This window comes from Medicago sativa, chromosome 3, assembly GCF_051527215.1.
Source record: "Medicago sativa cultivar Bolivia chromosome 3, Bolivia_mono, whole genome shotgun sequence".
Lineage (NCBI taxonomy): Eukaryota > Viridiplantae > Streptophyta > Magnoliopsida > Fabales > Fabaceae > Medicago > Medicago sativa.
Window position 1 is genome coordinate 73,202,164 of NC_140751.1, and position 144,179 is coordinate 73,346,342.

Consider the following 144,179-nt stretch of genomic DNA (forward strand, 5'->3'; position numbering starts at 1 on the left):
TATCAGAAGATATCTCTCCATCGACTTATTTTAGGGGTCGAGCAATCCAAGGTAGGGGTGTGCATTGGTCTGATCCAAACCAAACTGGATCCAAATTTATGGTTTGGTTTGGTTCACAAAACCACTTTCTATAAAAAAAAAAAAAACCATTAATTCGGTTCAGTGTGGTTAATAACTGGTTCAGAATCGGTTATTTCTATAGGAACCGGTTTGATTTTCACCCAAATTAGTGTAAAAAGTTGAATTGAATCATAATTCATTTTCTCCCGTTTTCAAGTTTTCCACCCGAAGTAGGTCCGAGGAGATATCTGAGGCGGTCTCTGAGACGTATTCCTTCGAGACATATCTGCACAACATTTCCAACAATTGAACAACAACAACACTTTTTTTTTTTTGAACAAACAACAACACTTATAATCAACAACAACAATTCAATCTGTAAACTACAATTCAACCCGTAAACTAACTAACTATAATCAACATTAACAAACATATTTCTAACTAATTTCATCATTAACAAATCAAAAAACAAAAAAAAAATATCATTGAGACATTTTATCAAACACATACAATGCAATTTTCAAACAACTAAGAAATCTAACAATTTCTAAACCATAAACTACAACATTGTACCCTAAACAACATCTGAAATACAATTCCTAACTTAATTCATCACTAACAATCATCAAAACTAACATGCAATCCCAATTTCTAAAAACCTAAAAATGTTATTTTTCTTCAAAAAAATCTTAAATTTCAACAAAAAAATACAATAAGGTAGGATAAGCAACACTTACTTAATATTGTGGGAGAATTTGAGTTTGAATGGTGCAAGAATGAAGAAAATCACACTTGGAGGGGAAAAATTCGTATTTTGAGAAGTTGGAAAAATGAAGGTTTGAGTTTGTGTTGTTGTTAAATGACTTAAGTAACGCTGTGTGAGTTAACTCACGCCGCGCTACTTAAGTCATGCATAAATTACAAGGTGCGTTAGTTAAGTCACACAGTGTGACTTAACTAACGCATTGGCATTAGTGTCTTATCAGTTGGGTGGGAGCGAAATGTGCAGGGGGAAGAGCAGAAATCTTTCGACATTCTTGCTTGGACGTGATGTTTTCTAGTTAAGCTTATTCAACTAGGCAGTTTAAATAACATATACAGTAATTTTGCTAGTTTGGTTTGTCCAACTTGGCAGTGTTAAGTTAATGAGTAGCAGATTTGTATGCTAAAACAACCCTCCCAACAAAGAGGAAAACCTTAGGTGTCAGTTAAAATGTAGGAAAGCAAGTGGAGCGCCATATGTGGGTGGGGGATGATGCATTTTCGTGTTGAAGAGTTTGAGTGTGAAGATAAATTTTGGATTTTTATTTTTGGGTTGAAGTGTTTGAAGTTTAGGTTTAAGAATTATGTAAATGATGAAAAGGAGAAGGTTTATGAGTTTTTAATTTTAAAATAATATGAGTAACAGTGATGTATATTCTTTAATCTAACTCATGAATACCTTGTTAGCCACGTATCATTGTCACACACTACTATAATATGAGTTTTTTTTTTTTTCTCATTTTACTCTGATTCGGACTTTATAATCTGAAGTTTGTTTTGATGTTTCAAATTATAGAATCTGAAATCTATGAGAACACGAAAGATCAAGAATTTGCGAATCACATTTTACATCAATAATAACAACAACATAATTCAACCACATCAATTTCAATAACATAATTAACATAAATTCACCAACATAATACAACAACGTACAACAACAAAAATAATTGTGGCAACGTAATTAAACACAAACAAATTTCTTCATTTAGTTTATCCATGCATATCCTAATTTATTCATATGTCTTGGGGCAAATCAAACTTGCTCGAATAGTATAAACATATCACACCAAGGTAGATCGATCCCTTCGAACGATATTGACTAAATATAGAAATTACATGACTCTACATCGTCGTCGTTCTAGAGTTTCATTCTGGTGAACCGAACACATCTAGTTAATCAACACTTACAATCCTAGAGTTTCATTCTGGTGAACCGAACGCATCTAGTTTCATTCTGAGTCAATCGTCGAACAACGATAGTCAAAACTTACCATCTTTCTTGTGTCATTATGGTAGAGACAACCTTCAATTTGGTTTAGTCGATCATTTAAGTAAGACATTTTAACATCAACATTAACCCTAAATAGATTGGGTTTTACTTTTGTTTTGTTGTAGTAAACTACTATAGTAAATAGAGTTCAGAGATGGCCCTACCCTAGTAATAATACCCTACTTCAGACAATGTAACACCCTACTTCTCTGCAATATAATAAACTTTCGCAGCTTGTGGCAGCTTGGAAACAATGAAACAAGTAAACAATTTTACATACACTTGCTGAGATTTTGCAACCAGATAGCAGTTCTGCACCACCATCTGTCGAACATCCTCAAAACCAAAAAAAACGAAGAAGAATAAGAGGAATAACGACGACAGCCCATCCCACCACATGCATACACGTCTAGGTTGTGGCAGGGGTGGGCATAGATAACAATTTGACATCGTAAATATATCTTAAAAGACAATTGTAATATTTTTTATGTAATTTTCAAATTATTATAAATATTATATTAGTTTAATTTTAAACATTAAAACACTTAAAAAAAAGGAGAGAAAAATGGCTTCACAAGCTTGTCATATTATGGCATGGTCCTAAAGACATGTCAAAAGAAAGAGTAATTTGATATATATTTTTTTTTTGTGGTCGGGGTTTGAACACCGGACCTTACATATATTATGTTATGTTTTGTCCCTACCAACTGAGTTAAGCTCTCGAGGACTTCATATTCCTTTTTTAATGTAGAACACTTTGGTGTTATTTTTTCATAGCTAGGTTATTTAAAAAAATTATACCTAAGAAAAAAATTAAAAAATTAATTTATTAAAATATTATTCCGTAAAAAAGTTAATTATTAAATTATTAATAATAAATATGTACAAAAAAAATTAATAATAAAAATGTTTCATTATTACTTTAAAAGTTCATCACTCAAAGTTGGATCCAAGTCTGAAAACATGACCCTATCCTTTTTCAATATTCCCATTTCTATTACGTGCAAGCCAACCTTGTAATAATTTTGTAAAAGTAAATGAACCCTCTTAGGTCGGTACACTATAATGTTTCTTCCTCCTTGTGAACTTCCTTTTACTAGGAAAAGTCAATGGCCCATAACGTGATTTTTATCGGTTTCCAACTGTTCAGTCCATGCTTTTAGGCAAATTAACACTATGCATGCACCATATATGTAATTCGTTTGAGTAAACAACCATCATACCTTATATTCCAAACTTTTGAAGGCCAGCATATGTATATGTTCCTTTTCAAGCAGAATATAGCTTTCTTACCAACAGAAATTGCGAAATATGCAATATCTGAAAACCTTGCACGTTAGCCAATTGGACTCACCATTCTATCTTAAATAAGTTTATTTATTCATTCTTATCTAGATTCTAATTAGATCATCTCACAAACAAAATTTGAAACCTAATTAATAACATTTGACAAAAAATTCTTTGAAAGAGATTAGTTGCTCTTGAACACGCTATATAGCTTAAATTTGGTGGCGTAAACATTAGATTAAACTGATTTAATTGGTTTATGCAGCTGTTTTCAGTATATATGTCTAGCTAGCATCACTACCATTTATCCAAAAAAAAAAAACTAGCATCACTATAGGTAGAAATTGAAGGTTAGTTTGGAACGTCTGTTAGATATTAAAAACTATTTTATCTCTCGATTATTCAGCATTCTATTTTTGATATAAAGGCGTATGGTTTATGGAATATTAACGAGCATTTGAAGGAGTATTAAAAACTGCAATTTTCTCTTTTAACTATTTACGTAAACTTGCATCATTCAACTTAAAAAATAAAAATGGTTGAATCATTACATCATCGCTATCTAGATATATTTTTGATATAAAGGCGTATGGTTTATGGAATATTAACGAGCATTTGAAGGAGTATTAAAAACTGCAATTTTCTCTTTTAACTATTTACGTAAACTTGCATCATTCAACTTAAAAAATAAAAATGGTTGAATCATTACATCATCGCTATCTAGATATTAGTGATCCATTTGTCAAAAAAAAAAAAAAAGATATTAGTGATCCAGTAGTTATTTTCCTAATTAAAGATTCAAAATTGGGTGTGTAAACTTTGGTTCGTCACTCTCAATTTGGGATGTCAACGAGTACATACTAACATGAATTGCACTCATCGGCTAACGGATAAAATGATATTCATTCCCTATGCATATCTCTATCGCGGATGTTGAGTGGATATTTCAGTATTTATCGGTATTCGGAGATATCCATAAATATCATAAATATTTATGAAAAAATGTATTTGTGCAAGAAAAATATTAAAATCATGTAGAACGTCTTCTTCACGTGTAACAGACTATTTTATTTGTGAAGCACACTACTATACAGACCAGCATCCATAGAAACAAGAGTTTGGTTCCAAATATTGACCTTATACCAAAGTCCAAACAAGTATATCTATCCATATATAATGTCTATTCACTCAAAGCGTTCCTCCACTTTCCCATAAGTTTTTTTTTTTTGGTACAAATTAAAATTTCTCATCAATTTCTTTTGGGTAGAATGACAAAAGAAAAAGAAGAATAAAAACCCTAAGAGTAAACTAGTTTTTTATTTTCATATATATTTATTCGCTACATTATAAGAGACTAGCACATTCCGCTAGCTCTTGTTGATAAAATACTTTAGTTTTATATCCAATTTTTGTAAAATAAAATCTTGTATTTATAAATACATATCTAGTTAATAACATTATTTCATTTTGGTCCCTGTGAGCATAACTTAGTTGACAGGGACATGCATTGTTATATGCAAGGGTCAGGGTTCGAACCCCGGACACCCCACTTATTCACTTTGAAAAGGGTGAATTCTAGCCACTAGGCTACCTAACTAAAAAAAACATTATTTCATTTTGTGAAAAACTGTCTAAAGATTACTATTAGTATTAAGGGAATTTCTTACACTCCTATATCGATTATAGAAAATAGAAATACATATCTACTATACAGAATATATTTTTTTTTATCTTCGCAGATGATAAATGTCACATATTTAATACACACTTCCGTACAAACTTCCTTTACCTTTTTCCAAATTAGTAAAATTCAATAATGGTGGAAAAAGATTCTTAAACACATATACAAGTTTAATAAGGAAAAATTGCATCATGCATGAACATTTTGCATGTAATCATACGTGTACTAGTAGTTATTTTCTTGTCCAATCAACTTTCTAGCTTGCTTCTTCCAGTTTCTAATAGCATTAGCATCCTAATCATTTTCTCAAAACAATTTAAACACTTATCACACTATACTAATCATATATATATATATATATATATATATATATATATATATATATATATATATACATATATTCATACTAATCATGTGTGAAGCCTCAACCAAGTGCACCTACAAACAGAGTTAAACTAAGTTGAATTAATTGAAGTAATTTCTTCCAATTAATCCAATGGCGCCTTTCAGTTTTCCTGATGTATTTTGTTGGATTCAAAATCTTCCACCAACCTCAGAATGGGAAACAAATTCCATCTCCTTAAACATATGTTCTTCAACAACATCTCAACCATTTCTCAATCTCACCATATCCAAAATCCATCAATCCTCAAAACTATCTTTTATCATTGTTGCTGAATTCAATAATATTGACCCTATTCATCTTTGGACTTCAAAACCATTTAAGCCAAGCTCAAAAACCACAAATTTATTAGACAAAGAAACAATTTCAAATCTCTTTGTTAATTTCATTCAAGACATTCTTCATTATGGTTCAAACAAAAACAGCCCTTTAATAAGGTTTCCAAAACTTGACTCTGGTCCAAACCTACCAAACATTTTTAACCTCACTTTCTTCACTCTTTTTGTCCTTGTTTGCATATATGAAGCACCTAAAAATATTAGTGATGCATGTATTGGTTTTTTAAAAGATCATTTGACAAGTACTCAATCAAGACAAGCTACAAATTCATTAATGAAACTTTTGGGCTCGAATTTGCAAGAACAATGGATGCGTTCTGTGAACCTTGGAATTACTAATTGGGTTGGTGAGATTGAAGAACAGCATCAAAACATGTTTAGAACGCCATGTTCTTTGTTTTCTTATGCATTTTCAACAAGTGGGTTGTGGAAAGTGCAACTTTATTGTCCTGCTACATGCATGGATGTAGAGAAATCGGAAAGTAATCCACCTGAGAAACTTGAATTTTCTCTCAAGTATCACCAAGTTGAAAGTGTTCTTCAGTTCAATTACAAAGTTGTTGTCAAAGAGGCGTGGGTTGAAATCATGGTCAATGTTGATAACATAAGGTAATCACAATTATTATTTTCATTTAATCAAGAGTAATGATATTTTGATATCTATTTGATGACAACTTTGTTGACAACCTTGTTTTTCTCACTTCTTATTGGTCAAAAACAATGGAGAGAGAAAAAGGAAGAGAGATGATAACAACATCATGTGAGTATGAGAGAGAAAGTTGTCCAAAAGTTGTCAAAAAGTGGTTGTCAAAATATCATTTCTCTTTAATTAATAAGATAAAATATATTGATATAATATGGCCAATAATAAGCATATTAGTTAGCAAAACAAAATAAATAAACTATCTCATGTTCTATTTAGAAATATAGGAAAGCTAGAAAAGCCTCATCAATTGATGGTGAGTTCGACGAAATCACCATAGCATGGCGTGGTTTAGCTAAATTCATCGTCAATCTAAACATGCACTGATTAGTTGCAATCAGTAAAGGACGATCTTTTTGTTATCTTTCTATTTTTTGTTGTTTAAATCTTTTTGTTGAGAGGAATTTCGATTTAATGCACTTAACAAATTCATGCGGTCACCACGTTGTTAGCCTTGAATTAAAATCAAGCATTTCAAATTTTAATTTTTTTAAAAACGGAAATATCAAACTTAAAATATGGATCATCTTATCTCGATCTAATGGTTATTATAAGGTGATGATTGTATGTGTTTCTTGCGGAATGCAGAAAATCTAAATCTCTATTGAGAGCCATTGATTTTGTGAGAGAGAGATAGAGAGTCTCTAAACTCATATTGATTGTGAGAGAGATAGAGAGAGAATCTCTAAACTCAATTTCTAATAAATTAATTATTTTTTATTCAAATTCCACATACTTGAAGTTCTCTTAAATTGTATATTTTAAAAAATACATATATAACATCATCCACTTTTTGGTAAATAACAACATCCCTTTTTTTAGACAATTGCATTATCTAAATAACAAGAATTTGCATGTAATTCAATATATTGGAGTAATTTTTTATTTTATTTTTCAAGTCTAAAAGTTGATTTCTTTTGGCTATATAGGTGTGATGTTACCAAATTGGTAAATGATTCTCTAGTGAAGGAAAGAGGGGCAGGTGCAACTGAAAAACATTTTCCATCAAGAATATCATTACAACTAACACCAACTATTCAAACCCAAGTTATGAGTCTATCAGTTGGAAAATCAACGGAGAATCCAAAAAAAGAAATTGGTATTGACAAAGGTATAGAAGCTTCAATTGAGCCACAAAATCCCTTAGGACTCAAAGTATCAGCTGGAGAATCAACAACCGTTAGTTTAAAGCCATGGAAATTTGAACAATCTGTTTATGGCTATAGTGCAAATTTGAATTGGTTTCTTCATGATAGTATGGATGGCAAAGAAGTTTTTTCATCCAAGCCTTCTAAATGTGCATTGCTTAATCCAAAGTCATGGTTTAAAAATCGTTACTCTAGTGCTTATAGACCTTTTAATAGACAAGGTGGGGTTATTTTTGCGGGTGATGAATATGGTGAAAAAGTGTGGTGGAAAGTGGATAAAGGAGCTATTGGAAAAACAATGGAGTGGGAGATAAGAGGTTGGATATGGTTAACCTACTGGCCTAACAAACGAGTAACGTTGTACAATGAAACTAGGAGGTTGGAGTTTCGTGAAATTGTCTATCTTGATGTTGCTTAATTACCTTAGGTGTGATGCATGATGTTATTTCATCAATTGTATGATAGAAATTAATGAAGCTATATATTGATCTTGTGTTTTAATCAATTATGACATTTTGGTTTGATGTTGGAGGGAACAAAGTATTACTATTATTGTGTTCTCAAAGGGGACTATAGTTTCGCTTTAGTCTTCCATTTTCTTAATAAATATTGTATCTGCTAAAGCCTTTGAAATATATTCATTTTATTATAAGGATCAATTGTGACGTCCAAGACCCCAAAATATAGTTTGAAACCCTTTTTGGAAAATGATTTACTAATCTTCCTTGCGAAAATAGATTTTTCATAACATAAACATGTAGGTTAAGGATATCACTAGTAACATAGACGTATCGCAATTAATCTCACAAGAAATTCTTAAAATTGTTTTTATAAAAAATCCAAATAATTTGATTCCCTCAAATACGTGGAATGGTTTTGAAAAATACTTTAAAATAAGTAAGTAGAAGAATGTAGTAAAACAGAACGTAATAGAAAAACTCCTCTGAATCACTAATATCACAATCATAGTAAGTATATACAATTCTCAATTAAATGTAATTATTTACCACTCAGTCAATAAACAAGTCTTTTGACCATAAAACTTCGAAAATTGATGTTGACACATTCCATATGGCTGGGACACACATGTAAAATACCCTTTTACCCCCTCGGCAGTTAACTGCCGAGGAATTTCAAATCCGGCTGCAGTTAACTGCCGAGGATTTCCTCGGTAGTTAACTGCCGAGTATTATGTTTCGTCAGATGAAACAGGAAACCTGCTCCCCTACACACTATTTTCATCAACTTCCATATCAAACTCATCCATTCCCCCCAAATCCAATAATTTTTTTCTATCAAATCTTCCCCCAAATGATTCAAACATCAAGCCTAGGATCATTCAACGCACTTTTGACGTAAAAAAATAGGTATTGTGCATTTTATTCGGTTTATTTTTTGTATATGTTACACTGTCATGCTGGTTTACAACGTCAGTCACGTAAGACTGTCATGGGGAATCTCGGTAGCTTACTGCCGAGGAAAACCTCGGTAGCTTACTGCCGAGGGAAACCTCGGTAGTTAAGTACCGAGGAACACTTAGGAAAATTTTGAAGGACGAAAAAATGGCAGCTACTGCCATTTTTTCAAAAAAAAAATTTCTTTGTTTTTTTTTTTTTGTTTTTTTTGTTTTAGTTCATTATGGCATTGATGTTTATGCATTAGTTAGTTGTTAATTCATATTTATGTGTTGTTTAATTATAGTAATGACCGAGAACGCGGAAGATGTTTCGGTAGAGACAAAACGTAATTTTGTCCAAATTTACGGAGATGTCAAGCCGCCTAAGGTTGAAGTCAAACCAAACATTGAACAAGCTTCTAAATATGTTAGCCCCGGTGTCGTCCCACTTCAAGCCCATGAAGTGGACACGGCTAGGTTTTTTTCTGACGACATTAAGTTTCAAGATAGAGAAGAATTGCTTGGGTGGGTACGTTGTCAAGCAAATAAGGCGGTATTTACAATTGTTACACAAAGATCAAGCTTGATCCATCCAATATTGCGCCTAGTGTGTGAAAGGAGTGGAGCTCACAAAGTGCCTAAAAAAAAACCAAAGCATGCGACAACGGGCTCAAGAAAATGCGGGTGCTTGTTCATGATTAGTGGATATCAAAGTACGCAAACAAAGGAATGGGGATTGAACATTCTTAATGGAGTTCACAACCATGCGATGGAGCCGGCTTTAGAAGGACACATTCTTGCCGGTAGATTAAAGGAGGATGACAAGAAGATTGTACATGACTTGACCAAGAGCAAGATGCTTCCAAGAAATATTTTGATACACTTGAAGAACAAAAGACCATATTGCATGACAAATGTGAAGCAAGTGTACAATGAACGTCAAAAAATATGGAAGGCAAATAGAGGTGACAAGAAGCCGTTGCAATATCTAATCTCGAAGTTGGAGGAGCACAACTATACTTATTACTCAAGAACACATGGTGAAAGTAATACAATCGAAGATATCTTTTGGGCTCATCCAACATCCGTTAAGTTGTTTAACAATTTTCCAACGGTTTTGGTTATGGACTCCACCTACAAAACTAACTTGTATAAGATGCCAATGTTTGAGGTAGTTGGGGTAACTTCGACCGATTTGACATATTCGGTTGGGTTTGGATTCTTGATGCATGAGAAAGAGGAAAACTTTGTTTGGGTTTTAAAAATGTTGCGTAAACTTCTTACTTCAAAGATGAATATGCCTAAGGTGATTGTTACCGACAGAGATGGGTCTTTGATGGAAGCGGTTGGAATTGTTTTCCCGGAAAGTTATGGTATGAATTGTTACTTTCATGTGCAAGCAAATGTTAAACAAAGGTGCGTCTTAGATTGTAAATATCCTATGGGAAAAAAGGATGGGAAAGAGGTGAGTAATCGCGATGTTGTCAAGAAGATCATGAGGGCATGGAAAGATATGGTTGAATCGTCCACTCAAGAGTTATATGAAAATGCATTAGTGGAGTTCCAAGATGCTTGTAGTGATTTCCCACCTTTCCTAGCCTATGCCATGACCACCTTGAATGAAGTGAAGGAGAAAATAGTGAGGGTATGGACAGACCGTGTGTTGCATCTTGGTTGTAGATCCACCAATAGGGTAGAATCGGCTCATGCTTTGGTGAAGAAATATTTGGACAATAGTGTGTGTTTTATCTTGGTTTTCGGGTGTCAAACATTGATTACGTTTAAACCTTTTAAACCGGTGATATCTTGTTTTTTCTTGGGAAGGGAAAAAGTAAGCAAAACCCTTGAGAATCGAGGTCCGGGAGTTGTTTTCGCTACGGGAAGGTGTTAGGCACCCATAACGACTATAGTATCCTATAGGAACCGTCTTTAATTTCTACGCGCGCGCTTTATTTTTAAATGCTATTTTGAAAGTGTTTATTAAACCTAAGAGTTTCTAAGTGAAGAATTGGAGGGAGAAGAATGTTTTTGGATTTTAGTTTTAGTTGAATTGAAGGAATTTTGTTCCTTGCCTACGTACCCGTTTAAGGGATCAAATCCATCGTAGTTCTCTCTCAAAAAATATTTTTGTTTTTGTTGGTTGATTTTAAATTTGAAAATGGAGTTTTGAAGAATAGAAAGAGGCCTCAAGGGCATGAGATTTAGAAAAGAGTGGGGTTTGATTAGTTATTTGCAAAAAACAAGTCAAAGTATGATTAAAATTTATTGAGATTTGATTAAGAAAACGAAAAGGAAAATCAATGGGGTTTTGACCCCAAAGTTTATTGTGAAAAAGATTTGAGTGAAGTTTGTTCATATTTTTTTGGAAAATTGGTTTTTTCTAAGTCTAAAGCCTAAACATACATCTAAACATACAATCCTAAACATACATCTAAACATGCATATTCTAACTATATAGTGATGTGTGTGCATGTGTCGGTGCTTGTGTCGGTGTACATCATTAGAGTCCATTGTCCTTTACATCACATCCTAGATACATTCTATGGCCTCTTTGCCAAGAAATTAAAAGTGCATAAAGGAAAATATTACAAAAATCTCCTAAATGTTTACATTCTAACTTTGGTACAAACTAAATTGCAAGAAAGAAATAGAGATGAATATGGGATGAAGTGGAGATGCTTATGAAATGATGAAACATGAAATGGAAGGAGTTAGTGGCACATGACAATGTCAAAGGAAATAAAGCAAGAGAAACACTAGAACATAAAGGATAGAAAATGAGTGCAAACATGGCTAAAATTTGTTCATAGAATGCAAGAACCATATGACCTATAATTCTCACATTCCAATACATTTTTAAAAGTTTAGAATCAGGTCTTGGAATGGGAATTAAGGCAACATGATCTACTTGGCATTTTAAAACAAACTTCAAGCATATTTGCATTATTTATCTACACAAGTAACTTGTAAACTAAGTAACCTATCAAGATTCATTCTCATGTGTTAATATCAAACACAAACAGTAGCAATAAACCCACAAAATCATATAACATGTATCACAAGCAATTATCCAGAATTTGAAATAGAATTAGACAAAATTTTCATGAACTTCCACAAAAAAATCAAGGAAATAAAGCAGGAAAAATGCAATAATATTTTTCATCAAGATTTTCAGTAAACAAAATGCATAAAAACATCACAAAAATTAACAAGAACATGTACAAAAATTTATAGAATTTTTCAAGTAATTTTGATCATAAACAGAGGTGTAAAAAGCAAAACAGTGTTAGGAAATAGCAAAGATGCATGAGAAAAAACGAAATCTGCAGAAACGCAAGCCCAGGCCCAAAGTTTTGATGGATATGGACTATCCGAACGCATCAGGAGCGTTGGATTGATCCAGATCCATCAAAACCCTAGATCTGAGGGTCCAGGACAAGCAGCGCATGATAAGGCAAAGCAGGCACACCATAACACTCAATCTAGACCGTACACGTCATCATGAAGCAGATCGAACGGTGAGGATGAAAGAAGAGATGGTTCAGGGAGTGAACCAGACTGGTTCAGGTGAACCGGTCCGGTTCGCTCCCTTATAAAAAACAATAGGCCGGTTTTCTCTTCATTTCACCAGGTTCTTTCTCTTTCTTCTCCTCATTTTCTTCTCGTTCTCTCTTCCTCTCATCCTAACCCTAACGGCGCCGTTCATCTTCTTCGATGGTTCAGGCAACATGATACTCTAAGTTAACCCTAAATCCTCACATAATCCATGAATATGAACCCTAAATTCGAAACAAACGGTGAAACGTGATGGATCTATGCACTGATTGTTTTCGGTTTCGAAGTTTTTTAAGTTTTTTGAAAGAACAGAGTTCGAAACTCTTCGATCTAACTCGTTTCACCGTTCGTTTTAACCATGGATTCTTCGATGATGCAAAAATGAGTAGGATCTGTGTGTTTACCTGGTTTCGAACGAAGATCTGAGCAAGAAGATGATGAAACCTTCTTCGAATTCTCCCTGAGATTTCTGGTAAGTGCTTCAACGTTGTTTATCTTCTTCCTCTTCGATTCACTTCGAATTCGATCCCTCTTCTACTCTTCTTCGGTCTTCTTTCTGTGATCACCCTAGGGTTTGAATTGCAGGGAGAAGACGACGATTCAATGATGAAAATCTTCGTCGAAGATACTCTGAGAATCGAAATAGGCCACAATTCGTTGGAAAATTGAAACTGTTTTGTTGCTTTTTTGTGGAATCTACGTGCTGGATGATAAATTTCTTTGCTTGAATTGGTGTTGAATTGTGTTTCTGCTGGTGAATTTGGAACGAAATTGGTGTTGAATTGTGTTTGTTACGGTGGTTTCAATGGCTGAAAGAGTTTGTTAGGGTTCTGTTATGGTGGCGCGTAGCGCGCGTGAAAATGAGTTGGTGATTCTGTTTTTGATGAGTTGGCGATGATTCTGTGGTGTGGCAATGATTGAGGGCCTTTTATAGGCTGCCAAGTGTATTGCTGGACCAATTGGAACTGGACACCTGGATTTTGGCCTTGAAATGGCTCGGCCTTGGCTTATTTTGGACTTTGGGCTCTTTTGCAATTTTGAAACTTTGGAGGACTGATCTGTAAATTTAAAGAAGGACTAATCTGCAATACTTTGGACAAAAGGACCTTAAAAAAAACTTAAGAGGACTAAAAAAACTTAAAGTTTCGAAAATAATAGAAAAAAAAAGACTTAAAAAAAACTTGGAGGACTTGAATGCAAATTTTGGAAATTTTGGACTTAAAAAATGGAAAAATAATAAAATTGACTTAAAAAACGTAATTTGAAATAAACGTAAAGCGAAACGACTAAAATTTGACAAAACGGACTAAAACGAACCAATGGCCTAAATGAGGTACTTTAAAGTAACCTCTCTCTGCCGAAATTTCGTGTGAAATGACCAAAATGCCCCTGGGGCTGAAACGACTAAAAATGACTCAGATGCAAATTTTAAATGGATTTTCAACAAGGAATTAGAGCAAGACCGAACAAAATCATCTCATGATTCGTACACATCTTATTCAAGAATTGAAAGATCATAGAGATGATTATGTTGAAGTATTTGCGGGTGAGGATCGTTATAACTACATTTTAAATGGCTTACATCCTCCTGCAAATACAAAAAGTTGTGCACATCTTGTTGATAAGTGGTTGACTTTTCCGGACATGGGGCACATTGTTGCTAATTATTACAAAAGGTGTGTGGTTGTGTTGACAAATCTTGAAGTTGGTAACTCGGAATCTTTTTTCCCACTAAGAGGGCCACCACCGCCGGGTAAGCAAAAAACTCCCATCATGTGCCTTGGGGTAATTCCTAATCACTTTGTGCTTATTTACTTGAGGAATGGTTGTCCACTACCTCCATCATCTACGGAGTGGCACAATCACAAGAAACAAGATGCGGTGACTTGGGAAGATGAGTATTTGGATCAACATGAGTTGTTCCGAAAGCTCATGGCTATTGAAAGTGGAAACAAACCGCCAAAACCACAAAAGGAATCAAACAAAGCGGCGCCTATTTTGTTGGACACTCCCGAAAAACCAAAGCAACAATTTGAAGTTATTGCGGAAGATGAGGAAGATTTTATGTCACTTGATCTTCTCCAATCACTTGGCCTTTAACAAGGGATTTTTTTGTCGGTGTTAGTCCTTTTTTTTTGTAGAAATTACACCGACGTATATTTTGGGGTCAAAATTGTAATGCCAATTTTTTGTGGCCAATATATAAGTAACATTATGTAATTGATATTGATATATATGATAATATGACTTTTATTTACTTGAAACTAGTGCAATACTTATTTATAGCTTATTAATGTTTACGCATTTGATCTATTCGTTATTACATTCCATTTAATTTTGTTCTAATCTATGATTATTTTGTTAAAGCTTTTGTCAAGTGAAACATGTCAGAGGTTGCAAGAATTGAAGGTCGTGTTAGGTATTGCTCGTTTAAAAAGACGGTTAAGGTTATGATAACACCGACGGACTCTATTGATGATTTGAAGACACAACTTAACGCTTATTTTGAGCATCTTGGTGAAAATCAATATACACGTCACTTGTCTGCTCTAATGCCAATGATAGACCTAGGAGAAGATAGAGATGAATTCGCATGGAAAACGGCAAGCTATATGCCTTGGATTATTAAAGACGATAGCGACGTCGGATTTATGTTTAGGAATATGGTGGAAAATAATGTATTATATATATATATGTTCGTTCCATATGCAATTGTAATGAATGTAAGTAGGGATTTAATTTAATGATGTGTAATATGTTGTTTTACAGTTGTAATATGTTGTAATGTGTTGTTTGATTATGGACACTATGTTCCGTTTTGATGAATTTCAAACTTTTGTGTGGTTTGAACCAAATGTCGGTTTGATTTAATTATGGACAAATGTAAAAGATATTGTATTTTTCTTGTTTATGACCGAGTTTCATTGTTGTATAATTTGAATTGCCTATGGAAATGCTCTGGTGAAATTACAGGTCAAAACTGGCCTAAAAACGGCTTGGTAAGGGTTAGCATTAATGCAGGACCTACTGTCTGCATAAATGCTTTCCTCGGCAGTTAACTACCGAGGAATTCCTCGGCAGTTAACTGCAGCCGGATTTCAAATTCCTCGGCAGTTAACTGCCGAGGGGGCAAAAGCGTATTTTACATGTGTGTCCCAGCCTTCTCTAATGTGTGAACATCAATTTTCTAAAACTTCAGTCGAACATCAAAAGAAAACAATTAAACAAAGTGATACAAACAAGCAATTCGCATAGGTATGTATAGTACAATTCACATTACTCATATGAAATAAGATTAATTTAAACATTATTGCACAACACCTTGATGGAGAGATAAAAACAAACACATGTCACTTCTAATTCAGTTCGATACCATTCTAATTCCTAACACATGTCTAGGAACATGATAAATGCTCACTCAGGGGATGAACACATTCAAGTCTTCATCTACTCGCTCAACTTAACTGCAATTCGAATAAGTGAATCGCCAAAGCACACAAGGGTTACATGAAAGCTCCCGACACTTGATAATTATCAATTACGGCTGAACATTGACATAAACATTCAGCTATATGGAGAGGTGGGCTCCTAATATATGAGGCCTAAAATATTTTGTTATATGGGTAGAGCCAAACGAAACACTCACTTATTATCGGATAAAAAAGAGTAAATGGACAAGATGGATTCAATTCAACCTATACACATCCACCAACAAAAAATAAAAATATCAATAAATCCACCCAATATGCGTTTTTTTTTTTTAAGAAACTATACTAACCGACTAAAATTATTACCGGAGAGAATCGAACATGAGAGCTTGAGGATGAGTACACTTCAAGGACCTAAACCAACATAATAAATATATGTGTTAATTACCAAATTAGAATCCTCTCTATTTTCACTTTTCATTAATATAGTTTTTAAGTGATTTGGGATATAAAAAAGATTTATGGTGCATTTAATTTGTTAAAAGATAAATATTGAACGTAACAACTAAACACAAGGTAGAACAACACAACAATTTTATATGGTGTTGAACAAATTTTTGTCTTATGCGATGTTTGGTTGACAAAAGACTATGTTTGTCTTTTAGACAACTTGTACTTTAAACAAAAAGTTATGTTGTGGTTTAATTGATGACAAAAAATTCAATTTTTATCGTGTATCTTGTCTCACCTTTTGTCTAACACTTGTAGCATCAATCACAAAGTTGTCATGTTTAATCTTTTAGTTTTTAAACAAGGGTTTTCTATCATATGCAAACTTATATTTGTTAAGAAGTTTAAAATAGTAAATTTGTATTGAAACTTGTGTATTTCATATTAAATACTTAATTTTTTATAAAATGATTTTTGTTTTTCAATAAAAGATACTACTTTTAGTTCTTTTAACATATTGCAATATTGCATCTATAAATTTTAATAATTTTACATTTATATTTCCAAAACTACACTATGAAAGTAAAAAAAAAATTAGAAAAGTAAGAAAGTAAATTAAAACAAGATAAATGATATTTGAACAATCATTTTTGATAATTTTTTCTCGCATACTCGTATTATCTTTTTACATTCTTTCTATATTGCTTCAATTTTTGTGACAATATCATTTTATTGTAAAATTTTGATTATCTAAAAATTATGATATAAATGGATGTTGAAATAACATAACTTTTAAAACAATATAAAATGGAGACCTAATAAAGATCCACGCCGTAAAATGAGATTCCACGTAAGAAAAAGTAAACACAAATTACAATCCAGCGCACATTAGCAAGTAGTAAAACCTTTCAATACGGTAACGGAGAACTTGATGAGAGTGGCGGAAATCCCAATGAAGCACTTCAATTAATTTATCTTCTCTTCTCTTCTCTTTCGTTCACCCAACCGTCTTTCATTCTTCCAACTAATCTCTTCTATTCTCTTCCATTTCCATTCTCTCTCTCTCTCTCCCATGGATTCCTCCCCTGCCATTCGATCCTTTCACTGTAATTCTCTCTTCCTCTCTCTCTCTTTGTATCTACATTTTCGTTATGATTTATTTTTTTAGCTGAATGCGATCTGCGTTTTTTTATTTCTGATCTTACTGTTTAATTTACTTTAGTTTCTGTCGTATGTATGTGAGGGAAAATTAAATAAAATTGATTCAGAGTATCTCTATTATATATATTTGCCTTAATTTTTTTTGAAAAGTACACTTGGCACTCTTCTATATTAAACTTCATTTAATGTATTACACACCTAAGCATCACTAATACACATGTGCACCTCATCATCTAATTGTAGCTTGATTATTGGCTATTGATAAATTATTTTTACATATTAACACATGTTTGACCTTGCCATTTATTACAATTGATACCGATATGAATGCCAATACAAAAGTGGCATCCTATAAGAATGTGCTCTCTATTGAACCTACAACCATTTCATTTTGTATGTGTATTTCCACTAATCAAACAATCACCCTTTAATGTCCATAAATGTCTTATAATTACGTGTGAAAAAAGTTCTAATTTAAGATCTGCATCAACAATTGTATTGCTCAATTTTTCTCTATAAATATTGGTTCAACTTTCACCATTTCATATTCATTCATAGAATTCAGAATTCTTTCCAAATATCGTAACGAAAGTTGTATATGATGGTGGTTCGGGTAAAAAGGTGTTTTCATTTATACTATTTTCTTTTAGTTTTCTCTCATTGTATTGTTTTTATTTGATAGTATTATCTATCATTTTTTTTAATTCACTTATAAATTCTAGACTTCTTTATCAAAGTCCAGGGATTATGGATCTGATATGTAACGTGGAGGCTAGACCTGGCAATTAGACATCTAAATTTTGAACTCACACCTTTCAAGCGATCATTTGATATCATGATCAACACATAGCAGCAGTACAATTTCGTCCAAGAATTTTTGAAGAATATTAAGATTGAGAAGGATTGATAAGGATCTATGAAACATGGAGATTTTTTTTTCTTCTATGAAACATGGATATAAACACGTACTAATGTTCTTTTTAGTGTTTACTGGCATTATCATCAAATTGTTTGTTGATAATTTATTTTTTTTGGCTGAAATATATAATTTAGTTTTTTTTTTGAAGGAATAATTTAGTTGTTTCTCCTTAAAAAAAATAATTTGGTCGTTTCAAATTATAATTTTGCTACGTTAATGTTGTTGGTTTTTTTTTTTTTTGAAGGAATGTTGTTGGTTGGTCTTTTATTGTCTTTGTTTATTTTTTCATATTTTTTAATTATATTTTAAAACAAAGCAATTTGATTAGATGCACCAATAAAACAAAGTGATTTGATATATCAATAAAAAAAATTGTTGGTATACACAAGTTAACTCATTCACTATATACGAAATTATGAATCCATATTATTATAAAGATAAATAAAAAATAGTACACGTGACATTTTAATTTGCTTACAAGACTTAATTGCTCTTAATTCTTCATTTGTAAATTTTCTACAATAAACACGTTACTTTTTTTTTGTTATTATTACTTACTCATATTAATTTAGTAGTTTTTATGAACATTCAAAGTTATTATTACTTACTCATGTTAATTTAGTAATTTCTATGAACATTCATAATCAAATCAAGAAAGAGAAGATTTTCACGTGCCAAAGCAATTGTCCTTTTTTATGGTGAAAATTTTATAATTTTTTGTCAATCATTTCTATACATGCTAACAATTCAGTTAATAATCTTAAACAAAATAAAAAAAATATCTACTTCGAATCTCTATAATAAACAAAAGGCATGCACATCAAATATAAATCAAAATAGGCGTATAATTATTGATTTAAATTGTACTAAAAAAAACTGATTATGATTTTATTATACAGTTTCAACTCTATTTTATTACTCAATTATACCTTAATCGTTGTATTTTCTTCATGATTTTTTTAATCTATGAAAATAATATCCTAAGTAAATAGAAAATCATTTTTACGTATTAATTTTTCTACGAAAAATTTAATAAAATAATTTTCTAAATATTTGTTTTAATTTTTGGAAAAATAAATCAAGGTAGGCAAATTTTCCAATCAAACTTATTAGGCCATATTTTGTTAAAAAATTGAACAAGCAAGAATTTTGGTTAAGAAATGTCCATTTAATCATACATTATCAATGCAAGAATTTTGTTTTGAATGAAAATTATATGCATTGATTTTAGTTGATTACGTAATATGCATGGTCAAAGATAATTAATAACATTTACCTTCAATTCTTTAATGGTGATCATCATTTACCTTCAATTCCTTTTTCCTCTAAAAAATAATTTGTTCAATTCCTTCAACATGATAAATGGATGATTTACGTTTTTAATCATATGTTTAATGTTCAATAATCTGCTAGCCTTTTCCCTATATATAGTCGATCCATCTTACATCATTTTCACTTGCTTATTCATTTCATACGATCTTATTACCTTTAAAAAATTTGCAATGGTACCATACACATGTTCCATTTCCGTTGTTTCTAAATATGAATCAACCATTAACGTTAGAAAAAAATTAATCAAACAACGTGTTTTACTTCTCTTGCTTGAAACAGAAATTTTATAACATCAAATAAAATGTATAATTAAATTAAATGAAGGATTAAATGACAATGAAAATTCATGAATGAGTTTGAATGAAAAATAACCGTTAAAATAAAGCTTATAAAATAAAGCTTAATTCTCTCTCAAAAAAAAAAATAAAGCTTAATGAAATTTTTTATTTAAAATAAAGCTTATAAAAATATCCAAATAAGTACAATTACATTGGACAAATCTTTCTGCTTAGTATTTTAATCTCAACAAGAGTGCACTAAAGATCCTATGTAAATCTTCTTTCATTTTTAATTTCACTAAGATAATAAATAAAACGATGTTAACCCTTTACCGCCGATTAAGGATCCATTTCCTAAAAAGAAACACCCATTCATTACCTAAAAAAAAATTGTTAAGAAAAAAATATTTATGAGTTGATTATTGTTTGTATAATATTACGAAGTTTACTCCGCTAATTTTTTTTTTACCAAAAATGGTAACAATCACATTTGGATTGAATCCGTGTGAGACGCAACAAAATTAAAGTTTTTTTTAATTGTTTTTCTTAAAAAAAATTGGTATATGCAAATTTCACTATTGTAAACAAATAAAAAATAGCTTCAGTTTTTTTTCCAATGAAAAACTAATTGAATTTTTTATCACTTATTAATCATGTATCAAAGGCAACCATCAAATTATCATCATTGTTTGATTTCTCAACCAATCAAATGGAGTCATGTACTCTTTGCCTTAACTTTCTACCAATTACAGTAACTAAATCATCATAGATTTCAATCATACACGTGTTTGTTAACAAGTAAATCAAATATATATATATATATATATATATATGTACAACAAATATAACTTTCTAACATGCAAAATCTTAAATGTTTTTCTGCTCAACTTTCAACTAGCATGGTGACGTGACATTTATTTTCTTGGGCTTTCATTTTCATTTTTTTTTCCTGTTTCTCAAATATGAAACGTATCATTGATGTCATTACAAGAACCATTGAATTGCTTCTAAAATGCAAGGACCATTGAGTACGAGTATATGATATAACATAATGAGTATGTGTAACATTCCAATTTGAGTATTAAGAATTTAAAACTTTTTCAACTCAAATAGAGTTTTACTTTAAGATTTCAACTTAAAACTTCATATAAATGACTTTGAATAACTTTATTTAGAAGAAAGATTTACAAAATATTTACATTTACATAAAAGACACCTTTAAAAATACAACGAATAATGAGACCCTAAACTAGACTCTACTGTGATCCGGCCTCTGATGATACTTTGAAAATTACTTATACCTGAAAAATAGAAATAAACGTGGGGTGAGAGTATGAGTGTATGTCATTGCAAGGACCTTTGAATTGCTTCTAAAATTGAATTAATTCAAATTATTTCTGGTCAATTTGTTTTGATAAAAAAAAAACAAGGATCCTAAAAATATGTCAGATTATATAGTTGATTTAATTATAATGCTATGAAGAGTATCATTTTATTTTTCTATGAAAGATGCAAAATCATCTTAGCATTTAATGAAATATCAATTGTCTAATTGAATGTATTTATTGGTTTTCTTTGATTGTGTTTTTCAGATGATGTTAGAGGTTCTTGGTACAAACTCAGGTGAAGAAGAAAAAAATTAATTTTGTTTTGAGAAAGAAAGAAAAATTAATCTAACAACTAATTATTAAAATTTGCCATTAAAAAGCCTTTGTTTAATAGGATATATTTTTTCTTAATTAAATACATTAAATATATAACTTTTAACCTATGTTGATCAATAAAATCTTATGTCTTTCATTTTAAATAGTATTCTAGACATTTTTTAAACTAAAAATAGAAAATAATTGATATTTTAAGGATCTTTTCTAATAAGTTTTCTTAAGAAAAAAAATTTATGGAAAAAAAACTAGGAGACGTAAACCTAATCTGATAAAAATTTAGGGACATAAATCGAATCCAAGAAAAGAGCTAACATGAACTAAGTTGTATAATCACATTAGGTTAAGAACAAGCACATTAATTAACACTGCATCTTTGTCAAAATTCTTAAGACATTAGATATATGGATCATCTCATTTATATGTTTCTCCTCATCTACTGATGCATTCAATGTGAAACTTTAACTCACATATGACACATTAGCACCACTTAGTGTGATTTAATGGATGAAGGTTTATGCTCATTTCTTTCATGAGAAAAGAGAAAGTAAATTAGCAAATGAAAGATGATAAAAAAAAATTGAACATGAGAGAAATGATAATGAATATCTCCGCAATCAATACATCATAGAGTTTAGAGTTATGAGGAAGCCTAGAATGAGTTGGATCATTACATTTGTCTAAGAGAAACCCCACAAATGAGATTGACCTCACATCTTCATTCTAAACCTTAAGACATTAGGTATATTGGACATCTCATTTATATGTTTCACAATATTTACTCTTGCATCAAATGTAAAGGGTTAACTCACACATGTCACATTAAATTCTTCTCTTTAAGGGTGATAATCTTGGTGTCTATGATTTAACGAAATATCCAACTAAGATTGGAGACACAACCTGTAAAAAAGATGGGTTGGTGGCACTTTTATAGAGGGCGTTTTTACCCATTTATTTCATGAGAAGAGCGTAAATGAAATAGAAAAAGAAAGAAGATGAAAACGAAATTTAAACATGAGAGAAATGGTAAGGGAAAATAACGATTTTTTGATAATTTATGAGTTTGTTGATGAAGTTATAAATTATTGGGTAATTATTCTACCTAATATTAGAATCATTAAAAAAATGTCACATAAATTTAAAATGTCTAATAAATGTGTATTTTGTCAACTCATCATAACACATCTACATTTTTCCTTTTTCAGATCCTCCAAAGACCAAAAGTGAAGGAATTTTAAATATTGCTTTCACCAAAAAATAATTCCATCAAAGTGAATGACATCAAAAGTTTAAAATGTAAAATAATAAAATTAACACAAATGACACCTAAAAATTAAAAAAAACAAATCATTGTAATGATGGGACTTCCTATGAAGCTTACATTGAATTATATTCAACATCAGACTAAAAGAAATCACACAAATGAGATTGACACCACATTTTTATCCAAAATCTTTAGATACATGTATATGAGTCATTTCACTTATATGTTATTCATCATCTACTCTTCCATCTATTGTAAAATTTTAACTCATATCAAACACATTAACATCTCTCTCTCTCTCTCTCTCTCTCTCTCTCTCTCTCTCTCCCTCCCTCTCTCCCTCCCTCTCTCCCCCCCCTCTCTCCCCCCAATGTGCGACTCTGTGTCCTTAATTATGTGACATACTACATAGTCAAATAAGGTCAAATTGAGGCACAACATGGTCAAAAAGGTGGATTGATGTAATTTAATGGATTGGGGTTTATGTTCCTATCTTTCATGAGAATAGAGATAAAAAAATTAGAAAAAGAAAGAAGATCATGAAAAATAAATTTGAGAATAAGAGATGTGATAGTGGTAAAAAAAAATAAGAATTGTGTGTTTTGTCCATGATGTTATAACAAATAGAGTGATTTTATAGTAATTTTATCGGTCTATTGAAGGAGTTTGAGATATTTGGGTAATCAATTTACCAAAAAATTAAACTCAGTTAAAAATACGCCACAACATTTAAAAATGTTCAATAAACATGTATTTTGTCAACTCAACATAACACATCAACGTTTTTCTATCGTGAAATCCCAACGAAGACCGAAACTGAAGGAAGTTAAAATAATAGTGATTGATATTATAAAATATTGCATGAAAGCGAACAACATCAAAAAACTTCAATTTAATATAAAAATTATACAAACAACGTTGAAAAAACTAACAAAATAATTCATCAAAATGTTTAGAGTTTTATGGCCATCTACAATGAGGTAGATCATCACAAAGCACACAACTGAGATTGACACCACATCATCGCCCAAAACCTTAAAATATTATGTATATTGGTCATCTTACTTATATGTTTTTAAAGATCTACTTGCATATATTGTGGAATTTTAAGTCACAATTGGCACTTTATCATATCTCCCATAAGTGTGAGACTCTTTCACATGAGGTCTGGTGACATAGCCAAATAAGGTCAACCAGAGGCACAACATGGTAAAAAATATGGGTTGATAGTGTTTTGATGAAAATAGGTTTATGATCATCTTTCATAAAAAAGAGAAAGAAAATTAGAAAAAGAAAGAATATAAAAAATATATTTAAAGATAATAGAAATGATAAAGGAAAAAAGTAGTGTGTGTTTTATTCATTGAAGTGTTAGGAATATAGCGGGTTATTGGTAATTTTATGATATAGTTGAAGATTTATTAGTAATTATTTCACCCAAAAAGATAATTAATTAAAAAAATATTACATCATTTTTAAATGTCTGATAAGCATATGATTTTTTTTTTTTTTTAGGGAGATAAGTATGTGATTTGTTAACTTAACATAACACGTCTACATTTTTCTATTACTAGATCCCACCAAAGACCAAAAGAGAAGGTATTTAAAATAGTAGAGATTGGATATTTTTTTTTCTTTCATGAGAGTGGACATCTAAAAACTTATATTTAATATAAGAAAATTAAACTAATGACATCCAAAAACTAAAAAAAATAGTTCATCATAGTGTTTGGAGTTTTGAGCGAGCTTATAATGGATTGATCATCACATTTGACTAAGAGAAACCCCAAAAATGAGATTGACACCACATCTTCACACAAAACCTGAAAGACATTATGTATATTGGTCATCTCACATTCATGTTTCTCAATATATATTTTTGCTTCCAAGGTAGAAGTTTAACTCACACATGACACATAAACATATCTCTATTATGTGTGAGACAGTCCGTATTTCTGATCTGGTGAGAGAGCCAAATAAGATCAGAGGCATAACATGTTAAAAAATATGGGTTGGTAGTGGTTTTATAGAGAAATGTTTTTGTTCCTTTCTTTCATGAGAAAGGAGAAAGTATATTAGAAAAATAAAGAAGACGAAAAATGAATTTGAACATGAGAGAAATGAAAAGAGAAACAAGTAAGGAGTGATTGTTTTTCTCTAAGATAATAAAGTATATAATGAGTTATTGGTAATATTATACATTTATTGAAGGAGATAAGAATTAATATGTAATTATCTTACCAAAATATTAGACTCATTAAAAAAATGCCACAACAATTTAAAATTTCTAATAAACATGTATGTATTTTTTATCTCAACAAAATACATCTACATTTTACTATTGTCAGATCTTACCAAAGATCAAAAGTGAATGAATCAGATATAACAGAGGTTGAATAATTTTTTGACATTTAAGATAAAAAAATTAAACAAAACGACATTCAAAAACCAACAAATAAAAATATCACACCGTTGGAACTTCTGTGAGAGTCAAAATTGAGTTGTATGATCACATTAGGTTAAGTGCAATCACACGAGTGAGCTTAACATCACACCTTCATCCAATGTCTCAAGGCATTACAACATGGATCATATTATTTATTTGTTGATCACATCTACTCTTGCATACAATGTGAAATTTTAACTTACACTTAACACATTAACATCTCTCCATTAAGTGTCAGACTCTCCGTGTTCGTGATCCACCACCTAGAACACTCCTGCTCCCCTACAACGTTGAACCATGATATCATACCACAGTTGGACTTTCTGGAGAAGCCAACAATAATGTGGATCAACTCATCGGAGAAAGGGCAACCACACCGTGAAAATGAGACTACATTTTCATCCAAAAATTTAAGGCTTAAGTATGAGTTTTTCACTCTTTTGATGTTCAACCTGTACTCTTTCATCTAATGTTGAACTTTAACTGACTTTTGCTACATCGCAATATTATCTCTTAAGTTTGACGGAATTCTAGTCCGTGCTTGGCACGGGTTTCCATGCTAGTTTCATAAATTTCTGCTGATTAGATGTATCAAATCAGGGTTTAAGACTTTTAATTGCTGATGAGGTTATGTGCTTGTTTGAATTTTGAAATCTCATTTTGAATTAAATGCTGAATTTAAGATGATGCTTCTTCCGGTTCTGCTGGTTTTTGTTTATCATATAAGAAATAAATACAAGCTAAATTCCAAAGTTTGTGGATGCTGTCGTAAGGTCTAGCTCAGCTGACAATGATGAGATTGTTAGGCTGGACATTTTCGTATTTACCTAACTTCGAACCCGAGGCCTCTCCTTTGTGTGTATGACAGTTTTCAGGTGGTTCTTGCCAAAAGTTTGTAGATGCTTTTCATGGATTTGCACTAAAAAATTTGAAATTTTTCGCCCCAAAGTAACTGCTTTTTTATGTAAAGCTTTACTCAGAGTGGCATTTCTAACACCTCAAGTTTGCTGGCAATGTTTATTTAAATTCTTGTTTTTTAAATTTTATTTAAACGGTCAATTATCTTTTTCATTATTTTTTTAATATTTCATGGTTTGTTCCACAAAGATGTTTGTTTCTCCCCTTTTTCATCTCTTAGCTAGCCACCTAATCATTTTTCTTGTTAACTGGCTTGGCTACAGAAGATTGTTTTGCCTTGAGACGCACTCTTCTAAACAATTTGACAAATTTAGTTGCAACCCCAACACAATGATTGTGTTATCAAATACTGGATATTTTAAAAGGTTTTAGCTTATTGTGTCAGATTTTATGAATTTAAATTTTTTACTTGTGCTAGTATCATTTGTGGGGATTTACCTCTGTACCATAACTTATATTATAAACATATATGCATGTATGTATATTTGATCACATGTGAATTATCGTTGTCATCATATCATATACCTATATTAAGTCCCTATTGCTAATTGCATGGACGTTCATTGTAAAAAAGTAAAACATTGCAATCTGACCCTTAATCGTTATTGTTGGATTCCAGATCCCATAGGCACTATATCCCATGTGCGATCCTCCATTGAGAGGGCAGCTGTAGTTCCCTGCCATAAAATCAGATGGAACTCTAATAGAGGGAAGAAGACATTGGTTTCGTGTGCAAAAGCAGTTGAAGCTATCAACACAGCCAAGTCTGATGGTGGGTTTTATTGATTATAAAATGAATTATGTACTTTGCTTCCTTTTTGTTGCTATTTGAATGAGATAACTCTCATGTGGTTGTTTGGTTTCCATTCTTAAGACTAAAAGACACATTAATCAGTTGCAAAAAATTTGATCAGTAGGTTTCTATTTTTTTTGTGTTAACCCTCCAGTTCCTTGGGGAAAGGGGCCCTAGTAATCCGAAGTTCGGCCGGGAGGTAAGTAAAGCCTGGCCAAGAATTGTTCCCACCAGGAATCAAACTCGGGTTTCTCCTGAACGATTCGTCCTAAGGGAAACTCATTAACCACTTGAGTCCAATCACTTGGTTAGTAGGTTTCTATTTTTAAAGGATAGTTTTTTTTTTTTTTTTTTATAGAAAATAATGTTATATTAACAGACCCCTGATTAGGAAATTATATAAAAGGAGAAATAAAGATGAGGCATTGTAAAATGGTCAAAGATATAATTGATATAGTAATTAGGAGACAATAATTTTGGACCAGATTTATTAGAAGTATATATCATTAAATATAGTAGTTAGGAAATAATCACTTTGTAATAGAATCTTTGGAAGTAGGATTATTAGGAACAAGACAGAATAGGAGATTTAGGAAAAAACAGTATGTTATTGATAAAAGAAGAGAAGGGAGGGAAATTGTCTTTGTGCTTGTGAGAGAAGGGCCTTAGGAAAAGGGCAACGGATGGGTAGACCCTGGGAGAACTGCAGAGCTGTATATTCCCTTGTCTTTTCAACAAAATGCCAAGTTCCTATGACATTCTTATTGCTTGACCTAACAATTATTTATGATGTTGCAGCTTCTTTGGACAGCACTCAACAAGACAAATTAGAGAAAAAGCCATTGCAAACTGCTACTTTTCCTAATGGATTTGAGGTTTATAGCTATTCTTTCCTTTTATTTATCTGTACAATCATATTTCGTATTGTTGAAAAATGATACATTGGTGTGAATTAGAATTAGTATGTGCTCAAATCAAAATACTTTATGTTGGCTATTAGATGAAACAAACACAAGATTTTCTTTTGAATTATGCCTAAGATTTCACAGTTGCATTTATCAACGGCCATATTTTAGTGTCAAACTGATAAACGCCTACTTATGTCTGGTTTGCTTATGATCAGGCTTTGATATTAGATGTCTGTGACGAGACTGAAATCGCTGAACTGAAATTAAAGGTGATCTTCTCCTCTCTTTGGTATTATTAGTGTTTTGGAAAATTTAATGTATAGTAATAAAATTATGGGTTAAATATATTTTTAGTCCTTACAAAATCATGAGTTTTCAAGTTTAGTCCCTATAAAATTTTAATGATAATTTTAGTCCTCCAAAATATTGTAGCTTTCAAGAATAGTCCCTGTTTTGAAAACCTTTTACAAAAAATGAATACCTTTTACAAAAAATGAATACTTTTAGTCCTCGAAAATAGTACCTATAAAAAGCAAATAGGGACTAAAAGTGAATAAATCTTTTGAAGGGATTAACCTTGAAAACTTGTAATTTTATAGGGACTAAAAACATATTTAACCCTAAAATTATAACAAGGATAAATCTTAGGTAATTAGCTTATCAAAAACCTCTATAAGCTATAAGCTACTTGAATTAGCTTATCAAAAACCTCTATAAGCTAGTAAAATAAGCTATAAGCTTGTGAGAAAGTGACGGATACCAAACGGGTCTTTTTTAATTTTTTGTAAAACGAGCTTATAAGACATAAGCTATAATCTACAAGCTCAAAAACATGTCTTACCAAACAGACCTTTTGTAATTCAAGTTTGTTCACAACCAATTGTGTCAGTTCATTTTTTCATATTACACCGTACTCAGTAACTTTATCTAATGGCAAAACTGTAATTTATATTGGTTCATCAAAAGGGGAACACTTTAAATGGATGACACTGTATATGGCCTTGTTTTATTTATATTTTGACAGGTTGGTGAGTTTGAGATGCATCTTAAGCGTAACATTGGAGCAACAAAAGCTCCATTGTCTAACATTTCACCAACTACACCACCACCTATTCCAAGCAAACCTATGGATGAATCAGCGCGGGATACCGCACAGCCATTGCCACCAACATCATCTTCAGAAAAAACCAACCCATTTGCAAATGTTTCCTCACAAAAGTCATCAAAGTTAATAGCATTGGAGGCTTCTGGTACCAATACATACGCGTTAGTATCTTCTCCTACGGTATGCCATCTATTTATGTATGCTATAATCTCTGATTTTACTAATTACCTCCGATTTCGCTAACTCTCTCTCTCTCTCTCTCTCTCTCTCTCTCTCTCTCTCTCACTCTCTAGGTTGGCTCATTCCGAAGAGGTAGAACAGTTAAAGGGAAGAAGCATCCTCCCATCTGTAAAGAGGTAATTGATGTGCTAGTCATTGCCTATCCTCCAGTGTTTTTAAGTCATCTGCTTGTTATGACGTAGATCACATGATTCACTGAATGCTCCCTCCATCTGGCTTGTCCTCATGAACTCCGCCATTGGATTTAGCTGCACATGTGCATGTAGCAAACTAAAATTCTCCAGTGCACAAAGTAAATATTTGTTGTTTAGGGTTCAACAAGTAGCGTATGAGTTGTGTCATGCAATAGTGCAAACGTGATAGGTGAAAGTGCAACCTATGTGCTGGCATTCTTGCTTGTCCGCTTAGTCTCCTGATAGGACCTTGTTAACATGCATGTGTTAACTTGAATATATTTAGCTAACCAAACTGAATAATGGTACAGAAAAAAGAAAAAGAAAAAACAGGAAAGCCTGAACTTATACTGTATGAACAAATCATTTTATCACCACGTTACTTTTTCTTTATTTTTCATTTAATAAGTTGGATTACAATTTGATATAAACAGATCAATATTCTCACTGTTACATTTATAAAATGTGAATAAATATACTATGACCACAGAAAGCATGGCCAACTTTCTCTTCAGTTGAACATAAAATATAATTTTTTCAGTTCTGTGCTGTATCCATTTCATCAATTTTTGGTTCTACTTCAGTAACTAAAGCTATTGATTGTAATCTTAATTTATGAATGTTTGCAAACAATTGGTACATGCTATCTCTACATTCTAATTTCTAACAGATATCAACATTTTTTAGATGCAAATTATATATTCTTTGGCAGTATAATGTAGTTTGGTCAATATCACTGTCTGTACTGTGGTAATGGTAATTATTGGCATATTTTCTATCACAGGTTTATTCAGCTAAGCTGTTTGAAAACCCCACTTTCTCTGAAATGACTATAATTGTTATTTGATGTCTTCATTTCCTAAGCTAATTCCAGCCTTATTGCATATATACACTCAAATAACTCAATTGCATGTTTTCAATTTCAACATAGGGTGATGTAATCAGAGAAGGGCAGGTGATAGGGTATTTGGATCAGTTTGGGGTTGGGGCCGGAATTCCCGTTAAGGTGATTTGGTGTCTGTTTATTTAATTGTGGTTCGTAAAGAAATATATACATCTCCTGACTGGTTTTATTTTGGAAATTTTGCAGTCAGATGTGGCTGGAGAAGTGTTAAAGCTACTTGTTGAGGAGGGAGGTATAGTGTCTGTGACCTATTGCTAAAATATGCCTGGATTTATTGATGTGTTACTCAAGTAATTCATGGTTTTCTGGGGAAAATAAGGGTATAATAGTATTGTTCGGCCAAATTTTGAAATAGTGAAAGTAGTTGTGTGGCTCGACGCTCGAGTATTAAAAATATAGCAAAAGTGATATAGAAGTTCCTCAAGTAATCTCTATTTTAACGATTGCAAACCCTAATTACATGGAAAAAGCAAAGCAGATGACTTCATGCAACGCAGGTGTTAAAATTGAGAAATAATTCCTGTAGTATCAAATACAGTACATCCATGACCTTTTTTTAACGGCAAATATGCCGGGTCGTTTAGTCCTCCAGCATTTGCCCAGACGTGTGTATGATATTCTAGTATCTTGGCTCCATAATTTTTCATGTTTAGTATGCTGTTCATATATTAAAACATTGGCATGCTAGACATGTAAGAATCTAGGATCCGTGCGCTCATTCCGTGCACTGTAAGAAATATTGTTATTTGTCATACCAAACAAAGAGGATATCACACCCCCTCACATCGAAGATAATCTTTCATTTCCGTACCAGTGAAAATGTACCTTGCATGCTTTTTTGTGTGCATTTTCCAAATGATGGAAAATCATGGGACATTCATGATAAAATAATTTAGTTCATTTTATTTAATATATGGCAAGTAGAAAAACTAACAATATATTTTAGTTCACATGGGTTTTCTAACTATTGTTCACGTGGCTTTGAAAAACTTATTTAAGTTTGACTTATGACATCAACACACATATAAATGCTTAGAAAAGTTAATGTCAATAGCTTATTATATGACCATAAGTGGTCTTTAGCTTATTTTCATAAGCTTACTGTTTTGTGTTGTATATGGTTTTCAGATCCTGTTGGTTTTGGAGATCCCATTCTTGCCGTCTTGCCATCATTCCATGACATTAAGTAATCCAGCATTAAGATATAATCATGAGGCATTTCCTTATCCGGTGGCTATTAGCTATTAGCATATTTTGGTATGTTTTAAATAGATTGAGAAATAATTATTTGTGCTTTCATATTGGGAAAAGGGGTTCTTTTGTAGAAGATCGTACTTCATAATTGTATACCAGTTGCTCAGATTGTATTCAATTAGCTAATTCCAGCATCACCTTATTATGTATCTAATGTACGCAAAACAAAGGCTTTGCACACTATGAACCGGTCCTAATACCTGGAGTTTGACTGCTTGATTGCTTTATTTATATTTCTCTAAAAAAGGTGTAGAACATATTTTGAGATACTTGGAACAGAATAAACACACTCTGCATTGCTATAATATATACAAATGTTGTCTTTAAATTAATCTCTGATATCTTCATGACCAGAATAGCAACACAATCTGCCAGTCATATTTCAAAATGCAGAGGGCAGATTATGAGAGTTAATAATGTTTTAAGGCTGAACCACGAGGAAGTGAAAAACTCATTATCATCTACATTGAAAGATATTGTGGAATCTTTGTGTACTGTTGTACTGTTGGCATCTTATAAATTAATACACATGTGTAACACTTTGTGTGAAAGAGATGCGGAAAAATTAATCCACCCCAGATCCAACAATTTATCTCCCGTCATCCCTCCTTTACCTCTATTAAGCAACCCATCAAGTTAGCATTGTTATTTGTTAGTCATGGTCCATTTTTTTGTAGGTCTCATTCCCACATGAATTCATGTTCATATCAATCAAGGGTTGCAATGGAATCCGTTTCAATAAGGATTTGAGGGTAGCCAAAAGACTTGGCCAATATTATACTAGAGTTGCATAAAACTCAGCTAAGAAGTTAGATGTGGTACTAATAAAACCCGAGAAACCAAGCAACAACTACTCTAATCCCTCCAAAATTTGACAGTCCATGATTATTGAAGGAGCTACCATCAACTTTAATTTTGATGATGTTATGCAAAGGGGAAGTCAACATAACTTCTCTAGTAATACATGTTATAGTAAACCACTTCACTCACATCAATATATACTTTATCTATATTAAAAAAATACACAAATTTGATATTTTGAAAATACTCTCTGAGACAAATCCAACATCTTTATATTCTAACATTTATATTTATATATTAGTTAAAAAAATATAGTCAAAGTAAATTATGTAAATAGTACATATTGTAAAATTACGATATGTATTTAGAAACAAAAGGAATAGTAAACGAACCAAGTATCATAATAGAAGATCACGTCATTTCTAGATTCCCCTTGCATTGTAAATAAACCAAATAGAAAAAATCATGAATGCTGAATAAAAAATCATTAGATGGATAATGCAATGCCACCCAAACCTAGCTAGACTTAGAATAGTCGATAAATAAAATCAATGGTTGATATTACTATACATATTAACATTGATTTTCTCACTTTATAAGAACCAAATCCTTCAAATGCTTGAAGGATAGAAGTTGAACCCACCAAATTTTCTTAGTTCTTAGATAAATGAAACACAACTAATCTAATCTAACACAACCAATCCACCATGGATGCTACTCCAAATATGTTTGTAGTCAACAATTTTCTCCATTCACAATCACTAAAACCTGTAACCATTGCATTGTGGTTGGATAATTCAGGTTTTAATATGGATTTTGATTTTTAAAAAATAGAAAATATCAATATTAAAATATGGACCGTCCGATTACAATCTAACGGACACAAATGTTGTGATTACATGCGTATACTGTTCAAGCTCCACACACTAATACGACCGTGTCATCAAACTCACCGAGGCACATCTGACTCAGATCATATTTATCTCGTAACATATTCCAAAACAATGGAATATACGGCAAATGGCTAATTCCCACTTGGCACCCCCACGGCCCACCCATATTCAACATGATCCACAATTACAATTCCAAATATGTGGCTTTCTCAAGTTTACGTGACAAAGGTACTAAATCATCTACGTCATCTCAATTCACTGTGGCCATGAAAAACATAAACATGGGATGCACTTTTTATCATAAAAAAATAAAATGAAGAAAGGAGATAATAACAAAGTTTCATGACAAAGCCCCCCGTTGAAGAGAAAAAATGAAGCCCAATGCCCAGGCTTCTTTCGCCACAGGCCCGCCGCACGTGACTTACTTTCACCGCGTAACTGTCTCACGTGCCGTACCTTCCCAGACTCATCTTCCACCTCCGAACCAAAAACTCCGACAATTTCGCACCGCAAAACGCCGCCGTGTCAACCTCTCCATCACCGCAGCTAACAATACCGAACACCACGACGGAAACAACGGCGTCGAGCGAATAGAATGTTCTCCAGTACGAAGCAACCGGCGAGGAGTGTTGATGGCGCCGTTTTTAGCCGCTGGAGCTTCCTTTCTTCTTTCTGCGGCGACGACAAGGGCGGCGGAGGAGGAGAAGATAAAGGAGAATACGGTGTCGGTTGAAGCAACGGTTGTTAAACCGGAGGAGGTGAAGAAGATAGAGGAGGAAGTGATAACGTCGAGGATATATGATGCAACGGCGATAGGTGAACCGTTGGCGATAGGGAAAGAGAGAGGAAAAGTGTGGGAGAAGTTGATGAATGCTAGAGTTGTGTATTTGGGGGAAGCTGAACAAGTTCCGGTTCGAGATGATAAGGAATTGGAGCTTGAGATTGTAAAGAATTTGCATAAGCGGTGTGTTGATGTTGATAAGCGATTATCTTTAGCTATTGAAGCTTTTCCTGCTGATCTTCAGGAGCCACTTAATCAGTATATGGATAAAAAGTATGCATTTTAATTTATTTATCTTATGAACAGTTGAATACAGCTTATAGCTTATACCAAAACAATTTAATTATCATGATAAGCGGTAAATGAACTGTTTATCCAACAAGAGCCTTAATTAAGTGCTTATTAAGTAAACGTTTATATGATAAGCCATAAGTTTTTTTCATGAACAATCTTGAAGAGCTTATTGAAATACACTGGAAAGAGCTTATGTACACGTCATACTTGACAGTGCATAAGTTCAAATAAGTTGTTCATAAATCAATCCAAATGCACCCTATGTCACTTGCGCCATGATAATTTCCGATTTTTGTTATGCTCTTATTTTATTTTTATACTATTTTGCAGAAAGTCTTGTTATCAAAATAAGAATTCAATTATCAATTTATGTTTCTTTTACCTTGGTTGCTATTTATCTATTGGCTCCTGTATTTTTGTCATTGCTAGATTGTTTCTCACAATTCTTTGTTACTTATAAGATAAACTTGACTGTCATGGCAGGATGGATGGAGAAACCTTGAAGTCTTATACAATGCATTGGCCGCCTGAACGATGGCAGGAGTATGAACCTATTCTTAGTTACTGTCGTGAAAATGGAATCCGTCTTGTTGCTTGTGGTACTCCACTGAAGGTATGTTCAAATTTTCATTCAAACTGATGTAGATTATTAACATGTTCATTATCTTCTGAAATTTTCTGGTGGTGGTTAATTAGGAGTAATAATTTAACAATATTACTGCACTAGACACTCAATGCTATGCAAAATGACTTACCCTAGATTAAAATGGTAAGCACTTGGCACCATAAAGATTAAATAATAGACCACAAGGATTTTAAAATTTTAATTGCATTATGACACTAACATGAAAAACCTAATCTATGAATTAGGTTTTTCATAATATTTGAGGTTCCCGAATTTAACAAAAGGGTGAACATAATTTTGGAAACTTGCCTTATGCAGTATGGTAAATATCATGATATGAGAAGATCAGATAATACGTTGAAAGGGTGAATGATGGCAAGAGAATTAGGAGCACTAAATAGACCTTGCGTTCAATGTTTTAAATTTGTTGGGTTTTAGACAGAGTTGTATGGTTTCAGTAGATTCATGTAAGTTGTAACCAACTTCACGCTGATGAGGATCAAGCTTGATTCTTGTATACCTAGATCAAGTCATACAAAGATGATATTTAAAAATTGACAATTTTCTCATCAACAGATCTTAAGGACTGTCCAAGCAGAAGGAATTAGTGGGCTAACAAAGGCTGAACGTAAATTATATGCACCTCCAGCCGGTTCAGGCTTCATATCAGGCTTTTCTTCTATGTCACGTAGATATTCAGCTGACAGTACTCCAAATCTGTCGTTTCCTTTTGGTCCAAGCTCATATCTATCTGCACAGGCTAGAGTGGTTGACGAGTATACTATGTCCCAGACCATCTTACAAAATATGCTTGATGGAGGGGCCACCGGTATGTTGATAGTTGTGACTGGTGCAAGCCATGTCACATATGGAGCTAGAGGAACTGGGGTGCCTGCAAGAATATCAAGAAAATTACAAAAGAAAAATCAAGTAGTTATATTACTTGACCCAGAAAGACAGTTCATTCGCCGTGAGGGAGAAGTTCCTGTTGCTGATTTTTTGTGGTATTCTGCCGCCAGACCCTGTAGCAGAAATTGCTTTGACCGGGTTGAGATTGCTCGGGTTATGAATGCTGCTGGGCAGAGACGGGATGCCCTCCCACAGGTTAGTTGGCCATTTCGTTCACTTATTAGCTTGACTGTTATTTTTCTTGCTCTGTTGATTCCCCCTTCCAAATTTAAGCCCTTTATGTGCTCTCATTGCCCATTTTGGTGATACAAAATTGAGAAATTTTACATGTTACCATGTATCTTGTATCAGTGCCTTTTATGAATTATTTTTTCTGTAGGCAATATAACTTTGGTGTTTCATCATCATTTATCCTTTTACTTGATGTTTCTGTTTGGTGAAATGTTAATTGACGTGGATAATGCATCCCAACCTGCTGTCGTGAAGATTTGTACTCGAATATTGATCGTCTCATAGTACTTTTTTCTTTTCCTTAAATGTTGGAAGTGAGATTTTTTGCACAACAATATATGATCTAAGGACTTGGACTTTAAACTTTTGGGATGGGTAACTTGTGATAATGAAATATCATTTTTTGAAAAATTTCTCTAAAATTAAAGTAACTCTATTCTATAATTTAGTTTACATACATTGATTCCAAGTATTTAGGGGGTATAATTGAGCCATCGGCAGTGGTAACTAGTTTAAATTGGTTGCAAAATCTGATGATTAGGTAGTTGGGTGTTTTTAGATTTTTTTTTTTTTCTTTTCATATGCAGCTACTTACCCTTTAATGTAATCATCCTTTAGACAGGATGGTGTCTGCTATTATTGGTTGTGAACATGATTATATTTCCTTTTGGCTTCAGGATCTTCAAAAGGGAATTGATCTTGGTTTAGTATCACCGGAGGTATTGCAGAACTTCTTTGATCTAGAGAAATATCCTCTGCTTTCAGAACTCACTCACCGTTTCCAGGTAAATTTGTACTTTTTGAAAATAAAACTCTTAACTTATAATCATGAGATTATTTCATCACTCTCGGTCTGGTTCTTCTTGATACAGGGTTTCAGGGAAAGATTGTTGGCAGATCCCAAGTTCTTGCAAAGACTAGCAATAGAAGAAGGAATATCAGTAACAACTACATTATTAGCACAGTATCAGAAGCGGAAAGAAAACTTCTTTCAAGAGCTTGACTATGTTATTACGGACACTGTCAGAGGATCAGTTGTTGATTTCTTCACAGTGTGGCTTCCTGCACCAACTTTATCATTCCTTTCCTATGCTGATGAGTCAATTGCGCCTGATAACATTAGTTCTCTAATAGGACTTCTTGGCTCCATCCCTGACAATGCATTTCAAAAGAACCCAGTGGGGACAAATTGGAATCTCAATCATCGAATTGCATCAGTTGTATTTGGTGGTCTAAAACTCGCTGGCGTTGGATTTATTTCAAGTATTGGAGCTGTTGCTTCATCAAATTCTCTGTTTGCAGTTCGTAAGTTTCTTAATCCCGCAATTATCACTAACAAACAGATTGCAAGGTCACCGATACTCAAAACAGCAGTTGTTTATGCACTTTTTCTTGGAATATCTGCAAATCTCCGTTATCAGGTATTTAGAGAACTTCTTTCTTGCACTGAATTTTTTAGTTGTAATAAAAAGACGTAAAAGAAGATTGGACCCAGTATATGATTATTGACACAGGACAAATTTTGCAATTTGGAAATTTGAGTATGTTGACATTTGAAAGCAGGACTTGATTACCTGTATCTTTAAAAACTAGTTGTGGTGTGATTTTATGACTCACCAATAATTTAAAGGAAAAATGCTAGTAACACTCTCTCTAACACACTCTTTTTAACATACACTATTATTGCTGAATTTAATGTGGGTCTCACTAAATTATGCGGGCTTTATTCCTTATTTGTGAGACTCATTTACAAAGTGGTGAGACTAAAATGAATTTCACCCAATAATAAAAAGTGTCTTAGAAAGAAAGTTGTAGAGAATGTGTTGCTACTTGTTAGTATTTCTACAACTAGAAATATTGTACTGTAATATAATTTGCTTTACTATCACCTTGCAACTTACAATCCTTCAGGACTCACTGGATACGGTTAAAAAAGCATTGTGAAAAAATATCTTGTTTAATTTTCTTCTCCTTTCTATTTCTTCATCTGCACTCTGTCTGCTGTGTAGTTATTTGAGGATATTTTCTTTCTGGAAATTGCATATGTTGTATAGCTGTACTGTTAGTGATGTGATAATCTTGTACTGTAAATTTGCAACCAAAAATTCCAATTTAGGTCTGCAACTGGCCTTCTGTATTAATACTGAAGTTACAATATTTTTGATATGCAGATAATTGCTGGGGTTGTGGAGCATCGGATTTCTGATCAGTTTGCTTCCCAAACATTTCTTGTAAATATGCTATCTTTTGTATCACGGACAATCAATTCTTACTGGGGAACGCAGGTAAGATACACTTTCTTATTCTATCTTGTATATCCTTTTGATCATTTTCAAAATTCTGAGTGTTCATCACCTCATCTTAAGTAAGCCGATTGTGTTTGAACCCTATAATTTTCGGATATCAAGTATATTTTTTTTCTTTCCTATTGTTAGCGAAGCTTCCAATTTCACAATCAAGCGTTCATATGAAAATGTGTATGGTGGAGTGGTAATTGTGTCTGAATGTGTATTTTTGCAAGAAAATGAATCATATAAGTTTAGTTTTGTGATAGAAAGAGGGGAAATTCACTTCTGGTTGTCTTGTAGTATGTGAACTTAATATTGGAAGGGCCTTGTCTAAGAGCGTCCTAAGAGATCTTGTTATGGAATAAACAATTAAAAAGTATCCAATGTAAAGTACAACAAATTATACATTGGGGAGTGAAGATTATTTTTTCACTTGGTATTTCCATTTTTGAATCCTTCTTTAACAATTGCCTTAATGGCCAGGTTGGCATTTATCTTCGGTTTCAACATAGGTTATTTAAATTTAATACATGGACTATGTTATTCAATATTCACAATTTCAAAGAAATGTTATTTAATGTAATTTAAAATTTTGAATCCTTAAAAAGTGATTTAGAGGTACACAGTCAAATTTGTCAGATCACAGTACATTCTGCTTACTATTAATTTTTCAAGGTTTTGTAAAAAGCTTAAGAAGTCATTAAATATTCCCAACTTCAGGGAAATATGGACTCTTACTCCCGTATTTCACCAACACTATCTCCTTTCATATACAAATTTCTCATTAAAGGCCATGTTAAATTTTAACTTAGATCATCTATTCCTTTTAACTTAGAGCATCTATTCCCCTTCAATTAAAGGAAAGTCAATTACGACGATAAAGTTGAAGGGAAAAGTAACTAATGTCCTGTATGTTTGATAAGTAATTTGAACAAACTAAATCCTCAAAAGAGAGAATTGTTTTGAAACCAAGATAAGCATAATTTGGATTGATGTTAATCATTCATCTGCATATAGATTCTAAATTTGACCAAGATTTTTCAAATCTAATTTTTTGGTAAATTGCTGCAGCAATGGATTGACCTCGCACGCTCTACTGGACTGCAAGTTAGAAAGACCGAGTCACCTGAGCCACCTACATCAGATTCTCCAAATCAAGCTGCTATCTTATGCAACTCTACCGGACTGCAAGTTACAAAGACCGAGTCACCTGAGCCACCTTCATCAGATTCTCCAAATCAAGCTGCAATCTTATGCAACGAAGCAGAAGAAGCCAGCATCGATGAGATTAAAAGTGAATGAGGTGAAATACCCCTTGCGACATTTTTGTTGTAATTTGTATTTTTTTTTTTCTTGAAGAGCTGGTAAATAGGCACAAAGGAATAGGTTTTTTTCTTCATGACAATTTAATTCCTTCCATAGCTTAGTTGTATACTTATACTTTTTTATATATATTCCCACATCCCAAATTCATCAATGTAATATAACGAGTATTTATTTTCAACCTAATAAATATTTTTTATATTAATACTTTATACTTTTGTTTCTGTAACTAATGGACCCTTGGTTACAAATGGAAACCAGAATAAGTCAATAATCATTCTCAGTTTAAGGGTTATCTCTTGGGACGCCTTTTTTAAACTGGGATGAAAAAAATTCAGAAGCACTTGTATTGGACTTCCTGATATGGAATTTCTCGTTTGCACATCTTTACATGGGATTATTATGAAAATCTTGATAATGGGAAATGGGTATCTATAATTTCGTATGATCTTGTTGCATTGAATTTTTTTGTTTATTATTCTCTTGGGTCATATCAAAACTAGTGAATATTAATTAGAAAGAGATAGACATAAAGTTTCCACATGACATTATCATGTAAAGTCTGGCATGACAGGATCCATTCTAAGGGTAACACGGGTAGTGTTCTGGTCTATTATTGGTAATGAATGAAGTAGTTGAGATTTGGCTTGAAATCATGAATCCAGTTAAGTGAAACCATTTTGAGTTTAATTGTTTTACTTATAGGCATTTTTTTTTTTTTTTTGCTTTCTGAAATTACTCTGTATATGCAATGAAAGAGAATGTCACATAATCTTTATTGCATGTAATTGAACATATGGCAGGGGTTACAAGAGGAAATTTGAAATAAATAGTTCCTTCATATGTCTTCCACATAAAACGTTGTGTATCACTATCAACTCTCAGTTCTTTCTGGGTTCTGTCCTTCATCCATCCTTTGGACGAGCATCTCTTTGACTTTGTGTAGGGCATGTTCAAGGTTTTCCAGCTGCATAAAAAATTACTTTGTTTAAAGCTTCAAAAAAATTATTTTTGTTTTACTGTAACATATTTCTGGAAATAAGAATTTCACTGGTAGTTCCATAGTCCATACCTCCTGTCTGGCGAATCTGTTGTACACAAATAATCCACTATACAGATCAAAACTACATCCCATGACAGGTTTTTTCTGCAATTAATTTTTTAAATGTTACATGAGTCCATGATAGCATATACTATATCCATTTGAGGTTAAAGAAGAAAAGATAAAGTTTTAGGAGGAATTAGGGAAATGTTTAAAAGAAAGAGATGTTAAAAACTGTGTACCAACTCCACAAGTGTTTGAAAGCCCTTGGTGTCAATAGGAGTGGATTGAATATCCATTTCTGCCAATGTCCTGGTAAAGAAGACACCAAAAGTTACAGTCAGTAACCGTAAATATAGGTGCTTGTCTGTCTCTGGTTGGTGAAAGATAGGTAGGATGCTGCATACCTTCCTATTGTGTGTGTGATAAATTGACTCTTTGCAGCTGCTTTGTCATGCTCCTCACATGACATTTCTACCATCTTGCAACCCTACATAACACAATATTGTGAAATAAATCTAGCTTGGAACTTGTGGTCCTTAGCTCATTTTGTTTTATCATTTCTTGATTTAATAATTCTAAGAACATAACTAATTAAAGTAAGGGTCTTACGAATAAGTGCCCTTGTTAAGAATCTAAAAGTGAAAGTTTTGTATTGAAAATAACATTTTTTTTTAACTTTTAAGTATTGATTACTCAAGTTCAAAGATATAATTAGTATATTTGCTTCCTTAACAAGTACTCTAAGGGCACGTTAACCTTTTCCTTAAAGTGATACTAATATAAATATGCTAACTTAACATCTAAAGTTAATTTCTTATTAGTTGCTGCCCACTTTGTTTCTTTATTCAACAAGATTAGCATAATTAGGTAGTCTAATGTAAAAGCAAAGTTTTTAGTCATTGATGACAGCTATTAACTTACCTCACTTGCAAAAATTTGGAGAAATTTAGAGCATGTAATTTCATCCTTTATTCGAACTTTGTCAAACATGAAAGTCAGATTTTGCCAACCGTTTTTCCCACTTACTGGTCCAAACATTGGGTGCGTGCAGAGTATGTCTGATTCCTCTGGCAGCACCTTAAACAAATAGGAAGCATCAAAACAGAAACTACGTCAATTATCTGAATGAAACAAGTAAACAAAAGTACTACCATCACCCTGATAAACTGCATACTTTTAATAAAAGGTTCTTTGGGTGCTCTTTGACTGAAAGAACATCAACAAAAAGTGTTGGTCGCTTCAGACAAGCGAGTGGCATTGATCCGACAACCTCGGATAGCGATGAAATAGATGTGCATAACAGTATGACATCCATATCAGTATCAAGGAATGCTGTGATATCCCTGCAGAGTTTGACATATGCATGCATAATGAAATCAGTTTCTGTTTTATTTACGTATGCTATTCAAGCTTGGTTTTGAGTTTTTACCTGAAGAAATGAATTCCCATTTGGTCACAAAGTTGAGAGTAATCTGTTCTACTGGTTGCAGTTAGAGTATGGCCTTGTTTAATCATTGTATTTGCCAAAAATTGGCCAAAGGTGCCAAACCCAACTATGCCAATTTTCAGATTTTTGGAAGATGATGACATGGTTGATTGAATTGATAACAAGAATGATGAGAAAATAAGTGCAAAATATGAGAGGAATGGATGTGGCTATAACTATGAGCCTATTATAAGTAAAATAAAGTGGTACCACTCATTTATTAGGGTGATGACAACAAGGCATATATACCCTAGTTTCTAGTTATATGTTAAGAAAGCTGATTGGCACAGATAGCGGCTATTACACGCCTTCACATTCTTACTTTTGCTTCAAGTTTTGATTCTTATAGCTTTTAGCTTATGTTAAGTAAAGTACTCAAACAAGTTACTCGGTCTTTTGAATAAGTTAACAATGGAAATAGTGCTCCGACAAGCTATTCTATCCAGTCCCTTGAATAATCAATTAACAATTGGAAAAAAGTACTCCAACAAGCTACAAAGTCCCTTGAATAATCAATTAGTAATGGAAATGAAGTGCTCAAAAAAGCTACCTAGTCCCTTGAATAATCAATTAACAGTGGAAATCATACTCAATGTGACATTTTTTTGTAGTTATTTTATTCCTTAGTAACATTTTTTTTTAAAATACTTTAATTAATTTATAATTCTTATTCTCATGTAGAAATACTTTTTTTTTAAAAAATTCGTGTAAAAGTAGGGCTTTAAAAAATTAGAAGAATAAAAAAGAGAAAAATACCTTAAATTATCCCTGGTTTTTTATGCTTGAATCAATTTGCTCCTTTGCTCAAGAGAAAATTCAAAATGGTCCCTTAAGTTATTTTCTATTGTATCTTTTTTAAATTGTGTGACTGTACCCAAATGAATTATATTTAGGACTGTGACCACACAAGTGTTCATCTTCAACATCTCGTTTTATGTCTTTCTCTTCCTGTAAATCATATCATCAATCTATCACACCACTCTGTTTTTCTCTCTCAAGGTGTCGATAGGGTGTATGTATGGGTGTGGACAACATTTTCCGGTAGGTAAAACTCTAATAACCTTTTTTCTATATGAAAAAGATTTGAGCTCAATATATTAGTTAATGGTTATAAATGTGAGTTTTAACCTATTTTTCAAATGAAAATCCATATTTTTTTTTGGTGGAAAATTCATATATTTTTGAACCTCGGACCTTGCATATATTATGCACTGTCTTTACCAACTGAGCTAAGCTCAGAGGGACAAATGAAAATCCATATTTTGTATAACTCATATATTGACAATGGAAATTCAATAATAGAGTGAATTAAAAAAGAGCAAAATTTCCACTAATAAAAGAGATCTATCTATCTACACTTTGCCATATTTATCAACTGAAATAGTACAAGAAGCTCTAGGTGGTTCATCCATTGAAACATCATGTACGAGTTGATCCCTTTGATTTGGCAATGTATTAAGATTTTGTTTAGCCATTCTCCCTGCCATTCTTTGTTGTTGCACCACCAACACAGATGCCTTTGTCACAAAATCCGTTGAAGCCAACATATCACCAATCACACCTAACTCAGGACATTCACTCCATTGATCATGTCCATGTAACAAAACAGATTGAGGATGTCCCCTACCAACCATAACTAAATCAAAATAATCTATCATTCTTCTTATACAAGAAGAAAATTCTATTCCATCTTTCACAACTTCTTCAGTTATCTCAAATCTTATATTTCCAGCATTGTAATATCTATATTCATCTACTAGATCACTGTCATGCTTTCTGTCTTTTGAATTTTCTTCTCCGAATGTGAGGAATCTAACCACGGATACATTCACACATTCATGTCTAGCCATTCTGCTTGCATAGGCTAGTGCCTCAGCATCATCTGCACCTCCAATGAAGAGAACTGCAACATAGTATGTTGCCTTGGATATTAAAAGTGATGGAGAACCACTTAAGATGCCTCGGTCGATGAGGATTCCAACCGAACAAGGAGCTCTTTCGAGGACTTTAATGTTTACTCTTTGGATTGCTCTATTGTTTATCTCAACTGTTCCATCTATTTCCCACCTTTTATGAAATGGCATGATCATAATGTTGGCTCTTCTGTCTAGCGATATTCGACAAACATCGTCATTGATTGTGTCAAAGTCAGAGATTGATGTGAATGATTGAGCATATGCACACCCTTCATTGCGCTGTACATATTGCTTCAATGCATTGTCGAGATCAGTTGAACCACATTTGGTTAACCGAAGCGTGTCGTGCTCTTGGTGAGCGACGAGAATAGGCCTTGACCTTCCGAGAAGCTCTACAAGGATAAGTGCTATAACAGAAACATTGCTCTCTTTGCTTGCACATGAAGCTTCTATGATGTTGAGCATTGTTGGGATGTTTTCATCCTTGTAAATGCATACCATGATTCGGAGCTCAGAATCCCGCTTGGTATGTTGTATTGAACATCTTTTTCCTGAATGATATTGGGCTGAAGGATCAAACAAGAGTTTTATCAGTGGTGCTATGATAGCATTTATCACTAGAAGGGACATCACCATCAAAGAGAACTCTTGTTCTGATAGTAGCTGCCATTAAAAAGAGATTTTTATGCATCATGTTAGTCACTCAGTCGATTAATCAATCAAGGGTTACATATGTTTTTCACTTTTTAGTTGAACTTGGATTGTACGCAGACTGAATTTCATGACTGCACACAATTAGCAACATCGGTGGCCGTTTGATCAAGATAAAACAATCCATATTCCAACAAAAAAAAATTGTTTTATTTTAAATCTATACGACTTTAAAAGCTGGATTGTCTTATCTTGATAGAACGGACACCGATGTGGTTGACAGCGTGCTATCATTGTGTTTGCACACAATCCAAATCCTTTTTAGTTCTTTATTTAACAAAAATTGTGTTTTAGTCATTCGTCTTTCTCCTATCAGGACTAAAAGCATACAACTTTCTATTTTTTAAGAACTAAAACCAAACAAAACTTTCGTAGTTTCAAAATCAAATTTTACCAATTTTATAGGATGAAAATTACATTTAATCCATTGGTAGGTAAATATGCCGTTAATGTCTTATATATGATGTTTTGATATATTGGATTGAACTTGAAATTACTAGAATGAAATATCAATTTACCTTGCCTTCTTTCCATATATTGAACATGGTGAGCTCAGCTATACCTCTTCCATTGAGAAGAAGCCCAATCACCAAACAATTTTTCATTGGAACATTGTAAAAATAACCTGGCAACATAACAGCACCAATCTTCACCACTAAACCGACAAGAACTATGACGGTCACAATCCAAGTAGACCGAATGTTGATTTTGAATACATCAGTCTGCAATCCACTGACAGCAAGGTATATTGGATACAGAAAAGCACAAGAAATCGTCTCCATTTTCGATATCAAAGTTGTTCCTAAAGGCGGCCCTTCAGGAACAATGAGGCCTAAAATTATCGGTCCCATTGCAAAATGTTGTCCAATGAATTCGCTAATGAATGCAGTGAACATAACACATAGAAGGATACAAACAACGAAAATTTCATCAATAGGCTTTCCATTTAATCGGCCTATGAACCATAGTATAGCCGGCCTCATTACATATATGATAATAACCAAGAGTGCAACTATCGATAGAATGACCCAAAGTAGTGTCAGCGGACTGCCATTACTACTTTTACCCTGCAATGATGCAAACATAAATACTGTCATGGTGAAGCTAACAACATCAGCAAACAACGCCGATGATAGCGTTAGACGGCCAACATCGGTATTTAGGATTTTAAGCTCTGATAGAAGGACTGATATGCTGATGAAGACGGTCATGCTTTGCGAGATAGCTATCATTGGGAGAGCGTCCGAGAGAGTTTTGTCCATGGAAACATATTTTTTCATTGCAAAGGCTAATCCAAGAGGGATTCCTAATGAAAATGAGAATACAGAAATACCAATTGTGATGGCTTGTTTTTCTGTCTTCAGCACTGTGGCAGTGTCCATCTTTACACAACATATGAAGTAGAAGAAATTGAGGCAGAAAGTTGCCATTGTTTGAAGTATTAGAGCACCTTTCATAGGGAATAAGATATTTGTCAGCATCTGTTCGTGCCCCAAAACTGATGGACCAAATACCACTCCTCCCTGTTACCATAGAACATTATAATAAATAAGGCGTAACATTCTATGTAGCACCGATACTTCACATTGATTGCGTGTCTAGTGTGCGACACCAACACATGTGGCTACATTCAAATACTTCATTTTCTCAAATTATTATCAGTGTTGTGTCCAATGTCCGTATATATGTTAGGGTTTCATAGGTAATAGTTAATATTAAGATGATCATTGAACTTTGTAAAATATGTATAGATAGATAGAGAAAAAAGCTTACAAGAATATGAGATACAAGGGAGGTTTGCCCTAGTGGCCTGAGACAAGCATCCAAGAATTGTGTGACTATAGTAATGACTGAAATCTGCAGAAAGAGAAGAGAAGTGGGGGAAGTAAGTGGGTTGCCTAACTTCCACACACTCCTGTGAGTAATACCATGAGGATTTGAGCATAATACTGTAGCATTTACAATTCCAACTTGCATTTTTTTACTATATGAATATATATATGTGAAGGTTGTAAAAATGAAACTTATTACTTCTCTTTATTGTTCATAGTATTTTTCCCTTAGGAGAAGAGAATGAAGAAAGAGGAAAGAGGAAGAATAACAGTGATCTAAACTAGAACTACAAAACTAGATTAAGGAATAAGAGGCTAACCTTATGTTTTGGATATAATATATTTGATGGTTCACCTTCAAGTAAGGTAGTTGTTAATTGTTGTTATAGAAACCTCTCACTCTCTTCTTGCAAAGTAAGGGAAAGTCTATTTTTGTATAAGTTTGATTTAGAGGATGGAAATAATAGAGACCTTTTAGCAAATCCACTAAATTGTGTAAATTGAATTACTATAGTATTGCCTTGGATCCTTATCATGGTTAATGTTTACTTATATAAAATGAGGTGTAAGTGTAACCTTGTTTGCAGCATGATCAATTGCCTTGGATATTTGTTTGTAAAGTAATATGCATGAATTGAAGTTCGAATCCCAAACTCTTTATTTATTCACTTGAGGGTGAGTTTCTAGTCGTTAGATTATTTAACTAAAAGAATAATATTATAAAATAACATTGTTTATTATTAATAAAAAAAGAAACTTATAGTACTAATTTTTCCCATCTTATAAACAAACAACATTAATAAATTATATAAATTTTAATCGGATGATTATATGTTAATAACTTCAAAAAAATGTATATGACTTCATAAATTACATAATAACAATTGTATTAGCTATTTAAGCTAGAGATTAAATAGATATAATTAGAAACTAACCCAAAAAAAAAACAATATTGGATTTTTTTGACTACATGTGTAAAAATAATTTTATATACAAATTAAATCCTTTAATCTATATATCTATTCATTTATATAAAATTTATATATCTATATGAAATTCAAGAATTACATAACAGAGGTAGATAATCAAATTATTCATAGATTATTATTGAATCTTACCATGAACATATATATTATATAAAGTACAATATGTTTTTGAGAAAATTAAGCAGGAAAATTATATATATTACTAGAGAAGCTAAACTAAAATTTCAATTATGGGTTTAAGCAGCATCTTCAAAGGGAGTTGCATTCTTTCCAATTTTGTGAAGGACTCTAATAACTTGTTCTGTTGTTACGTTACCCGTAACAATAACCTTGTTCAGCTTTGTGTCCACGTTATACGTTTCAATATCTGAAAAAAACTTATATATTATATAAGAACAACTAAGGTAATTAATTATAATTATTGTTACATCTAATATACACATGACTTCATTTTAAAAATAAAGTAGCTATGTTAGATTTTTTGGGAGTATTGAAAATGAAGAACCTTGAATTTTTTTGATGGCCTTGAGGATTTTCTTGATACAATCGTCACAGTGCAAACCGACTTTGACTTCCACCACCTGATGATGACACATAAGAAGAACAAAACATCTCATGTAAGATTATGACATAGCTGAAAACAATAGAAAGATGTTCAATGGTTAGCACTTACATTAGCCATGCTGATTGTAAAATTTCTAATTCTGTATGATGATTTTTAAGCCTTCAACAGAGATGAGAAGAAGAAGAATATGAGAAAGATAAAACTATATATTATATATACATTAATAAAAGACTTCAATGATTTTTGGAACCGCGTTAAATGTAGCAAAAGCTAACAGTAACTTCTATTATATGATATGATATATTACAATATAATATGTCAAATTTATTTGAACTGATAATGTCCATATTGTTAGGTTGTACACCTTCATTTGAATTTGAACACCTTCGTCTGAATTTGAGTTTTGAACTTTATATTTTGCGTAAGTTTCAAATAGTATTTGTCACTTCGACTGCGGACAATAAAAATATATATATAATTCAGTAATGTATTGAACGTTAAAGGATTCCCTGAAAGAAAAAAAAAAAAAAAAAAACATAAAAGGATAAGGTGAAGAAGACAGAAATTGGATTCTTAACGTGATTTGAGGAAGCTTTTACTTTGTAAGGAAGAAAGTTAAAAGGTGTATTGGAAGTTCGGTTAGGCGTGTGTTGTATTTGGTCTCCACTTAAAACTCTGAGGTTCCCTGCACTAAGGTTTTGCCTTTAAATAGGTGTAACTAAGATAATGAAATTTTTAATGATTCACCAAAAAAAAAAAAAAGATAGTAAAACTTTTGATAAAGCAATCCTCATCTGTATACTGCCCTTTCAATCACACTATTCACAAAAACAAGTCTTACATCAACACAACTTCAAATTTAAAATATTTTGGTGCACACACAAAAATAAAATAAAAAATAATTTAATCATATCATTTAATATTTTTGTCTTTTAATTTTTTATTTGTGTGCGATAAAATATTTTTTTATTTGAGGTTACATCAAGTATTTCTCGACATTATATGTTTTCTTATTTTAGGGGTTGTGTTTGTTTATTTATGCATATATTCATTCTTATTTTTACCGTCTATAATTTACACATATTTAAAGAAATATACACAAAAATGAAAAGACAATAATCGACATCAAAACTTTGATATCCAAAAATCAATTTTCATCTACGAATCCGGTGGAAATGTGAATAAAAAAAATGGTACAAGAAAAAACTTTTTTACAACTGTGTGACTTTGGCAAATTTTGTTGTCACATACTTATGAAATTAACTTTGTATTGATGATATAAATTTCATTTTCACATCCAATTTTGTTAAGGGATAAATAGTGTTCTCTACTTCCTCCTTTCAAGACACAAACTCGCGACCTTTTGGATGCAGGTGAAACCTCTTACCAACTAAGTTGTGCAAGGTTGTCTTTTACCCATCCAATCAAATTACACTATAATACCATTTTAGTTTAGTTCATAAAATTTTTAAGTTGAGGCATTTGTAAAATCTATTAATAGAAAATCGCGAGTCTTTCTAGGCCTACTAAGTCCCATTTTTTTTTTAGATTCCGTGTTTTTTACTTCTATGATCCTAGGTCCTTAGAAGGACTGAGCGACCGTGTGTTTGTCCTCCTAAAAGAATCAGGCATCAGAGTGCCAGATATATGTTATTTTGGTGGTAACCCTTTGGTTCTAAGGGGAAAGGAGTTCTGATAATCTGAAGTTCGACCGGAAGATGAGTCTAAAATGCAGTTTGTTGATAAACAAAGTTGATCTAAGCATTTGAAATAATAATTATCCATTGCAACACAGCTACTTACATTTATATAGAATTACAAAAGATAAGTTTATTTTAACAAATTGAAAAAAGACATAGCTGTCTTGTATAAACAAACATACATGCTAATACTTGCAGTACAATGCAGCAAACTCATAGAAGGATTTCAAACACTTCCTCTTCATTAAAGGCAGTGATGTCTAATCAATGCAGTACCGCCCGATGAAGAGAGTTAAGGATACTCTTCTGTAAAAGAAACACGTCAAAGATTACGATCACTTTTGCTGAGAAACGTACATTGATGTACAAATACTTGCAATTTGAAACGAATAAACAGAGAGCAGCAGTGTAAGAGATGTACTCTGCATTATTAGAAATATAAATCAGGCCTCTATATTAAAACCTTAAAGAGTACATGGTTGTTGAGTTCAACAAGTCACTACAAAATAAAGAATCATACGTCAAGCCAAAGGATTTGCTTACAAAGTGACCTGTTTTATGAGAGATAAAAGCAAACATTTAAATTATTTTAAACAAGTGACTCAAACCCAGATCTCCAATCTTCAAAGTAGAGCATTTTGACAATACTTACAACCAATAATATACGTCATTCTTTTTTTATCATTAATGATTGAACTCGGTACCCGAAGTTTACAACACTCACGCATCCTGAGCACCATCCACATTTATATACGCCATTTAGTTATACTAAATGGTTTATTTTTATTCCAGGGCCTAATTCCTTATAGAAAAAATGGTATTTTTAGGCCTGAAAGCGATGATTCTAACCGCCTTATGCTTGGATCAGGCCCTGTTGCCCAAAGCTAAGTAATAGCATGAAAAAAGGCAATAGGAGAATTAAAAGTAAAGCTCATCACAACCTAGACTTCACTAGATTCTTATTAACAGATCCTGATCCCGAGTCTAATAGAAGCAAGCAAGCTTGTTATTTTTGCAACCTAACCTTAAACGTATTTAAGCATTTGTTCTCACAAGCATAGTTAACAGTTCTCTATGGTTTGGCCATGCATGCATGTCATGGCAGGTGACCACTGCCTAATGTATGTAGCGTAGCATTGTTCATATCATGTCTATCATACTGCAATTGGCAGCCAACGGATTTCCAAACATGTATGTTTGAAGCAAGCCTCTGTTCAACTTGTCCACCATCACAGGTATTAACCAATTCATATTTTGATGGTATTTCTGGTCATTCCTTAGCCAGCATTCCCTGTTACATTCTCACCCATGCACCTTCATCCCAGTTTGCTGCTAACTCCCTGTTTGGACACCCTCTCTTTCAGCTTGCTACTAAAGCTACTGCTGTTATGTTTTACCTTAGACAACGACATATTAACAAGGAATATGTCTTCACTCCAACATCATTTTGTTCAATCGAAGCTTCCTCGATCAACATCCTTCACGTCCCATAAGGCAAATACGCTTAAATATCATCTTGTTGGTACTCACAAGTGCAACAATAGTACAGTATGATAAGTCTTATTAAACATTATCAGGGTCACCAAATACACTTTGTGATCGTACTAATTGACCTAGACATAAAACAATCCAAATAAATTCCAACACTCAGTTGCCTGACCTCCCTTAAGGACTTACAATAGTGAGCATGCCGATTAAAGCTTATGATCATACTGAATACATTGAATTATTAATCGTACTCCCAGTTATTATCAGGCAGCATTTCATATTAATTGCAGCAAAAACCAAATACAACCAAAATAGTTGCAGCGCCCAGCTGACTGACACTTGATAGTGATATTACTAACTGTAGCTTATCATCCTAATACTGAATACACCCAGATACCAATCATACTACAGGTTAGTATCAGGCAGCTATTGCAGCTACATCTAAATACACTATAAGCTACTCAGAATCAGTATTGAAATTGCATTTGTTGATATGTTCTTCCAAAGAATTGAGAATTATACTAGATGAAAGCATCGGTACAAGAGTTACTAACATAGTCCTAGATAGAGGGTAACCATTATTTAGAGCATATAATAAAATACATATCAATTTGAAGCTTTAAGAAAAAGGAAACAAAACAACACTCGTCTAGGCATGAGCATAATAAATATACAAGGCATACAGTTGTCGTTTTCGATTATTATACGACAAGGCATATACCTTTGTGGAAATGAACAGCTAAATTTAAAGAATGGACACCAATTAAGTAGAACAATTGCCCGGTCAACAAGATTCAACTATGTTTTCTATGCCGAAGTAAATAAGAACAAGCAATAGTGCAACAAGTTATCATATTCTTTATCATATAGAATTGAAATTCAAGCTCTTAATAATTTAAAAGATAAGAAAGCATTAATTAAGTCTAACCATTACCTTCATACTTACAAACTAAGTAGTAGATTTTTCCTCCATTTCACTTGAATCCGAATCACTTGCTCTATAACCTGTATGTAAACAAAATAAGAAACAATCAGGACAAGCAAAACCAAACTGGCTCAATAACTGCACATAAGACAGAGCAGCTTACCTGGAGGTTTTTCGCTTAGTTGCCAAACTGAATTTCGACTTCTTGATGCTCTACTGATCCATGCATGTCCCTATAAACACAGTTTGTAACACAGTATGGTCAAGATACAAGAACCAATAAGTTTATGAGCAGGGAATAGCATATAAATTATACAAATTCATATAATAGCTGCAGCCTGCAAGTGCAGCTGTGGGTCTTGATTGCCAACTGAACGAGATTCAGAACCCAAAATGCAATTGACGGTAAAATATTATACGGACCAGAATTTGAATTACAACAAAAAACTATAAGAAGCAGTAGTATTCATTCACAGACCATATTTGAAAGTAGATAACAACAATCTGATAAACAAATTTGTTAGAACAACAACTAGTAACAAAAGATTAAAGATAACACAAATCGCAAACAATGGAACATGATCCCTTGTTTAAGCAGATCGGACAATTGTGTCTATCTTATCTTTGTGACTATAGAGCAGCCATAGTTCCATATATTAGTACTTGAGTGAATTAGGGTTTACAGTACTACAAGGCATATATAATACTACGGTCCAGATTACAACAATGCCCCTGACCCGTACCGTGGGGGCTATCGCCCCCGCACCCCCAAATGCAAGGGCAGAGGGAGCTTTCGAATGCTGCACTAACTCAGCTCCCCTGCCCCTTGCCCTTCTTTTGTGTCTGTGTATGAATCACACTCAACAATTATAACAAAAAGGGTTATAAGTGAAAGATGCAGAAGAAAATTTTCCAACCTCCCGGCACTGTATCTAACCTCAGCTTCATTTCCAAAGCAGTGAAGAATAACACAATATTGGAATCAAATTGTCGGTAATAGAAGTACTTTTGTTATGTCATGTTTGGATTAACAACTTAATTAAGGCTTAAAGCAGAAATGTTTATCATAAAAGTGCTTATGTACAAGCTATTTCTGTGTACAACAACAAGCAAGTCTTATCTCACTAAGTTGGGTCGGCTACATAGATCAAACAACGCCATAAAATCAAATTGTTGCTAAATGCTATTTCCATTAGCTATCTTAGTGAGCCTACTGAAATAAGCTGAAAACGTCTTGTAGACATGTCATAAGCAATTGTTTTCCTAAGTTCTCCCAAACAATCCCAAATGTCTTATGAATTATGACCGTAGATAAGCTTAAATAAGTCAAGTAATAAACCCTATATCATTTCACATTAGTGTGTGTAAGTGTAATGGAAAATATCATTGAATTCAACATAAACAAAGAAAAAAAAGACCTTTTGAGGATTTCTAGAAACACCATATCCAGAGCAATACATTTGACCAACAAGAACTTGACTTGAAAGATCCCCACGTTTGGCCTCCTTAAGCGTATCGTGAAACCACCGATGAGTGCAATCGGCAACCACCCTGGAAAGAGCTATTCGAGTTTCCACAGGCTCCACCTTCTTCGGCGGCGATTCCACCTTAACAACAGTGCGGTCTTGTTGTTTCTTGGTGGTTCGTGCAGCGATGAACTGGTTCAATGATACGGGTTGGGTTTGTTTTGGTCTATGGATTTTTGTTGCAGATTTTGCAATTCGTGATAATTCTTGTCGCACAGAGTCAAAGGATTTTGCCATGAAAATAAACAAGACAAGATGAAATGAAATGAAATGAGAAGATGAAGCTGGTTTGTTGTTATCTAAGACAGATATTATCAAACATGTAGGATGCAACTAGAAATTGTTACAATTTGAGGTGTATTTCGCAAATCAAAAAAACAGAACGCAACGAAAAACACAAAATCTCGACTGTGTGTAACTACTGTGTCTGTAACTTCGTGTTGGAAATGGTTTTTTGTTTGACAGGGTAAGATAAACATATTGGGCTCGGACAACTTGAAAATAACAGCATATGTTTGGGTAACGAAAAAATTACGAGAATTTCTTATCGCCCCTCCGATGTTTCTAGCGTGCACACCAAATTAGAGCCGATGAACGGGAGGACCTTGCTAGGGGTGGACATGGTTTGGTTTAGGATGAAAACCGAATCAAATTGAAACGGATTGTTTATAAAACTCATAATAATTGAACTAAACTGTTTGAATTCTAAGTCGGACCAAATTGTTATAATGGTTCGGATATATGGTTCCGAATCAAACCATAATTAGTTTTTAAATAATCAAAATTAATATTTTTAACTGGATTAATTTTTTTTTGGGATTGTTACTATTAGTATTGTTGAAAAAAATATATAAAAAAATTGAATCAAATGAAATATTATAACTTTTAAAAATCAGAACACATTTGAACCGGGGAGTGGTTATGGTGCATAAGGAAATCCTTATGCACCGTGCATAAATCCCAACATAATTGCTTCCTACACCCCCAAACGCGAAAACAAACTGAATCATCACCTCCATTCATCATCATCACCACTGGAATCTTTAATCTCATCATCAACACCGTCGTTCATCATCATCACCGTCATCATCACCGTACCGGAATGCCAAAACCATTTTGCTGCGGAAATGGTTTCTGTGAGTTGTACTCCAAAACCATTAGATTTACTTAATAGTTTCCAGCAGGTGAAAAAAAATAAGGACCTAGAGCCATTGCCATCATTCAGTTTTGGACTGACACAATTAGAGGAGGAGGAGGAGGAGGAGGAGGAGGAGGAGGAAAGAAATGGTTTCTGTGAGTTGTACTCCAAACCCATTTTGTTGTGGAAATGGTTTCCAGAATCTTCAATCTCATCATCAACATCGTCGTTCATCATCATCACCGTACCGGAATGCCAAAACCATTTTGTTGTGGAAAACCATTAGATGTACTTAATGGTTTCCAGCAGTTTCCCAGCCATAAATCCCAGCCCATGGGTGCGGAAATTCGTGCAGTTATGGTGAAAATCACGAACCCGAATCCACAGTTCCACCTCCAAACCCAGAACCATCACAACCCACTTCAGAACTCCCCAAGAACAAGAAGAAGAAGAAGCTTGCGAGACAACAGAGATGGGAAGCAAAGAAAGCAGAGAAGAAAGCGGCGGTGAAGGAGCAGAAGAAGAAGGAAGTCGAACGGAAATGAAAGGAATGTGAACAAAGTTAAAACCTAGATCTACACTGTTTGGTTGTTTATCTCTGAAAATCGAGTCCGGATTTAGATTATAGAAGGAAAAGGATTTTTAAAAGTGAAAAAAATTGAAATCGGAGCCATTTCCTACTAATCCGGCGGCGGCGCCGCTGCCCTAGGGCGGCTGGCCACCGCGCCGGAGGTGTGTAGAAGATGAAGCTTCATCCCAGATCGGTTTCTTAGAGAGAAAGTGAGAGAAAATCTGTTTTTCAAAAGAGTAGAGAGAGAAAGGACAAACACAAAATGAAAGAAATATGATGGTTGTGAAGTGTTTATGCACGATGCATAAGAAAATGACTTATGCACCATAACTTTTGCCATTTGAACCGAACCACGCCAATAAATCATGAACCAAACTTAAACGAACAAATATGTTTTAGTTATGTTCCATAATTGTTAGACACAATTCAGTTTTTTTTGTTCATCGATTAAGTTTTTTAGTTTTTTTTACCAAAATTATGTGTTTTTGCATAAACACTAGATGATAACATGTGAAATACACCATTTGAATAGCTTGATTTGCACTTGTTTTAGAGTAGTTTTTTGCTTTATGCATGATTGTTGGTTGGTACTTTGTTTGTATTTCAGGAACTTGGGTATTAGAGGGAAGAACCGAAGAAAAAAGCCGAAATTCTGCTTATGACGGGTCAGGCACAAAAGTGACAACTGTTAGCAAGATAAAGGAACGAGTGGACCAGCTCCATGACGGGCAGGTCGTCAGCCTCCACGACCTCCATCATGAAACCCATATGCGTTTTCCAGAATTCTCTCAACAAATTGATGCACGATCCAACAACTTTCCATACAATTTATGCACAATTTTGGGCGTTTTCTGAGCATGGTTTTGGCTATAAATAACAAGCAATAGGTTAGAAAAATCATTTTTTTTTAAATGAGTAATTAATAATGATAGTTTTTTTTTTGGTGAACTAATAATGATAGTTTATGTTGAAGGAAGTGGTGCATTAATTACACCTTAACATATGCAACATTACATAGGTTAGAAAAACCTTCTTTTTTTTTTTTTATTGGTACATAAAAAGCATATGTTTGTAATAATAATATAATGGTATACTACACACGTTTTAAATATAAACAGAGAATTTCATTTTTATAGATAGGTCGGCATAGTTCACCATATAAATATAGGATAAATCCCATCGATTCCTCAATGAGTATTTATCACATACATGTTGTCCTTGTCCTTGTCCATGTAGAAATGTCCACTTTATGTCAATGTCATTGTTGAGACCCCCACTCACTAAGAGAAACACTTGTGTGGACCAAGACCAAGAATTTTGGTTTGGTCACACATAAAGAGAGAATAGAGAAGAGAGAGAAGAGAGAAGAGAGAGAAAATGTAGAAGAGATAAGAGAAGAGAGAGAAGGAGAAAATCTTGTGTGTGTGACTAAACCAAAATTCTTGGTCCCAGTCCACACAAGATTTTCTCACTCACTAATAAGGAATATTCTCACATTTTACAACTGTTTTACTTATGTGTTTGAATTAACTTTGAATAAACGTAGGTTTGAATATAATTAACTAATTTTGATTGATTTTGAAATAAACCAATTTATATTTGAATATATTTATTCTACACAAAACAAATTTTCAATTTTTCAACAAAACACAAAAACTAAACCTTATCACTCTTTTCTTTAAGTTAAACTTATCACTTAGTGAAAACATAATTTGGATGCAAAAACTTGTATTTTTGCTTTTCTAAATTCGGGTTTGGTGAGAATTTGTAAAATCAATTATGATATACTGTATCATTAGTAATATATATACTTTCAGTACGAATATTCGCAAAACCTCCCTTATTGTGGATTGTCCCCTCGGACAATACTAATGAGCATAAAAATGCTTGATGATCTAATCCCAACTCCTTGCTAGGTTTGCTTTTTTAAGGAGCAAATTACAAATTAGTTTATTTCTTCTACCACTTACATACCACTATGCTTGGTCGGCTTTCAAACCAAAAAAGGTATCCATGGAATAACATAATTTGATGCCACTTTAATTTAGATTCTTATATCGCTTACGATGAACTTTCAAAAACTACAAATCATAACTACTCTAACATTACAAATACGTGATCATATGACATATATATCTAGAGTTGTCGATGAGATTCAAGTGTGAGTGATTAACTTCATATCGATTCTGAATGGCTTAATTGAAAGATATTTAAGAGATTGACTTATATATTTGATGCTTTAAAGTTTTAAATGGAGATGTAGTGTGAAATTCCTATTAAAGATCCTAGTCGTTTGCTAGCTGTTGCTCCCAATAATCCCTAATTAGACTCCCCAACCGATATAATAGACATAATTGAGTATCAATATTGAATTTGAAAATATGCAGATAAGATGCCAACATGTGACACATTTGACATATAACTATGTCTTTTAAACATGTGATGGTGGATTTATTTATTTTTTTACAAAAAATGCATGGATTATTACCCTATATGAAAGAACATCTATTAGAAGATGTTAGTTTCTAAGTGGATCTTCGCATCTCTCGAATGATTAGTCTCTATCTTTCCCCTTGATATATTGGGCTAGTAAAAAACTTGATGAGATAGGAAAAATAAAGCACGCATGTTAGGCTAAAATTCTGCATAATTACATTTATAATTTGTCTTTTTTATACATTAGTATATGGATTACTTGTAAGTTGTAATACAAAAATTAGGTGTTTTAATAAAATTATATATCACTTATATAAGAATAGACTGGTTCTTACCTTATCTCTTAACGTAAGGTTTTGAAGGAAAATGTCTACTGTGTGATGTGGGAGTGTGGGGCTAAAGAAAATGACTTGCCACGAAGAATGGAACTGATAAAGATTTGCTCTTTCAAAATTTTCATTGATCATGAAAAGTGAAACCTACAGATTTGACATTTTTTTGTTATAATATAGTATATATTTGACAATTTGAATGCGTTTGTTTTTGAAGAAAAATTTGAATACGTTAACGTTCAAACAAATTTCATGGACAGAAGATAAGTTATCAGACAAATCTTACGTATCAAAGTTTTTTTTTTGTTGGTGTAATTACGTATTAAAGTTGTTTTTTGCTCTGTTAAATATTTTTCAAGTTGATTGCCAGGGAGAAGTGTTTACGTTTTTAAGCCACATGTTAACAAGGGAATCAAGTAGTTGATAGTTTAGCTTAATTTGGTACTCTTACTTTAGAATTTTCTTGTAAGATTTTTAATATATTGCATATCTTCTTTCATTTCTTACTTTTATGGTGGATACTAGTTAGTGGTCTCTGTTCATATAACAAAAAGAATAAAATCAGTACAATTTACTTATATGTAATACATAATATCTTGATTAAATTACATGGATGGATATTTTTAGATTGACTTAATGCGCACTATATGTTGGGAAGATGAACCTATCACTTCATAGATTAGAAGAATACATAAAAACTTTGTATGCATTCTCGCTTTAATTATGTCACCTACATGAGGTGAGAAGGGGACACAAAGCTTGTCCTTCTAAAGTCTAAACCTTAATTTTTAGCTTTTGCTTAATATATTCAATAATTAAATATTTGATAGCTGACTTTAAAAAAAAATAGTCAAACTTTTGGATTGGTAAAGTATCTAAATTTATATGATATTTACTAAAGAAATTTTTGTTTTGAAAACTTCTCCTGTTATATAAATTTCATGATCAAAAAAGAAAAATTCCATCCACTTCAAACTCCATGACGATTTTAAATAGAGTATTACTTTTCCCACCCTATGCATTTCCTCGCGCGCCCTATTTTTTTTCCTAAAATACCCCTTGTCCGGATTATATAATCCGAACCCATTCCGGAATATTAAATCCTGATTTATTTGTGTATTTTGCCACTTCATCCACCCTGATGGATGATGATGCCAGTTATGAAAAAATTGTTCAGGATTATATAATCCGAAAAAGTTAGATAGCTTCCGGATTATATAATCTGAAATGTATAAATCATCCCATTGAAAGTCAACAAAATGGGGTGGTGAACGATGGTTCCGGATTATATAATCCGGAAAGTAATAATCATGTCCGGATTATAAAATCCAGACTGCATCAGTACAGAGGCAAAAGCCATCTGTTTTGACTGAGCCTCTGTTTTGGTGCATTTTGCTTGCTTCCAAACAGACATATCGTGCCGGTGACATGTTCTAACAGTAAATCGAACTTATAACATAAAAATCATCAAAACAACATAATTTTCGAACAAAACATTAATCAAATAACATTAAAAATTATCCATGATTATATAACATTAAAAATTATCCAAGTGTCACATAATTCAAAAGCATTCAAAATGTTCAAACATAAACATAAAATACAATACTATCAGCCCCTAATAACTACACCCGTACCACCGCCACCTCTGCCACCACCACCTCTGCCACCTCTGCCACCCTCAGTAGCTCCCCGACGACGGTAAACTTTCCCATCATGCACCTCTTTCAACGCATCCTCCAAATGTTGTCATTCCTCAGTCCCTTTCGACACCAGACCGCTTCTCATCACAACATAGATGTGGTCTCTGATGCGGGTCATCCTTCCGCTAAGCTATAAGTACGCAAGGTCTCCATCATCTTGAGCAGCTCGCGCATCAAGGACCTCACGCACTGGTGGCCTCGGCATCGGTACATGCATGTTTGGAAGAATCATGCGTGGATGAGACACCTGGTAAAACCACTCAATGTATCCATCTGCTACCTCCACACCATGAATTGCAATCTCTCCCAACTCCTGAGGTGTCAGCGTATAATCAAGTGCACGCTGAAAACGGTTTGTGATCTCCGCCAAGTTAACATCAACAGGTGCACTCTGAATGGGATGTCTCGGTATGGTCTAAACCCACCCAAACTGGCGAAGCACCCTCTTCGGCAGATATCTCACCATGCGCTCTCCGCATCTCAGCCATCTAGAGTAAAGGCTGACCCGCTCAAACTGACGTGCCTGACGGTGCATGGCATATGGGGTCATGACTACCCTCGTCAAATCCAGCGCATCTAGATAGTTTTTGTAGTTGTCCACTATGCCTAAACCATGCAGTGGTAAGAAAAGCATCGCGCGTGGATACTGATTCTCTACATATCCTTCCCAGACATCCTTGCTTCCCATACCTGGGAAGTGATGAAACACCCAAGCCTGCACCAAAGACAACCACATATAAATATACAAACCATATACACTTACATAGTTCTTAATTTATACCTGCAACAAACTCAGGTATCCTGCCACCTGACTGGTGTTCCAACGTGCAGCATTGTTGAGCTCCTTATACAAGTGAGCTAGTGCCGCAGCTCCCCATGAATAACCAGCACAAAGATCAAGGTCTCTGAAGTACTTCAGGTAGACAACATCCACATCACACTGGCTTTTGTCACTGAAGATCGTGATCCTCACCAAGTATAGCAAATATATGCGGACAACCTAGTCCCGCAACCTCTGCACCTCCCCAGTCACACCATACTGCCGCCAAATCCCTCTGCTCATTCAAGCGCTCCTTGAATATCATCTCCAACTAGCTAAATCTGCAATGTGCACCTTTGGTCATGTCGACCTCTTTAAGAGCATCACTCGTACTAGACCCCAAGTACTCCTCCATCCATTCCACCGCCTCGTCCCGTGATATGGACCCGTGGGACAGGAGCATGCCGTCAATGGGGATATGCAACAAAGAGGCCACTTCATCAAGTGTGACTGTCATCTCCTCAAACGGAAGGTGGAAGTTGGAAGTCTCCTCGTGCCACCTTTCCACGAACGCACAAATCAGCCCATGGTCATTAATGTTGTAGCTGGTATCCTGGAGCCAACCAAGGCATGTGTCATGCAATTTGTTCTCCCACCACCGTGCAGCCATGATAGGTCTGGTGTCATCATCATGCATCGTTTCTATCTTCTTTCCGTTGTTGATGCATTTTAATTTTCCATGCCGCTGCAAATAATTAAAATTAATAAAGTGAGTTTAAACTCATGGCTTAACAAACATATTTAACAATAAATAAACAGGCAGATTTAACAGTACATAAACAGGCAGTTTCAGATATAAAGTTAACATTAATAAATACCACGCCATCAGCCGCCTTCCTGGCCATGTGCACATGGTACCTCCACAGCAGGTCAGTCTCGTGTGGGCCACCGGGATAGTCATCTAGTGGCTCAGGGTCCACCACCTTCTTCTTTCGCCTTCGTCGTGGCTCGACATCTTCCATTTCCTCGTCCATACCCTGCAGCTCCTCCTTAAGCTCCTACTCCTCCATATTCAGCAATTCCACATCAGCCTGCTCCTGCTCCATGTCCATATATTGTTGCTGCTCCGACTGATGCTCGACATCAGGCTTTACATCAGCATGGCGTCCTCTACCACCCCGACACCTCGGAGGAACACCACCTTCAGTCTCCAGTTGTTGCCTACGCGCTCTCCTACGGGAAGCATGCGCTGCCTCCCTTACGCGCTGAGTATTAGATGTTGAACCTTCTTTAACATTCAAATTAGGGTAATCAAACATCACAATCAAACAGCACAATCAAACAGCACAAAACAGAAGCAAAAAAACATTCTGGGTTTGTCCGGATTTCATAATCCGGATTAGCAACAACCTAGTCCGGAAAACAAAGTCCGGATTGCATTCGACCAGAATTCCTAAAAAAATCGACCAAATTAACCGTGCATGTGTACAGAAATCGAACTTACCTTCCATGATGTTTGACAAAGGTTGAAATGCGGTGCTTTTGAGCAACAAAACTCCAAATTTGGACAAGATTTATGGTGTTCGGAATTTGGGATAATGTAGAGAGAGAGAGAGAGAGAGAGAATGTTGAAAGTGAAACTGTAAAACTGTAAAAATGGAGGGTGAAGTTCTTTTTATACTTCGCAATTGTCCGGATTCTATATTCCGAAAAACGTATAGATGTTCCGGATTATATAATCCGGAGGGCATGTTGGTAATTTGCATAGGACGCGCGAGAAGGCCATAGGGTGGGAAAAGTAAATCTCTTTCAAACATTAATGCATGACTTATGAGAGTGAGATCAACAAACAAGTAATAGGACAGACGATTTGAAATTTCTCTTTGTTAGATATTGTTTTGGTACGTCAAAAAGTCTTATATTAGTTGAGAATCGAGGTCAATTATATTATTAAACATCAACACTCTTTGATTCCACGAGACGATTTTTATAAGGGATAAATCTGTAAGGGTTTACGCAACAACTTAAAGCGGACAATATCTTATAACATGGTGTAAAATACTTAAGGATGGAAAGATATTTATATGTACTATTCTCAAAAGCTGTATGAAAATTGAGAATTTAAGTGGGGAGATGTGCAAACACAATTATGATTCGTTAAGAATTTTTTTAGCACATTATGATTTGCTATGAATAATTTTAGCACAGAACACCACCTACAATATAAGGCAAATGAGTTTTGCCATGTTTCTTTAAGAATTGGTTTAGGTAACGAACAATTTAAAACCATTGCATTTGTCCCGGAAGTAAAGTTCAATTGATTAACTCAAACCATTAGATTATTTAAAAAAAAAAAAAAACGTGTCTAACACAAGTGGTCGGTGTGTTTAGTGTATGAACATTGTAAAGTAAAGTTCAGAGTACTCGATAAAATTGCTACAAACAAAATAAACAAATTAAATTTTCCTTAAAAAAAATTGAACTTAAATAATACTCCATCAACTAATCATTTTGACATCAAATTAGATGTCCAGTTAATTTAACGTGTTAGGCCAGTTTTAGACAAATAGTAGAGCTAATAAATGATTTTAGACTATTTTAGTTTAAGTGCCACTAGATGGAAAACGAACTCTATCTATATAAGGACAAAGTAGTACTAACTAGTCTCTAAAATAGTTTTTGGAAAGAAAAGAGAAGCAAAAGAAGACTAACATAACAGCATTATTAGTACCACACGATTGTTAAAAGAAAGATTCATTGATCTCATAGTAGTTAATAGCGGCGCTATAGCGGCCAATAGCGGCCGCGCGGTGCGGTGCGGTCCAGGACCGCTATGCAATAAGCCAAGGCGTAGCGTTATGAGATAGCGGCGCAATAGCGGCCGCAACACTGCATAGCGGTTTTGCACTCTTGCACCGCTGTTTCATTTTACGTGAAAATACAAGATTCTCCTTGGTTTTAAATAAAAAACAAGGGTATTTTTGTCAAACCCTAATTAATAACTTTAGTTTCTCTCTTCTTTCATTCTTTACGGCGCCTTTCAGATCTGTACGCATCTGCTCTCTCAAAAAACTTCCCCTCTTCATTAAATCTTCTCTCAAAAAAAATTTTTTTTGAGAGAAGTTTATAGTATTATTTATATAATTTGTCCAAAAAGTTATATGAAATAGCGGTCATAGCGCTAGGCGCTATCCCGCTATAGCATTTTTGGGGTCGGCCGCTACGCGCCGCTATCCGCTATTAACTACTATGATTGATCTTCTTATTATTTCATCATTTAAATACGACATTACAAACCAACGAGACACACCCATAATAATAATGGTTCCACACAAGAAATCAAACTAAACAACCAAACAAACTAGGAAGAAAAACCAAACAAACGGGAAGAAAAAAAACACCACAATATTGAACACGACACCGACAGCAACGCGGTCTCACATCTCCTACGGAAACAAACACCGAAAGTCACGTCCCGTGAAAAAAGTGATACCAAGCCAATCACCGTCTGCCACGTGCACCGCACACTTATTTTATTTTAATAATTAATAATAATAATTTTATATAGCGAGAACCAAACCGGGTACGGATTTACCGACCCGATTAGAAACGCTACTTTCCCAAACACAAGTAAAACCACCGGAATTGGCCGCCGGCACAATCTCACCGGAGTCTTTCCCGGCGAAGTGTGTGACGGTAAGGGAAGTGTTGAAATACTCCCTAACTTGAGTAACTATCCCATCCACAACAGTCAGCGCGTGAACCCAAGAAATAGCGCGTGAAGTATCGCAGCCTTCAACAATAACGGTTGAGCCGAAAGAGATGATGGACTGAGGAACAAAACGGAAGGTATCGACGGCGGTGGTGTCGCCAGTGAGCGTGCGCATCAAAAACTGATGAGAGGGTGGACCGTGAAACCACCACTCGAGATCAGGGGCGAGGATTCGAACCACGGTGTCGGAGTCTCGAGAGTTTAGGGAGTCATATAGTGTGAGAACCAGCTTTTGATTGCTGGAATCAGTGTCTTCGGTATTAACCTGAGAGTTAGCCAGATCGAGAAAAAAAGTGGTTTTCTAGAAATTTCTGAGTTTGGGATTTTGGATTGGGTAAATGGAATGTTGTAAATGATACTTTGTGGTTGAAATGGTGTGGGGTTTTTATAGGGAGGTGTTTGTGATTGCGTGTGGGTGGGTTTAGGTGGAACTTTGTTATGTGATGACGTGGTGGTTTTTGATTGGGGGTGATGAACTTTTGGAGTTTGATCTTTTGATGTGATACGCGTTTATAGCAGGAACAGGAACACGAAAGTTATGCAAATTGACAACAATAACTCCCACTTTTTTGACCTTTCAACACTCGTTTCGTTTACTAGTTTCCTTAAAACAAGAACACGCTAGTTTACTAGTGACAAAAAAAAATGTTAAGATATCCCTAAAAAAAATAATTGTTGAGGTACATGAGGTAATAGTATATGCTAATTGGTTTTGGCTAGTAGATGACTAATAATATAATGTAGTACATTTTTCCATTATTATTATAAAGAAATGATGTTTGAACAACTATTATATGATAAATTTTACGATAATTTTATCTTTCATGTTCATATTATGTTCTTTTTTCTCTCTCTCCATTACTTTAGTCTTCAATCTTTTGATGATACTCCACATGTAATGATTTTGATTTTGTAAAAAAAGTATTTTAAGTTTTTCTATTTAATATACAAATATTCTAAAATTATTATATAATCAATATCTTAATTAAATAATAACATAAAAATAAGAAAGATAATATAGGTAAGGTTGTCTATTGTCCTAATAGAGATTTCCACTTGAAGGGACCCATCCCCGTAAATGATGGTTAGATGAGTTTTTTTTGTTGAGGGGAAAAAGTTAGTTGAGATTTTGTTCAATATTAAGTAATAAAACGTATTCAATGTGTTTAATTTTGTTTTTGATCTACCTTCTCACGCTAACTCGTTTAGCTCAACTTACTTTGGTAGGTGGAAGAAACGCCCCATAGAAAATTATAAAAAAAACATTGGTTATGTAAAGTTTTATCATAAAAAAAAAGACATTAGCAATGGTAAGGTAGACACGCAACTGTATTCAGAAATTTATACTTTTCAATCACGCCCAATTCTTGTACTTATTATGTCATTACCAATTGCGTATTTGAATAGGTGCATGTTAAGATAAGCTGATACAATGGTGTTCAGGATTACTGGCTCAAAAAATTTTGCATTACCGAAAGTTTACACATATACGTAGATATTTAATTTAATATAAAAAATGAAGAGAATATGGTGTTAAATGTTTTCGTGTGTGAACTAATAATTAAAGAGAGCTCTGAGCGATGAGGAGAGGGGGAGTGCGAGCGTATCGCGGTAGTCAGTGGCAACACCACGGACCGCCGTACCGGCATGTTTCGCCGGACGTGAGGAATCTTGGGGGGGATAGGGATCCAAGCAGGGTGCCACAAAGGGGTGGGAATGAGGGTAATTGGATCGATGTGAGACCGAGACGAAGGAAAGCGCGGCGACAGGATCATCAGGGTCAGGACCGGTTTCGGGAAGAAGAAGAACGACTTCAAGGTAAGGAGGGTTTGCAGCTTCGTCAATCTAGGTTTAGGTATGCATCACAAGAGGAACGTTATTACGGGGATCTTGAGACAGGATCGGATTTTACTGATGGAAGACCAGCAAGATGGGGCGATTATGATGATGATGAGGATTTCTATGATGATTTTTCTGATCGATCACAGAGGTATGCAAGATGTGATCAGCAAGTCCAACAGAGGCAGTCACGGCGTGATTATATACGTCCAGTAGTGCAAAGGAATGATGCCCGTGAACAGCAGAAGCGCGTTTTGGTTTCAGCTGGAAACCAGAGAGTGTGCGACATTAAATCCGATGGCAACGGAAAGGCTTCAGACTTATCACCTAAACGGTTCGTAACTTTTTACATTACTAATTTCCCTCCTCAAGCTTCGAACTTTTTCTTGCGGAAGGGTTTCGAGGTTTGCGGTATTTTAGAAGAGGTTTTTGTAGCCAATAATAGAAATAGATATGGTGAAGTGTATGGCTTTGTACGGTATGCGAAGGTGCGTGATGTTGACAAGTTATTGAAAGCTTTAAATAAGGTCTGTTTTGGGCAATATTGTGTACGTGCTGTGCTTGCTAGGTTTGATAGGAAAGTGGTGAGGGAGGGTGAGGGTGTAGGTGGTAAGACGGTGGAGAGTGGTGGAGTGAAGGTGAGGGAGAAGGAGAAGGGTTCAGAGGGAGAAAAAATAAAGGAGGGGAAGAAGGGTAGGAGCGAGGAGGGTTCAAAGAAGGAGGGAGAGGCTGGAGGCGTGACGGTGGGATCGGTGTTGGTGAGGGTGGGAGGAGGGAGGAAGAAGGGAGGTGAGGGTGGCGGTGGAAAGGAGGTGAGGAAGGTAAGTACAGACAATCAGACAGGGCCTAAAAAACTCATTCGGAAATATCGATCATGTGATGAGGATTTGAGATGGGCACAACGTGGTTACATTGGTACTGTTTTAGCTGGGGCGTCCATACCGCTCATTCAGAATAGGGTGGAAGACGCGGGTTTTAAGGACATTGATATAATACCAATTGGGGCTGACAAAGTTTTTGTTCATTCACTTTCGGGAGCGGATGTTTCTGGTATTTTGAAAGAGGCAAAACAATTTTTTGATTTAATTTTCTCTAATATGGTGGCTTGGAAGAAAGAGATTTTACCGTTTCAGAGGGGAGCTTGGATTCGGTTGTATGGAATTCCATTACACGCGTGGAATGAAGGCTTTTTTAAATTATGTGTTCATGACTGCGGAAGGTTTTTAAAAGCAGATAATTGTTCTTTGAATAGAGAAAGGTTCGATTATGCAAGAGTATTGATATCTACGTCGAATTTGAATGTGGTTAATTGTTCCGAACAAATTCTTGTAGATGATTCGATGGTGGAGATAAAAATTATAGAAGAGTGGGGCTTTAACTTAGGTGATGACGCTTGTTTATATGATGAGGAGGATAAAGCGGTGTCCGAACAGCCAGACAATGAGTACGTGCATGAGGAGTTCCAAAATATTGATAATATTGACAAAATAGCTGATAAACTTGTGCATGACTTAGTGGAAACGGACGACTTGGAATGTGAGGACTTGAATGTAAACGGTAAGGCAAACACAGTGGCTACAAACTCCATTAAGGTGCTCGACAATTTGCATCCTGATGGCAGTTTGGACAGTCCAGTGGCTGCTCCACAGACAAATGAAGAACCTATTCTGTCCATGTCTTCTGTTTGTAAGGGCGGATCCAAGGAGGACACAGTCAAACAGCTCCCGGTGGTGGCAGATATGAATGATGCCGTGTCAGGTGTGGGGGGTACAGCACCTTCAGAAGCGACACAAGGTTTAGCTGAAGAAGTGGTATCAAACCGAAAGAAAAGACAAAATAATCACATTTCAGGTTCAGCAGGTTCATTGGGTAACTCGGGTCCGTGGAGTATGGATTGGCTGCAAAATGTCACCAAAGGAGGTACATGTCTTATTTCTACAAAAAACAAGCGGTTAAAAAAGGTGCGGAAGAACAATGAAGGTAGTGCTGGGAGATCACTCAATAATGTTGTTACAAAAAAGGCGGGTGGCTTTCTTCGACATCCAGTTCTCACATTAAAGAAGGTGGCAAGACTTCCAAGCAAGGATAGAACGGAGGTTATGAAGGTATTGCAGGATTCAAAAATTATGAAATCCTTGAAACAAAAAACAAGTAATCGACGTCGGCACAGACAGAGAATCGCAAGATCGCTTGATGCAGTGAGTCTTACTTCTCAAAATCTATCTTCATCTATGGTTTCTGTGAGTAATGATTGGAGGCACTGGGTAGCTCTAAATGGCAATGATGTGTCGAAGGCAGCAGATATTGAGTTCTTTGGTAAAGCTATAGGGGTTTCTTTTAAAGAAAGTTGTCACAACAAGTTTAGTGTGCTAAACCGGTATAAAAAGATTGAGTTAGGGCCGGTGTTGACTCCTATGGTGGTGGGGCGTGTTGAGGGGGATGTCGGAGTGTAGGAGGTTGTCATGGTGGTGGGATGGGTGCGTGGGAGGTGTGTGTGATGAAGATTATATCATGGAATGTGCGGGGGTTGGGGGGTGTAGAGAAAAAGCGGGAGGTCAGGAAGATGGTGGGCGAGAAGAATCCTTTTATCTTATGTTTACAAGAGACCAAATTATCTGTGTGTGATGATTTAATTTGTAATTCCTTGTGGGGAGATTCAAATCATGCTTTTTCTTATAGACCATCGGTAGGGGCATCCGGAGGTTTTTTAATTGTGTGGGATTCGAAAGAGGTGGAGGTTTGGTCGTCGGGTAGTCAGGACAATGTTCTTTATATTCATGGTAGATTCATCCGTAATAATGAAGAGTTTTATTTGTTTAATATTTATGCACCATGTGAACCGCGGGCTAAACAAGATTTATGGGTATCTTTGTCTGCTAGACTGCAGTTGTTAGATGGTGGGAAGGTGTGTGTGTGGGGATTTTAATGCGGTCCGAAATATGGAGGAAAGATGGTCTCAGAGAGGACTCAGTGTCACGAATGATTTTCAGCATTTTAGCAATTTTATTGATGAAAATGGGTTGATCGATTTGCCTCTATGCGGGCGACGGTACACGTGGTTCAAAGGAGATGGTTTTGCAATGAGCAGGCTAGATCGTTTTCTGTTATCCGAAGAATGGTGTCTGCAGTGGCCAAATTGTTTTCAGGTAGCCCTTCTCAGGGGTCTCTCTGATCACTGTCCGCTTCAATTATCTGTGGATGAGGAAAATTGGGGACCTAGACCGTTACGAATGTTGAAATGTTGGCGAGACTTACCAGGATATACCCAGTTTGTGAAAGAAAGGTGGCGGTCGCTTCAAATTGAGGGATGGGGAGGCTATGTTCTTCGCGAGAAATTGAAATTGATCAAGGTTGCTTTAAAAGAGTGGCATTCTGTTCATGTCAAAAATATTCCAGGAAAAATTGAAGGCTTAAAATATAGGCTATCTGAGTTAGATGATCAGGTGGACGAAGGGGGGTTATCGGTGGAAGAGATTGAGGAGATGAGGAACATAACACATGACATTCACTCTTTATCACGTGTTAGTGCTAGTATTTCTTGGCAACAGTCCCGTACTCGTTGGTTGAAGGATGGGGATGCAAATTCAAAGTATTTCCATTCGATTCTCTCGAGTCGGCGTCGAAGAAATTCCATTGTTTCTCTATTGGTGAATGGTAATATTATCGAAGGAGTTCAGCCTATTCGGGATGAGGTTTTTTCCCATTTTAGACAGCTTTTTGCGGCTCAACACATATCGAGACCGGGGGCAGAAAATTTAAGGTTTAAGCAATTGTCTTATGTTGAAGGAAGGAGCCTAATTTTACCTTTTTCAGAAGATGAAGTAAAAAGTGCGGTGTGGGATTGTGACAATTTTAAAAGTCCGGGGCCGGATGGAGTGAATTTTGGTTTTATCAAGGATTTTTGGGAGGAGATCAAAGGTGACATTATGCGGTTTCTATCCGAATTTCATAAGAATGGAAAGCTATCGAAAGGTATAAATTCTACTTTTATCGCCCTTATTCCTAAAGTTGACTGTCCTCAGAGATTAAATGATTTTCGCCCTATATCATTGGTTGGGTGCTTGTACAAAATCTTGTCAAAAGTGTTGGCTAATAGGTTGAAGATGATTATTGGTCGGGTTGTATCAGAGACCCAAACAGCTTTTGTGAAAGAAAGACAAATTCTAGATGGCATTCTAATTGCAAATGAGGTAGTACATGAGGCCCAAAAATCTAACAAAGAGCTGATGCTTTTTAAAGTTGATTTTGAAAAAGCATATGATTCGGTTGATTGGGGGTACTTAGATACGGTTATGAATAAAATGGCTTTTCCGGTGTTGTGGAGGAAATGGATAAAAGAGTGTGTCAGCACTGCAACTGCTTCAATTTTAGTGAATGGAAGTCCAACCGATGAGTTTCCTTTGCAAAGGGGATTGCGACAAGGGGATCCTCTTTCTCCTTTTTTATTTTTATTGGCTGCTGAAGGATTGAATGTTTTGATGCAATCTATGGTGGAAAATAATTATTATACAGGTTACGGGGTAGGCACATCCAATTCGGTGGTGGTGTCTCATTTGCAGTTCGCGGATGATACGCTTCTGTTAGGTGCAAAAAGTTGGGCAAATGTGCGAGCTTTACGGGCGGTGTTGACTCTGTTTGCAGACATGTCTGGTCTCAAAGTGAATTTTCATAAGAGTTTATTGGTTGGCATTAATATTGGGGAGTCTTGGTTGGTTGAAGCGGCGTCATTACTAAACTGTAAAGTGGGTAAAATCCCGTTTTTGTATCTTGGTTTGTCAATTGGAGGAGATCCTCGTAAGTTAGCTTTTTGGGAACCTGTGATAGATACTATTAAAACTAGATTGGCGGGATGGCAAAGTCGCTTCTTATCATTTGGGGGTCGCCTGATTCTTCTCAAGTCGGTTCTGACCTCGCTTCCTGTCTATGCTCTTTCCTTTTTCAAAGCTCCGTCAGGTATACTTTCTCTCATTGAATCTTTATTTAAAATTTTTTTTTGGGGAGGGTGTGAGTTTAACAGGAAAATGTCCTGGATTGCTTGGAGCTCTATTTGTTTACAAAAGGAAGAGGGAGGTTTGGGGGTGAGGCAGATGAAGGAGTTTAATATAGCTTTGTTAGGCAAATGGTGTTGGAGGATGTTGGTGGATAGAGGGGGTTTTTGGTATAGGGTTTTGGTGGCAAGATATGGTGAGGAGTGCGGGAGGTTGGAGGTTGGGGGCCGGAGTATTTCACCTTGGTGGAGGGAGATAGTGAAGATTAGGGATGGAGTAGGTGATACTGAAGGCGGTTGGTTTGCAGAGAGGGTATCGAAAGTTCTAGGTGATGGGACTAATACCTATTTCTGGCTGGATAGATGGGTAGGAGATGTTCCTTTGTGTAGGAGGTTCGCTCGCTTATTTGATCTAACCATAAATAAGTTTATTACAGTGGCAGAGATGTTAACGCTTGGTTGGGAGGAAGGTGGAGAGGCGTGGTGTTGGAGGAGACGATTGTGGGCGTGGGAGGAGGAGTTGGTAGAGGAGTGTAGGACTTTATTAGCTAATGTTGTTGTTCAGTCTAATGTTTCTGACAGGTGGCAATGGGATCCGGATATCCATGATGGATACACAGTCAGAGGCGCATACAAAGCTCTGACATCTATGGTCTCTCATACGGTGGACACAACACTAAATTTGGTTTGGCATAAGCAGGTTCCTTTGAAAGTCTCCATAGTTGCGTGGCGCTTGATGCAAGACAGGTTACCAACCAGAGTTAATCTCCAAAGGCGTGGCATTGTTCAGGCTACAGATACTATGTGCGTTTCAGGGTGCGGTAACATTGAGTCGGCATCCCATTTGTTCCTTCATTGTCATGTTTTTGGCTCGCTTTGGCAGCAAATTAGGTCCTGGATTGGTGTGTCTGGTGTAGATGCTGAAAATATTCGTGAGCATTTTCTTCAATTTATTCATTGTTCAGGTTACTCAAGGGCTCGCAGTTCATTCTTACAATTATTATGGCTTCTTTGTATTTGGCTGGTGTGGAATGAACGTAATAATAGACTGTTCAATAACACTGAAACACCTATTGAGCAGCTCTTAGATAAAGTTAAGTTTCATTCGTTGTGGTGGCTTAAAGCCAATAAATCCACTTTTGTGTACGGCTCTCAAAGTTGGTGGTCGAACCCTTTTCATTGTCTGGGTATCGACTGACCTTATCTTGTATTTATACCTATGTAACTGTCTGCTTGCCGGGGTGGACCCTTTAGTACATCTTGTACTGAGGTGTTACCACCGCCGTTGTTAATATATACCATTTTGATTTCTTCGAAAAAAATATAAAAAATGAAGATGGTAAATGATAAAAAATGAGTAACATGTTGGGTTTTGCGTCTGCGGTCCGCATCGTCTCCACAATATACCACAAACGTCAAACAGCACTAAGAAAACAATTAGCTCGTGTTATCTTGTGTGTGCCATGCGTGTGTTTTTTTTAGAAAGGAATGGCACCGACTAGGACCAAAGGTATTATTATAACTTTTAGAAAGAGTTTTATCATATTATATTAGGAAAATATTAACCCATGTCTGCGGGACACTGATCAAGGATACTAAAAAAAGAAATTGTGTAATAGTTATTGTATTAAAAATTATGTAATTAATACATTAAAAGTCAAGAAGGTTTTCTTATTTAATAATAACTTCATTTTTTACTATTCTTAACCAATGTCCTGGGGCATTGGTTAACATGATTCAATTATGATGATAGTTAACTTAACAACACACTTTTTAATACACCTTCTAATACATTGTTGCTTATGATTTTAGGGATAAGTTACTCACATGATTGAAATTATGGTTTAAAGCAGTTAAACAGTAAAATTTTAGGACACAAATCTAACAAAATGGAAAATATTAACATAACTAACATATTATAAGAGTTGTGTAGCTTAATTCCTTTCGGTTAAAAAAAGATTGAAAGAGTTGAGTTTTTTTTTTTTTTTTTTGGTTACAAAAAGTTTAGGTGGGTTCGGCTCCGGTCACCACCAGGGTCAGGGCACGCCTCCGGGCCCAAAGGGCACTTAGAGGTACTTACAGATCACCCACCAACACTGCCCTCACATCGGCAGAGGGAATCGAACACACAACCTTCTGCAAGGAAGTGGCCCGTTCCTTACCAACTGAGCCAACGTGTGTTGGTAAAGAGTTGAGTTTAAAATGGTGTTAGATACCTCAATTGATTTGAGTTAAAAAAATTAAAGGAATTTAGGAGTTAAAGAGTTATCAAGTTTTGACAACGAAAAAATACTAACAGAAAAATTAACATATTAAAATTTATCATTAAAAAATCATATAGATTTGACTCTTTTTAAACAATATGAAATGAAATTTCACGTACTCAACATATTTTTTATTTTAATGAAAATCATATAGGTTTAAACTCTAAGTGTATTAATTACAAATATTAGTATGGGTTAAATATGTTTTTGATCCTTATAAAATTGAGAGTTTATAAGTTTAGTCCTTACTTAATTTTAATAGCTTTTATAATCCCTACAAAAAAAAGTTACTTATAATTTTAGTCCCTGCTAAAACAATTTTGTTTAATTATCCTTAAATTCTTAAATTTTTTAACGATTTTTTTTAAACAAGTTGAGAACACTATGAAAGGTTCATTTACTAAAATCTAGAATTTTTTAACATGAAATAAATTAAATATGAATTTATTTAAATGACAAAAGCTTAAGATAAATGTAACAAAAATATGGACGTAGAAATCAACTTTTTGCGATTTTTTTCGGATGAAGTTTTAATAACGTTCTCAACACGTCTCTAAAAAATTGTTGAATAACTTAAGAGTTTAAACACAAATTAAGCAAATTTGAATTGAGTAAGGACCAATATTGAATGCAGAATTTTTTTATAAGAAATAAAAAAACTATTAAAATTAAGTAAGGACTAAACTTAGAAGATCCTAATTTTATAAGGAGAAAAACATATTTAACCATACTACTCCCTCTGTTCCTTTTTAATTGTCACATTTTGACTTTTTACACAAATCAAGACACTAATGTATTTCACTACTTTTGATACAAATAACTTATGTTTTGCCTATAATATCCTTAATTATTAAATATCATATTTCATATATTTCTCTCTCTGCAATAAATTACTAAGGACATTATAGGAAAATCAATATTTAATGTTATATTGAACTTTGAAAGTGACAGTTAATTAGAAACAAAAAAATTATGTAAAAGTGACAGTTATAAAGGAACGGAGGGAGTATTATTTATGAGCTAACTTTTTTTTTATTTTAGCAATATTTATGAGCTAACTAACATTTGCTAAAGTTATGAATGAACTGGAACAGGTAATAACAAAATTAAAGAAATATAAATAATAAAAAAAAGGCTAAAATAAGGTTTTGGTCCCTGCAAAATAGGCCAGTTTTGGTTTTAGTCCCTGCAAAAAATTTTTATAGCTTTTGGTCCCTGCAAAAATAGGTCAGTTTTGGTTTTAGTCCATGCAAATTTTTTTTATAGTTTTTGGTCCCTGCAAAAATATGTCAGTTTTGCTTTTAGTTCCTGCAAATCTTTTATAATTTTTTTTAAAAAAAAAATTAAAAAATTCTAGAAAATTCAAAAATTAATAAAAAAATTAAAAAAATTCTGGAAAAATTAAAAATTAATAAAAAATTGAAAGAAATTCTGGAAAATCGAAAAATTAATAAACAAATTTTAAAAAATTAAAAAATTCTGGAAAAATTAAAAATTAATAAAAAATATTAAAAAATTCTGGAAAAATGAAAAATCAATAAAAAAATCTGAAAAAATAATAAAAAATTGAAAAAAATAATAAAAAATTCTGGAAAATTGAAAAATGAAAAAAAAAGGAAAAAATTAAAAAAATCTGGAAAAAATAAAAAAGATTAAAAAAATCTGAAAAAAGTAAAAAAGATTAAAAAATTCTGGAAAAATTAAAATTTCAAAAATTTTCTAAAAAAATTAAAATTCTGGAAAAATGAAATTTTCAAAATTTTAATGAAATTCTGGAAAATAAATTTTAATGAAATTTTAAATTTTCGAAAATAAAAATGAAATTCTGGAAAAATGAAATTTTAATGAAAAATTTTCGAAATTTTTGAAATTTTCATTAGTATTTCTCAAAAAATTTCCGGGAATTTTTGTGTATTTATAATCCGAGAATAAGGGAAAAAATATGTGTATTTATAAACCGAGCTTAGGTTTTTTATGTATTTTTCGAAATTTCAAAGTTTTCATTAGTATTTTTTCCGGGAATTTTTGTGTATTTATAAAGTTGGAACTTTTGGGTATTTATAAACCGAGAATAAGGGAAAAAATACACTGAAAAAACCTAAGCTTGACATATATACTAATCATAATATTTTTTATTTTCCGGAATTTTTTCATTATTTTTCATTTTATTAGATTATTTTATTTTTTTAATCATTTTTTATTTTTATTAATTTTTCCAGTTTTTTTTTAATTTTTTCCGTTTTTTTCAATTTTTTTCATTTTTATTAATTTTTCAATTTTCCAGAATTTTTTAATATTTTTTCAAATTTTTTATTGATTTTTCATTTTTCCAGAATTTTTTAATTTTTTTAAATTTTTTTCTTAATTTTTCGATTTTCCAGAATTTTTTAATATTTTTTTCAATTTTTTATTAATTTTAAATTTTTACAGAATTTTTTATTAATTTTTCAATTTTCCAGATTTTTTTAATTTATAAAAAAAAATATAAAAGATTTGCAGGGACTAAAAGCAAAACTCCCATATTTTTGCGGGGACCAAAAACTATAAAAAAAAATTGCAGGGACTAAAACCAAAACTGGCCTATTTTTGCAGGGACCAAAAGCTATAAAAAAAATTTGCAGGGACTAAAACCAAAACTGACCTATTTTTGCAGGGACCAAAAGCTATAAAAAATATTTGCAGGGACTAAAACCAAAACTGGCCTATTTTGCAGGGATCAAAACCATATTTTAGCCTAAAAAAAATAGGACCTAGCTAGTCATCCCATAATGGACACTTGTCTCTATCTGATATTGGACTCCAGTCTCCAAAGCACTACTACTATTGAATATTGATAATTGAGTTGAGAGCAAGTGCATGATGTGTCCAATGTGCTATTTTATCAGTATGTGTGTTGTGCAGTGTCGGGTTGTGATCAATGTTAAGGACCAAATAAGCACTACCCCAGATGGAACTCTCAGCTCTCCATACCACAATTTCCACAAATGCAACTGATAGTATTATTCACCTATGGAAAACAATAGTATACTCAATTCTCAATACGTCAATATATATACCATACTGGACACAGCACATAAATATCGCTATCTATGTCAGCAGTACTGTGCCATGGCCTACCCATTTATTCTGTGAAAATACCATAATACCCCTGAGGTAATTTTAATGTTACTACCATATGCCACTAGCCAACTATACCACTTTCACTCCAATTTTTCCTCCAGAACGTGAAACTGAGAAAGAAAAGAAACGCCCTTTCTCTTCTCCCTTGCATCATAACACAACATCAGTACATCACCCACCACCACCCTCACCAACCGCCACCGGTAATCCCACCACCGACACCCACCACCACCGACATCTACTCTCTGCATCAATCTCCAGAATCAAAGTTGCATTGGTCTCAATCTCTCTACAAACCCTAAAAATGTAAGTGTGTCTGTTAGTAATGATAGTGCTTCAATTTCTTTTTGTCTGTTAATGAATTTGATTTTTTATTTGGTTTTCAATTTCAATTTTTACATAACCCTAATCAAAACAAAAGGGGATTTTTTATTTTTTATTGTAAAGAGTTGCGGCCATCCCATAATTTTTTGTCTGGCTCCACCACTGCAAAATAGGACAAAAAACTAAACAAATAATACGACAATGACTTGTCAATGAGGTTCAATAATATGTCTACATTCTAATGAACAATACAGCCGCCACTTTGTAATACATTGAACATTTTATAATGGAATTCTCTTATTTGGGTGTATAATTGTGGTTTTTCCGAAAACACACTACACATTTGTAATTTTTAGATATCTTTATCTTTATATAATACAAAAGCATACATCTAAAAGCAATAGTACACATGGCATCTTCATACTCCTCATTTCATTTAATGTTTTTCCATCAACCAATTAAAATGTATCTTGACTCATTCATTTTCTATTAGCCAATCAAAATTGATCATGACTCACTTATTTTTCACCAACCAATCTTTATCTCTATTATATATATTTGCCTTAATTTTTTTGAAAAGTACACTTGGCACTCTTCTATGTTAAACTTCATTTAATGTATTACACACCTAAGCATCACTAATACACATGTGCACCTCATCATCTAATTGTAGCTTGATTATTGGCTATTGATAAATCATTGTTACATATTAACACATGTTTGACCTTGCCATTTATTACAATTGATACCGACATGAATGCCAATACAAAAGTGGCATCCTATAAGAATATGCTCTCTATTGAACCTACAACCATTTCATTTTGTATGTGTATTTCCACTAATCAAACAATCACCCTTTAATGTCCATAAATGTCTTATAATTACGTGTGAAAAAAGTTCTAATTTAAGATCTGCATCAACAATTGTATTGCTCAATTTTTCTCTATAAATATTGGTTCAACTTTCACCATTTCATATTCATTCAAAGAATTCAGAATTCTTTCCAAATATCGTAACAAAAGTTGTATATGATGGTGGTTAGGGTAAAAAGGTGTTTTCATTTATACTATTTTCTATTAGTTTTCTCTCATTGTATTGTTTTTATTTGATAGTATTATCTATCATTTTTTTTAATTCACTTATAAATTCTAGACTTCTTTATATTTATAGACTTCTTTATCAAAGTCCAGGGATTATGGATCTAATATGTAACGTGGAGGCTAGACCTAGCAATTAGACATCTAAATTTTGAACTCACGCCTTTCAAGCGATCATTTGATATCATGATCAACACGTAGCAGCAGTACAATTTCGTCCAAGAATTTTTGAAGAATATTAAGATTGAGAAGGATTGATAAGGATCTATGAAACATGGAGATTTTTTTTTCTTTCTATGAAACATGGATATAAACACGTACTAATGTTCTTTTTAGTGTTTACTGGCATTATCATCAAATTGTTTGTTGATAATTTATTTTTTTTGGCTGAATATATAATTTAGTTTATTTTTTGAAGGAATAATTTAGTTGTTTCTCCTTTAAAAAATAATTTGGTCGTTTCAAATTATAATTTTGCTATGTTAATGTTGTTGGTTTTTTTTTGAAGGAATGTTGTTGGTTGGCTTTTATTGTCTTTGTTTATTTTTTCATATTTTTTAATTATATTTTAAAACAAAGCAATTTGATTAGATGCACCAATAAAACAAAGTGATTTGATATATCAATAAAAAAAATTGTTGGTATATACAAGTTAACTCATTCACTATATACGAAATTACGAATCTATATTATTATAAAGATAAAAAAAATAGTACACGTGACATTTTAATTTGCTTACAAGACTTAATTGCTCTTAATTCTTCATTTGTAAATTTCCTACAATAAACACGTTACTTCCTTTTTGTTATTATTACTTACTCATATTAATTTAGTAATTTTTATGAACATTCAAAGTTATTATTACTTACTCATATTAATTTAGTAATTTTTATGAACATTCATAATCAAATCAAGAAAGAGAAGATTTTCACGTGCCAAAGCAATTGTCCTTTTTTATGGTGAAAATTTTATAATTTTTAGTCAATCATTTTTATACATGCTAACAATTCAATTAATAATCTTAAACAAAATAAAACAAAATATCTACTTCGAATCTCTTTAATAAACAAAAGGCATGCACAGCAAAAATAAATCAAAATAGGCGAATAATTATTGATTTAAATTGTACTAAAAAAAACTGATTGTGATTTTATTATCCAGTTTCAACTCTATTTTATTACTCAATTATAACTTAATCGTTGTATTTTCTTCGTGATTTGTTTAATCTATGAAAATAATATCCTAAGTAAATAGAAAATCATTTTTACGTATTAATTTTCCTACGAAAAATTTAATAAAATAATTTTCCAAATATTTGTTTTAATTTTTGGAAAAATAAATCAAGGTAGGCAAATTTTCCAATCAAACTTATTAGGCCATATTTTGTTAAAAAATCGAACAAGCAAGAATTTTGGTAAAGAAGTGTCCATTTAATCATACATTATCACTGCAAGAATTTTGTTTTGAATGAAAATTATATGCATTGATTTTAGTTGATTACATAATATGCATGGTCAAAGATAATTAATAACATTTACCTTCAATTCCTTAATGGTGATCATCATTTACCTTCAATTCTTTTTTCCTCTAAAAAATAATTTGTTCAATTCCTTCAACATGATAAATGGATGATTTGCGTTTTTAATCATATGTTTAATGTTCAATAATCTGCTAGCCTTTTCCCTATATATAGTCGATCCATCTTACATCATTTTCACTTGCTTATTCATTTCATACGATCTTATTACCTTTACCATACACATGTTCCATTTCCGTTGTTTCTAAATATGAATCAACCATTAACGTTAGAAAAAAATTAATCAAACAACGTGTTTTACTTCTCTTGCTTGAAACAGAAATTTTATAACATCAAATAAAATGTATAATTAAATTAAATGAAGGATTAAATGACAATGAAAATTCATGAATGAGTTTGAATGAAAAATAACCGTTAAAATAAAGCTTATAAAATAGAGCTTAATTCTCTCGAAAAAAAAATAAAGCTTAATGAAATTTTTTATTTAAAATAAAGCTTATAAAAATATCCAAATAAGAACAATTACATTGGACAAATCCTTTTGCTTAGTAATATTTGTTTTTTGGTACATTTTACTTAGTATTTTAATCTCAACAAGAGTGCACTAAAGATCCTATGTAAATCTTCTTTCATTTTTAATTTCACTAAGATAATAAATAAAACGATGTTAACCCTTTACCGCCGATTAAGGATCCATTTCCTAAAAAGAAACACCCATTCATTACCAAAAAAAAAAATTGTTAAGAAAAAAATATTTATGAGTTGATTATTGTTTGTATAATATTACGATGTTTACTCAGCTAAATTTTTTTTTTTTACCAAAAATGGTAACAATCACATTTGGATTGAATCCGTGTGAGACGTAACAAAATATAAAGTTTTTTTAATTGTTTTTCTTTAAAAAAAATTGGTATATGCAAATTTCACTATTGTAAACAAATAAAAAATAGCTTCATTTTTTTTTCAATGAAAAACTAATTGAATTTTTTATCACTTATTAATTTGATGGTTTCAAAGGCAACCATCAAATTATCATCATTGTTTGATTTCTCTACCAATCAAATGGAGTCATGTACTCTTTGCCGTAACTTTCTACCAATTAGAGTAACTAAATCATCATAGGTTTCAATCATACACATATTTGTTAACAAGTAAATCAAATATATATATATATATATATATATATATATATATATATATATAGGTACAACAAATATAACTTTCTAACATGCAAAATCTTAAATGTTTTTCTGCTCAACTTTCAACTCGCATGGTGACGTGACATTTTTTTTTCTTGGGCTTTCATTTTCATTTTTCTTTCGTTTCTCAAATATGAAACGTATCATTGATGTCATTACAAGAACCATTGAATTGCTTCTAAATTGCAAGGACCATTGAGTACGAGTATATGATATAACATAATGAGTATGTGTAACATTCCAATTTGAGTATTAAGAATTTAAAACTTTTTCAACTCAAATGGAGTTTTACTTTAAGATTTCAACTTAAAACTTCATACAAATGACTTTGAATAACTTTATTTAGAAGAAAGATTTACAAAATATTTACATTTACATAAAAGACACCTTTAAAATACAACGAATAATGAGACCCTAAACTAGACTCTACTGTGATCCGGTCTCTGATGATACTTTGAAAATTACTTATACCTGAAAAATAGAAATAAACGTGCGTGGGGTGAGAGTATGAGTGTATGTCATTGCAAGGACCTTTGAATTGCTTCTAAAATTGAATTAATTCAAATTATTTCTGGTCAATTTGTTTTGATAAAAAAAAAGGATCCTAAAAATATGTCAGATTATATAGTTGATTTAATTATAATGCTATGAAGAGTATCATTTTATTTTTCTACGAAAGGTGCAAAATCATCTTAGCATTTAATGAAATATCAATTGTCTAATTGAATGTATTTATTGGTTTTCTTTGACTGTGTTTTTCAAATGATGTTAGAGGTTCTTGGTACAAACTCAGATGAAGAAGAAAAAAATTAATTTTGTTTTGAGAAAGAAAGAAAAATTAATCTAACAACTAATTATTAAAATTTGCCATTAAAAAGCCTTTGTTTAATAGGATATATTTTTTATTAATTAAATACATTAAATATATAACTTTTAACCTATGATGATCAATAAAATATTATGTCTTTCATTTTAAATGGTATTCTAGACATTTTTTAAATTAAAAATAGAAAATAATTGATATTTTAAGGATCTTTTCTAATAAGTTTTCTTAAGAAAAAAATTTATGGAGAAAAAACAAAAAAAAAGTAGGAGACGTAAACCTAATCTGATAAAAATTTAGGGAAATAAATCGAATCCAAGAAAAGAGCTAACATGAACTAAGTTGTATAATCACATTAGGTTAAGAACAACCACATTAATTAACACTGCATCTTCGTCAAAATCCTTAAGACATTAGATATATAGATCATTTCATTTATATGTTTCTCCTCATCTACTGATGCATTCAATGTGAAACTTTAACTCACATATGACACATTAGCACCACTTAGTGCGATTTAATAGATGAAGGTTTATGCTCATTTCTTTCATGAGAAAAGAGAAAGTAAATTAGGAAATGAAAGATGATAAAAAAAAATTGAACATGAGAGAAATGATAATGAATATCTCCGCAATCAGTACATCATAGAGTTCAGAGTTATGAGGAAGCCTACAATGAGTTGGATCATTACATTTGTCTAAGACAAACCCCACAAATGAGATTGACACCACATCTTCATTCAAAACCTTAAGACATTAGGTATATTGGACATCTCATTTATATGTTTCTCAATATTTACTCTTGCATCAAATATAAAAGGTTAACTCACACATGTCACATTAACTTCTTCTTTCTAAGGGTGAGAATCTTGGTGTCTATGATTTGACGAAATATCCAACTAAGATTGGAGACACAACCTGTAAAAAAGATGGGTTGGTGGCACTTTTATAGAGGGGCGTTTTTACCCATTTCTTTCATGAGAAGAGCGTAAGTAAAATAGAAAAAGAAAGAAGATGAAAACAAAATTTAAACAGAGAGAAATGGTAAGGGAAAATAACGAGTTTTTGATAGTTTATGAGTTTGTTGATGAAGTTATAAATTATTGGGTAATTTTTCTACCTAATATTAGAATCATTAAAAAAATGTCACATAAATTTAAAATGTCTAATAAATGTGTATTTTGTTAACTCATCATAACACATCTACATTTTTCCTTTTTCAGATCCTCCAAAGACCAAAAGTGAAGGAGTTTTAAATATTGCTTTCACCAAAAAATAATTCCATCAAAGTGAATGACATCAAAAGTTTAAAATGTAAGATAATAAAATTAACACAAATGACACCTAAAAATTAACAAAAACAAATCATTGTAATGCTGGGACTTCCTATGAAGCTTACATTGAATTATATTCAACATCACAGTAAAATAAATCTCACAAATGAGATTGACACCACATTTTTATCCAAAATCTTTAGATACATGTATATGAGTCATTTCACTTATATGTTATTCATCATCTACTCTTCCATCTATTGTAAAATTTTAACTCATATCAAACACATTAACATCTCTCTCTCTCTCTCTCTCTCTCTCTCTCTCTCTCTCTCTCTCTCTCTCTCTCGCTCTCTCTCTCCCTCCCCCCCCTCTCTCCTCCTAATGTACGACTGTGTCCTTAATTATGTGACATACTACATAGTCAAATAAGGTCAAATTGAGGCACAACATGGTCAAAAAGCTGGATTGATGTAATTTAATGGATTGGGGTTTATGTTCCTATCTGTCATGAGAATAGAGATAAAAAAATTAGAAAAAGAAAGAAGATCATGAAAAATAAATTTGAGATTAAGAGATGTGATAGTGGTAAAAAAAAATAAGAATTGTGTGTTTTGTTCATGAGGTTATAACAAATAGAGTGATTTTATAGTAATTTTATCGGTCTATTGAAGGAGTCTGAGATATTTGGGTAATCAATTTACCAAAAAATTAAACTCAATTAAAAATACGCCAAAACATTTAAAAATGTTCAATAAACATGTATTTTGTCAACTCAACATAACACATCAACGTTTTTCTATCGTGAAATCCCACCGAAGACCAAAACTGAAGGAAGTTAAAATAATAGAGATTGATATTATAAAATATTGCATGAAAGTGAACAACATCAAAAAACTTCAATTTAATATAAAAATTATACAAACAACGTTGAAAAAACTAATAAAATAATTCATCAAAATGTTTAGAGTTTCACGGCCACCTACAATGAGGTAGATCATCACAAAGCACACAACTGAGATTGACACCACATCATCGCCCAAAATCTTAAAATATTATGTATATTGGTCATCTCACTTATATGATTTTAAAGATCTACTTGCATATATTGTGGAATTTTAAGTCACAATTGGCACTTTAACATATCTCCCATAAGTGCGAGACTCTTGCGCATGAGGTCTGGTGACATAGCCAAATAAGGTCAACCAGAAGCACAACATGGTAAAAAATATGGGTTGATAGTGTTTTGATGGACGTAGGTTTATGATCATCTTTCATAAAAAAGATAAAGGAAATTCGAAAAAGAAAGAATATAAAAAATATATTTAAAGATAATAGAAATTGATAAAGGAAAAAAGTAGTGTGTGTTTTATTCATTGAAGTGTTAGGAATATAGCGGATTACTGGTAATTTTATGATATAGTTGAAGATTTATTAGTAATTATTTCACCCGAAAAGATAATCAGTTAAAAAAATATTAAATCATTTTTAAATGTCTGATAAGCATGTGAATTTTTTTTTGAGGGAGATAAGTATGTGATTTGTTAACTTAACATAACACGTCTACATTTTTCTATTACTAGATCCCACCAAAGACCAAAAGTGAAGGTATTTAAAATAGTAGAGATTGGATTTTTTTTTTTCTTTCATGAGAGTGAACATATAAAAACTTATATTTAGTATAATAAAATTAAACTAATGACATCCAAAAACTAAAACAAATAGTTCATTATAGTGTTTGGAGTTTTGAGCGAGCTTATAATGGATTGATCATCACATTTGACTAAGAGAAACCCCAAAAATGAGATTGACACTACATCTTCACACAAAACCTGAAAGACATTATGTATATTGGTCATCTCACATTCATGTTTCTCAATATATACTTTTGCTTCCAAGGTAGAAGTTTAACTCACACATGACACATAAACATATCTCTATTATGTGTGAGACAGTCCGTATTTCTGATCTGGTGAGAGAGCCAAATAAGATCAGAGGCATAACATGTTAAAAAATATGGGTTGTTAGTGGTTTTATAGAGAAATGTTTTTCTTCCTTTCTTTCATGAGGAAGGAGAAAGTATATTAGAAAAATAATGAAGATGAAAAAGGAATTTGAACATGAGAGAAATGAAAAGAGAAACAAGTAAGGAGGGATTGTTTTTCTCTAAGATAATAAAGTATATAATGAGTTATTGGTAATATTATACATTGAAGGAGATAAGAATTAATCTGTAATTATCTTACCAAAATATTAGACTTATTAAAAAAATGCCACAACAATTTAAAATTTCTAATAAACATGTATGTATTTTTTATCTCAACAAAACACATCTACATTTTACTATTGTCAGATCTTACCAAAGATCAAAAGTGAATGAATTAGATATAACAGAGGTTGAATAATTTTTTGACATTTAAGATAAAAAATTAAACAAAACGACATTCAAAAACTAACAAATAAAAATATCACAACGTTGGAACTTCTGTGAGAGTCAAAATTGAGTTGTATGATCAAATTAGGTTAAGAGCAATCACACGAGTGAGCTTAACATCACACCTTCATCCAATGTCTCAAGGCATTACAGCATGGATCATATTATTTATTTGTTGGTCACATCTACTCTTGCAAACAATGTGAAATTTTAACTTACACTTAGCACATTAACATCTCTCCATTAAGTGTCAGACTCTCCGTGTTCGTGATCCACCACCTAGAACACTCCCGCTCCCCTACAACGTTGAACCATGATATCATACCACAGTTGGACTTTCTGGAGAAGCCAACAATAATGTGGATCAACTCATCGGAGAAAGGGCAACCACACGGTGAAAATGAGACTACATTTTCATCCAAAAATTTAAGGCTTAAGTATGAGTTTTTCACTCTTTTGATGTTCAACCTGTACTCTTTCATCTAATGTTGAACTTTAACTGACTTTTGCTACATCGCAATATTATCTCTTAAGTTTGACGAAATTCTAGCCCGTGCTTGGCACGGGTTTCCATGCTAGTATAATACAAAAGCATACATCTAAAAGCAATAGTACACATGGCATCTTCATACTCCTCATTTCATTTAATGTTTTTCCATCAACCAATTAAAATGTATCTTGACTCATTCATTTTCTATTAGCCAATCAAAATTGATCATGACTCACTTATTTTTCACCAACCAATCAAAATTGATCATGATATGATTTTTTCCCTATATATAGACAATTTGATTTTTTATTATTTTCATCTATCTCTTCCTCCCATAATAAATCACTGCTTTCAACCTCATTCTCTTTTCTTTTATTTGTTTATTTTTTATTGTTTTGTTGTTTATTTAACATTTCTTATTGTTATGTTCCTTTTTATGTGATTTCTTAGGTTGATGTTTCTTATTCATATTCTCTTTTCAATTTTCTTTTGGTGTTTATATGTTCTTTGTTTTTGTTCGGATCTTTATTTTGGACATGGAAGTCAATCAAGAGAAAAGAAGAAATGCATCACATATAAATTAGAATATATATGAAGGATTTCTATTACCACGTTCGAATATAATCACTTTCATCCCCCTTTTGTTTTATTTTAATCCCTCAATACTCACAACTTTTTCTATCTATCTATTCTTTTTTGTTTAATTTTTCTTAAGTTTCTTATGTTGTTATTTTACTTTTAATATCTTGCTCTTTTATATTTTATTTTGGTTTTTGATTTTTTTGTTTTTTGCTACTTTATGCTTGAGATGGAAACCAATCGATAGACAAGAAGAACATCATCCCATTTTCACAAAATTGATTGAATCGATAACTTTGGAGTGAAAACGATAATAAATACATAATAGAAAATCGATTTTATGGCACCTTTGGTTTTGTTTTTTGAGTCAAAAAGTTCCTTTTTCTTTAACTAAAAGGGAGCAAGGTGCTACCCTAAAATTTTAAGTGCAGTTTCAAAAAAATAATAAACCTTACAGTCATTTATATTTTATTTCCTTCATCCTAATTAAATATTTAAATGAGTTTATACTATTATTAAAATTAATATCCTAATTAAAGATTATTAAATTATTATGTTTTTTAAGTGAACAAATATTAATGTTTTATTCAACGTCATGTTTTTGTATCCATCATCCATTCTATTATTAAAATTAATAATCACATATGCTTTAAAACTGCATTAATATCTTTATTAATTACCTTATTTATAAATGGAAAGTTGTAAAAGTCTTATAATAACAAAATTAAATGAATTTTCGATTACTTATTAATCATGTTTCAATGGCACTTTGCCCCCTAAAAAAAAATGTTTCAATGACAACCATCAAATTATTATCATTGTTTGATTTCTCAACCAATCAAATGGATTCATGCACCCGTTGTCTTAATTTTTGACCAATTAGATTTAACTAAATCATCAAAGGTTTCAATCATACACGTATTTCTTAACAATAAGCTAAATATAATTTTTTTGTTCAACAAATATAATTCCTATAACAAGCAAAATGTATGTTTTTCCGCTCAATTTTCAACCATAACATAGCATGTTGACAAGACATTTTTTTCTTTTATTTTTCTACAAAAGATGCAAAATCATGTAACCATTTAATGATATATCAATTGCCTAATTAAATGTATTTATTGGTTTCCTTTGATTGTGTTTTTTCCATGATGTTATAGGTTCTTGGTACAAGATTGGATGAAGAAGAAAACAATTGATTTTGTTTCGGGAAAGAAAAAAAATAATCTAACAACTAATTACTAACATTTGACATTAAAAAAACCTTTGTTTTATAGGATATTTTTTTTCTTAATTAAATATATAACTTTTAAACTATTTTTTTTTTTTTTTGATAAGCAAGGAACGTAGACAGACATCAAGAGGCATCATCGACGTCCCAACTAAGTTGGCACCTCGAGAGGCCTCCATCCTATGCCGCAACGCTCTAAAATTTTATTAAAAAAAGGGAAAAATAATTACAAAAGGAGGGGGGACAAGACCAAAACCCTCCAAAAAACAAAAAGAGAAACAAGAGAAACAGAAAAGAAACAAAAAAAAAAACAACCAAAAAACAGATCATGGAAATCTATAATTTGGAAGTCCACATCTATCCCTATAGAGATCAAGCCATAAAACAATAGGAATAGAGCCTAGCCAGACTATACCAACATAGGAGTGACCCATAGAAGCCAACCTATCTGCACAACTGTTACATCTAGTATTCCAACAGAGACAATTCAGTGATCAGTGGAACCCCGAGCACTGGATTTAGAAGACTTCTTTGAAAGAACATGTTGGACCTTCAGTTTCTGCTTCTGATTTCTTGTAAGAATAAGACCTGCAGATGCGCCAGCTGCAGCTTCAGCTGCTGATCGAGCATCATACTCTCAGACTCTTTCCCACAAATCTAAACCATGTTGAATGTTCTTGCTAGGATGTACCTCTTGTCTTTGTAATTGAGCTGGACCCACAGGAATTTCCTCAAGTACATGAACGGATGTGTTGGGCAGCCTTTCTTGATGGATTTCTGTGTCAACATTTTTTTCGTAGGTGATCATAACATGTTCTTCGGCCTCATCAGCACACAAGTTGGCCTCCACAGCTAGAAATGCTTCAGTTGAGTTGATATCATGCGCTGGTACTGCCATAGTTGTCTGTGTTTCTACCGGGATGTCATCTGCGTGGTTAATACTTTCGTCCCCATGGGATAGGGACACTGCACCAAGCTCCAAAGTAGCCTCCAAAGATGCGGCCTCAAGTGTTTTTTGAACTGGAATATCTGAGTTCATGGATTGGTGTGTGACTGCTTCAGAAGGAATTGTGGTGTCTGCCATCTGGTCCGAATTTTCTTCCAACGGGATATTCATATTTGTGCCCATGTCATGTTGTGTAACATTGTTGTCTTCAACTGGAATATAAGATTGATGTTGCACCTCTGTAGTATCTTCCTCCGGAATATTATTGTTGCCAATGTCACGATTTGAACCTGCCAAAGTGACCGTAATATCTTGCTGAATGGGTACCGGGGCCACCTCCTTCTGTGGTGCTGCAAAAGCAAGAGAGGAACCTATTCCTGATGGATTGTCTTTGATAGGAACCCAATTTTCCTTTGGAGTTGGAACTGGTTTTTTGCCTTGGACATTTCTTTCTTTGTGCACAGTTTTGTCCTTCTGAGGATATAGCCACCTGCAGGAGGAAACATCATGGCCCAAGGTATGATAATGTGTACAAAATTCTGGAAGCCACTCATAGGCCACCTCCACCTGAAACGCGTAACCTTCCCTCTCAACCGTGATTTCATGAAATAATTGGCGTGAAAAATCCATGTCGACAAGTATGCGTGCGTAGTGCCCGTAAATGCGCTTGGAAGTCGCATTATCAATGAGTAGTGGAGTGCCCACAGCACTAGCAATTTCCCGGAGCGTCCTATCCATCCAATACTCTTGTGGTAATTCCAAAAGTCGAATCCATACTTGTGCATGAGTGTTACGATGCTTGTGCATATTGAAATCTTTGGTCCATTCAAACAATCGGAGAACTCCTGGCTTCAAATTAACCGTCCCCATCGCCCATACCATACGTTTATCATCCTCTGAGGCAAAAAAAAATTCATAGAAACCCCTCCCCAAGGGTGTCATGGACCATGCTCCCTTTGTTTTCCACTGGTTTTGAAGTTTCGAATTGATGTCTTTTGCAGTATAGGGTTTATCACCCTTATTCAGAACCAGTCGACCACGGAGATTACGCTTGCAAACAGCCATACCCTTCTCATATATGTCTTGTGAAATATGGATGCTTACGTTTTCACCACGAATCAGAGGCTGCGGTAAATTATCATTACTTGAGATCGTTGTTGATGAGGCAGTCAGTGCTTGCGCAAAAGAAATTCGATTCACCGGCTTGGGAGGAGGAACTGTTGCTGCAGATGATGCGTGATTCACAACAATCTTCCCCAGTGGTGCGGCCAGCTCGGCCTGCCAATCAAAGGCCATGGCCAAGCTGCGGTATAAGTAGAATTCACAGATCAGAATATGTTGTTGCTAGCTTCCAATTCTCCAAAGAATAAAGAATGGATTACTATAATGGAACAAACGTGAACCAATTGAATTGGTGTTCCAATGAAACTAAGCCACCAATTCAAGAGCAAACACAATCGGTGCCAACAAAAAGAATAAATTAACCTGAATTGTTGAACGATGGATTGGAGATTGAATGCAAAACGGCGCTCATTGCTAGAACCCTAACAGAGCGTTCTCCCTCTTTGTTTGCTTAGGTTTTCCCACAAATCATAATGTCATCGGCAAACCACTATGTGCCAAAATTGAAGAATCCACTTTTAAACTATGATAATCAATAAAACCTTATGTCTTTCATTTTAAATATTATTCAAAACATTTTGCAAATTCCTTCAAAAAAAAGACATTTTGCAAATTAAAAATAGAGAATAATTGACATTTTAAGTGTGAATATATGCCTTGACAGGATAATCTTATTTTGATGATTGACAAAGGAAGAACTCGTTAACAAAAAGCGGTCAAAGGGATCTAAATTATTCAAGCTATGGACTAGAAGAATATTTCTTTTTAGGAACCTTATGTAAATAGTAAAAAGCTCTCATTAAAATAAATCACACACTCACAATGATTTTTTTCTTCTAAAGTGATTTTACATGAAAATATTTTTGCATGAAATATAATTTATTTTGGAAATTGCATATATCTTTTAGCATAAAAATAATGTTTAGCATGCATTAAAAATTGCTAGTGTTATTTTTATCTTGGCCATATCGATTATTTTATTGTATATGGTTTCATATGATAAGAATAATAGTTCAGCATGTTTTTCTTTATATGGCATTACATGTTCCTTTGTTTTCAATCATTATGCCTAAAATAGCTTCAACGTGGTCTATTCTTTGGCTGAACTTTCATGTACTTTAAATGGCATATTTCTTTTTGATACTCATTGAAAAGGAAGATTGTGTATTACCGTTGACACACAGCCTCTGACTATCAAATGTCAATTGACTTGTTTCAATATAATCAATTTTATTATGGGCATTGAAGTGCAACGGTAATTGGTTTTAATTGTGCATTGGCTGAATTTTTTTCAACGCTCCTCTATCATATTTTCAGTATAAATAAGAGCATTCGCAAACACATTCATTCACACCTTGACTTGCAACTTACAGTCAAAAACTCTTTCTTCCTCTCAAACGTGCATTGCTATTTTCTCACTTGATTACTTCTATTTTATTTGAGAGCTTTTATACTATATAGTTTGCTTTGTAATCTTTTGAGCTTCAAGTTGTTCTTATCTACACATTCGGTGTAATCATTTAAATTATTATATTTCTTTTGTATTGGGTGCGATCCCAAAGTTTCAAGAGAGGTGATATCTCTTGGTTTTAGAGACTCTTCTACAAAGGATTGTTTTGTTTGGAGAGTGCTCGTTATTTGTAAAGGTTACCGGCTTATCCTAATTAAAAGCTTGAGCAGTGAAAATCTCAAGGGGCTTTTCCTTGGGGACTAGACTAGGCCTTGTTGTTTTAGGCCGAACTAGTATAAATTTCTTGTGTCTTTCTCTCTTCTCTTCATCTCTTTTATTTTTGTTGTTATTTATTTTACCTTAACATCTTTATTTTTCGTATTTATTAAAAACTTCTATAAGCACTTTTATCTACTTTGGTTAAAATATTTTTTAGTGCTCATATTTTAAAACTTCTTAAAGATTACAATTCACCCCCCCTCTTGTGTGTTTGAAGTCACTTATTTAACATTAAGGATCTACGCTAACAAAAAAATTTAAGATAAACATTTATGGAAAAAAAGAAGCAGGGGATGTAAATCTAACCCGATAAAAAATTGGGGACATAAATCGAATCCAAAAAAAGAGCTAACACGGTCTTTTCTATTCATTTCAGTGATAGTCTTTGTCCCAATCGTTGTTTTTATCATCTTGAATTTCATTTGAAAATATTATGGCATTTAATCAAATGAACTTTGTTCATTGATATGAACAAATATGCTAAAATTAATTTGCGATAAAATATTTCTAAGTATACAACAATGCCTTAAACTTCTGTAAAAAAAAATGCCTTAATTATTTTACTAAGGACTTAAATACTATACTATATACATTAAATTTTTCCAGCTTATTATAAAAGTTTCTTATTGATAGCACCATCGTCACTAATTATAATTTACAATTTTTTGTCTTGGACCATGAGAATGGGTGTAAAAAAAAATTTAAGCAAATTTCTTACTAATTTTTAAAAAGTTACTTTGAAATTAACCTTAGAGTGTATTCCCATTTTTATTAATATGGAATTTATATTTATATTGTTAATATATTTCATGCAGTGATCTTTAACGACATAAATATGATTAATACCGGTATTCAATTGAAATTAATTTAAATTATAAATATTTGTGAAGTAATTAATTTTTTACCTCTCAAAATAAGAAATTTTTTTCTTTGTAGAAAAAAAAATATTTTTGTTGTAAATGACTCTTTGTCTACCGGAGTTTGATCGAAAGATTGTTCTACTGAAAAATCAAACTCGAATTTCTTGATTAATTTGGAACTCACTAACCACTTGAGTTCAATCACATTACAATCAATGCTTTTTAGTAAAAATATTTCAAATAATTCTAATTTCATAAATTATATTAATGCTCAAATGAATTTTACAGTCCTGTCATTGCAACCCGGTTGAAAGCTCCATGAAGGTACTACCGAGGTCAAAAGGGCTAGAATGAACACATTAACTCACGAGTATGAATTATTTAGGATGAAATCAGGAGAAAGCATCAATGAAATGCAAAAACGGTTCATCCATATAATAAATCATCTCCGAGCTCTTGGAAAAACTTTCGATAATATTGATTTAATTAACAAAGTCCTTAGATGTCTAAGTCGGAGTTGGCAACCTAAAGTGACTGCCATTGCTGAATCCAAAAACTTAGACTCTATGGACTTGGCTACTTTGTTTGGTAAATTGCAGGAACATGAGCTTGAATTAAATCGACTCCTTGAAAGTGAAGAAGGTGAAAAGAAAAAGAAAGGACTTGCCTTGGCTGCAAATACCAAAGAAAGTGATTCAGAAGATAATGAAAGTCTTGATGAAAATGAGGATGACATGAGTCTAATGGTTCGAAGGTTCAAAAAATTCATGAGGCATCAAGGTAAATCAAAGCAATTTCAAAATTCAAAAAAGAAGAATCAGGAAGGAAGTTCCTTCAATCCAACTTGTTACAAATGTGGTAGAAAGGGTCACATAAAACCAGAATGTCCGGAAAATCAAAAGAAACATGAGAAAATGGACCAAAGAGCTCAAAATGATTCTAAGGGAAAAAGAGCATATGTTGCTTGGGATGACAATGACATGGGCTCATCCGACGAATCTGAAAATGAGGAAGCTAACTTATGTCTCATGGCACATCATGAAGATGATGAGGTAAACACTTTTGAAACCGAACTAGATTTAACTTATGATGAACTATTTATTATTTGTAAGGAATTAAATGATGAATCAACTAAACTTAGAAAAATTGTTTCAACTTCTAAGAAAACTATTTCCACTCTTGAAACAAAAGTTGACATTTTAAACAAGGAAATAGAATCTCTTAAAGAAAAACAATCTTTCTTAAGTGAAATCTCTACACCCACTACTTGTGAAAACAAGAACATTATCAAATGTGATGAATGCAATGTTTTAAAAGATAAAATTGAAGATTTGAATAATATTCTTGCAAAATTTACAATGGGTAGAGACAAACTTGACATCATTTTGAAAAATCAAAAGGGAACTTTTAATAAAGCTGGTTTGGGATATCATCCAAAAAATCATGAAAAATCTTTTACAAAGTTCTTTCGCCCAAACAAGACATCAAGTACCCCTTTTGTTAAATGTTTTTATTGTGGAAAGGAAGGTCATACATCTTCAATTTGCAACATAAGAAAGTTGATTTCAAAGGGCACTTTGCCTAAAACTAACACAAAAGGACCCAAATTTATTTGGGTACCAAAAGTTAAGAATTGATTTTGTGATATAGGTGTGCTTGAAAGCCAAGAGCTCAAATTGGTATCTTGATAGTGGCTGTTCAAAGCACATGACGGGAGACAAAAGCAAGTTCTCCTTATTAACTCCAAAGAAAAATGGTCATGTCTCTTATGGTGACAATAACAAAGGTAAAATCATTGGTATTGGTACGGTTGGTAAGAGTCCTAACACTACTATTGAAAATGTTTTACTTGTTGAAGGTTTAAAGCACAATTTGTTAAGCATTAGTCAATTATGTGACAAAGGTAATGAAGTTGTATTTGATTCTTCTAAATGCAGGGTCATAAATTCTTGTAACAAACAAACTCTTTTTACTGGTCAAAGAAGTGGAAACACCTATATTGTTGATCTAAATGACCTACCTTCAAATGATGTATGCTGTCTTATTAGTAAAGAGGATGAAACTTGGTTATGGCATAGGAGAATAGCTCACATCCATATGAATCATTTAAATAAATTAGTCAGCAAGGATTTAGTAGTTGGTTTACCAAAGCTCCATTTTGAAAAAGATAAATTATGCGATGCTTGTCAAAAAGGAAAACAAGTAAAGGCCTCTTTTAAATCAAAAAATATTATTTCTACAAATCGGCCTTTACAACTTTTACATATGGATTTATTTGGTCCATCTAGAACTATGAGCTTTGGTGGTAATTACTATGCGCTTGTTATTGTGGATGACTATTCTCGCTATACATGGACTTTGTTTATTTCTCATAAAAATGATGCTTTTGTTGCCTTTCGGAAACTTGCTAAAATTATTCAAAATGAAAAAGATTTAAAAATTGCATCTATCCGAAGTGATCATGGTGGTGAGTTCCAAAATGAAGCTTTTGAAAATTTTTGTAACGAAAATGGAATTCAACATACTTTTTCCTCACCACGAACTCCACAACAAAATGGGGTAGTGGAAAGGAAAAATAGGTCTCTTGAAGAGCTAGCGAGGACGATGCTCAACGAGACCAACCTTCCCAAGTATTTTTGGGCTGATGCGGTAAGCACCGCATGCTATGTTATGAATAGAGTCCTCATAAGACCCATTCTAAAACAAACGCCCTATGAAATTTACAAGGGAAGGAAGCCAAATATATCCCATTTTCACGTTTTCGGATGTAAATGTTTTGTTTTGAATAATGGTAAAGATAACCTTGGCAAGTTTGATGCTAAAGCTGATGAAGGTATTTTTCTAGGATATTCCACTTCTAGTAAAGCTTTTAGAATTTATAATAAAAGAAGAATGACCATAGAAGAATCTGTACACGTTACCTTTGATGAAACTAACCCCAAAAGTGGTGTAGAAAATGTTGATGATGTTGCAGAAATTTTGGGAAAGAGTCTTCAAGATGACAAAGACAAAGGTAAGGAAGATAATGTGCAAGCACCTCACCAAGACCTGCCAATAGAATGGAGAGCTTCCAAAAATCATCCACTTGAAAATATTATAGGTGATATTTCAAAAGGGGTAACTACTCGAAACTCTTTAACTCAAGCATGTAACCATATGGCTTTTGTCTCTCAAATTGAACCTAATGACATCAATGAAGCTATCATTGATGAACATTGGACTCTTGCCATGCAAGAGGAGTTAAATCAATTTGAGAGAAATAGTGTTTGGGAACTTGTTCCTAAACCAAAAGATAATCTAGTGATTGGAACCAAATGGGTTTTTCGAAACAAGCTTGATGAAAATGGTGTAATTATAAGAAATAAAGCAAGGCTTGTTGCTAAAGGTTACAATCAACAAGAGGGCATAGATTTTGATGAAACCTATGCTCCCGTAGCTAGATTAGAAGCCATTCGCATGCTTCTTGCTTTCTCTTGCATCATGGATTTCAAACTTTTTCAAATGGATGTTAAAAGCGCTTTTCTTAACGGTTATATTCAAGAAGAGGTGTATGTTGACCAGCCCCCCGGTTTTAAAAATTTTGAATTTCCAAATCATGTTTACAAATTAAAAAAGGCCTTGTATGGATTGAAACAAGCACCTCGAGCTTGGTATGACCGTTTAAGCAAATTTTTACTTGAAAATGATTTTGAAAGAGGAAAAGTTGATACAACTCTTTTTATCAAAAAATCAAAGCATGACATTTTACTCGTTCAAATTTATGTGGATGATATTATCTTTGGTGCAACTAATGAATCTTTATGTAAGGATTTCTCTAACATAATGCAAAGTGAATTTGAAATGTCTATGATGGGTGAGCTTCGCTACTTCCTTGGTCTTCAAATTCATCAAACAAAAGATGGAATTTTCATAAATCAATCCAAATATTGCAAAGAACTTCTCAAGAAATTTGGAATGCAAAATGCCAAAGAAATCTCAACTCCTATGAGCACCGCATGCTACCTTGATAAAGATGAGGATGGTAAGTCGGTTGAAGAGAGTAAGTATAGAGGTATGGTCGGATCTCTTCTCTATCTCACCGCTAGTCGTCCTGATATTATGTTTAGTGTTTGTATGTGTGCTAGGTTTCAAGCTAATCCCAAAGAATCACATCTCTCTGCGGTCAAACGCATTATGAGATACCTCATTGGCACACAAAATATGGGTTTATGGTATCCTAAAGGCACGGATTGCACTTTGGTTGGGTACTCCGATTCAGACTTTGCTGGTTGCAAAATGGATCGGAAAAGTACTAGTGGAACATGCCACTTGCTTGGAAATGCCTTGGTCTCTTGGCATTGTAAAAAACAAGCAAGTGTCGCTTTGTCCACCGCCGAAGCGGAATACGTGGCTGCGGGTAGTTGTTGTGCACAAATTATTTGGATGAAACAACAGTTGAGTGATTTTGGGATAAATCTCAAAGCTGTTCCAATTAAGTGTGATAACACTAGCGCCATAAACCTCACAAAAAATCCGGTTTATCACTCACGGACTAAACACATTGAGATTAGGCACCATTTCATTAGAGATCATGTTCAAAAGGGGGATTGCTTGATTGAGTTTGTAGAAACATCTAAACAACTTGCAGATATTTTTACTAAACCTTTACCTAAAGAAAATTTCTTTTTCATAAGAAATGAATTAGGAATTTTAAATGAATCATGCATTGAGTAATTGCATTCTCATATTTTATACTTACTGACTTTTCGTAAGGTGTGCTAACAAGTCTATGCAGCTTTTTTTTTGTCCGAAAAGAAAGAATGAAAGAAAAAAGAAACAATTTGAGCTGAATGGGAAGTGGCGCATTCCAGGACTGTGCAGCATTACAATCAATTATATTATGTCCAAGTTTCAAAATGCAACATATATCCATTATGATACAACACTGAATGGACCAGCAAGTACCACATCATTAAATAATTGATTATAAGTGCCAACATAATCTATATAGTGCTGAACTAAAGAGGTCAGATTGATCCCTCCTTCATTTATTTTCTCTCACAGAACCGGTCTTCTTCTTTGGACTGCCTAAAAGTCATTAGCAGTTGTGCTCTCTTGAATATATGCCTTGTTTTATCATTTTGCTTCTTTTCCCGCTTTTTGATAATGCCAAAAGGGGGAGAGATATTTGCTCGCATAAATTCAGGGGGAGAAAATGTTTATAGGCTGCAAATAGTAAGGGGGAGTTTTCTTGCGCTTATCTCTGATTATATATTATTACTCTAACCTTTACTTTAAGCACAATTCTCCTTGAGATGTTTGTCATCATCAAAAAGGGGGAGAATGTGAATATATGCCTTGACAGGATAATCTTATTTTGATGATTGACAAAGGAAGAACTCGTTAACAAAAAGCGGTCAAAGGGATCTAAATTATTCAAGCTATGGACTAGAAGAATATTTCTTTTTAGGAACCTTATGTAAATAGTAAAAAGCTCTCATTAAAATAAATCACACACTCACAATGATTTTTTTCCTCTAAAGTGATTTTACATGAAAATATTTTTGCATGAAATATAATTTATTTTGGAAATTGCATATATCTTTTAGCATAAAAATAATGTTTAGCATGCATTAAAAATTGCTAGTGTTATTTTTATCTTGGCCATATCGATTATTTTATTGTATATGGTTTCATATGATAAGAATAATAGTTCAGCATGTTTTTCTTTATATGGCATTACATGTTCCTTTGTTTTCAATCATTATGCCTAAAATAGCTTCAACGTGGTCTATTCTTTGGCTGAACCTTCATGTACTTTAAATGGCATATTTCTTTTTGATACTCATTGAAAAGGAAGATTGTGTATTACCGTTGACACACAGCCTCTGACTATCAAATGTCAATTGACTTGTTTCAATATAATCAATTTTATTATGGGCATTGAAGTGCAACGGTAATTGGTTTTAATTGTGCATTGGCTGAATTTTTTTCAACGCTCCTCTATCATATTTTCAGTATAAATAAGAGCATTCGCAAACACATTCATTCACACCTTGACTTGCAACTTACAGTCAAAAACTCTTTCTTCCTCTCAAACGTGCATTGCTATTTTCTCACTTGATTACTTCTATTTTATTTGAGAGCTTTTATACTATATAGTTTGCTTTGTAATCTTTTGAGCTTCAAGTTGTTCTTATCTACACATTCGGTGTAATCATTTAAATTATTATATTTCTTTTGTATTGGGTGCGATCCCAAAGTTTCAAGAGAGGTGATATCTCTTGGTTTTAGAGACTCTTCTACAAAGGATTGTTTTGTTTGGAGAGTGCTCGTTATTTGTAAAGGTTACCGGCTTATCCTAATTAAAAGCTTGAGCAGTGAAAATCTCAAGGGGCTTTTCCTTGGGGACTAGACTAGGCCTTGTTGTTTTAGGCCGAACTAGTATAAATTTCTTGTGTCTTTCTCTCTTCTCTTCATCTCTTTTATTTTTGTTGTTATTTATTTTACCTTAACATCTTTATTTTTCGTATTTATTAAAAACTTCTATAAGCACTTTTATCTACTTTGGTTAAAATATTTTTTAGTGCTCATATTTTAAAACTTCTTAAAGATTACAATTCACCCCCCCTCTTGTGTGTTTGAAGTCACTTATTTAACATTAAGGATCTACGCTAACAAAAAAAATTTAAGATAAACATTTATGGAAAAAAAGAAGCAGGGGATGTAAATCTAACCCGATAAAAAATTGGGGACATAAATCGAATCCAAAAAAAGAGCTAACACGGTCTTTTCTATTCATTTCAGTGATAGTCTTTGTCCCAATCGTTGTTTTTATCATCTTGAATTTCATTTGAAAATATTATGGCATTTAATCAAATGAACTTTGTTCATTGATATGAACAAATATGCTAAAATTAATTTGCGATAAAATATTTCTAAGTATACAACAATGCCTTAAACTTCTGTAAAAAAAAATGCCTTAATTATTTTACTAAGGACTTAAATACTATACTATATACATTAAATTTTTCCAGCTTATTATAAAAGTTTCTTATTGATAGCACCATCGTCACTAATTATAATTTACAATTTTTTGTCTTGGACCATGAGAATGGGTGTAAAAAAAAATTTAAGCAAATTTCTTACTAATTTTTAAAAAGTTACTTTGAAATTAACCTTAGAGTGTATTCCCATTTTTATTAATATGGAATTTATATTTATATTGTTAATATATTTCATGCAGTGATCTTTAACGACATAAATATGATTAATACCGGTATTCAATTGAAATTAATTTAAATTATAAATATTTGTGAAGTAATTAATTTTTTACCTCTCAAAATAAGAAATTTTTTTCTTTGTAGAAAAAAAAATATTTTTGTTGTAAATGACTCTTTGTCTACCGGAGTTTGATCGAAAGATTGTTCTACTGAAAAATCAAACTCGAATTTCTTGATTAATTTGGAACTCACTAACCACTTGAGTTCAATCACATTACAATCAATGCTTTTTAGTAAAAATATTTCAAATAATTCTAATTTCATAAATTATATTAATGCTCAAATGAATTTTACAGTCCTGTCATTGCAACCCGGTTGAAAGCTCCATTGACATTGATATGCAGGTGTCAATGTTCAAACTTATACCCCTCATTGTGTGAATTTAACCGAAAGAGTACTTGAGAGAAAAAATACAAAATATCTCATGATTATATTTCTCTAATTCCTCTAATTTATATAAATGGAAAGGATATATTATAAAAACCATTTTTAAATATGAATGTCATGAGTGTTGTATGTTTTAGGAGTTCATGAAAATGGAAAGAAAATGCTAATAACAATATTGAATAAATAAATGTTAATTTTTTTAGAGGATAAATGAATGTTGATTAGTAATTGCTGTAGATTCAAACAAAATTACGACGATGTTAATTTAAAAAATAAATAAATAAAACAAGACATTTTGTTCAAGTGGTTAATTAACTCCACCAACAATGAATTATTATGGAGAACATGAGTTTGATTCTAGGTGGAACAGTTATTTGGTCAAACTTTACTAACCTCCCGACTTAAATTAAGATTACTAGGACCCCTTTACCTTTAAAACCATAGGGTAAACATCATAATAAACAGTGGTGGGCCTAATAGAGAATAATGTTTATGAAACGACTCTCTTCACTTTTATACAGATCTAATTAAATAAATTATTGTAAAATAAATGAGTGCTTTGGAATATAACAATATAGTTATTTGTGGAACTCATTTGTTGAAGAAATTACATTCTTATTAAGTATTATTATTAAAAAATAAATGAGTAATGTGTATAACCGACTCATTCAAAATCTCAAATTGGCGAGAGCTTTTATTCATACAAATTTAACTCATGTTTCATTTAAAATTAATGTTTGAAATAATGAATCAAGAATTAATATACTAATTAAATTAAAGCTAATTTATATTAGAAATAAATTCATAATTTACATTTAATAAGTGAAATTTTGATATGTAAATATACAATAGTACAAAATTTGTAATAAAGAAGTAAAATAGGTAGTAAATTTTATATGTTTTATGATATATATAAAAAAAATCATCATTAACCTAAAAATGTTTAAATAAGATGACATGAGTCTATTATTGCTCCTTTATTTTACGAACAATAATAGAACTATGAGCAAAAGCCACTCTCTCATGCTTCCTTTTATCATTTTCATACACTAAGTTTGATAATCAAATTTGACTAAGAGAACCAGACAAGTGAGGTTGACACCCAATCTTCAGCCAAAATCTTAAGACATTAAATATATGGATCATGTCACTTAAATTTTGTTTAAAATCTACTCTTCCATCAACTATAGAACTTTAAATAACAATTAACACATTGACATATCTTAATCAAGTGTTTGCATCTTCGCGTCTGCAATTCTGTGATATAGTTAAATAACATAAAGTGGAGGCACAACATGTTATAAAAGGTTGGTTCGTGGTGGTTTCATGGAGGGAGATTTATGTTCCTTTATTTTACGAGAGAAAGAAAATTAGAAGAAAAAATAAAGCATGTGAAAAATGAATTTGAACATGAGAGAAGATAAGGGAAAACAATAAGTATTATGTGTTTTATCCATGAGAATATAGGGAATAGTTTAAGTTGTTGGTAATTTTATGGTTTTTTTGAAGTAGTTGGAGATTTTTGGATAACCATTTTCCCAAAAATTAGAGTAAATTAAAAAAATGTCATACTTTAAAATGTCTAATAAACATGTATTTTGTCAATTCAACATAACACATCTACAATTTTTAATTGTATATTGCCATCAAAGACTAAAAGTGAAGGAATTTAAAATAATAGAGGTTGAATGAAAAAATTCTCAAAAAACATAATGACAATAAAAAACTAAATTTAAAGATCAAACAATTAAGCAGATGACATCTAAAAACTAAAAAAATAAAATAGTTCGTCATAATTTTCTTACTAACGGGGATTATACATTTAGTTGAATCATCATTTTAGACTAAAAGAAACTACATAAGTGATATTGACACCACATCTTTACCCTAAATCTTAAGACATTAGGTATATTATGTTGCTCAACGGCTACTCTTGCATTCAATGTTGAACTTTTACTCACATTGGACACAATAACAACTCTCCCACTCGCGCTTCCGCTACAAAGTCGAACCGGGTTTTGTTACGACAGTTGGAATTTATGGGGGAACTCACGTTGGTGTGGATTGACTCATTGGACCTAGAGCAATCATCCAAGTGAGAACGATATTACATTTTCACCGAATATTTAAGGCATTAAGTATATGAGTCTTCCGACTTATATGTTGTCCAACCTCCACTCTTTTATTCAATGTTGAAATGTATTTTACATTTGATACATACGACATTTTTTTCACTTAAGTATGGTTGAATTCTAGCCCGTGCTTGGCACGGGTATCCATACTAGTATTATACAAAAGCTTACATCTTTGAGGAAAAGTACACGTGGCATCTTCATACTCTCCATTTCATTTAATGCTTTTCCATCAACCAATCCAAATGGATCTTGACTCATTCATTTTCTATTAGCCAATTAAAATTGAATCATGACTCACTTATTTTTCACCAACCAATCAAAATTGATCATGATATGATTTTTTCACTATATATAGACAATTTGATTTTTTTTTATTATTTTCATCTACCTCTTCCTCCCATAAAAAATCACTGCTTTGAGCTTTCAACCTCATTATCTTTTTGTTTTATTTTTTATTGTTTTATTGTTTATTTAACATTTCTTATTGTTATGTTCCTTTTTATGTGATTTCTTAGGTTGATGTTTCTTATTCATATTCTCTTTTCAATTTTCTTTTGGTGTTTATATGTTCTTTGTTTTTGTTCGGATCTTTATTTTGGACATGGAAGCCAATCAAGAGAAAAGAAGAAATGCATCACATATAAATTAGAATATATACGAAGGATTTCTTTTACCACGTTCAAATATAATCACTTTTATCCCCCTTTTGTTTTATTTTAATCCCTCAATACTCACAACTTTTTCTATCTATCTATTCTTTTTTGTTTAATTTTTCTTATGTTGTTATTTTACTTTTAATATCTTGCTCTTTTAGATGTTATTTTGATTTTTGATTTTTTTCTTGCTACTTTATGCTTGAGATGGAAACCAGTAAATAGACAAGAAGAAATGCATCCTATTTTCAAAAAATTGATTGAATCGATAACTTTGGAGTGAAAAAGATAAGAAATACGTAATAGAAAATCGATTTTATGGCACCTTTGATTTTTGTTTTTTGAGTCAAAAAGTTCCTTTTTCTTTAACTAAAAGGGAGCAAGGTGCTACCCTAAAATTTTAAGTGCATTTTCAAAAAAATAGTAAACCATACAATAATTTATATTTTATTTCTTTCATCCTAATTAAATATTTAAATGAGTATATACTATTTTTAAAATTAATATCCTAATTAAAGATTATTAAATTATTATGTTTTTTAAGTGAAAAAATATTATGTTTAATTCAACGTCATATTTTTGTATCCATCATTCATTCTATTATTAAAATTAATAATCACATATGCTTTAAAACTGCATTAATATTTTTATTAATTACCTTATTTATAAGTGGAAAGTTGTAAAAGTCTTATAATGACAAAACTAAATGAATTTTTGATTTCTTATTAATAACTTTCAATGACACTTTGCCCCCTCAAAAAAAAACATGTTTCAATGACAACCATCAAATTATTATCATTGTTTGATTTCTCAGCCAATCAAATGGATTTATCCACCCTTTTGTCTTAATTTTTGACCAATTAGATTTAACAAAATCATGAAAGGTTTCAATCATACATGTATTTTTTAACAATAAGCTAAATATAATTTTTTTTCCAACAAATATAATTCTTATAACAATCAAATTGTATGTTTTTCCACTCAACTTTCAATCATAACATAGCATGTTTACATGACATTTTTTTCTTTTATTTTTCTACAAAAGATGCAAAAACATGCAAGAATTTAATGTTATATCAATTGTCTAATTCAATGTATTTATTGGTTTGGTGTGAATGTGTTTTTCCATGATGTTATAGGTTTTTGGTACAAAATTGGATGAAGAAGAAAACAATTAATTTTGTTTCGGGAAAGAAAAAAAATCTAACTAATTACTAACATTTGACATTAAAAAAGCATTTGTTTTATAGGATATCTTTTTTCTTAATTAGATATATAACTTTTAAACTATGATAATCAATAAAATCTTATGTCTTTCATTTTAAATAGTATTCAAGACATTTTGCTAATTCCCTAAAAAAAGACATTTTGCAAATTAAAAATAGAAAATAATTGACATTTTAAGGATCTACACTAACAAGTTTTTTTAAGATAAAAATAAAATTTATGGAGAAAAAAAAGTAGGGGACGTAAATCTAACTCGATAAAAAATTAGGGACATAAATCGAATCTAAAAAAAGAGCCAACACGGTCTTTTCTATTCATTTCAGTGATAGTCTTTGTCCCAATTGTTGTTATTATCATCTTGAATTTCATTTGAAAATATTATGACATTTAATCAAATGAACTTTGTTCATTGATATGACCACATATGCTAAAATTAATTTGTGATAAAATATTTCTAAGTATACAACAATGCCTTAAACTTTTGTAAAAAAAAGTCTTAATTTTTTTACTAAAGCCTTAAATATTATACTATATACATTAAATTTTTTCAGCTTATTATAGAAGTTTCTTATTCATAGCACCATCATCACTAATTATAATTTACAATTTTTTGTCTTGGACCACGAGAATTGCTACAAAAAAAAAAATTAAGCAAATTTGTTACTAATTTTTAAAAAGTTACTTTGAAATTAAACCAAGATTGTATTCCCATTTTTTATTAATAAGGAATTTATATTTATATTGTTAATATATTTCATGCAGTGACCTTTAACCACATAAATATGATTAATATCGGTATTCAATTGAAATTAAATTCAAATTATAAACATTTGTGAAGTAATTAATTTTTTACCTCTCAAAATAGGAATTTTTTTCTTTGTTAAAAAAAATATTTTTGTTGTAAAGGACCTCTTTGTATACCGGAGTTTGATCTAAAGATTGTTCTACTGAAAAATCAAACTCGGGTTTCCTGATTAATTTGGAACTCACTAACCACTTGAGTTCAATCACATTACAATCAATGCTTTTTTAGTAAAAATATTTCAAATAAATTTCATAATTCATATTAATGCTCAAATAAATTTTACAGTCCTATAATTGCAACTCGGTTGGAAGCTCCATTTGATATTGATATGCATGTGTCAATGTTCAAACTTATACCCCTCATTGTGTGAATTTAACCGCTGGAGTACTTGAGAGAAAAAATACAAAATATCTCATGAGTATATTTTTCTGATTGCTCTAATTTATATAAATGGAAAGGATATTCTCTCAAAAAAAAAAAAATGGAAACGATATATTATAAAAACTATTTTTAAATATGAATGTCATGAGTGTTGTATGTTTTGGGAGTTTATGAAAATAGAAAGAAAATGCTAATACCAATATTGAATAAATAAATGTTAATTTTTTTAGAGGATAAATAAATGTTGATTAGTAATTGTTGTAGATTCAAACAAAATCACCACGATGTTAAATTAAAAAAATAAATAAATAAAACAAGAAATTTTGTTCATGTGGTCAATTAGCTCCATCAACGACGAATTATTATGGAGAACATGAGTTTGATTCTAGGTGGAACAGTTAATGGTCAAACTTTACTAACCTCCCGACTTAACTTAAGATTACTAGGACCCCTTTAGCTTTAAAGCCATAGGGCTAACACCATTATAAACAGTGGTGGGCCTAATAGAGAATAATGTTTATGAAACGACTCTCTTCACTTTTATACAGATCTAATTAAATAAATTATTTTAAAATAAATAAGTGTTGTTGGAATATAACAATATAGTTATTTGTGGAACTCATAGTTGAAGAAATTACATTCTTATGAAGTATTATTATTAAAAGATAAATGAGTAATGTATATAAGCGACTCATTCAAAATCTCAAATTGGCGAGAGCTTTTATTCATACAAATTGAATTCATGTTTCATTTAAAATTAATGTTTGAAAGAATGAATTAAAAATTATTTGAAAGAAATACATGGCATCTAAAAACTTTAAAAAAACAAATAGTTCATAATTTTCTTACTACCGGGGATCATACATTTAGTTTAATCATCACTTTAGACTAAAAAAAACCACATAAGTGATATTGACATCACATCTTCACCCTAAATCTTAAGATATTAGAAATATTATGTTGCTCAATATCTACTCTTGAATTCAATGTTGAACTTTTACTCACATTTGACACAATAACAACTCTCCCACTTGCGCTCCCGCTACAAAGTCGAACCGAGTTTTGTTACGATCGTTGGAATTTATGGGGGAACTCACGGTGGTGTGGATCGATCCATTGGAGCTAGAGCAATCATCCAAGTGAGAATGATATTACATTTTCACCGAATATTTAAGGTATTAAGTATATGAGTCTTCCAACTTATATGTTGTCCAACCTCTACTCTTTTATTCAATGTTGAAATGTAACTTACACTTGATACATACAACATTTTTTCACTTAAGTATGGTTGAATTCTAGCCCGTGCTTGGCACGGGTATCCATACTAGTTAATTAGTAGTATCAAATCTAATGATATGCAGTTCACTCTTAATCAAGAGTTCATTGTAAAAAAGTTATTCATGCCAAATGAAGTGTTTGGCTGCCGGGTGTTAAGATTCATAGGATTTAGTGTGTTAATTAGGTTAGTTAATAGTTAGTTACAAGTTAGTTAATGGAGTTTGAAGTTAGTTACACAATTGGTTAGTCCAATAAGTCCTATAAATATGGACTAGTATGTACTCATTTTTTATATCTTTTGATCAAAATGTTTCTCTATTAATCTTTTCTCAATTAAAGCCTTATGGCTCTTTTTCATTCCAATTCTCCAAATTCTCAGAAACTCAACACCGGGTTCGGATGGATTCCCTGCTCTCTTCTATTAAAACTATTCGGATATAATTGGTAAAGATATCAGGTTTTAATTGTGCTGAATAATAATGGGGACCCCTATCCGTGTAACAATACTTTTATTTGTCTAATCCCAAAAATAAAAACTCGGTTAGCCAAAATGATTTCAAGTCTATTACTCTTTGCAGATATAATCCTTAAAATCATCACAAAAACAATTGCAAATCTAATCAAAAAGATCCTTCTAAGATCATTAGTTATAATCTTAGAAGGCAATGGCTCAAACCATACCAAAATATATGTATCATGAGTTGTTTCCTTTTGCCAAAAGGATTTATGCAAACATATGGAATATATATGGTTTGTAACTTATACATTCTTTATTCTTAAATTTGTTAATGAGGTTCAATAATATGTCTACATTATTAGGAACACCACAACCACCACTTTGTATTATTGTTGTATCAATAGAATCAAAATCTCTTTAAAAATTTAGAAAATTCATTCTTTAATCTATATATCAAAAATTACTTACACATGAATAGAAGACAAATGGACAACAAGTTACACCGTTAAGCTTTTTTATCAAGGCTTAAATATGGTATTGGTCCCTGCAAAATAGGCCAGTTTTGGTTTTAGTCCCTGCAAATTTTTTTTATAGTTTTTGGTCCCTGCAAAATAGGCCAGTTTTGGTTTTAGTCCCTGCAAAATTTTTTTATAGTTTTTGATCCCTGCAAAAATAAGTCAGTTTTGGTTTTAGTCCCTGCAAATTTTTTTTTTTATAGTTTTTGGTCCCTGAAAAAATTCTCGAAAAATGAAAAATTAATAAAAAATTTGGAAAAATGAAAAATTAATTAAAAAATATTAAAAAATTCTGGAAAATTGAAAAATTAATAAAAAAATTTAAAAAAAATAAAAAAATCTGGAAAAATGAAAAATTAATAAAAAAATTGAAAAATTCAGGAAAATTGAAAAATTAATAAAAAAATTAATAAAAATTAAAAAATTCTGGAAAAATGAAAAATTAATAAAAAATTGAAAAAAATATTAAAAAATTCTGGAAAATTGAAAAATTAATAAAAATGAAAAAAAAATTAAAAAAAATACTGAAAAAAATTAAAAATTCTGGAAAAATTAATAAAAATAAAAAACGATTAAAAAATAAAATAATCTAATAAAATGAAAAATAATGCTAAATTCTGAAAAAATTCTAAATAAAATTTTAATGAAAAATAAAAATTCTGAAAAAATTCTGGAAAATATCTAAAAAATTTCGAAATTTTCGAAAAAAATTAAAAAGATTAATCATTTTTAAAAAAATGAAATTTTCGAAATTTTGATTAGTATATATTCCAAATTCCCTTATTCTCGATTTATAAATACACAAAAGTTCCCGGTTTATAAATACACAAAAATTCCTGGAAAAAATACTAATGAAAATTTTGAAATTTCGAAAAATACACAAAAAACCTAAGCTCGGTTTATAAATACACATATTTTTTCCCTTATTCTCGGTTTATAAATACACAAAATTCCCGAAATTTTTTTTGGAAATAAATACACTGAAAAAACTTAAGCTCGACATATATACTAATGAAATTTTCCATAATTTTTATTAAAATTTCGAAAATTTTAATTAATTAAAATTTCGAAAATTTCATTTTTCCAGAATTTTAATTTTTTTCAGAAAATTTCGAAATTTTATTTTTTCAGAATTTTTTAATCTTTTTATTTTTTTCAGAATTTATCATTATTTTTCATTTTATTAGATTATTTTATTTTTTTAATCATTTTTTATTTTTATTAATTTTTCCAGAATTTTTAAATTTTTTCCTTATTTTTTTTAATTTTTATTAATTTTTCAATTTTTCAGAATTTTTTAATATTTTTTTCAATTTTTTTATTAATTTTTCATTTTTGCAGAATTTTTTAATATATTTTTTTTAATATTTTATTAATTTTTCAATTTTTCAGAATTTTTTAATATTTTTTTCAATTTTTTTAGTAATTTTTCATTTTTCCAGAATTTTTAAATTTTTTTATTAATTTTTCATTTTTCCAGATTTTTTAATTTTTTTATTAATTTTTCATTTTTCCAGAATTTTTTAATATTTTTTTTCAATTTTTTTATTAATTTTTCATTTTTGCAGAATTTTTTAATATTTTTTTTTTAATATTTTATTAATGTTTCAATTTTCCAGAATTTTTTAATATTTTTTTAGTAATTTTTCATTTTTCCAGAATTTTTAAATTTTTTTATTAATTTTTCATTTTTCCAGAATTTTTTAATATTTTTTTCAATTTTTTTATTAATTTTTCATTTTTCCAGAATTTTTTAATATTTTTGCAGGGGTCAGGGACTATTTCAAAAAACAAAAATTTTGCTGGGACTAAAACCAAAACTGGCCTATTTTGCAGGGACCAAAAACTATAAAAAAAATTTGCAGGGACTAAAACCAAAACTGACCTATTTTGCAGGGACCAATACCATATTTAAGCCTTTTATCAATGACAATTAAATTTGCTACCTTAGAGTTTACATACACACAACCATTATAAAATGAATTTGGCTCCACTATACTCTCCAATAAGTTTGGGACATCTGATTCTACTCACTGCCCATGCCTAAGAAACTTTCAGGGATGCTGATTCAAGCATATCAGCGGGGATACATAAGAAACCAAAAGAGAGTAAATGGATGTGCCTACTCTATCCAATCTTGAAGTCCTTCTTAATTATTATAATTAATATAAGAAAAAAAGATGCCGTGGAAAAAACAAATTTAACCCATGCTAACCTTCTGCCACGCCATCAATTTAAGGGTAAAATGTGTCTAAAATTTATCTTTTGCAACTAAATCAGTACAATTGATATTGTTTTGCTTTAATGATGTCATAGTGTTTTGGTTTGGTTCAATTGCTCATGAGAAATAAGCTATACTTCCAATGTAACTAAAAAGCTTACCTGTATATTCATAGATCAACTAATAGTTTCATTGCTTTTAAACATTTCCCATTTTTCAATGTCAGCCAGCACTTACCTATTGTCCTATCACACAATTCAAATTTCGAAACTCCCCCCTAAATTTTAAAACACCAACCTTTTGAAATCATATATTCAAATCACTTTCAACAATTTTTTCATTCTCACTTTTCTGTTTCCAAAAACAGGTGAGAGAAGATAAATAATAAGAAAGATCAAGTTCTATATTTTTTCTTCTACTCTTCAATTTTATTTTGTGGGTTTTCAAACTTTCTAATCTCCATCTTCTCCTCTTTAATTTTATTTTGCAGGAAACGTGACAGTTCTTTACTCATCAAATCAAGTAGTTGAAGTGCTGCAAAAACATGATATTCAAAGTGTCTACAAGTTCAGATCTACAAGTTTATTTGATGTTTAAAGTGTCTAAAATTTACTCTTTTCTTTATCTAACATATACCTTTTCATTATTTCTAGGGTTAAATATGTTTTTGGTCCCTATAAATATGTCAACTTTTCGTTTTAGTCCCTCTAAAATTTTCCTTCGACTTTTAGTCCCTATAAAATTTTCAATCTTCACTTTTGATCCCTCTTTTAAAGTAAACTCATATGTAGAATTCATATTATTTAATAAAAATTTTCAGAAAAATTCAAAATATTACTCCCTCTGTTCCTTTTTAATTGTCACATTTTGACTTTTTACACAAACCAAGACAACAAATACTTTTACTACTTTTGATACAACAATTTATCTTTTTCCTATAATAACCTTACTCATTTAATACTTCATTTCATATATTTCTCTCTCTGCAATAAATATATAAGGGTAATATAGGTAAAGCCACATTTAATGATGCATTGAACTTTGAAAACGACTATTAATTAGAAACAAAATCTTTATGCAAAAGTGACAATTATAAAGGAACGGAGGGAGTATAAGAATCACTCCAAAAAAAATTCAGAATTTTTTAACAAAACATGAATTTAATATGAATTTTTATATTTTTTACGGTTAAAAATTCATATTTAATTTGTCTTTTGTTAAAAAATTCTAATTTTTTTAAGGAATTTTTTTTTAGAATACTTTACACATTTCTGCACAATTTTATTAAAAAATACAAAAATTAAATTAAAAATAGGGACCAAAAGTAGTGATTGAAAATTTTATAGGGACTAAAAGTCGAAGGAAAATTTTAGAGGGACTAAAACGAAAAGTTGACATATTTATAGGGACTAAAAACATATTTAATCCTTATTTGTATTTATGAAAACTACAATTTTTTGATCTAGAAATGTTATTGCAGGAAAGTTGAACGCAGTTCTTGTCTCTTCATCAATCTACAAACAAAGAAAAGAGACACAAGTAAGTAAATGATAAGAATTACTAAATTACTAATTGGTTTAATACATAAATCCTCAACAAAATAAATTACTAATTTTTGTATTAATTTCTTGCAGCAAAGTCAAATGATGTTCAAGTCTCTTCAACAAACTACAAACAAAGACATTATTTATTAATAATAAATTGAATACCTTAATTTTATTTTGCAGTGTTACATTCAAAAAAATTATTATTTTAAACACCGTCCAAAAAAAATATTATTGTTCTTTAGATTAAATTAAGAAGATTACGAAGAAACATAGAACCAAAATATCCATTATGTGAAACAAAAATCTTATCAACCTAACTTTTTTAGATCTATAGATAATATATTAAAATAACATTATTGTTCTTTAAATTAAGAAGATGTTGAAGAAGAAACATAGATCCAAAAACATTTTCAAGAAGAAAATCTTACACTTTTCCTATTAAGAGTTTTTGTTCACTTTTTCCTATTGTATGTACCTCTTTTTGCAGCTGATTTAAAAGTTGCTCTCCTACTGTGGACAGGATGTTCTGCAAAATAAAAATAACAAATGTTTTAATTTTTTTTCCAAACCAACAAAAAAATACCACAATATCTGGGTATACATACTTTTTTGAGAGAAAAAGAAATAAACAGAATAATAAATATCAACATTTAAGATGAATTATTAATTTTTTTCTTAATGTTTTTTCAAAAATGAGTTTTTTTTTATAGATATTTTTAAAAATGAGTTAAAATCTAATTTTCATTTAAAGCATAGAAACAAAATATTAACTACTATTTACCCATGAAGTTCAAAAATAAATTATTTCTTTTTGGTAGAAGTAAATAGTTTCTTTTTATTGATTTTATTATAGAGTTTTTTTGTTGGTATCAGATTTCTGATATTAAACACAAAAAAAATAGATTTTTTTTTACAAAAACAAAAAAAATTGATTGTTGAAAACAACAATATTTACCAGCAAAACAAAATTTTATTTTTGTTGTTGAGTGATAACCAATTTTGTTTCATCATAAGAAACACAGATACCAATCAAACCCTTTATTTTCTTTTGACGCATGTGATTTTATTGTTGCATGTATTAAACAATGAAGAAATCAGTTTCAGATGAACATAAAACTGACCTTAAAAGGCATATAAGAGGTGAAACCACCGGTTTCTGATATGGTGGTTTCCGGCACGGCGGTTTCCAGCACGGTGGTTTCCGGCATACTTGCTATGATTAAAAAAAACATGTGCTTTGTAGAGGAAATAGAATAGAGTATTTATGTAGTCAAAGTTCTTTGAGAAAAGATTTGTGGTGGTCAAGATCTAAGTTACAAGTTGGTGATGGTGAAAATTAAAAATATCTCTATAAATAGATTTGATAGATAGAGGAGGAAGAAGTAATGGAGATGGTGGTGCACGGTGGCGGCTACGGTATGAGTGTAGAAAGATGGAGGATGAAGAAGCGATGAAGTTGGTGGTGGCATGGTGGCGGCTAGGGTGGGAGTAGAGAAGAGAGAAAATGTTTCTGTGATTTTTTGAGGAGAGAGAAAACAAAAGGATAAATGAATTGTTACTGATCCCACCCATTGAAAACTCGAGTAAATTTCATTTTCTATGCGTGGGGGCCACCATTTTGGACTTCAAACAACAATTAAATTGAGTTAAATTTCTTTTTTAAGGAAATTAAATTGAGTTAATTGTAGATTTATACATTGGTTAAATTCTTTAATATTTTGGTCAAACTACAAGCTTAAAAAATGCGGTTCAGAATGCAAAAATAAATTTAATAAATTTCTATGACTTTTTTTTTTGAAGGATAATTTCTATGACTTACATATCAAAATAAATTATATATTTATATCGGTATCTAAAATATATATATATATATATGTAAAAAATGTTCACGCTTGAATATTTAAAATTATTATACAAATGAAAAGTTGCCACGTGTAAAACAATTACTCCCTCTGTCTCAAATTGTATGACGTTTTGGGCATTTTAGTTTGTCAATAACAATTGTATGACGTTTTGGGCATTTTAGTTTTGTTCATAATAAATAATATGGGAAACATAAATGAAATAATTGAAAGAAGAGAAAATAATAAATAGTTAAGGTCTTTCAAAAAAATAAATAGTTAAGGTTATTATGGGAAAAGTAACATTAATGTTGCATTGATATTGTAAAACCACATATAATTTGAGACAACTTTTTTTCCTAAAGCCACGTACTATTTGGGACGGAGGGAGTACTATACATGGGACAAGTCATTGTTAATACGAATTTTAAAATAACGTATTATGCACATGATATGATGTCAATTTCAAAATGTTAAAAATAATTATTATACACATGACATGTTGTCATTGATAAAAATAAATAAAAATATTTTCGACACATGGGTCAAGTTGTCACTAATACAAATTTAAAAATGATTGTTATTGATGAAACGAGTTGTCAATGCTCAAAATTTTAAAATAATTATTATGCACGGGCTAAGTCGTCAATGCAATTAATTTTAAAATAATTATTATCCCCAAGAAAAGTTGTCACTACTAAAAAGTTAAAAATAGTTACAATACACGAGACATGTCGTCTCTGCTATTAATTTTAAAGTAGATTTTTTTTAACAATAAAAAATGGGATATATATTAACCACAAATTTTTTAAAGTAAATATTGTGCACGGGCTAAGTCGCCACTGATACAAATTTTAAAATAATTGTTATAAACTAGACAAGTTGTCAATGCTCAAAAATTAAAATTAATTATTATACACGGGAAATTAAATTATCATTGACATTTAAATTATAAAAAAATGAATTATTTTTTCTTAAATGGTGGTTCAAAATTAATATATCATACAAATATGTATTTATGTTAAAATAGATCAAAGTGTAATGCATATTAAATATTTAAGAGATGGGGTTGTAATTCAAGCATCTTATAAGGGAGGGAGTATAAATTTTACTTTTTAAGGGAGGGGAGTCTATATTTTACCATAACTGAGATGGGAAGTGTAATTCAGACATTTTTTAGGGGAGAGTAGTGTAATTTACTCTAAAAATAATTATTAGACACTATACATGTTTTCATTGATAAAAAATTTAAAATAATTATTACACATGGCCTAAGTCGCCGCTGATATAAATTTCAAAAAAATTCATATAAACATGAGAAGTTGTCGCTACTAGATTTACAGACAAAGTTGCCATTTATAAAAGAATAACATTATTTCACTTCAGTTTTACAATAATATTGAACACTTATCAACTAAAATGCATGAGATATGTGAACATTGACTAAAATTTCATAGGTGATTGAAATTCATGGGTGAAGTAGCATTGACTAAGATTTCAGAAGTAACATATATGCACCAGAAAAGTTGTCACTAACTAAACTAACTTTGATACACGGAAACAATTGTTATTTGTAAAATTTTGTTCATGTTAAAATGTTCCTGCTATTTATAATATCATCTCGCTTCGATTCTATAATGATATTGAACTCTCATAAACTAAAATGCACGGGATAAGTGGACACTCAATAAAATTTTAGAAATAAATAAATGCACGGGGTAAGTTGTGATTGACCAAACTAACTTGATTTACAGTATATGTTGTCATTTATAAAAAAAAAATATAAATGACATTAAACGCTAATAAACTAAAATACACGGGATAAGTGGACCTCAATTCAATTTTACAATGACATTAAACACTTATAAATTAAAATACGCGGGATAAGTGGACCTCAATTCAATTCTACGATGATATTAAACACTTATAAACTAAAATACACGGGATAAGTGGACATTGACTAAAATTTCAGAAATAAGTCAAATACACGGGATAAGTTGACATTAACTAAACCAACCTTGATTTACAACACAAATTTTCATTTATAAAATAACTTTCCTGCTAAAATGTTTAAACTGTTTAGAATATCATCACCTCAATTCAATTATACAATGATATTAAACACGTATAAACTAAAATACACGAGATAAGTGGACATTGACTAAAATTTCCGAAATAAGTCAAATACACATGATAAGTTGAAATTAACTAAACCAACCTTGATTTACATGACAAGTTGTCATTTATAAAATAACTTTCATGCTAAAATGTTTAAGCTGTTTAGAATATCATCACCTCACTTCAATTCTATAACGATACTGAATATTTATCAACTAAAATGCACGGAATAAGTGGATATATATAAAAATTTCATACATAACTAATATGCTTGGGAGAAGCGAGCATTGACTAAAATTGTAGAAATAACTTGAATGCATGAGGATAAACTATCACCAATTAAACTAACTTTGATACACATAACTAATTGTTATTTATACAAACATTGATTCTGCTAAAACATTTATGCTATTTTATCATATCACCTTACTTCAAATCTATAATGATATATTCAACTCTCATAAATTAAAATGCACGGGATAAGTGGACATTCACTAAAATTTTAGAAATAAGTGAAATACACGGGATAAGTTGACATTGACTAAACTTACCTTGATTTACAAGACAAGTTGTCATTTATAAAAATAAAAAAAAAACATTGTTCCTGCTAAAATGTTTAAACTGTTTAGAATATCATGACCTCAATTCAATTCTACAATGATATTAAACACTTATAAACTAAAATACACGGGATAAGTTGTCATTGACTAAACTAACTTTGATACACTGAAACAATTGTTATTTATAAAAAGTTGTTCATTTTATAATATCACCTTCAATTCGATTATATAATGATATTGAACCCTCATAAACTAAACTGCACGAGGATAGTGTGCATTGAATAAAATTTTAGAAGATACACATGATAAGTTGTGATTGACTAAACTAACCTTTATTTACAGGACAAGTTGTCATTTATAATAAATTGTTCATGCTAAAACGTTTAAACTATTTAGGATATCATCACCTCAATTCAATTCTATAATGATATTGAACACTTATCATCTAAAATGTAGGCGATAAGTGGATATTGATTAAATTTTCGTAGATAACTAATATGCATGGAAGAATTGAGCATTAAAATTTTAGAAGTAACATAAATGTACGAGTATAAACTATCACTAACTAAACTAACTTTGATACACAAAATCAGTTGTTATTTATAAAAAAAAATGTTCCAACTAAAACGTTCATACTATTTATTATATCAACTTACTTCAATTCTATAATGATATATTCAACCCTCATAAACTAAAATGCACGGGATAAGCGTGCGTTGACTAAAATTTCATAAATAATTCAAATACACGGGATAAATTGTCATTGACTAAACTAACCTTTATTTACAGGACAAATTGTCATTTATAAAAAAAAAATCGGCTAAAACTTTTTAACTATTTAGAATGTCATCACCTCAATTCAATTCTACAATGATATTGAACACTTATCATCTAAAATGCACGGGATAAGTGGACATTGAATACAATTTCGTAGATAACTGAAATTCATGGTAGAAGTGGACATTGACTAAAATTTTAAAAGTAACACAAATTCACGGGATAAGTTGCCGCTAACTAAACTAACTTTGATACATGATATTTATAAAAAAGTGTTCCTGCAAAAACGTTCAAGCTATTTATAATGTCACCTCACTTCGATTCTATAATGATATTGAACCTTGATAAACTAAAATGCACGGGATAAATGAACATTGACTAAAATTTCAAAAATAAATCAAATACACAAGATAAGTTGTCATTGATTAAACTAGCCTTGATTTAAACAACAAGCTGTCATTTATAAAAAAAATGTTCCTGCTAAAATGTTTAAACTATTTAGAATATCATCACCTCAATTCAATTCTAAAATGATATTCAACGCCTATCGACTAAAATGCACGAGATAAGTGGGTATTCATTAAAAAAATTGTAGATTCTGAAATACTTTGGAGAAGTGGGTATCGACTAAAATTTCAAAAGTAACGTAAACTAACTTTGATGCAGAAAATTCGTTGTTATGTATAAAAAAATTGTTCTTTCTATTTATAATATCACCACATTTCAATTCTATAAAGATATTGAACCCCCATAAACTAAAATGCACGGGATAAGTTACCATTGACTAAAATTTCTTAAATAAAATAAAACACACGAGATAAGTTGTCATTGACTAAACTAACATTGTTTTATAGGACAAGTTGTTAGTTATTAAATTAAAAATTGTTCCAGCTAAATCGTTTTAAACTATTTAGAATATCATCAATGTGACAATTCATTACTAATACATATGATAAAATTATTATTATACACAGGACAAGTTATCATTCCTTAAAAGTTTAAATAATAATTATACACCAAACATTTTGTCACCGATAAAATTTTAAAATGATTATTATACACATGACCAAGTTGACAAACATATTCTAAAATTATATAAGTCGATATTTTTTTTGATAAAAATATATAAATTGATATTATTATTGTTAACTTGCATATAAAAAGTAATGATAGTATCTTTTCTTAAAAATAAGCAATGACTTTATCTAATTCCTATACTTTTCAAAGTTAATATTAATTAACTTTTAAATGGTCTAAATTTAAACTGTTCACAAGTACATAATGTCGAATTCAAACTGCATAAAATCATCCACGACCAACCAGTACCCGTGCGGATGCACGGGTATGTTACTAGTATCTATTAAAATAAGCAACACCTAAAGCTATATAGTACATATTTGATTCGAGTGACACGTGCAATAGCCTTAGTAAAAATACTAAAACCACAATCGTTTGAAAATGCTGAGACAACATACATATGACCAGCACGTGTCTTTCCATGTTCCAAAGAAAACACAAATTTTAAAATTTTAAGATAATAATTCTATATTTATTTTCTTAGCCAATGTTCTCAGGATATACACTAATATTTTCCTATTTTATTTAATAATAACTACATTCAAAAGGGTTTAAAAAATAAAATAAAATTCTACCTTATCAGCCACACAAGCATATTTGTAATTGGGGTCAAAATTAACTTGTGTGTACCAATTATAAATTACCAATTTTCATTGAATGTTTGATAAATCACTCACAATTGAGTCTCATGTGTGAGTTTTGTTGCTAGACTGGTTACATAAAAAAAATTGGCTCTAGAGTCTATAGCATAAAATAAAGCTATACTATTTTAATTGGTACCCAAGAAAACTACACAATAAGAGTTTTGTTAACTGCAGAATGTAGATAACTTTTGTATATTGAGACACGGTAATGTAAATCTTGCATTGAGATCAATTGTTCTGGTAAATATCTACCGTAATTGTATATGGTTCTATAAGTAGTTTCATACTTAATCCTTTTTATTATAAGGTTAAATCATGTACTTAAGGCCTCTGCCAAACGTGATGGAACAACAAGTAAATTATGGTTGCCTTTGAAATTTAGACTTAAATTATGACATAAATGTGTGTGTTGGAACTTGGAACTAATGAAAATAACTTTTGACGGATTTATAAGCAGTTTTTAACATATTTGTATAAATCATTTAGGACAAATTATGAAAATAGTGTTACATTCACAGGTCACAACCATTATAAATGTACTACTGAAACTCTTAAAAGAGTTTCAGTAGAAGGAACAGAAACAGATGTTAAGATTGTAAAACTAAGTTCATATATGTCATTTTAATATGTATTTCATATGATTTTCTTGTAAAAAGAAACACACACACACACAAAATTTCCTACTCACAGACTTGTAAGAAATTAAATTGAAAAAGTGATGCTTACTCAACAACTAAAATCCGCATCCTAACAAAATGGTTTACATAGAAATTTAAGGGATCATCTTAAACAATGTAGTTATACATAACAATCAAGAAGAATCATTTCCCTCTTTTCCTTTCAAAGACCAAGGAGCTTCTTTTTGCATTAATAATGCTATTGGTGGATTCATTGTTCCATCTTTACCTCTTTCAAGAGAAGAACTTGAGCCCGATTTGCTTGATACTACGTCTTCCCTGGCCAAAGATGAAACCGAAGATTGATCGCGAGTATCAATTTCTTTCGTGGATAACTTATCTTCCAAGAGATCATAACTATTCCCAGTCCTAGCTTCTTGAGCAAGAGAGCACCAACAACAGCATAACCAAAGTGTGCAATCAGAAAGTGATGGTTTTCCAAAACAGAATTCATAGGCAGGCAAATTGAACCTCTTTCTCATTTGAATCCTCCAAAATCCACCATAAAGTAAACCACAAAAACAAAGAATGATTCCAAAAGCTACTAGTGCTTGTCTAACATTGTCATCATCAATGTTAACAGAAGCCAATACAAATATCCAAAAAGGAGCCATACAAAACAACATAAATGTAGCTATATGAACATACATGTTCCCAAATCCAAGTCTCTCCGTGTTCCATCCAAACACACAAAAAGAGCAGAAAAGTGAGAGATATGATAAAGATAGATCATTCCAAATGTCAAGTATTCCTCCACTCCAAGTCGGTCTATTTTCTATAATTCCTCCTTGTTGATCTTTCGATACAAACGCGTATTTTTTCTCGAATGGTTTGTCTCTAACTTTAACCTGTGATTCTTCATCTATCTCACAATAATAGTCCTTACCAAGTGGACTAAGAATAGTGTACAATCCAGCTATTGCCGGTGCCGCAATTGCAATGGATATAGTAATTCCCATTCCAATGGCTGGTCTCTCAGATCTTTTATATCCTACATTTAGACTAAAAAGTGCATATTGAGCAAAACAGTTAACATGAAGGAGTATAACAACTACCATCATATGTGCCCATTCATGAGGCTTAGAAGTACCATTTTTGCAGTAAATCATCCTAAGTGTAGAAATATCATTTGGTCTCCATCTACACAAAAGAACAAGATGGTGGAACCTCTTTGGATGATGATACAAACACATTAGTGTAAAGAGAGCAGTTAGTATTTGGTTATTTATTTCAAACCATGTATTCCTCTCAGACTTTGTTTTTAGCACATTATTCAACATTCCTGTCATGACCAAGAACAGAATCGCCCCCGATACTGCGACACAAATTATCCACGCGAAAAGGGCCATGTTCATTGGGTTTTTGATCCATTCCATGCACATTTTCTTGACTGAATTCCATTCAAGTTTCTGAGTAAACATCGTACTGAAACGCGACTTCAGGCTATCGGAATGCGGAGAAGGCTCAGACTGTGAAATCTGATCCTTTGCAATAACAAGGTCCTTGACTTTGGCAGATTCAGAACCGAATTTGCGAAACTCTCTTTGAGGATTTTCATTGCTTGGAAATGTTTGTGTAGGAGTTGAAATATCTACAGAAGCAAACTCTTTCACTTGACTCCCATTAGATTCTTCAATTTCATCTTGGTGATTTATAATATCATTTTCAACTGAAATCATTCTGATTTTGGTCTTTCACAATCAGAATCAGAACCATATCACTAATGGTATTGGTATAGAAAAATTACTGCAAAGACATAACATTATGATCTATAGTAAGTTTTCAAATCCATAATAACATAACAAGTTTCCAGTACGAGGAAAAAGCAGCCAAGTTCCAAGCAAATAAATATCAAGAAACAGAAGTGACAGAACTAAACTAATTATAAACATAATATTACCAAAAACAAACAATTTATAAAACCAAAATTAAGAAACTAACCGAAAAATGAATGATCATATAATAGAACATCACAATTTCTCACAGAAGACTAATAGAAACATCAGAATCAACAATAACATCAAATTTCCAAAGCATAAGCCCCAGAGGTATCATCTTAGTGACGTTGTAACCTCAAATGACAAAATTCAAATTTCACGAACATAGTTGTAGAATGATCATATAGTACCACAATTAATTAATAGTAATTTTTTATTCTTTTTTAAATGCAGAAGATATAGTAAAGTGAGTGAGGCATACGTCATAGCTATTAACCGACTTATGATCACAAAAATAATTGTATATGATAAAGTTTATGAACAAAGTAATCAAGGTAGTAATTCAGAGGAAGAAAAAAAAAATGACATACGTAATTTTTGGCGAAACAAGGATGGTTCCTTTCCTCCTCGTACAAGTGCTCATAGGTGGGTGTAGCAGGTAGCAATGAGAGATGGATTAAGATTTTTTGTTCTTTGACGTTAAAATATGATTGCAAGAAAAAGAAAAAGTGAAATGAAAGTAAAAGAAGAAAGGTTTGAAAATAAGAGGAGAGGTGCTATATCTAGCGACAAATATTGTCCCGAAAGGCTTTGCCAATGAAAAAATAACCAATACTATTTGTGGGTGGAAAAGAAGTTTTCTCCTTTATTTCCATTTCCATGCGCCACTCTTCTGCCACGCACGTCTTCAATTACTGAATCATTTTGGCTTGCCGAATTAGGTCTTGCAAAGTTTAATATTTTCATCTAAAGTTTAAGATTTAAATTTGAACTAATATCATCTGTCATAGTTTTATATTTTGAGTCTGCTTTTTTACAATATATACTTTTTGTTGGTTTGTTTAGAAGGATTTAATTTGTACGCATTGTGTAAATTGTTTTGCACATGAATCCAATTAAATCATGTCATAGTTATATTTTAGGACTGAACTTAAAAAAGTGACGCTGTCATGTAATTTGATTGGACGTACATGTAAAAAGATTTTACACAGTCAATGTGTAACAATTAATCTCGTGATTATAATGTCTATCTTATATTAATCTTCTTAAATATCTATATCTAATATGATACATTTAAATAGACTAATAAGTTAATAGGTCGATAATAAATTTTGTTACATTATCTAATGATATTTAGAGAGTATAAGTTTAGAGAACGATCTATTTTTTTATAGTTTATAATAATACATGTATAAAAATTTGTGTAATATGTTTAACAAATATAATATAATATGAAAAGTTATAAAAAAAAATCACATTATTAAAAAAAAAATATCACAGTTAGTATGTCGGTCTGATAAGTTTTCATTGTAAAGATAAATATAAATAGTCACCTCGACTATAATAAACCCTGTCGACTTGATAATTTTTTACCCCTAATATTACACATGATAATCGGAAGGTTTTTTACAAGTACCCCGCAATAACAGTGAGTTAATTAAATTAACCAAAACTTTGTTAATATTGAAATCAAATAATTGGAACGGAATATTCACAAAACGAAGTCGAAAAGGAAACCCACCACGCATTGTCGGCAAACGAAAAAAACAAACTAGGATATGCTTTATTTATACTATTGTTTTAACTGTAATAAAGTTTGAAGTTTCGTTCCTAATACATTTACATGTATAAAAATTTGTGTAAGGTGATATGGTTAAAAAATGAAAATGTTTTTTTGGTAGTGAAAAATGAAAATGTTTTAACAAAAATTCAAAATATAATATAATATAATAAAATAAGAATAGTTATAAAAAAATAAAAAAATCACAATTAGTATGTCGGTCTGATACTAAAAACTTAGAGAAGAGAACCAATTTGATAATTTTGACAAAAAATGTGTAATTCAATCAATTTAATTGTTTAGAGTCCAAATTGATGCTTTATTCAATCAAGCTTGTGATTAAGTTTCACGACAAACGAGGATTAAATGTGTATGATCGTGTTTTTTTTTTACTGACAATAATGTATAATCCGGCTATTTGACACGAAAATTTGTGAGTGCTAATGTATAATCATTAACACAACATATGAGATAGACAAATTTGTGATTGTTATACTTGTGTATATGAATTAGTATCCGCGTATAATTCAAGAAAAAAGCGTGTATATTAACATTATAACCAGGCTCGCATAAACGAGGTGTAAACAAGAAATTATAGTAGTTTCATTCATACTCAATCAACCTCATGGAAACTCATTTCTTGAATTCAATCCAACCGATTCAATTGAAACCATAACAAGTACACTCTAAAATACATGTATAGGCAAAACAACAGAACACACAATCATAGAAAAGAAAATCAAATATTATGTCCAACCAATATTTGATTACAGCTTATGTGAGATCATCCTCCTCAAGCTCTTTGGCTTTCAGCTTTTCCTTCACCCTCAAAAGAAGTGTTGTCTTCCAAGAGTCCTGCACAAGCAATCAGGTAATGTTGATGAACTACTGACACTAAGCATGTGTTTGGAAGCTTACAATATCACGGTGAACAGTCACATTTGGTAAGAAACTACAAGCCTACAACTACTAGCTTTTCAAAAGCAATAATTTGTTAGTAATTTAAAATTTGATGCAATTTATGTTTTAACAAAAGATACAGGGCCATCATTACAGGAAAAGAACCAATGCAAAGTCAAGAGCACACGACATCCTGTCCATGGACCATAAGTGCTCAAGAACACTCTTAAAAACACCAGAAGGATAACAAAACTGTTTATCATCCAAATTCAAAGCACAATGTAATACTGATAATAAAAGAAAAAAAGGAAAACTGGCCCATTGAAGCTACTGCCATAGTTAAGTCCATGGAAGGGTTGGTCCATTGTGAGTTTATTGTAGGCAATCTTACCATGCATTTACATTGCAAGAAACTGATTCGACTGCTTGAACCCAGGACTATCTAGTCATACAACATTTGTAAGTTAGACAGACATTGTAACGCCAATAGAAGAAACAAATTGTATGTTTCCTTGATTTTCTTTCACCTATTGAAGAGCAAACAGAGGAGCCCCATGGTCCAATAGTTGGGGTTGCTGTAGTGTAACTAGAAAGTCACAAGTTCATGGCAAGAAGTCAAGATCTTACGACTATAAAGACTGCCTACAATAGACCTACAACAACCAATTCAACCCTTACCTAGAACAGCCATAAAATAAGCTTTGTATCAGCAGCCAACTAAAAACACCAGCTGAGATATGAGAATAACATCAGAACTTCAAATCTGGCTCCTCTAAAGTGAACTCTCACATTAGAGCCTTCTCTTTTGACCATGAAGTTGAAAGGTTTAATAGGACAGAAGACAACAAATGCTCTTTTAAGCATAACTGTGCTAACATGGGTCAAACCTTGCCAATTTTGGCTACTTTTTATTGGCCATCATTTTAACACTCCAAACAAGACTACTTGAAATCAAACGACTAAAGCATATTGACCAAGTAACAGAACATACAAATGTTTACACAAGGTTATGTCTATTCTGTTACAATAAAATGTGGACATAAACTTGTCAAGAAAAAGTGGACAAAAACTACACTTGAGAACTTTTCTGTTAGATATAAACTATATACGAAATGTTGATTCTAAATAGAAGCTTACCAGAGGGGTCATGCTATCGAAGTCCTTGACAACATCAGTAAACTTTCCAACATCTTCTTCATCAACTGCGGCAGCAACATCCTATCCACCCAAAAAAAAAATGTCAGTTCATATGCAAAACATACATGTAAAATGTGAACAAAATAATCCTAATGTTCAAATAAATACCAGAATTAAATACAAGATTATGATATTGCAAGCAGCAACTAAAAAATCTACACATTTTGATCCAATTCTCTTGGTCCAAAACAAATTGATAATGAAATTCAACATTAGTAACCTACCGCCAATAATCTATACTCGCGTGTTCCTGAAAATGTTGGATCTAATTCCTGCAAAACAAATACAAAACAAAGAATTGAGCAACTAATAAGATGTTTAGGATTTCAAGATGTATATTGCTGAAAATCAATAAACCTGATATCTCTCTAAAGCATTGCTTATGGCAACAGGATCCCCTTTGCAGAGTTGGCAAATGCCAGCATTAAGAAGATGGCCTTTAACTCCGTACTTCAGCAGATTATTGTTTAGAGACTGGCGAGCGATCTCTTCGTAAATATCAATAGACGTCTGATATCTGAAGAGTTGTGATAAAAAAGGGAACACTTAACATTCGATTTAACATAAAGTGGAGGCTGAGATAAAGTTCCTTCCATTTTAAAAAACAAACTCTGCATTTCTCTAATAGTTCCGAAACTTAATAGAGCAAATCGCACACCCTAAGATATATCATAGACCAAAGGCATTGGACAAACTTTTGTTAGCACCACCATGTACACAAGTCAACATATGAATTTTAGAAAGAAACATGCTAAACTTCTTTTAAGATTATAGACATCACTACTAAATTTCTAAAGTCAAACAGTCTGCAATGCATTGAAAGAATGTTAATCTGGGATGGAGAGTGGGGTGGAGAAATGTACCGAGACAAAAGAAAGCCAAAAGGAAAATTCCCCAAATAAATTATTGACAAAGGACGAAAAATTCATATAGAAGAAATAATTAAAAGATAAAATATGCAAAAGAAAGTATAAGATCTTACTGTTCCAGCTGAGCAGAAAATTGGGCCACTTTCTGCTTGCACTGGTTTGCAGAAGTTGTCACCTCTTCATTTTGATAAAAATCAGCTGATTTTTCAAAGTAAACAACAGCCTGCTCAATATTCTGTTCGGACTCATACAACTCTGCAATTTCCTGCGTATAGTAGTAATATCCAGTTATGACATGTTCATGAGGATTCCAGTAGCTTGGTATACTTCAAAGTGATGAGTCACACAATCAATGACCAGAAGCTGGGATACGCGTTAGAAGGCGTAAAAAAATGACAGCCCACAAGAGGGAGTGCCCCAACTTATTAACTTAAATTATTGGACAGAAACAAAAATCTAAAGATACAGAGATATACCTTCAAATATCTAGCAGCCATAGAGAGTCTGCCAATATCACAGAAAAGATTCACAGCATGGTCTAGGCAAGATATAGCCTCTGTAACACAAAAGAGAAAACGGAACTCAACATTAGAAATTCTATCATTTTAACACTATGCAAGCGACTGATATTCCAACACACGCTAGACTGATTTAAATTTCATTCCAGCTAAGCTACGCAATCACGAATACCAATCTAGCAATAGGCGGCAAATAAATAATCAAAATACGGAATGAAGACATCTGTAAAAGAAAACAATTAGATCAGATGGAACTCAAATGACAGCAACTTGCACAAATAATTTCAATAACTTAAACATGTCTAGATATAAGAGTATGAAATGAACCTTAAGTTAAAACTTGTTCAAAGCATATACAAATAAAGTATTTGATTTAAAATAAACCAATCAGATCAGATGGAACTCAAATGTCAGCAACTTGCACAAATAATTTTCTATAACTTAAACAAGTCTAGATATAAGAGTATGTAATGAACCTCAAGTTAAAACTTATTCAAAGCATATACGAATACAGTATCTGATTTATAAATACATATTACATATGGATAGCTCAATCAACAATATAACAGAAGGATTGTGTATATCACATGATTATGCAAAAGGGATGCAAAATTGATTTATCTGATTTGCATTAAAGTTCATATATAGAAATATTATTACAAAATAAGTATTAGCCTTGATGAATGGAGGCAAGAGCAACATTTGGAGCAGAATTATAAATGAGAAAGAGTATAACATATACCAAAAAAAAAACAAAGAAAAACAAGAATAGTTTGTTTTTGAATTCGAAGTGCATGGCAGCTAATGCTTTACTAAGTTAAACTATAGGAACCAGTCCTTTCTGCAAAATAGGAAACATTTACTTTTGATGAAAAGAAAACCCAACTTTCTGTGGAAACACAGGGACTAACATTTATTTTAAACCAAGTTTTTATTCAACAGAAATGTTTCCTTTCTGTAAGATTCCAATGCAGTAGCATGTTCGAAATGAAATAAGAGCAATAACAACCATAAAAGAATTTTAGTGCACACACCGGTAACAACTTACATACATACCACTTATATTAGTCTTTTTATAGCAATGTGAAGCATCAACATAAGCCTGTGCAGCCTCATGCTTGCTTTCCAACTAAAAACAGAAGATACAATGTTAATTGCATGCTTAAAAGAAATACATCATGATAAACCACATGCCAAAAAACTAATCCTATATGTTACCTTCAAATGACAATTCGCCAACTTTAGGTAGGTTGCTGCCGCTTTGTCCCCTACAATGCCAAATCAATCAAATCAAAACAACATACAAAACTATTCCATCCATGATTATAAAGTTAATCACATTTATTTACAACAAACTAAAATGATCAGTCACCAAATTTAAAGTAGGCAGCCAAAATACAGGGAAGAGTATGGTTAATAATTTAGATGCGAAGCACTGACACAAACAACACATCGACACCGATAATAAGTTGAGAAAACGGCATGATTGAATGTAATTATGTGTCTCGGTATCGTGACATGTGACGACACACTTTCAATCTGAAGTGTCAGTGCTATAAAGATCACTACCAAATGAAACATGCAACAAAATTTGATAATCACATTCATAATACACAGTATCCACTTATTTCATCAGAAAATCTCATCCAAAGTGAAAAACGATAATAACTCAAAAAAAATCCCAAAATTCGATTCCATCGTAACTAATCGATCAAAAGATAAATTAGGTCAACAATTTTTTCAACTAAAATCAAATTAAATGTATGCATCAATAAATTAGGGAAAAACAATCAATAATTCCGCATTTGAAATCAAGAATCGAAAACCTAAAATCAAAACTCGCCGATCGTAATAAAAACAATAGTTTCAGTAAATTAAAGATTTGATCGATTGACGAAAAAGGAAAATGTAAAGAGAAAGAAAGATTGAATTACATGATTTAGCGAGTTTGAAGGAATTAGCAGATTTATCGAAGAGATCGGCGGCGTCATCGTATTTGGAACCGAATAAGCCCCAACCGCTGAGCTTCTTCTCAGCTTTCTTCTCGAAATCTTCTGCTCTCGCTAAGTGATCGGCCATTGCAGAGATTGGGAGAAAGGAATGGATCGATTCACTGTGTTATGGAAAATTTGAGAAGAAGAAGAATCGTAAGAAAAGGGAAGAGAATAGAGAGACTCTGTCGAAGAATGAGGACCAGGTCTAATCTAAACCCAAAAACTGCATATGAAAAAGTGGATGAAATATTTGTCAATTTTTTGTTTTTTTTATTATTATTTTTAAAAAAATATTTATTTTCTTTCTTCTTAAGAAAAAATATTTGTTTTCTCGTCACATTAGGCATCATGCTAACAAAACATGTATCTTTCCTCCTTAAAAAAAACATGTATCTTTCCCCTTCAAAAAAAAAACATGTATCTTTCTTTTATAAAAAAAAAAATGCATCTGATTTTCCGTCCGAACTCATTTTGATTTGACGGTTTTCTTCGTTTTGATCGGATTTTGATATGAGTTTGAATTTTGTCCGATTTTAAAAGATGGATATGTGATGTGTAACGAGGATATAGATATTCACCTTAAACTCATTCTCAAACTCATCCCGGTAATTAGGTTTGTATTTGTTTTAGCAATTTTAATTTTTCAGTGAATAATGATGTGGTTTGTACTTGATTATATTGTTTTGATAATTTGGATTATCAATTAATTTAGAACATGTTGGGACAAAATGTGTTTAACAATGAACCTTAAAGAGTTTTGATGATAACAAGGTATTAAAAATTGTAAATTGGACTAGCTAATATTTGTTCAAGTGTACAGGACCACAGTTAAAAAGTTACATCATTAATTGGTTCTGAATGAGCAAATAAAGAGCAAAAGAAAATGAAGCTTAGACGCTTCTGAAGGCAATACGCTCCTGAAGACGGAATGCGCTCCTGAAGTCAAGCTGCTCCTGAAGAGAGTAAAGCGCTCCTGAAGAAATGGTGCTCCTGAAGATTACTGCTTCTGAAGACAAGAGGTCCAGAAGTCACATCATCAGAAGCTGCGTTATCAGAAGCTGCCTCATAAGAAGTCATTTCACCAGAAGCTGAAGATCAACTGGATTTGCAAAGATTCAAAGATTGAAAAATCAACTCTGCAAAAGCTGTCTATTGGATTCGAAAACATAGCAGAAAATTAGTGGAACATTGCAACGGTCATTTCAAAGGTGTTTGAAGGCATGTGCTTGCAATTTGGACGAAAGCGTTGACATTGTACTATTGTACGAACTGTACAACCACCTTCTCCACTACTCTGTTTTGTGTCCACACTACAAGACAAGAAAACAGCTCCAGGATACGGCTTCGCCTGCATAGATGTTCCTTTGGATAAAGAATGGATTTCAAATTGGTTCTTCATAGGACAACAACCAAATCAGGCAAAAGATTATTGGTGAAAGATCAAGCTTCAACAACGACTCTTTGATGTGCTGGCAATTTCACGTCTCTTTCACACCTCTATATAAAGGAGTGAAGACTTAGAGAATTTGCAATGCAAGAACGTTAATGCTAGAACGCTGAACCAAAGACTCACAACATTTTTACAAGTGCCAAACCTCTGCTGAAATTGTTCTGCATTCACTTAGAATTTCTGTGTCTCAAAGTCATATCTTAGAAATTCTTAAGTCATTGAGTCTGTATCTGATTTGTATTGTGAGCACCTCTGATTGTATATCAAGTGTTCGACCTCAAACAATTTTCTGTGTAATTTTGTTTAGTTAGAAGTCTCTTGCAGTTGTGCTTGAGCAGGGAAGTCTCTTGATTGTGTTCTTGAGCAAAGGAAGTCTCTTGCTTGTGTGCTTGAGCAAAGGAAGTCTCTTGCTTGTGTGCTTGAGCAATTGTAATCAGATATTACTCTTAGTAAAATCTCCTTGGAAATGCAAGGGGGACTGGACTACTTCCGGATTGTGGAAGGAACCAGTATAATTGCTTTGTGTCGTTCTTCTTCTCTCTCTCTGTTTTATTCCGCTGCATTTAGATTCTGATTACCACTTTAGAAGCTGTCTCACTTAGCTTCTGATCAAGTGTGCTCAGTTTTAGGAGAAATTGAAGAATTTTTCAATACACAATTCAACCCCCCATTCTTGTGTTTTTCTCACCTTCAGAACATTGTTATTTTTGTTATATGTTGATATGTCATTTTTTTTAGGGTGTTGATATGTCATGTTATTTAGTTTGATAATTACAATGTTTTAAAATCCGTCATTGATATTTAAAGGAGTAACTAAATCATTCGGCCATAGAAATGTTAAAGTGAATATATTGTTGTATAATGCATTACAACAGTGCTTTCGAGTTTGTTGAAATTTGGGGTCTAACTCATCCTTACAAAACCGGCTTGTAAGGTGAGGATTGCCCCCTCCTTATAAACTCTTCTCAAGAGTCTCATCTGCTGGGTTTTTTCCAATACACCCCCCTCACGTCCAGCACTCTTTGGGCTTGGTGCGTGAATGGGTAGGTGGCCCTTGAATTCGACAAGCTCTGATACCATGTTGAAATTTGGGGTCTAACTCATCCTTACAAAACCGGCTTGTAAGGTGAGGATTGCCCCCTCCTTATAAACTCTTCTCAAGAGTCTCATCTGCTGGGTTTTTCCTAATACCCCTTTACACTCACTTCCACCCCGTGTGTTTGGGTCCACATGTTTTGTTCACGATCTTTCTCCTGGTCTTGACAAACTCTCGGCCCGATCACTCAAATGTGTCTTTCTTGGTTATCATCGGTCTCAAAAAGGTTATCGTTGCTACTCTTCTACTCTTCGACGGTACCTAATGTCAGCTAATGTTACATTTTTTATGTCTGTTCCTTTTTTTGGGTCAACCAATGTACCTCTTGACCCACTTCAGGATGATATGCCAACCTCGTCTGATATTGTTCCTCTTCAACCTATTGTGTCTGTTCCGCCCGAGTCCACTATTTATGTTCCTCCTCCCACGGAGCCTCCTACAACCATTCTTGGAGACCCTCCTGCGGAGCCTCCCAATCCACGACCTCTTCAAACTTACCAACGTCGTCAGCCACCATCCGTTGTGCATGTTCCGACACATATTCCAGATACTGAGGCCATTCCAGACTCTCCTTCGTCACCACCGCCTTTACCGGATCCAACTACAGATGTTCCTATTGCTATTCGTAAAGGTATACGTCCTACTCGAAATCCATCTCCTCATTACATTGACTTGTGCTATCATCGTCTTTCCCCCTTACATTATACTTGCTTGTCTTCTTTGTCTTCTATTTCTATTCCTAAATCTCCAGGAGAAGCATTATCTCACCCTGAGTGGAGACAAGCAATGATTGATGAGATGTGTGCTCTCCAAAGCAGTGGCACTTGGGAACTGGTTTCTTTACCTCCCGGAAAGTCGGTAGTAGGTTGTCGTTGGCTTTATACGGTGAAAGTTGGCCCTGATGGTAAAGTTGATTGATTTAAGGCTCGCTTGGTGGCCAAGGGATATACTCAGATTTTTGGGTTAGATTATGGTGACACATTCTCTCCGATCGCCAAAATGGCATCTGTTAGACTTTTTCTCTCTATTGCAGCTATTCGTCATTGGCCTCTCCATCAACTTGACATTAAAAATGCTTTTTTGCATGGTGATCTTGAAGAAGAAGCATATATGGAGTAACCACCTGGGTTTGTTGCTCAGGGGGAGTCATCTACCATGGTTTGTCGACTGCATAGATCCCTTTATGGTCTTAAACAATCTCCTCGAGCTTGGTTTGGCAGATTCAGCACAGTAGTGCAACAGTTTGGTATGATTCGTAGTCAAGCCGATCATTCTGTTTTTTATCATCACTCATCCCAAGGGTGCATTTATCTTATTGTTTATGTTGATGATATTGTCATAACTGGTAGTGATCAACAGGGAATACTCCAGTTAAACCAACATCTTTCTAATGAGTTTCAGACTAAGGACCTTGGTAAACTCCGTTACTTTTTGGGTATTGAGGTAGCCCAATCCAATGATGGTATTGTAATTTCACAAAGGAAATATGCTTTGGATATTCTTGAAGAAACAGGTATATTGAATGCCAAGCCAGTTGATACTCCTATGGATCCAAATGTCAAACTTTTACCTAATCAGGGGGAGCCTTTATCAGATTCAGGAAGATATAGGAGATTGGTTGGAAAATTGAATTATCTCACAGTCACTCGTCCAGACATTTCCTTTGCAGTTAGTGTGGTAAGCCAATTCTTAAATTCTCCTTGCCAAGAACACATGAATGCTTTAATTCGAATTCTTAAATACATCAAAGGTGCTCCGGGAAAAGGTCTCATTTATGAGGATAAAGGACATACTCAGATAGTTGGTTACTCAGTTGCTGACTGGGCAGGTTCACCCATTGATAGACGATCCACTTCTGGGTATTGTGTACTTGTTGGAGGAAACCTGATATCCTGGAAGAGTAAGAAACAAAATGTAGTTGCAAGATCAAGCGCTGAGGCAGAATATAGGGCCATGGCACTAGTAACATGTGAACTCATTTGGTTGAAGCAGCTACTTAAGGAACTTCAATTCGAAGAAGCACGACCAATGACGCTTATATGTGATAATCAAGCTGCGTTGCATATCGCCTCAAATCCAGTGTTCCATGCAAGGACCAAACATATCGAGATAGACTGCCACTTCGTCAGAGAGAAGATTGAATCAGGAGACATCGTCACAAGCTTTGTCAATTCAAATGATCAACTGGCAGATGTTTTTACAACATCCCTGCGAGGTCCTAGAATAAGTTATATATGTGGCAAGCTTGGCGCATTTGACTTATATGCTCCAGCTTGAGGGGGAGTGTTGATATATAAATATATAGTAAATAATTATATTTATGCTCTAAATATATTTTAGCTTACTCTCTAAGTTACTTAGGATATAATATTATGATGAATATTCATTATGTAAATATATCATAGCTTAGGCCCCAAGCTACTTACTTCTATATAATAAATCTTCCGTTGTGCTATTCAGACACACGGTATTTCATCATATGTCTCTCTTTTCTCTCTTATTCAACAGAGTTGAAAAAACTTCTTTAGTAATAAAAATGATTCGCTACGGGGACAACGAGGATGAGACGGGGATGCTTGAACCCGTCGGGGACAGACATGAGATTCAAATCATCAACGGTGTTCGATATGAATAGGTTAACAGGTAAATATATGGGAGATGGTGATAGGGATAGGAAAGGTAAAACTCGTCTCCACCTCGCCTCGTTGTCATGCATATGTCATGCCTTTGGACTGATTTTGAATTTTGTACCGTGTATTTGTGAGCTTTGAGGTGTTGGGCTCCATTGGGCTATGACTTCTTCAACTTCTAACCAAACACTTATACCATATAGTTAAGATCAAAATTTATGAGAAATTGCTCTTTAGGCCCTCGTACTTTTGTTCTCATGCACCTTGAATTGGCCATTTTATTCCAGCGATAGTTAATTAGTGTTCATTGTTGTTGGCAGGAACGGAAACTAAGTGTTAGTTACAGAGAAAAACAAAGTCTGCATAATGGAAATACACAACTGTGACACAAAACGACTTATCTAGACACTTGTCAGTCAGAAACATCATTCAACATGCAATAATTTACCCGACAATAGTTATTTCTCATAATCCAACAACACTACATCATCATTTATGATTCAATAACATTACACCAATTCAACATTACATCAACAATACACGAACACTTGCTTATAAAAAAAACAATGCACAAACTTTTGAAATCCATCATCAAATCAATATTACGGAAATTGACAACGTTACACACATTACATCAAATAAATTAAAAACTCCACAACATGACACCAAATCTATACCGACAATTTGGACACTTGCAATTTGAACGAACCCAAAGACATAACTTAATATCTTCAATCATCCAAGAAAACATGGACACTACATCGGCATCATCTTTAAGCATCTTAGGATGATAAATAATAGTTCATTTTACGTTATTATCCAACACATCTATGCATGGTACCTGCACACCAACATGACATGCGATTTGATTTTCACTAACATGAACAAAGTATTGGTTAAGTTGTGTCTTCAATTCATCCAACTTGTCGGTAAGGATTAAAAAAATCTTGATAGTCTTCTTGAAAACTTCACATCTGACACAAGACTCCATTTTCCTATCATGAGACATGACATGATTCACTTGAGAGAATATATACAAGAGAAAATATCATAATTAAAAGAAATGAAAGGATAAAATGAACTATACATTAACTTGAGACATATATTTATATAAAATTTGGTGCACCATTATCCATGTGATTTTATCGATGATTTGTCCACCACATAAAACATAAAAGACATATATTTATATTATGTTAGTGATTTATTGGTCAAATAAAAATGTTAGTGCATTATCAACCAAAAAAGTATTTCGATGTATTTATGGCCACATAAAATATGTCGGTGTATTATCAACTAAAAAAGGTATGAACACTACCAAAAAAGTGTCATATACTAGTGAAATTGCTTTTTCATCTTCTTCTAATTCTTCTTCATCTTCACTATCAAACATAGTTCGATTGACGTCGTTTAATTCTTTGTTTTTAGGAGTATAATACCAACTTTTTTCTCATCGATAAAAATTATCATTCAACTGGTAAATTTGAATTTTTTTTAGTATTTAAAAAAATCTAAAAAAATAATTGCATTTGTTCTTATTTCTTGAATTATAGTGTTTTTCCTTATAATTAGACAATGAGAGAACTTTCTTCTATAATTATGTTTGTGAATCTATCAATCGTCGCTTAAGGTATAAAAGGGGTTTGATTCTTAAAAATCATGAGATTGTGTATGATTATTAAATAAGAACGTCTCTTGATCCCTTGCTTGTAGTGAGTTCAGTACTGAAACTAGGGTTTGGTATCTGACTAGGTCATGTCTTAAGAACGACCGCAAGTGTGTTATTTCTAGTCATTTGGGCCTTCTTTTTCACAACTTACTTACCTACAATCTTCATAACTAAAAAAAACAGGTTCAACACTTTTAGTTACTAGCGACAAGAGCAAAACCAACTTCAACAACTTATAAACCATAGAAAATGTTTATTTTGGACTGCCATACCCTAAAAGAATCATGAATCAAATAGGGTCAAGTTAATCTATTAAGGGAGGACATCCTTAACATTAATTTTTTTGATTTGATTAGTCATAATACATGTGTTGCTGGAGGGACTTTTGAGGGTACTGCAATTAGTTTGCTTAGAGAGAATAGCAATTACAAGATGGAATTCCCTCCGAAGGACGGTGAAAATGAGTACAATGCTTATGTAGATTAATATTTTCTCATTTCTCCGAATTTAAATTAAAGGCCTCCAACTACTTATCCTCTAACTCACACCACCCGAGCTACTCAACCCCAAAACTCGTCCTAATTTTCAATCTTCAAATAAAACTTAATGTCGAGAGGCATTGGAGGATACCATTTCTTCTTTTGGGGAGGAGGCTAATATTTCTCCAAAGTTTGTCGTAATACTATTTTACATTGACAATTAAATTTTCATTAATCTTGTCAAAAATGTATTGGGATAAGTAATAACTAATACTATCGACAAGTTGAATGAAGTCAAGTAAAATGGGATAAACAAATTTTTCAAAATTTCCTTATATTTTAAATAATGTTTTAAAAATTGGATCAAACAGTTGAACTATAATTTAGTTATTTTGACGGTCCATCGTTGTTTTGTTCAAATTCAATGTTTGTTTTTTTTTTTCTTTTTGAGAGGATTGTCTTGTTTGATTTTTAAATATTGATTTTATATTTGATAAATTATCTTTAAACAGATCTTTTGTACAAAAATAAAATAAAATTATGATTAATATTAATGTATTTCTTTTTTGAGGTAGTTGTAATGTAGTTCTTTTCCTTAAAAAAAGGAGTAATGCATTTCTTTATTTTTTTTAAGAAATTAGTAATGTATTTCTAAAAGAATACACACTCTAATCATTATTATAAGCAAAAATATATTTTTTAGGTTCATTCAATAAAGAATGTACGTGGTCTCGATGATAGATCACATACATTATTTATCGAATAAAGTTAAAAAATGTTTTTTTTACTTATAATAATGATTGGATGGTGTATATATTTGTGGAAATATACTAGTTGTACTTCCTTAAATAGATCTCAATGGTCAAAAAATTACTCTTGGATCTCATCTAGTCTAGATGTACCAACAAAATAACCATATGTGTCCATGAAAACAAGTTTATGAATGTAGACGCAAATCCAACCAATGATCTTGCATTATAATCATGTGTTTCATGAAAAGATATTTATGCATGTGGACGCAAATCCAACCAAATGAACCTGTATTAACTTTTTCTAAGTAAAATATAAATGGATGGTAACACAAGAAATGCTAATGTAACCAACTGCACCTTTCCTTCTCAAACTCTCCACCATAATTTCACCACCGTCCGCCGGAATGTCACCGTCTGCCGGAGTCCACATCCCTCTCTTGACTGGATCAAAATTGGTGCCGGCGCCAGGTACCGTCCCCGGCGCCGTGCTCAATGTAGCCACAAGCATTATTGGTTCTGGAATCATGTCAATTCCGGCGATTCTAAAAGTTCTTGGAGTGTTTCCCGCCATTGCCTTAATTCTAATTGTGGCTGTGCTAGCTGAAGTTTCAGTGGATTTTCTCATGCGTTTTACAGATGCAGGTGTAAAGACGACGTATGCTAGTGTGATGAGGGAAGCTTTTGGATCAGTTGGAGGATTAACCACTAAAGTTATTGTCATAATCAACAACTTTGGGGGTTTAATTCTCTTGCTTATTATCATTGGTTAGTTAGAACTAATTTAATCTCTTTCTTAGTTGCTTTCTTCTTCTTACTTAAATTCTATAGCATTCATTAGGAGAGGTTTTTTTACTAACTTAACTAAGAGATTTTTTTTTTCAAGGGAAACGTAAAAGGTTACTTTTTTTAATGGCTAAATTGAGTTTCACGTTTTCTTTTTCCTTCTTTCAGAGATAAAGACTGATACCCATTCATGATAAAGACTATATTAAAATTAGTGGTTTATAATCAGGAGCGGATCCAGACTTTAGGTACATGTGGAGCTAAAATTTCAAATAAATAATAATACAAACAATTTTTTTTAATCGACAAATATTATTACCTCCTTGTTTGATACAATACATTACAATGAAAATCATCTCATATCCATTTGTTGAAAATGAGATAAAATGACATCATTGCTAATTGTTAATAGGGCATCTCTTAACCACTGATTACTCATTTTATTACATAGGTTACTCTTCACAACTTTCATAGTTGAAAAAATATGTTCAACACTTACAGTTGCTACCGTGCGTGTGTGCTATATGTGTTTTATCTACTAAAAATAAAAAAAATAGGGAAAAGCATGTGGAGCTATAGTCCCACATAGCTCCAACATGCATCCGCCTCTGTTTATAATGGAAAAATAATGGTTTCATTATACATGAATGTAAAACGATTTTACACCAGTAACAATGTATCTCAATCAAAAGAAATATTAAGAATACTATCTTTTGAACACTTTTTTCAACACTCACTTTTTCATTAACATTGGGTGAATTCATGTGAGTCTCACCACTTTATTTGAGATTTATCTCTAAATTATGGACCTCAGATTGATTTCAACAAACTAGAGGATGAGTGGTAGGAAAAGTGTCAAAAAGAGAATGTTCCTAGCATTCATCATCACTTATTTGAAGTTCCATCTTACATTTTAGGCATGTTTTTAGACTGCTGAGTGTATAAAAGTGTTTGTACACCTCACCTTTAATCTATCTTATCTAATCTAATTAATGTTTGGCTTTATAAACATCTTTTTTGGTAGTGATCTTTTTTTTTGGTAGTGTGGCTTTATAAACATCTAATTAAATTGTTTTTATAGAAGAAAAGTGAAAAATATAACAACTTCCTTAAAATAACCTTAAATAATGTATCCGAAAGAGATATCCATATCTTTCATGAAAAAGTATTTATGGATGTGGACGCATATATCCAAGCAAATAATCTACCGTATTTATTTTTCAAAATTAGTAATACAAAAAAGTTTGGTCAAAAAAATTTAATATACAAAATTCATATAAATAGATGGTAACATAGTGTTTTGCACGTAACGAAATTCCACATTTCCTTTCTCAACTCTCTAAAAAATCTCACCGCCGGGATGTCACCAACACCGTCTGCCGGAGTCAACGTCCCTCTCTTGACCGGATCAAATCCGGCGGCGGTTCCTGGTTCAATCCCTGGCGCCGTATTCAATGTCGCCACCAGCATAATCGGCTCCGGAATCATGTCAATTCCGGCGATTCTCAAAGTTCTCGGCGTGCTTCCTTCTTTCGCCTTGATTCTTATCGTCGCCGTGCTCGCCGAAGTTTCTGTTGATTTTCTCATGCGTTTTACACATGCCGGTGTAACCACGACGTACTCTGGTGTTATGAAGGAAGCTTTTGGTTCCGTTGGAGCTTTAAGCGCTCAAGTTTGTGTTATAATCACAAACTTTGGGGGTTTAGTTCTCTTCCTAATTATCATTGGTTAGAACCAATTTAATCTGTTTCTTTTATTCTTAATTAAATTCTAATCATTAATTAAGAGAGCTAAATATGACACCTTTTGGATTAATTTTTTGTTTCTATGTTATTTATGAAAGTTTGAATTTGGGATTTGGTTTTTGAGCAAACCAAGTTGAGTGGTGAAGTTTTGCACTTTAAAGTTTGGTTTTTTATGTTTGTGATGTTGAAAAGATAGGTTTTTGAATGATGGGTAGTTGTTTGTTTTCATTTGTTGCTGTTTGTGTGTGATGGAACAACAGGGGATGTTTTATCTGGAAAGGAAAGTGGAGGTGAAGTGCACTTGGGACTTTTGCAACAGTGGTTTGGGGTTCATTGGTGGAATTCAAGGGAAGTTGCTCTTTTCATCACCTTGGTTCTTGTTATGCTTCCTTTGGTCTTGTACAAACGTGTAGGTCAGTGTTCTTATGTTCTTCCATGATATCTTAATTCTTAGTGCTTGTTTGGTATGACGGGCTTTGTCGGAATCAGAGTGAGTCACCGTGATACCAAACATACACGTAGTCCATGTTCGGATTGGCAGTGAATTTTCGGAATCATGTGTGCCGATGTGATTTTGATAAAAGATATATTCTGAGGTTTCATCAAAATCATGGTGCTATTGTGATTTTGTCATATTCTGCGTGATTCCGAACATGCACTTTTTTCGTTTTGAATTAAGGAGATTAAGTGGCAGAGATTGATTATATTTGTTATTGTTTTTTGTTTTATGCTGTTTTGAAATTTGTCAGAATCCTTGAAGTACAGTTCTGGAATATCAACTCTTCTTGCTGTGGCATTTGTTGCCATCTGTTCTGGGTTGGCTGTTGTTGCTTTGGTGCAAGGAAAAACACAAACCCCTAAACTGGTTCCTCGATTAGACTACCAAACATCATTCTTTGATTTGTTCACTGCAGTTCCTGTTGTAGTCACAGCATTCACATTTCATTTCAATGGTACTTAGCTAGCTTGCATTATTTGTTCCTTTTTTAAGGGTGTTGCTAGAAAACATTGTTTTGTTATTGTTGTTGACTTGTTGTGCTGATGAGTTATTTGATTTTACTTGCAGTACATCCTATTGGGTTTGAGCTTGCAAGTCCATCTCATATGAAAACAGCAGTTCGATTAGCAATAATGTTTTGTGCTGTTGTCTACTTTACAATCGGTCTATTTGGCTACCTTTTATTTGGAGATTCAACACAATCAGACATTCTAATCAATTTCGATCAGAATGCTGATTCTGCTGTTGGTTCCTTGTTCAATAGTTTAATACGTGTAAGCTATGCACTCCACATTATGTTGGTATTCCCTCTTATAAATTTCTCTTTGAGAGCCAACATTGATGAACTCCTATTCCCTAAGAAGCCTCTGCTAGCCACAGACAACAAGAGATTTGTGATTATCACTCTTGTGCTCTTAGTATTCTCCTATCTTGCTGCTATAGCAATCCCAGATATTTGGTACTTCTTTCAGTTTCTAGGATCAACAACAGCACTATGCCTGGCTTTTATTTTCCCTGGCACTATTGTTTTAAGGTAACATTTCTTTCATAATCTTGTTAATTATTATTCTATTAAAGGTGACGAATTGGAAACAGAATAAAGGAATGAAATCATGAATGAATAAAGCCAGGCTCCTAAATTTTCTTTGTTTCTAATGACAGGGATGCTCTTGGCATATCAACAAGACAGGACAAAATTATAGCACTGGTTATGATTATACTAGCTGTAGTGACAAGTGTAATTGCAATCTCCACCAACATATACAATGCTTTAAGTAGCAAGTCATAAAGTTGGTGCTCTCTTTTCCCATTCTTTTGTTGTTGCTTTCTACTACAAAAAGTTTTATTGGGGGGAGTTGGGGCGTGGAAGGGGCAAAAATTCCAGGCTCATTTTGTTGGTTGTGTTTCTTTGATTTTCTTAGATGCCTTGTTGTAAAAATCTTGCAAGGAATTGTTGTAAATAATATCAAAGTATCAAAGCAATGAAATTCAAAAGTCTACAGAAACGTGTGACAAAGTTGGGGTTGTATTAGTTTCTTCAAAAAATATTTTTGTATTAGTCAGTTCCGTGAACCTAGCTAGTTATTGTTTAAATGACTCATCTGTTATGTAAATTACTCCATGTCCTGTCATTATCTTGTCAAATAAAGGGTCCCATGCGATGATGGTAATAAGAACCCCCTGTCGTGCAATCCACAAAAATAATGTTTCGATATATTATTAAAGGAAGATTACTATAAAAAAATGTATAAAAACGACGTATGCAATGGTGGTGGAATTATTTTATGCAAAACTTTGTATTATTATATTATAAACCCCAGTTGGTAAATAAATTTAAAATGATGACGTTGATATGTCACTTTGTCCGAAATGAATCAGATCAGATAAAATATTTTTTTTTTTTTGACCAAAGATAAAATATTTTTTGAGGTGAGCGAAATCGGATATGCATAAGTAGTCAACAAAAAAAAAAAATGAAAGCTTGTGAAAAGAAGAAGTCAGAAATGGCATGTGTTAATTGTCAGCTATGTCATACCCAATTTAACGTTTCTTAATTGAACTAGCATGGAAACCCGTGCCAAGCACGGGCTAGAATTCCGTAAAACTTAAGAGATAATATTGCGATGTAGCAAAAGTCAGTTAAAGTTCAACATTAGATGAAAGAGTACAGGTTGAACATCAAAAGAGTGAAAAACTCATACTTAAGCCTTAAATTTTTGGATGAAAATGTAGTCTCATTTTCACCGTGTGGTTGCCCTTTCTCCGATGAGTTAATCCACATTATTGTTGGCTTCTCCAGAAAGTCCAATTGTGATATGATATCATGGTTCAACGTTGTAGGGGAGCGGGAGTGTTCTAGGTGATGGATCACGGAGAGTCTGACACTTAATGGAGAGATGTTAATGTGTTAAGTGTAAGTTAAAATTTCACATTGTATGCAAGAGTAGATGTGACCAACAAATAAATAATATGATCCATGCTGTAATGCCTTGAGACATTGGATGAAGGTGTGATGTTAAACTCACTCGTATGATTGCACTTAACCTAATGTGATCATACAACTCAATTTTGACTCTCGCAGAAGTTCCAACGTTGTGATATTTTTATTTGTTAGTTTTTGAATGTCGTTTTGTTTAATTTTTTATCTTAAATGTCAAAAAATTATTCAACCTCTGTTATATCTGATTCATTCACTTTTGGTCTTTGGTAAGATCTGACAATAGTAAATGTAGATGTCTTTTGTTGAGATAAAAAATACGTACATGTTTATTAGAAATTTTAAATTGTTGTGGCATTTTTTTAATGAGTCTAATATTTTGGTAAGATAATTACATATTAATTCTTATCTCCTTCAATAAATGTATAATATTACTTTTTTTGATAAGGCAAAAAAAACAATCACCAACCCATAAATGTATAATATACTTTTTTTCAATAAATGTATAATATTACCAATAACTCATTATATACTTTATTATCTTAGAGAAAAACAATCACTCCTTACTTGTTTCTCTTTTCATTTCTCTCATGTTCAAATTCATTTTTCGTCTTCTTTATTTTTCTAATATACTTTCTCCTTTCTCATGAAAGAAAGGAACAAAAACATTTCTCTGTAAAACCACTACCAACCCATATTTTTTAACATGTTATGCCTCTGATCTTATTTGGCTCTCTCACCAGATCAGAAATACGGACTGTCTCACACATAATAGAGATATGTTTATGTGTCATGTGTGAGTTAAACTTCTACCTTGGAAGCAAAAGTATATATTGAGAAACATGAATGTGAGATGACCAATATACATAATGTCTTTCAGGTTTTGTGTGAAGATGTGGTGTCAATCTCATTTTTGGGGTTTCTCTTAGTCAAATGTGATGATCAATCCATTATAAGCTCGCTCAAAACTCCAAACACTATGATGAACTATTTTTTTTAGTTTTTGGATGTCATTAGTTTAATATTATTATATTAAATATAAGTTTTTAGATGTTCACTCTCATGAAAGAAAAAAAAATATCCAATCTCTACTATTTTAAGTACCTTCTCTTTTGGTCTTTGGTGGAATCTAGTAATAGAAAATTGTAGACGTGTTATGTTAAGTTAACAAATCACATACTTATCTCCCTCAAAAAAAAAATCACATGCTTATCAGACATTTAAAAATGATGTAATATTTTTTTAATTGATTATCTTTTTGGGTGAAATAATTACTAATAAATCTTCAACTATATCATAAAATTACCAATAACTCGCTATATTCCTAACACTTCAATGAATAAAACACACACTACTTTTTTCCTTTATCATTTCTATTATCTTTAAATATATTTTTTATATTCTTTCTTTTTCTAATTTCCTTTCTCTTTTTTATGAAAGATGATCATAAACCTACGTCCATCAAAGCACTATCAACCCATATTTTTTACCATGTTGTGCCTCTGGTTGACCTTATTTGGCTATGCACCAGACCATGCGCAGGAGTCTCACACTTATGGGAGATATGATAAAGTGCCAATTGTGACTTAAAATTCCACAATATATGCAAGTAGATCTTTAAAAACATATAAGTAAGATGACCAATATACATAATATTTTAAGGTTTTGGGCGATGATGTGGTGTCAATCTCAGTTGCATGCTTTGTGATGATCTACCTCATTGTAGGTGGCCATGAAACTCTAAACATTTTGATAAATTATTTTGTTAGTTTTTTCAACGTTGTTTGTATAATTTTTATATTAAATTGAAGTTTTTGATGTTGTTCGCTTTCATGCAATATTTTATAATATCAATCTCTATTATTTTAACTTCCTTCAGTTTTGGTCTTCGTTGGGATTTTACGATAGAAAAACGTTGATGTGTTATGTTGAGTTGACAAAATACATGTTTATTGAACATTTTTAAATTTTGTGGCGTATTTTTAATTGAGTTTAATTTTTTGGTAAATTGATTACCCAAATATCTCAAACTCCTTCAATGGACCGATAAAATTACTATAAAATCACTCTATTTGTTATAACATCATGGACAAAACACACAATTCTTATTTATTTTTTTACCACTATCACATCTCTTATTCTCAAATTTATTTTTCATGATCTTCTTTCTTTTTCTAATTTTTTTATCTCTATTCTCATGAAAGATAGGAACATAAACCCCAATCCATTAAATTTCATCAATCCACCTTTTTGACCATGTTGTGCCTTAATTTGACCTTATTTGACTATGTAGTATGTCACATAATTAAGGACACAGAGTCGCACATTGGGGGAGAGAGAGAGAGAGAGAGGGGGAGAGAGAGAGAGAGA

The 144,179-nt window shown here is 32.4% G+C and overlaps 12 protein-coding genes and 3 long non-coding RNA genes across 23 annotated transcripts; 5 read left to right on the forward strand and 10 right to left on the reverse strand.

The window, feature by feature from the left end:
- The first annotated feature begins 5,471 nt into the window (after positions 1-5,471).
- On the forward strand, positions 5,472-8,160 carry LOC146939989 (uncharacterized). Its single transcript, XM_085753566.1, has 2 exons — positions 5,472-6,413; positions 7,437-8,160. The coding sequence occupies exons 1-2, from the start codon at positions 5,560-5,562 to the stop codon at positions 8,071-8,073; spliced, it is 1,491 nt and encodes a 496-aa protein (XP_085609692.1). The 5' UTR covers positions 5,472-5,559; the 3' UTR covers positions 8,074-8,160.
- Positions 8,161-17,421: 9,261 nt separating this feature from the next.
- LOC146939990 (uncharacterized) lies at positions 17,422-32,172 on the forward strand. Its single transcript, XM_085753571.1, has 9 exons — positions 17,422-17,590; positions 27,083-27,235; positions 28,055-28,131; positions 28,380-28,433; positions 29,189-29,449; positions 29,563-29,625; positions 30,614-30,688; positions 30,773-30,818; positions 31,715-32,172. Exons 1-9 carry the CDS (start codon positions 17,557-17,559, stop codon positions 31,774-31,776), a joined length of 825 nt encoding a protein of 274 aa, XP_085609697.1. The 5' UTR covers positions 17,422-17,556; the 3' UTR covers positions 31,777-32,172.
- A 1,659-nt stretch (positions 32,173-33,831) lies between these two features.
- Positions 33,832-40,190, forward strand: LOC146939991 (protein RETICULATA-RELATED 5, chloroplastic-like). The gene is made up of 7 exons (XM_085753570.1): positions 33,832-34,588; positions 35,093-35,222; positions 35,811-36,338; positions 37,052-37,159; positions 37,247-37,795; positions 38,546-38,659; positions 39,734-40,190. Exons 1-7 carry the CDS (start codon positions 33,906-33,908, stop codon positions 39,962-39,964), a joined length of 2,343 nt encoding a protein of 780 aa, XP_085609696.1. The 5' UTR covers positions 33,832-33,905; the 3' UTR covers positions 39,965-40,190.
- Positions 40,191-40,737: 547 nt separating this feature from the next.
- LOC146939992 (arogenate dehydrogenase 1, chloroplastic-like) lies at positions 40,738-42,731 on the reverse strand. Its single transcript, XM_085753573.1, has 7 exons — positions 42,460-42,731; positions 42,205-42,373; positions 41,952-42,107; positions 41,435-41,517; positions 41,270-41,339; positions 41,058-41,132; positions 40,738-40,952 (listed from the first exon to the last, which is right to left on the reverse strand). The coding sequence occupies exons 1-7, from the start codon at positions 42,618-42,620 to the stop codon at positions 40,860-40,862; spliced, it is 807 nt and encodes a 268-aa protein (XP_085609699.1). The 5' UTR covers positions 42,621-42,731; the 3' UTR covers positions 40,738-40,859.
- Positions 42,732-43,807: 1,076 nt separating this feature from the next.
- Positions 43,808-47,498, reverse strand: LOC146939993 (cation/H(+) antiporter 15-like). 3 transcript variants are annotated; one of them, XM_085753569.1, is made up of 4 exons: positions 47,296-47,498; positions 46,917-47,000; positions 45,662-46,666; positions 43,808-45,095 (listed from the first exon to the last, which is right to left on the reverse strand). In XM_085753569.1, the coding sequence occupies exons 3-4, from the start codon at positions 46,622-46,624 to the stop codon at positions 43,869-43,871; spliced, it is 2,190 nt and encodes a 729-aa protein (XP_085609695.1). In that variant the 5' UTR covers positions 46,625-46,666; positions 46,917-47,000; positions 47,296-47,498; the 3' UTR covers positions 43,808-43,868. The 3 variants fall into 3 exon arrangements, with proteins under 3 accessions (XP_085609695.1, XP_085609694.1, XP_085609693.1); XM_085753568.1 differs by having other exon boundaries at positions 46,917-47,058; XM_085753567.1 differs by lacking the exon at positions 47,296-47,498 and having other exon boundaries at positions 46,917-47,265.
- A 559-nt stretch (positions 47,499-48,057) lies between these two features.
- LOC146939994 (copper transport protein CCH-like) lies at positions 48,058-48,909 on the reverse strand. Of its 2 annotated transcripts, XM_085753575.1 has the most exons (4): positions 48,891-48,909; positions 48,635-48,685; positions 48,467-48,542; positions 48,058-48,328 (listed from the first exon to the last, which is right to left on the reverse strand). In XM_085753575.1, the coding sequence occupies exons 2-4, from the start codon at positions 48,641-48,643 to the stop codon at positions 48,198-48,200; spliced, it is 216 nt and encodes a 71-aa protein (XP_085609701.1). In that variant the 5' UTR covers positions 48,644-48,685; positions 48,891-48,909; the 3' UTR covers positions 48,058-48,197. The 2 variants fall into 2 exon arrangements, with proteins under 2 accessions (XP_085609701.1, XP_085609700.1); XM_085753574.1 differs by lacking the exon at positions 48,891-48,909 and having other exon boundaries at positions 48,635-48,779.
- Positions 48,910-50,261: 1,352 nt separating this feature from the next.
- Positions 50,262-54,814, reverse strand: LOC146939995 (uncharacterized). 3 transcript variants are annotated; one of them, XM_085753577.1, is made up of 4 exons: positions 54,058-54,814; positions 52,803-52,872; positions 52,649-52,719; positions 50,262-50,532 (listed from the first exon to the last, which is right to left on the reverse strand). In XM_085753577.1, the coding sequence occupies exons 1-3, from the start codon at positions 54,400-54,402 to the stop codon at positions 52,664-52,666; spliced, it is 471 nt and encodes a 156-aa protein (XP_085609703.1). In that variant the 5' UTR covers positions 54,403-54,814; the 3' UTR covers positions 50,262-50,532; positions 52,649-52,663. The 3 variants fall into 3 exon arrangements, with proteins under 3 accessions (XP_085609703.1, XP_085609702.1, XP_085609704.1); XM_085753576.1 differs by having other exon boundaries at positions 50,262-50,648; positions 54,058-54,638; XM_085753578.1 differs by having other exon boundaries at positions 50,262-50,725; positions 54,058-54,638.
- A 5,966-nt stretch (positions 54,815-60,780) lies between these two features.
- Positions 60,781-63,609, reverse strand: LOC146939996 (uncharacterized). Of its 3 annotated transcripts, none has more exons than XR_015031865.1 (4): positions 62,610-63,609; positions 61,984-62,370; positions 61,127-61,850; positions 60,781-61,060 (listed from the first exon to the last, which is right to left on the reverse strand). It is a non-coding gene; the product is annotated as an uncharacterized LOC146939996 (long non-coding RNA). The 3 variants fall into 3 exon arrangements; XR_015031864.1 differs by having other exon boundaries at positions 61,154-61,850; positions 61,984-62,393; positions 62,610-63,044; XR_015031862.1 differs by having other exon boundaries at positions 60,781-61,850; positions 61,984-62,393; positions 62,610-62,744.
- A 1,003-nt stretch (positions 63,610-64,612) lies between these two features.
- SAG20 (senescence associated gene 20) lies at positions 64,613-65,224 on the reverse strand. The gene has a single exon (XM_085753579.1). It carries the CDS (start codon positions 64,990-64,992, stop codon positions 64,666-64,668), a length of 327 nt encoding a protein of 108 aa, XP_085609705.1. The 5' UTR covers positions 64,993-65,224; the 3' UTR covers positions 64,613-64,665.
- Positions 65,225-88,550: 23,326 nt separating this feature from the next.
- Positions 88,551-90,339, reverse strand: LOC146939998 (uncharacterized). The gene has a single exon (XM_085757965.1). The coding sequence runs from the start codon at positions 90,314-90,316 to the stop codon at positions 88,712-88,714; it is 1,605 nt and encodes a 534-aa protein (XP_085614091.1). The 5' UTR covers positions 90,317-90,339; the 3' UTR covers positions 88,551-88,711.
- Positions 90,340-111,426: 21,087 nt separating this feature from the next.
- On the reverse strand, positions 111,427-113,155 carry LOC146939999 (uncharacterized). Its single transcript, XR_015031860.1, has 3 exons — positions 112,721-113,155; positions 112,028-112,125; positions 111,427-111,566 (listed from the first exon to the last, which is right to left on the reverse strand). It is a non-coding gene; the product is annotated as an uncharacterized LOC146939999 (long non-coding RNA).
- On the forward strand, positions 111,478-113,267 carry LOC146940000 (uncharacterized). The gene is made up of 2 exons (XR_015031861.1): positions 111,478-111,591; positions 111,687-113,267. It is a non-coding gene; the product is annotated as an uncharacterized LOC146940000 (long non-coding RNA).
- Positions 113,268-119,203: 5,936 nt separating this feature from the next.
- Positions 119,204-121,936, reverse strand: LOC146940001 (uncharacterized). 2 transcript variants are annotated; one of them, XM_085753580.1, is made up of 2 exons: positions 121,602-121,936; positions 119,204-121,039 (listed from the first exon to the last, which is right to left on the reverse strand). In XM_085753580.1, exon 2 carries the CDS (start codon positions 120,970-120,972, stop codon positions 119,428-119,430), a length of 1,545 nt encoding a protein of 514 aa, XP_085609706.1. In that variant the 5' UTR covers positions 120,973-121,039; positions 121,602-121,936; the 3' UTR covers positions 119,204-119,427. The 2 variants fall into 2 exon arrangements, with proteins under 2 accessions (XP_085609706.1, XP_085609707.1); XM_085753581.1 differs by lacking the exon at positions 121,602-121,936 and adding an exon at positions 121,235-121,398.
- A 1,436-nt stretch (positions 121,937-123,372) lies between these two features.
- On the reverse strand, positions 123,373-128,487 carry ALPHA-SNAP2 (alpha-soluble NSF attachment protein 2). The gene is made up of 9 exons (XM_085753582.1): positions 128,210-128,487; positions 127,494-127,543; positions 127,332-127,404; positions 126,234-126,313; positions 125,871-126,022; positions 125,246-125,405; positions 125,113-125,160; positions 124,829-124,909; positions 123,373-123,646 (listed from the first exon to the last, which is right to left on the reverse strand). The coding sequence occupies exons 1-9, from the start codon at positions 128,352-128,354 to the stop codon at positions 123,566-123,568; spliced, it is 870 nt and encodes a 289-aa protein (XP_085609708.1). The 5' UTR covers positions 128,355-128,487; the 3' UTR covers positions 123,373-123,565.
- A 9,949-nt stretch (positions 128,488-138,436) lies between these two features.
- Positions 138,437-140,888, forward strand: LOC146940003 (amino acid transporter AVT6D-like). Its single transcript, XM_085753583.1, has 5 exons — positions 138,437-138,855; positions 139,134-139,286; positions 139,623-139,826; positions 139,940-140,405; positions 140,534-140,888. Exons 1-5 carry the CDS (start codon positions 138,489-138,491, stop codon positions 140,658-140,660), a joined length of 1,317 nt encoding a protein of 438 aa, XP_085609709.1. The 5' UTR covers positions 138,437-138,488; the 3' UTR covers positions 140,661-140,888.
- Positions 140,889-144,179: the final 3,291 nt, after the last annotated feature.

Bases quoted from the DNA above. Each gene is read 5' to 3' on its own strand.
- LOC146939991 (XM_085753570.1), top strand. From the start codon at position 33,906: ATGAAGCCCAATGCCCAGGCTTCTTTCGCCACAGGCCCGCCGCACGTG. The intron at 36,339-37,051 runs GTTAGTTGGCCA...TTTTGGCTTCAG, and splicing joins GACGGGATGCCCTCCCACAG to GATCTTCAAAAGGGAATTGA. The intron at 37,160-37,246 runs GTAAATTTGTAC...TTCTTGATACAG, and splicing joins AACTCACTCACCGTTTCCAG to GGTTTCAGGGAAAGATTGTT.
- LOC146939998 (XM_085757965.1), bottom strand. From the start codon at position 90,316: ATGGCCTTTGATTGGCAGGCCGAGCTGGCCGCACCACTGGGGAAGATT.
- LOC146939992 (XM_085753573.1), bottom strand. From the start codon at position 42,620: ATGTCATCATCTTCCAAAAATCTGAAAATTGGCATAGTTGGGTTTGGC. The intron at 41,518-41,951 runs GTAAGTTAATAG...TGTGTTATGTAG, and splicing joins TCCAAATTTTTGCAAGTGAG to GGTTGCAAGATGGTAGAAAT. The intron at 40,953-41,057 runs GTATGGACTATG...TTTTTTATGCAG, and splicing joins ACAGATTCGCCAGACAGGAG to CTGGAAAACCTTGAACATGC.
- LOC146939989 (XM_085753566.1), top strand. From the start codon at position 5,560: ATGGCGCCTTTCAGTTTTCCTGATGTATTTTGTTGGATTCAAAATCTT. The intron at 6,414-7,436 runs GTAATCACAATT...TTGGCTATATAG, and splicing joins GTCAATGTTGATAACATAAG to GTGTGATGTTACCAAATTGG.
- LOC146940003 (XM_085753583.1), top strand. From the start codon at position 138,489: ATGTCACCAACACCGTCTGCCGGAGTCAACGTCCCTCTCTTGACCGGA. The intron at 138,856-139,133 runs GTTAGAACCAAT...ATGGAACAACAG, and splicing joins TCTCTTCCTAATTATCATTG to GGGATGTTTTATCTGGAAAG. The intron at 139,287-139,622 runs GTCAGTGTTCTT...GAAATTTGTCAG, and splicing joins GGTCTTGTACAAACGTGTAG to AATCCTTGAAGTACAGTTCT.
- LOC146939995 (XM_085753577.1), bottom strand. From the start codon at position 54,402: ATGGCAAAATCCTTTGACTCTGTGCGACAAGAATTATCACGAATTGCA. The intron at 52,873-54,057 runs GTCTTTTTTTTC...CTGTGTTTATAG, and splicing joins TTTCTAGAAATCCTCAAAAG to GGACATGCATGGATCAGTAG. The intron at 52,720-52,802 runs GTAAGCTGCTCT...GTTTACATACAG, and splicing joins ACTAAGCGAAAAACCTCCAG to GTTATAGAGCAAGTGATTCG.
- ALPHA-SNAP2 (XM_085753582.1), bottom strand. From the start codon at position 128,354: ATGGCCGATCACTTAGCGAGAGCAGAAGATTTCGAGAAGAAAGCTGAG. The intron at 125,406-125,870 runs GTAAGATCTTAT...ACAACTCTTCAG, and splicing joins TTTTCTGCTCAGCTGGAACA to ATATCAGACGTCTATTGATA. The intron at 125,161-125,245 runs GTTTATTGATTT...TTTGTTTTGCAG, and splicing joins ATGCTTTAGAGAGATATCAG to GAATTAGATCCAACATTTTC.
- LOC146940001 (XM_085753580.1), bottom strand. From the start codon at position 120,972: ATGATTTCAGTTGAAAATGATATTATAAATCACCAAGATGAAATTGAA.
- LOC146939990 (XM_085753571.1), top strand. From the start codon at position 17,557: ATGGATTCCTCCCCTGCCATTCGATCCTTTCACT. The intron at 29,626-30,613 runs GTAATTGATGTG...ATTTCAACATAG, and splicing joins ATCCTCCCATCTGTAAAGAG to GGTGATGTAATCAGAGAAGG. The intron at 30,819-31,714 runs GTATAGTGTCTG...TATGGTTTTCAG, and splicing joins GCTACTTGTTGAGGAGGGAG to ATCCTGTTGGTTTTGGAGAT.
- LOC146939994 (XM_085753575.1), bottom strand. The intron at 48,329-48,466 runs GTTCTTCATTTT...AGTTTTTTTCAG, and splicing joins GGCCATCAAAAAAATTCAAG to ATATTGAAACGTATAACGTG.
- LOC146939993 (XM_085753567.1), bottom strand. From the start codon at position 47,120: ATGCAAGTTGGAATTGTAAATGCTACAGTATTATGCTCAAATCCTCAT. The intron at 46,667-46,916 runs GTAAGCTTTTTT...CTATGGTAACAG, and splicing joins CCCTTGTATCTCATATTCTT to GGAGGAGTGGTATTTGGTCC. The intron at 45,096-45,661 runs GTAAATTGATAT...TTTTAATGGCAG, and splicing joins ATATATGGAAAGAAGGCAAG to CTACTATCAGAACAAGAGTT.
- SAG20 (XM_085753579.1), bottom strand. From the start codon at position 64,992: ATGCGCACGCTCACTGGCGACACCACCGCCGTCGATACCTTCCGTTTT.